Source organism: Aotus nancymaae, unplaced genomic scaffold (assembly GCF_030222135.1).
Source record: "Aotus nancymaae isolate 86718 unplaced genomic scaffold, 86718_ANA_hifiasm-v0.15.2.pri h1tg000014l, whole genome shotgun sequence".
NCBI lineage: Eukaryota > Metazoa > Chordata > Mammalia > Primates > Aotidae > Aotus > Aotus nancymaae.
In genome coordinates this window covers 42,343,738-42,487,916 of record NW_026988425.1, presented here as the reverse complement: position 1 = coordinate 42,487,916, position 144,179 = coordinate 42,343,738, and the positions used below count along the sequence as shown (strand labels likewise).

General features: G+C 38.3%; 3 protein-coding genes and 1 long non-coding RNA gene across 22 annotated transcripts; 3 read left to right on the top strand and 1 right to left on the bottom strand.

Annotated features, from left to right (window-relative positions):
• Nucleotides 1–24,486: 24,486 nt before the first annotated feature.
• Nucleotides 24,487–57,537, top strand: PAIP1 (poly(A) binding protein interacting protein 1). 3 transcript variants are annotated; one of them, XM_012449541.3, is made up of 11 exons: nucleotides 24,487–24,558; nucleotides 25,882–26,051; nucleotides 34,881–35,066; nucleotides 39,378–39,490; nucleotides 43,309–43,420; nucleotides 45,429–45,554; nucleotides 46,756–46,862; nucleotides 47,400–47,517; nucleotides 48,292–48,346; nucleotides 54,046–54,139; nucleotides 56,331–57,537. In XM_012449541.3, exons 2-11 carry the CDS (start codon nucleotides 25,953–25,955, stop codon nucleotides 56,422–56,424), a joined length of 1,104 nt encoding a protein of 367 aa, XP_012304964.1. In that variant the 5' UTR covers nucleotides 24,487–24,558; nucleotides 25,882–25,952; the 3' UTR covers nucleotides 56,425–57,537. The 3 variants fall into 3 exon arrangements, with proteins under 3 accessions (XP_012304964.1, XP_012304963.1, XP_012304961.1); XM_012449540.3 differs by lacking the exon at nucleotides 24,487–24,558 and adding an exon at nucleotides 24,816–25,057; XM_012449538.2 differs by lacking the exon at nucleotides 24,487–24,558 and adding an exon at nucleotides 24,816–25,300.
• Nucleotides 57,538–64,157: 6,620 nt separating this feature from the next.
• Nucleotides 64,158–93,970, bottom strand: LOC135274864 (uncharacterized). Of its 3 annotated transcripts, none has more exons than XR_010342582.1 (5): nucleotides 93,611–93,970; nucleotides 83,550–83,647; nucleotides 80,520–80,655; nucleotides 66,798–66,877; nucleotides 64,158–64,959 (listed from the first exon to the last, which is right to left on the bottom strand). It is a non-coding gene; the product is annotated as an uncharacterized LOC135274864 (long non-coding RNA). The 3 variants fall into 3 exon arrangements; XR_010342581.1 differs by lacking the exon at nucleotides 93,611–93,970 and adding an exon at nucleotides 89,425–90,685; XR_010342583.1 differs by lacking the exons at nucleotides 80,520–80,655; nucleotides 93,611–93,970 and adding an exon at nucleotides 89,425–90,685.
• CUNH5orf34 (chromosome unknown C5orf34 homolog) lies at nucleotides 65,925–91,191 on the top strand. Of its 4 annotated transcripts, none has more exons than XR_010342580.1 (13): nucleotides 65,925–66,291; nucleotides 69,447–69,678; nucleotides 70,149–70,238; nucleotides 72,109–72,755; nucleotides 74,481–74,576; nucleotides 76,304–76,427; nucleotides 82,323–82,414; nucleotides 83,305–83,374; nucleotides 84,598–84,768; nucleotides 85,185–85,279; nucleotides 86,357–86,455; nucleotides 88,268–89,663; nucleotides 90,779–90,837. XR_010342580.1 is itself a non-coding variant. In XM_012449533.3 (13 exons), the coding sequence occupies exons 2-13, from the start codon at nucleotides 69,484–69,486 to the stop codon at nucleotides 90,970–90,972; spliced, it is 1,914 nt and encodes a 637-aa protein (XP_012304956.1). In that variant the 5' UTR covers nucleotides 65,925–66,291; nucleotides 69,447–69,483; the 3' UTR covers nucleotides 90,973–91,191. The 4 variants fall into 4 exon arrangements, 3 of the variants coding, with proteins under 3 accessions (XP_012304956.1, XP_012304958.1, XP_012304959.1); XM_012449533.3 differs by having other exon boundaries at nucleotides 89,623–89,663; nucleotides 90,779–91,191; XM_012449535.2 differs by lacking the exons at nucleotides 65,925–66,291; nucleotides 69,447–69,678 and adding an exon at nucleotides 70,333–70,687 and having other exon boundaries at nucleotides 70,161–70,238; nucleotides 89,623–89,663; nucleotides 90,779–91,191.
• A 92-nt stretch (nucleotides 93,971–94,062) lies between the features above and the next one.
• Nucleotides 94,063–142,995, top strand: TMEM267 (transmembrane protein 267). Of its 12 annotated transcripts, XM_064375948.1 has the most exons (7): nucleotides 94,063–94,113; nucleotides 95,793–95,912; nucleotides 100,983–101,102; nucleotides 115,052–115,114; nucleotides 117,060–117,249; nucleotides 123,604–123,989; nucleotides 141,095–142,995. In XM_064375948.1, exons 6-7 carry the CDS (start codon nucleotides 123,678–123,680, stop codon nucleotides 141,428–141,430), a joined length of 648 nt encoding a protein of 215 aa, XP_064232018.1. In that variant the 5' UTR covers nucleotides 94,063–94,113; nucleotides 95,793–95,912; nucleotides 100,983–101,102; nucleotides 115,052–115,114; nucleotides 117,060–117,249; nucleotides 123,604–123,677; the 3' UTR covers nucleotides 141,431–142,995. The 12 variants fall into 12 exon arrangements, with proteins under 12 accessions (XP_064232018.1, XP_064232020.1, XP_064232023.1 ...); XM_064375950.1 differs by lacking the exon at nucleotides 100,983–101,102; XM_064375953.1 differs by lacking the exons at nucleotides 100,983–101,102; nucleotides 115,052–115,114.
• The last annotated feature ends 1,184 nt before the right edge of the window (nucleotides 142,996–144,179 follow it).

The window sequence follows — 144,179 nt, the reverse complement described above, 5'->3', positions numbered from 1 at the left end:
TAACCAGAGAAGCGAGGAAAGATCTAAAATTGACACTCTAACATCAAAATTGAAAGAGCTAGAGGAGCAAGATCAAAAAACTCAAAACCTAGCAGAAGACAAGAAATAACTAAGATCAGAGCAGAAATGAAGGAGATGGTGACATAAAAAACCCTTCAAGAAATCAATAAATCCAGGAGCTGGTTTTTTGAAAAGATAAACAAAATAGACAGACCACTAGCCAGATTAATAAAAAAAAGAAAAGAGAGAATAATCAAATAGATGCAATAAAAAACGACAAAGGAGATATCACCACTGATTCCAGAGATAAACAAACTACCATCAGAGATTACTACAAACAACCCTATGCACACAAACCAGTAAACCTGGAACAAATGAATAAATTCCTGGACACTTTCACCCTCCCAAGCCTAACCAGGAAGAAGTCAAAACCCTGAATAGACCAATAATAAGGGCTGAAGTTGAGGCAGCAATTAATAGCCTACCAACCAAAAAAAGCCCAGGTCCAGATGGGTTTACAGCCAAATTCTACCAGACATACAAAGAGGAGCTGGTACCACTCCTTCTGAAATAATTCCAAACAATCCAAAAAGAGGGAATCCTTCCCAAATCATTTTATGAGACCAACATCATCCTGATACCAAAACTCGGCAGAGACACAACAACAACAACAAAAAACTTCAGGCCAATATCCATGATGAAGATAGATGCACAAATCTTCAATAATATACTGGCAAACTGATTGCAACAGCACATCAAAAAGCTTATCCATCACAATCAACTAGGCTTCATCGTGGGGATGAAAGGCTGGTTCAACATACACAAGTCTATAAACGTAACCCACCACATAAACAGAACCAAAGAAAAAAAACACATGATTATATCAATAGATGCAAAGAAAGCCTTCGATAAAATTCAACAGCCTTTATGTTAAAAACTCTCAATAAACTAGGTATTGACAAAACATTATCTCAAAATAATAAAAGCTATTTATGACAAACCCACACCCAATATCATATTGAATGGGCAAAAACTGGAAGCAATCCCTTTGAATCCTGGCACTAGACAAGGATGCCCTCTCTCATCACTCCTATTCAATATAGTATTGGAAGTTCTATCCAGAGCAATCAGGCAAGAAAAAGAAATAAATGGTGTTCAATTAGGAAAGGAGGAAGTCAAATTGTCTCTATTTGCAGATGACATGATTGAATATTTAGAAGACCCCATTTTCTCAGCCCAAAATTTCCTGAAACTGATAAGCAACTTTAGCAAAGTCTCAGGATACAAAATCAATGTGCAAAAATCACAAGCATTCCTATACACCAATAACAGACTTAAAGAGAGCCAAATCAAGAAAAAACTGCCATTCACAATTGCTACAAAGAGAATAAAATACCTAGGAATACAACTAACAAAGGACGTTAAGGACCCCTTCAAGGAGAACTACAAACCACTGCTCAGTGAAATAAGAGAGGACACAAACAGATAGGAAAACATTCCATGCTCATGGTTAGGAAGAATCAGTATCGTGAAAATGGCCATACTGCCCAAAGTAATTTATAGATTCAACGCTATCTCCATTAAACTACCTATGACCCTCTTCACAGAACTGGAAGAAACTATCTTAAACTTCATATGGAACCAAAAGAGAGCCCACATAGCCAAGTCAATTCTAAGCAAAGAGAACAAAGCTGGAGTCACCATGCTACCTGACCTCGAACTATACTACAAGGCTACAGTAATCAAAACAGCATGGTACTGGTACCAAAACAGAGATATAGACCAATGGAACAGAACAGAGGCAGCAGAAGCAACACCACACATCTACAACCATTTGATCTCTGACAAACCTGAGAAAAACAAGCAATGGGGAAAGGATTCACCGTTTAATAAATAGTGTTGGGAAAACTGGATAGCCATGTGCAGAAAGTAGAAACTGGGCCCCTTTCAGACACCTTACACTAAAATTAACTCCAGATGTATTAAAGATTTAAACCTAAGGCCTAACATAATAAAAACCCTAGAAGAAAACCTAGGGAAAACCATTAAGGACATAGGCATAGGCAAGGACTTCATGAGTAAAACACCAAAAGCATTGGCAACAGAAGCCAAAATAGACAAGTGGTATCTAATTAAACTTCAGAGCTTCTGTAGAGCAAAAGAAAATTTCTTGAAGGGTTTTTTGTGTCACCATCTCCTTCATTTCTGCTCTGATCTTAGTTATTTCTTGTCTTCTGCTAGGTTTTGAGTTTTTTGATCTTGCTCCTCTAGCTCTTTCAATTTTGATGTTAGAGTGTCAATTTTAGATCTTTCCTCGCTTCTCTGGTTAGCATTTATTGCTATCAATTTCCCTTTATACACTGCTTTAAATGTATCCGGGATTCTGGTATGTTGTGTCTTCATTCTCGTTGGTTTCAAAGAACATCTTTATTTCTACCTTCATTTCATTGTTTAGCCAGTCAACACTCAAGTGCCAGTTGTTCAGTTTCCATGAAGTTGTGTGGTTCTGAGTTAGTTTCTTAATCCTGAGTTCTAATTTGATTGCACTGCGGTCTGAGAGACTGTTTGTTATGATTTCCATTCTTTTGCATTTGCTGGGGAGTGATTTACTTCCAATTATGTGGTCAATTTTAGAGTAGGTGTGATGTAGTGCTGAGAAGAATGTATATTCTGTGGATTTGGGGTGGAGAGCTCTGTAGATGTCTATTAGGTTTGCTTGGTCCAGGTCTGAGTTCAAGTCCTGGATATCCTTGTTAATTTTCTGTGTTGCTGATCTGTCTAATATTGACAGTGGAGTGTTAAAGTCTCCCACTATTATTGTATGGGAGTATAAGTCTCTTTGTAGGTCATTAAGAACTTGCTTTATGTATCTGAGTGCTCCTGTATTGGGTGTGTATATATATTTAGGATAATTAGTTCTTCTTGTTATATTCGTCCTTTTACCATTATGTAATGTCCTTCTTTGTCTCTTTTGATCTTTGTTGGCTTAAAGTCCATTTTATGAGAGACTAGGATTGCAACTCCTGCATTTTTTTTGCTCTCCATTTGCTTGGTAAATCTTCCTCCATTCCTTTATTTTGAGCCTATGTGTGTTCTTGCATGTGAGATGGGTTTCCTGAATACAGCACACTGATGTGTTTTGACTTTTTATCCAATTTTCCAGTTTGTGTCTTTTGACTGGGGCATTTAGCCCATTTACACTTCAGGTTAATATTGTTATGTGTGAATTTGATCCTGCCATTTTGATGATAGCTGGTTGTTTTGCCCCTTAGTTGACACAGTTTCTTCATTGTGTCGATGGTCTTTACCATTTGGTATGTTTTTGGAGTGGGTGGTCCTGGTTGTTCCTTTATATGTTTAGTGCTTCTTTCAGGAGCTCTTGTAAGGCAGGCCTGGTGGTGATGAAATCGCTCAACAATTGCTTGTTCATAAAGGATTTTATTTCTCCTTTACTTATGAAGTTTAGTTTGGCTGGATATGAAATTCTAGGTTAGAAGTCATTTTCTTTAAGGATGTTGAATACTGGCCCCCACTCTCTTCTGGCTTTTAGGGTTTCTGCCAAGAGATCTGCTGTGAGTCTGATGGGCTTCCCTTTGTGGGTAACCTGACCTTTCTCTCTGGCTGCCCTTAGCATTTTTTCCTTCATTTCAACCCTGGTGAATCTGATGATTATGTGCCTTGGGGTTGCTCTTCTTGAGGAATATCTTTGTGGTGTTCTCTGTATTTCTTGGACTTGAATCTTGGCCTGCCCTGCTAGGTTGGGGAAGTTCTCCTGGATAATAACCTGAAGAGTGTTTTCCAGCTTGGATTCATTCTCTCCATCACATTCAGGTACACCTATCAAACGTAGATTAGGTCTTTTCACATAATGCCATATTTCTTGGAGGCTTTGTTCATTCCTTTTCACTCTTTTTTCTCTAATCTTGCCTTCTCATTTTATTTCATTGAGTTGGTCTTCAATCTCTGATATTCTTTCTTCTGCTTGGTCAGTTCAGCTATTGAAACTTGTGTATGCTTTGTGAAGTTCTTGTGTTGTGTTTTCAGCTCCATCAAGTCATTTATATTCTTCTCTAAGCCATTTGTTCTCATTAGCATTTCATCTAACCTTTCTTCAAGGTTCTTAGTTTCTTTGCATTGGGGTAAAACATGTTCTTTTAGCTCAGAGAAGTTTGTTATTACCCACCTCCTGAAGCCTGTTTCTGTCAATTCATCAGCCTTATTCTCCATCCAGCCTTGTTCCCTTGACGGTGAGGAGTTGTGATCCCTTGGAGGAGGAGAGACATTCCGGTTTCTGGTATTTTCATCCTTTTTGCGCTTGTTTCTTCCCATCTTTGTGGATATATTTACCTGTGGTCTTTGTAGTTGGTGACTTTCAGATGGGGTCTCTGAGTGGATGTCCTGTTTGTTGATGACGAAGTTATTTCTTTCTGTTTTTTTAAGTTTTCCTTCTAAGAGTCATGCCCCTCTACTGTAGGACTGCTGGAGGTCCACTCCAGACCCTGCTTGCCTGGTGATCACCTGCAGTGGCTGCAGAACAGTAATGGTTGCTGCCAGTTTCTTGTTCTGCTATCTTTGTCCCAGCAGGATAGCCGCCAGATGTCAGTCTGAGCTCTCCTTTACGAGCTGACTCTTTGATTATATGGAGGTCAGGGTGCTGCTTGAGGAGTCAGTCTGTCCTTTATAGGAGCTCAAGTGCAGATCTGTGAGCTCCATTGTTCCGTTCAGAGCTGCTGTGCTCTGAACAGCAGCTCTGTTAAGGTTAAGTCTGCTGCAGCAGAACTCATAACCACCTTTTTTTTTCCCAGGTGCTCTGTCCTGGGATGGTAGGCCTTTATTTATAAGTTTCTGTCATGCTGCCTTCTTTCAGGGATGCCCTGCCCAGCAAGGAGGTAGCCTAGTCACTGTCTGCCAGCAGAGGCGTTGCTGAGCTGCGTGGACTCTGCCCAGCTGCTGTGTGAACTTCCTTCCAGTTTTGTTTATAGGGGTATAATTAGAACTGCCTCAGTAATTGCAGTCTGCCTCTGTAATAGTGGACTCTCTCTGTAATGGCGGACTGCCTTGGTAATGGCGGGCTGCCTCAGTAATGGCAGACTGCCTCAATAATGGTAGATGCCCTTCCCCCACAGAGCTGGACTGTCCTGGGTTCAGCTGTGCTTGCTGTGAAACTCTCAATCCAGAGCGTTTCAGACTGCTGGTCTTTGGGGGGTGGGACCAGCCAAGCCAGATCACCTGGCTCCCCGTTTCAGTCCCCTTTTTTTTCAGTTGAATGGGTGACTCTGTCTCCCAGGTATTCCAGTCACCAGTTGAAATGGTGCCCGGATTTGTGTGAGTTTTTGTGTGGAGACCCACCACACCAGCTGAAACAGCTGAGCTGGAGACTAGTGGTGCTTTTCTACCCAGGAATCTCCTGGTCTGTGGGCAATAAAAATTCATTTGGAAATGCAGTGACCACTCACCCTCTGCATTTTCACTGGGAGCTGCAATTCAGAGCTATTCCTATTCAGCCATCTTCGCTTTTTGAAATTTTTGAATTATCACTTTAGCTAAATGAATAACTATTATCATACAGTGACCTGTGATTTTATTTTGATCAAGTGTTTTAAATCTTTGATATTTGACAAATTTTCCATAATCAAATTTAAAATTCTAAAGTAAATGTTTTCAACCTCAGGCTAACTTTTGGACATTAAAGTCCTTAGAAGTCCAAATAGGGACCCTGGAAGTCCAAGAGAAACATATTAGGCTAATTTGGCATATTGATATCATAGAGGAGGCCGGGCATAGTGGCTCACACCTGTAATCCTAGCACTTTGGGAGGCCAAGTTGGGTGGATCATGAGGTCAGGCGTTCAAGACCAGCCTGGCCAAGATGGTGAAACCCATCTCTGCTAAAAAATACAAAAATTAGTTGGGCATGGTGGCACATGCCTGTAATCCCAACTACTTGGGAGGCTGAAGTACAGAATTGCTTGAACCCAGGAGGTGGAGGTTGCTTGCAGTAAGCCGAGATCACGCCAGTGCATTCCAGCCTGGATGATAGAGCAAGACTGTCTCAAGAAAAAAAGAAAAAAAGAAAGAAAGAAAGAAAAAGAAATCATACAGGAAGAATTATCAAATAAAAAATGTTGTTTAATTTTCTTTGAGTTGTATTTGTATAAATCTGATATTAATATGTATCCCGAAATTGTATCATGTTGCTAAAATGTTGATGTACCTTGTTATATGTTATTAGTAATAACTGCTATCCTGTTAAATTATTGTATGCCACAGAAATAATGAAACTTCTTTGTCAATTGCATCAGTAACCATGGCTCTTCTAAGTCTTTTTTCATTCACAGATAATCAGTGTTTTACTTGGATTCTTTTCCAAAAAGTGGCTTATAATTAGCTACAGCCTAAAATTTGCTTCTTAAAAAAAAAAAAAAAAAAAAAAAAATCCAGGGAAGGGGCCCTGACAAGTACTTTTAAACACAGTTTCCTGATAACTTTGGAGCTCACACCATTGGACTAGTTAAAAACTTCTAATTTTTAAAAAGCTAATATATTCATGAAGATTGCTAATCCAATGTCAAGCAGAATAATAGTTAATTACATGGGGCTTAACTGATAGCATGCCAAAATAATTTTTTCATAAACTTTTTTTGGTTTGAAACATTGCTGATACTTTTTATGTTTTGTTTTCCAGAGTCGAGAAAATTGTTTTTTTCTTTTGAGCTGTTCACAGCTTACAGTAAATGGATAAATTACACCTTTGTGAGAACAACTGAAACACTAACCTTTCTCTGAACCTGATGTCTCCAGAATTTGGAAAGTATTTCTGAGTATTCCTCACTTATGTCAATATAGTTATTTGTACAAATTCGGTAAGAATCTGTTTTATTTTGTAACAGAACACAATTGGATACACTGACTATTTTGCCAAGGCTTTCATTGGAATGGCATATTTTTTTAAATGACCAGACTGCTTTGAGTATTTGAAACTGACTTTATAGAGCCTATAAAAAGCCTGTTGGAAAAATTAGCGTGGTACTTTGTCTACACAGTTTCCTTACAAGGTTCCTGACTTTGCGGTAGTAAAGAATGTCACTCTCTGGCAGGCCCAGGAGGCTGAGGACATTTTTGGGACTTTGACAACAGAGGAGAGTATCCAATTTATACAAGTATTACAAGTACAGTCTCATGGTGAATCCTTAGCTTGGCTTCTTAGTCTTGAGAGATTTAGAAAGTTGAATGTGAAATTCCTTATGAAAAAGTTCCAACAAAGCCAAACTTTAAAAGAGCCTATATATGGCCAATCACTATTTTTGCTGTACTTTATGCAAATAATCAGGTCAAATATAATAAAACTAAAGCTTATTTTGCAAATAAATTGGTCCTACTACGATTTGCCTTTGGTAGAAAAGGGGGACGGGAGAGAGAAGTTACGTTTCAGAAGAAAATGCTAGCATACCTGTTGTTAGATTCTATCTTTGTCCATTGTTTTTAAATTTTAATCATTTGCCTACATTTGGATTAAATCTTGAATTCTTTCCTGGCTACAAGTCTCCAAGCTAACATTTAAATTCTTTTCTCCTATTTTTCTGACTTAGAATAAGTAGAATTTAAAACTATGCTTTTCTTGAAGCCCTGCAGACTGGAGCTAGACAACTTAAATAAACTATGGGAGAAATCACCACAGCAACTTATGTATAAACAGTCTTTATGCTTGTTGATGTATGGAATACTCAGAGAGTTCACTGCAATGCCTGATTTAAAATATAATCAGCAGGCTCTGTCATATTAACACTGCAATCTGAAGAACTACAGAGACTCTCAAAAAACTAGTGTATAGACTACACTAGATATTAACCTTTGTTTTTCTTCTGTTTCCATAGAAACACCTTTTATTAAAAATCTGTTTGCCTGCCTCACATATAGAGGCCTAGCCCATCTATAACGCCACCTCCTGGAATGGGACATAGCTGTTTAACTGAACTGATCTATTCTCATGACTAAGAGACTGGTAAAAAAGATATAGAACAATATATTTAAATTTGCTCTTTCTGCTTATACTTTTTGTTTTGCCACTGTCTATTTGTTTCTGTTACCAAAAAGGGGTCCTGATCCAGACCCCAAGAAGGGTTCTTGGATCTTTTACAAGAAAGAATTTGAGGTGAATTCACAGTACAAAGTGAAAATAAGTTTATTAAGAAAGTGAAGGAGTGAAATAGTCCATAGGCAGAGTAGGGCATTACCAAAAGTAAGAGGAGGAAGGCACCCACTCTAGGTACAATGCTTGTTTATATGTAGAATAACAACAAACAAACAAAAATCACAGGGAGATGTGCTCTACTACAAGGGTTTGTGAAAAAGGACTAATTTTCTTAATTACTATGTTTTGCAAGAATTGATATTATTATGTTTAAAGCAAAATTAGCAATGTCTTTGTTTTCAAGATATCAGGATATCAGACATTCCTGGGTCTGGGTCTGTTTAGTAAACATTTTTAATCTGTTCCCTTAACCATAAACATCTAGAGGCTAGGAATACCTAACCTCCTGGGAATGCAGCCCAGCAAGTCCCAGCCTTATTCTTCCTACCCCTCATTCAAGATGGAGTCTCTCTGTTTCTAATGCTTCTGACATATTTCCCCCATCCCTTTTACAAGAGGACCAGTAATCCTAAGGGTTGCAGTGGAATGAAGATCCATCTTCTGTAACTTCATGCTGAACAGGGGCAATGATATTCCTACCCAACTATTAGGATCTCTTGTATTCAGGGTAGAGAGAAGCTCAGTCAGAAAGCGTCAGTATGGTGACGGTCATTTGTATCTCTGAATCCCAACAAAAGGTTATATCTGGACGATTAACAAGTGTTTAATTTAAGAAAGTGTTGAGTAAGCTTATCTTGCATTTCTACACACAAAGTACAACCACAGTATATTTTACAACAGCAAGAGAAAATAAATGAAATCATCCCAAGTAAACTAAACAGGAAGGCTTGCCAAGAACTGGGCAGTTTTTGGAACCAAGGTAATATAGGTCAACTGACAGCACATCGATGGCAGAGAGATGAGTGTCTAAATCTTTCATAGACTGGTAATATTATGTATATAGTCCAGAACATACACACAACATTCGGTTTGATCAAAGCACAAGTTTCCCCTTAGGCCGCTGTTAAAATGTCTAAAGCCATGTAATTTTGTAAGGTCACCTACCTAATCTGAGAAGTTTCATAAGTTAGGAAGGTAAGGGCATGGTAAGTAATATTGAAAGTTGTAGCTGTGCACTTGGCTAGGGCTTCAACTTGTAGCTCAATATCCATCGTGGCTGCCTGTGGGGAAAATATAGCCATCAGGTAGAACCACGAAAAAAATGCCCATTTTTGTTATGTGTGACGAGCCTTTACAATTTCCCAGTTAGACGAGACAGAGTCCAATTTAGTGAGAATATGACTCGGGAGATAAGGATGGCCATCCATGAGCTGTACAGCCCATAACCATCCCCAAGGGGAAGGGCAGGCACCAATTTTTCATGAATTATGCTGCCATCCCAACCAAATATGGTCTGTTTTTTTATTTTCTTGTTTTTGAGACAGGGATTTTCTCTTGTTGCCCAGGCTGGGGTGCAATGGCATGACCTCTACTCACCGTATCCTCCACCTCCCAGGTTGAAGTAATTCTCCTGCCTTAGCCTCCCGAGTAGCTGGGATTACAGGCATGCGCCACAACACCCAGCTAATTTTGTATTTTTAGTAGAGACAGGGTTTCTCCATGTTGGTCAGGCTGGTCTCAAACTCCTGGCCTCAGGTGATCCACCCGCCTTGGCCTTCCAAAGTGCTGGGATTACAGGAGTGAGCCACCACGCCTGCCCATCGTCTCTTAAAAGAAGGATCTGATTACATTGTTGAGGCGGCAACCATCCTATATCAAGTGTTCCAGTGTGGTGGTGACTATTATTGCACCTTTCAAAACATAGAGGTGCTTTGCGTGGTATCAGTACTTGAACAGCTATCATCTGGCTAAGCTCATCATGTATAGTATAACCAAAAGTTGCGGTGGAGTTTAGCTGTTTCCTAATTACATGAGAAAGTGGCTTTTTGTCTCTCCATAAGAGAGGAAAGGTCCAAGGCCTCTGTGGCTATGGTACATGGGAAAAGAGAGACTATGTCTATAATATTCCATTTCCCAATCATAATAACGTCCCCATAAACTCAGGTTTGAATATGCCAGGGGAACCCAGAAGTAGAGGAAAGTGGCAATTCTCCACATACCCAATAGTTTGTCTAATTACATAGAGAAGTTAAAGTCTGTGCCCACTTGGCAAATAAGTTACTCTTTGTGTGATTCCAACTTATACTCAAAAGTAGGATGCCAATCCATATCTTTGTGTTACCAATCCCTTTTGTTTATTCTGAACAGGAGCTGGAGGTTACTGGTTGATTCACAGGAATAAGTGGGATTAGTCTCTTGTGTTCCATTGGCCTGTGGGATGTCATAAGAGACAGGTTTAATTTGAGATAAGTGGATCCACTTGTTTATTCCTAGAAGTTTAACTGCAGTTGAAATACTATGAAGAACTTTCTAGGGTCCCTTCCATTTTGGGGAAAGTTGGTCTGCTGGGGATCTTTCCTCCCAAGCTTTTAATGGGACACAATCTCCCAGCTGCGTTATAATAGGATTCTCTTCCTTAATAGGGGAAGGAGTCTTTGGTTTCCATATTCAAGGAGTGTCTTTTGCACTTGTCCTGAGTTGATTACAAAATTTTGTGCTTGAAAGTATCTATGTCTATCAGGAAGTCTGTGGTTAAGAAAGGCCTGGGCCGGGAGTGGTGGCTCACGCCTGTAATCCAAGCACTTTGGAGGCCAAGGTAGGCGGATCACCTGAGGTCGGGAGTTCAAGACCAGCCTGACCAACACAGTGAAACCCTGTTTTTAAAAAAAAAAAAAAAAAAGAAAGGCCTTCCATACATTATTTCAAAAGGACAGAGCTGCAGATTTCCCTTGGTGGGCCACTGGAACTCATAACAAGGTTACAGGCAATAAAGACAGCCAGGTTGCTGATGTTTCCTGTTATAGTTTAGCAAGATTTTTTTTTAAGCATTTGATTGGCTCTTTCTACTTTCCCTGAAGACTGTGGCCTCCACACTTAATGAAGGCAGTTCTGAATTCCTAGGCCTGAAGATATGTTTTCGAGTATTGTCACTGTGAAAGATCGGCCATTATCACTCTGCAATCCCTTAGGCAACCCAAATCTAGAAATTGTTTCCTTAAACAGCAGTTTAGAAACCTCAGTTGCCTCTTCAGACTGGGAAGGGTCTGTTAATATATGGATAATATATTATGCATATATTGGATAATAATGCCCTTATTTAATCCTTGATCCAACTGTTAAAGGTGTCAATGAATAACTAAATATTACACCCTTTACATGGGGTAATCTGAGTATAGTCTACTTGCCAATCTTCACTGGGGTATGTTCCCCTAAGCTGAACAGGCCTTACTGAACAAGGAGGTAAAGATTGGTTATTCAGGTTATTCTGAGCACAGAGTTCACAGGCCTGAGTTACCTGCTTTACTGTTTTAAATAAGCCTTTTACTATAAAAAGATGAGACATTAACTGAAATTGGGAATCTCTTCTCAAATAAGTAGAATCATGCAAATGCTTAACTCTTTTCCACTGATTAGCACCCAGTATCAACAGTTTGTTGTCATCGATTAGCCAGCCAGAAGGATTTTGAATTAAACCCTGACCTTTAGCCCATTCTTATCTCTCTCAGTATATCTCAGTTCTGTCATTACCGGGGTGGTGGGCACTAATATGCCTGCAAGTCCAACTGGCTCCTTTAATGCAGCAACTTTAACTGCAGCATCTGCAAAGGAGTTTCCCTTTGTCACACTATAGTCTCATTTTTGATGCCTTCTGAAACAGATTACAGTTACTTCTTGTGCAGCAAAACAAATCTAATAGATTTAAATTTCCCAAGTGATGTTTCACAGGGGAGTCCTTAACAGTTAGGGGTCCGCCTTCCTCCCAGATAGCAGCATGAGCATGAAGTACCAGAAAGTGTAAATGTTGATTCTTAATTCCTTTTCCAATTGCCAGGCTCTAATAAGAGCTATTAATTCTGCTTTTTGAGCCAAAGTAGAAGCTGGTAAGGCCTCCATTCAGTTACCTCATGTTGACTGATAACTGCATACCCAGCTTTTCTGTTTCCCTGGTGCACAAAGCTACATCCATCCATAAACCATTCTATTTTAGGATTATCTAGAGGCTTGTCCTTTAAATTTGGCCAGCTGCAATAAAATTGCTCCATAACTTGTATACAAGAATGATCTAGGGTGCCTGGGGGATCAGGCAGATAGGCAGTTGGATTTAAAGTCTGGCATACTTAAGAGTTACATCAGGAGTGTGTAGCAACAAAAACTGATATTTCAATAAGCATACCCCTGTCATCTGCTCTGTCCTTTAGCTTCTAGGACTCTTCATACTTGGTATGGGGTTAAAACCCCCAGATGTTGTCCCAAAGACAGTTTATTGACTTCATCTACCAAGAGTAGTTGTTTCAACTGTCCTGAGGCATCCAGGCCATCCTGAAGCTACATGGTCTAATTGTTCAGAATAATATGCTACTGGTTGGGGGATATTGCCCAGTTTCTGGACAAGGACACCCAGGATGGTTCCTTGTTTTTCAGCCACCTAAAGGAAAAACAACTTACCAAGATTAGGAATCCCTAATGCTAGAGCTGATCCCAATTTCTCCTTCAGAGTCTTAAACGCATGTTTACAATTGCTATCCCATTCAAAGGGATCTATACCTGCTCCTTTTAGGGCCTCATATAAAGACTTGGTCATGTACCCAAATCCAGGCACCCATAAATGGCAGAATGTGGAGTTAGAACATAGCCTCAGTATTTAACCTCTTAGTTGAAATCTGGGCTTTATGTGGCAAGACCTCATACCCATTGGTTCCCAGAAAATTTAGCAGCTAAATGGCATTTTCATCTTTTGGTTGGGCTAGCAACCAACAAGTCATCCATATATTGAATAATAATGCCCTTATTTAACTGTAATATTTTTAATTCTCTAGCCAATACATTTCCGGATGGCTGTCCCTAAACCCCTAGGGAAGAACTGTCCAAGTTAATTGAGAAACCAAATGACTATTGGGGTTAGTCCATTCAAAAGCAAAGACAAATTGTGGATCAGGGTGTACTGGGAGGCAAAAAAAAAAAAAAAAGGCATCTTTAAGATCTAAGACTGTAAACCAATTAGCATCCTCAGGGGCCTGAGCTAACAACGTGTAGGGATTGGGCACAATAGGATGTATGGAAATGACAGCTTTTTTGACAACTTGAAGATCTTGAACAACTCTATAGTCTCCATTTGGCATTTTAACTGGCAAGATTGGCATATTACAAGGAGACTCACAGGGTCTTAACCACTCGAATTGCAAAAACTTGGCTATTAACAATTGGATCCCTTTTTGTGCCTATGGCTTTAAGGAGTATTGCCTCTTCCAGGGATACAGGATACCAGACTTAAGTTGGATGCAAACCAGAGGAACATTAACACTTTGCCTGGAACTTCAGTGTCCCACACCATAGCATTAACTTGGGAGGTTATTTCAATAGGTAAGCTATACAAGTCCCCCACTGACTTTCCTCCCCTATCACAGGAAAGGAGTAGGAACAATTCCTCATCTGCCTTGTGATTTCCAAAAGGTACCACTGTTTGCACTTGAGTCAACAGATCCCTTCCCAACCAGAAGGTGTGGCATTCAGGCATAAGAAAAGCATGTGAGAAACAAAAGTCCCTAAAGAACAGCTTAAAGGATAGGTAAAATGACATCTATGAGCTTGTTCATCTATCCCCGTGATCATACAGTTTTGAAGTGACAGAAGCCCATTGTAATGGATCAAAACAGAAAGCAGCTCCCATAGGCCGGGCACAGTAGCTCACGCCTGTAATCCCAGCACTTTAGGAGGCCGAGGCAGATGGATCACTTGAGGTCAGGAGTTCAAGACCAGCCTAGCCAACATGGCAAAATCCCATCTCTACTAAAAATACAAAACTTGGCCAAGCATATTGGGGGGTGCCTATAATCTCAGCTACTTAGGAGGTTGAGGCAGGAGAATTGCTGGAACCCAGGAGGCAGAGGTTGTAATGAGCTGAGATTGTGCCACTGTACTCCAACCTGGGTAACAGAGTAAGAAAGAAAAAAAGAGAGAGAAGGAGAAAGAGAGAAGTGGGGGGAAGGGAGGAAGGGAGGAAGAGAGGAAGAAAGAAAGGAAGGAAGGAAGGAAAGAAAGATGGAAGGAAGGAAGGAAGGATAGAAGGAAGGAAAGAAAGAACCTGTATCCAGGAGGAAGTTAATATTCTTACCTGCCACTTCAAGGGTTACCTGAGGCTCCTCTAAAGATATGGCTAGTTGTCCAATGGGAGCTATGGCGGAAGGTCTTGGGCCCCATCACTCTTGGGCTTGCTTGGCTATTTTGGCCATCATTAGCTTGGGTGCCAATGGCTCCCCTTGGAGTGCTGGGCATTTCCTCTTCTAATGGCCAGTTTTCTTATTGTATGCACACTGATATATGCCCAAGGCATGGTGTCTCGGGTGCCCAGTTCTGGGTTTTCCACCTTTTTGCTTTCCTTCAAGCCAAGAGCCAGAAGGATGACCCCATGTGGGAGGCGAGCTGAAGGTTGCAGCCAAGAGCTGTACTTTGTGGGAAGCAGAAAGAGCTGCACTTTTCTTTTTGCTCTTTCTGCTTCCTCTGTTCTGTCACTGTCATTAAAAACCATAAACACGATATCCAAAAGTTGATTCATAGGTGTCTAGGGACCCATAGCTGCTTTTCATAGTTTCCTACGGGTATCAGGGCCTGACTGGGTTATAAAATGTACTCCGAAAAGGGTCTGTCCTTCCCTTGAGGCAGGATCAGCATCAGTATATTTCCTAACTGCCTCAACTAAATGCCCTTGCAACAAAGCTGGATTCTTGTTTTTACCCTAAGAAACTTCTTTAACTTTTCATAGTTAATGCTTTTTCACATACTTCTTCATCCCTTCCAACAAACAAGAGACTGTATGATCTCTCCTCCCCAAGTCCTCACTGACTCTTTAATAGTTCCATTCTGGGTCTTGATCCAAAACAGCTACTCCCACTACCTGATACATATAATGATTAGGGTTGCAAGCCACTAACTCATCTGCACGGGTCCTTGCTGTCCTCAGAATGCCTTGTTTCTCTTCCACTGTACCACACAGAGATAACAAAACCTGTAGATTCTGCCAAGTTAAACTATAGATCAGAATTAATTTTTCAGACTCATCTATGAATTTTCCCGGATTTCCAGAAAAACGGCCAAACTTCTCTTTACATAGGGCCACATTAGACATAGAAAAGGGGACAGACATAGAAAAGAAGGTATTACAGTGCCTTCTTCTCTGTTTGTCACCTAAGTGGAGACAAAAATTTTCCTTTGGAGATTAATAAGAGGCTCCACTACAAGTAGTACCAGCAAGGCTGGGTTCTTCAGGAAGTGGTGGGTATAAAGTAGGACTAGACAAGTAAGGAGAAGGGGATGAAGGGGTTTCAACAGACCTTCCAGGTTGATGAAAGGAAGAAGGGGCCAATTCACTGAATGTTCAGAGTTGACAGAAGAGGTTCTGCTCCACCCAAAAATGCCCGCTGAACTGGGGGACTTGCACAAGGGATCATTTATTATGCCTAGTTCTTTTTCTTTCTTTCTTCTCATCAAATATACACATGCTCATTCCAGAATTTTCTCCTGACTAAACAACAAAAATGCTTGAACATGTGGTATTTCATCCCATTTTTTCCCTCCCTCTTACAAATCAAGTTGAAGTATACTATTAAAGACTGTATTTCCAGTAGGTGACCATTTTTCTTGTTTTTCCAAATAATGTCAAGACCAAACAGTATTACATACAAACACCAATTTCCTCTTCTTAAGCCCATTTAGTTTAAACTGGTCCCAACATTCAAGAATACATTCTAACATTGAGTCCTTTTGGATCAACACCATGGTTCCCATGAAGGAAGCAGGTGATGCTGGAAGAAAAGTTCCAAACAAGACTATTTTGCCACTGGGCAAGTTCCACTGAAAAGGTTAAGAGAGGTATTTAAGGCCAGTTGCATTAATGAGGAGATCCCTGCTGAAAACTGAATTCTCTTTTTCACACAAGCCAAATAATATAAATGAACTGAGCCATGCATCTTAAATAAAGCATAACATGGAATCTGACAGAATAAATGTCAAATAAGGCAAGAGAAATGAAAAAGATTTAGATGGGGATGACCAGAGCAAGCATGTTCTGGGAAACAAGGAAGAAAGGAAGGAAGGAAGGAAGGAAGGAAGGAACGAACGAACGAACGAACGAACGAACGAACGAACGAACCTGTATCCAGTAGGAAGTTAATATTCTCACCTGCCACTTCAAGGGTTACCTAAGGCTCCTCCAAAGATATGGCTAGTTGTCCAATGGGAGCTATGGTGGAAGGTCTTGGGCCCCATCACTCATGGGCTGGTAGCACGGATTGAACAAGCAAAACCAATTGGCTTGAATCCAAGAAAGGAAATAATTTTTTTGGTGTGCAAATGAAACAAAACAGCAAGGTAAAAAGTCCCACGATTTCTATCTGTATTAGTCTATACTCATGCTGCTAATAAGGACATCCCTGTAACTGGGTAATTTATAAAGGAAAGAGGTTTAATTGACTCACAGTTCAGCAGGACTGGGGAGGCCTCAGGAAACTTACAATCATGGCAGAAGAGGAAGCAAATACATTCTTCCTTACATGGCGGCAGCAAGGAGAAATGCTGAGCAAAAGAGGGAAAAGCCTCTTATAAAACCATCAGATCCAGTGAGAACTCACTATCATAAAAACAGCATGAGGGTAACTGCCCCTATGATTAAATTACCTCCCACCAGGTCCCTCCCATGACACATGGGAATTATGAGAACCACAATTCAAGATGATGAGATTTGGGTGGGGACACAGCCAAACCATATCACCATCCCAGTGCTTCTTTTTTACGCCTAGTGGGCATAGCTACAGCAAAACATAACCACACCTATCCAATCTTATTGCTCATAGCTGTTAAATACCAAATCTCAATCAATAATTTTAGAGATGGGGCCTTAGCAGCTAAAGTCTTAAAATAAGCCAAATATAATAAAACTAAATCCTGCAATGCTTTTTGTTCTCAATGTTTCAAAAGCAAATGGACGAAAATCTGGAGGTACACAGGGGAAGAGAAAGTTCAAATCCCTAAGACAAGTTAAATGAAGTTTCCTGAAAATGACAGTGAAACAGAGACAACCAAGAAACTGATTGATGCAGCAAAGAAGACAAGGCAAATTAATACAAAGAACATAGCGGTTAACATCCTGTGATGCCAAACCCACTTATTTTGCTATGACTGTTCAGAGCGCCTGCAAATAGAAGTATCCCTGCAAAGCTGCCTTTTGTGGGGGAAATTTGCATCTGTAGAGAAAATCTGTATCGATGCAGTCAGATTCTTTCTGAGGCCTTCCCTTGTCGATTGCAAGAAAAGATTAACTGAGAGTCTGAAGACTTTAAAGGTTTGAAAAAAGTATTCGCCATCTGGCCTCTCTGAGGGCTGCTACCTGTGAGGTTTCATCTGCATAACAAGACCACCTTTGCTAGCTAGGCTTCCTCTTATCTTTCTCTCCCATAACCTGTTTTGCCATTGTAAACTGCTTTGTCACAATCTAAGCCCCCATTCTTCCTGTAACCTCAATATGGTATATAAGCTTCTGAACCCACTTGGGGTTGAGGTGATCACTCTATGGTTCTCCCCCCATGTATATGTTAAGAAATTTGCATGACTTTTCTCCAATTAATCTGCCTTTTGTCAGCAAATTTTTCAGTGAAACTTCAGAGGCCAAAGCAGAAACTTTCCCTTGGCATCTACACCTGAATCTGATTCCTTCTGCTATTTCCCATCTTACAGGCTGAGGCACCAAAGCCAGAATCCTGGAAGTCATCCTGATCTCTGGCCTCACACACAATTTGTCAACTTCTTCCTAAACATCTCTTCAGTGTGGCCCTTCTCTCCAACCCCACTACCACTACCTTAGTAGCCACCATCATTCCTCACCAGAATTTCTGAAATAGTCACTGAATTTGTCTTCCTGCTTCATGTTTCATATGACCCAAACCTACTAATCTCACACCCCTACATACCCGCAGCACCTGGAACAGTGTCTGGCACAAAGTAGACACAAAATCAATATTTGTTGAATGAACAAGTGAATGAATGAATTCCTATTGTAGGGGCCCAAAAAAACTTCCCCTTTTACCTCCAAAGTTTCATTGAAAAATCAACTGACAAAAGGTAGATTAAAAGAAATGACTGCACGGAGGAGAATCACAAAGTAATTGCCCAAATGGGGTCGAGAAGCTGATATACTTACTATCTTGAAGTTACAAAAAGAGTGGAAGCTTGGAACATAGCCAAAACCAGATTATGGTGTTAAATCGGGTTATAGTAGCAAGACAGGTTAGGGGAGAGGGAGAGAGAAGAGGAAAACTGGCTAGCAAAGGTGGTCTTTGTAGGGGTTATTGCCGAGTTTAAAAAGAGGAAACAGGCCAGTATAAAAAATTAAATTCCAGTTTATTCAGCTCCTGGGCGAGGTTCTATGGTCCGGGGAGAGGGGCCAGAGAAGTCGCACCAACTTCTTGGGGCGGGGTTTTTTAGGGTTATGAGTGACGAGCAACAGCTGGGTGCTCTGATTGGCTTCAGGGGAGCAGGATTGGTACGGGGCGGGCCGCTATTGGTTGGCAGGTTGTTGGGCGGGTTTTTCTAATGTGAGAGCCGGCCAGGGCTGCATCAGCCAGAGCCTACGCAGGGCTAGGTGCCAAGTGCAGAGCCAGGTGCCAAGTGCAGAGCCAGGTGCCGGGAGCAAAGGTGGGTGTGTCCCGCCTTCTGGCGAGGTAACCAGCCTTACAGTCTTATTTCATAGATGAAATCTCACAGGTAGCAGCCCTCAGAGAGAATTTTTTTTATAGAACTTTAAAGTTATCAGAGTCTCAGTTAATCTTTCCTAGACAGGACAAGTGAGAGTCTCAGAGAAAGCCTCACTGCATCAGTGCAGATTTTCTGTACAGATTCAATCTTCTCCACAAAAGACAGGTTTTAAGCTATTCTTTTATTTTCAGCCCATCCAAATAACCATCTTGAACTATGTCAAGGAATTTTTCCTTCCTTAACCTCAATGGTTCCCTTCATTAACCTCATGGAATTTACAGTCTAGCTAAGTGATCAACACTAAACAAGTATCATCTGATATTAAGGAGATTCCAAGCAGCATTTCTGGCTGTCTCAGACTCTAAGATTAATTGGAGCCCTAATCCAGATGGGAGACTCAAGAGCTGACTGCCTGGGGTTATGTTTAATAGTGGCCAGAGGAAGATAATTTACACAGATAAGACACGCAAGGACAAATGCATCAGCTAATTTTTTTCTCTCTTAATGATGCCTCCCACACATTTATAATGATATGTAAATTGCCACGATGATTTGTGCAGGGAGGAATGAACTGAACTAGCTAGGAGAGAATTAGGAGTGATGGAATAAGGTGGGACAAAGTTTATTTATATGTTGGGTTTCTAAAAATTTTAGATTCACATACAATTGTAAGAAATAATACAAAGAGATCTTGTTTACTCTTCACCTTGTTTCCCCCAATAGTAACATCTTATGTAACTTAACATGATATAAGTGATACAGTTCACCAACCTTAGTTTTATATCCACATGTGTACGTGTGTATGTGTGCACACCTATTTCTATGCAATGTTATCACATGTATAGACTCAAGTGACCATCATTACAGTCAAGAACAAAGTAGTTCCATCACATGGTTTTTCTCATAGTACCTACTTTTTAATAACCACATCTACTTGACTCTATATTCCACTCCCTCCTTAATCCCTGGCAACCACTAAACTGCTCTCCATCTTTATAATTTTGTCATAAATTGAATCATACAATTACTCTTGAGACTGAATTTTCTTTGTTCAGGACAATTATCTTGAGATCTATCAATATTCTTATACGAGTAGTTGTTCCTTTTTTTGCTGAGTAGTATTCTGTGGTATGAATGTACCACTGTTTATTTATTCATCAAAGGATATTTGGGTTGTTGCTGATTTGGGGCTATTATTAATAATGCCACTATAAATATTTGGGTACAGGTTTTTGTGTGAATATAAATCTTAATTTCTCTGTGAGAAATGTCCAGTAATGCAATTGCTGGGTCGTACAGTACTTAACATGTATAATTTTTTAAAGAAACTATCAAACTGCTTTCTAGAGTGACTACAGAATTTTACATTCTCACCAGCAATGTATGAGCAACACAGTTCCTAGTTTCTCTACATCCTTGAATTTGTGTTGTCACTATTGTTTATTTGAGCTATTCGAATAAGTAGGTAGTAAAATTACACTGGTTTTTAAAAAATTTTCCTAATGGCTAATTATATTAACATTTTTTTCATAGGCTTATGCCATTTGTATATTATCTTCAGTGAAATGTTCTTTCATGTATGTTTGCACCTTTTCTAACTGAATTGTCCTTTTACAGTTGAGGGTTTTGCTTTTGTTTTTGTTTTTCAGATGGAGTCACGATCTGTGGCCCAGGCCGTAGTGCAGTGATGCAATCTCAGCTCACTACAACCTCCCCCTCCCAAGTTGAAGCAATTCTCCTGCCTCAGCCTCCCAAGTAGCTGAGATTACAAGGACACATCACCATGCCTGGCTAATTTTGTATTTTTAGTAGAGACAGGATTTCACCATGTTGGTCAGGCTGGTCTCGAACTCCTGAATAAAGTAATCCCAAAGTGCTGGGATTGTGCCTGGCTACAGTACTCTCAATACAGTTTAGTTTTGAGAGTACTTTACATATTCTAGATATAAGTCTTTTGTCAAACGTGGTCTTCATCGTTTTTTTTTTTTTCTATAAAGGAATAGCTGAGGCTGGGAAATTTATAAAGAAAAGAGTTGTATTTGGCTCACTATTCTGCAGGCTGTACTACTAGAAGTATAGCACCAACATCTGCTTCTGGTGAGGGCTTCAGGCTGCTTCTACTCATGGCAGAAAGTGAAGGGGAGCCAATGTGCAGAGATCACACAGCAAGAGAGGAAGCATGAGAAAAGTGGAGGGTGCCAGGCTCTTTTTCAACAACCAGCTCTTGGGGAAATTCTTTGAGAACTAGTGAAACCATAACTCATTCGTTACTGTGAGAATGGCACTATGCCATTCATGAGGAATCTACCACCATGACCCAATCACCTCCCATTAGGCCCCACATTCAGGATCAAGTTTCAACATGAGGCTTGGAGGGTCAAACATACAAACTATACCATGTGGTCTGGAAATATTTCCTCTTGCATATTTATGAAAATTTTCTCCTGTTAGCTGGCCTTGAAAGGCTGCACTGTCAACTCCTACAAGGTCAAATGATGATCCTGAAGTCAGTAAGTTCTAAAAACCAATCTTTTTACCACTACTAGACTGGTGACCTAAGGAAAAGCAGGACTATTGCAGGTGAGATCTGTTTCTGTTAAAAGATTATTATGGACTAAGTACTGGGCTAGGACCTAAAGGATTAAAAGGCATCCTCTATCTTCGAAGGACTACTTTAGTGAAGGAGGCATATAAGTAAACCAAATACTAACAATAACAAGCTGGCATGCTAACCACCAAGACAGTTTTCCCAGGGTGCACTTATCACAAGGGAGGGAATCTAAGATTAGGCAGCTTGGGAAGTCTTATTGGAGAATGCCTTTCAACTACAGTTTAAGGAAACATCTTTTTCGTAGTTCACAGCAGGTCCTTTTCCCATATGACAACATATTTTCCAGCCTGTCCAAATTTAGTTCTATTCTCCTTTCACCATAAATTAATAAAAAAGACATACATGTGGATGAAGAGCACCTCGATGATTCTTTTTAGGGAGTTCCACATGGCGCTCACATGTTCATGTGTGTCTGTGTGTGCATGGCTATTTTGCAATACCTGCCAGTTAGCTCTAAAACAGTCCCAAGATGGATCTGAGTCCTTGTGGTATCTTGGCACCTTTTCTGTAAAATGAAGATATAGAAATGTCTATTTCACAGGGTATGAGGATAAAATAAAATGATACAAGAAAAGCTCTTGAAAGGTGACTGACACATAATAATAAATATTAGCTATTGTTATCATGATACAAAATCCATTCATGTTATCTCCCAAGTCTACCCTCGACACATTATAAGAATAGGGCAGCTGGGCACCATGGCTCACGCCTGTAATCCCAGCACTTTGGGAGGCCGAGGCAGGTAGATCAAGAGGTCAAGAGATCGAGACCATCCTGGCCAACATGGTGAAACTCCATCTCTACTGAAAATACAAAAATTAGCAGGACATGGTGGCGTCCCAGCTACACAAGAGGCTGAGACAGGAGAATCGCTTGAACCTGGGAAGCAGAGGTTGCAGTGAGCCGAGATCGCACCACTGCACTCCAGCCTGGCAACAGAACGAGACTCCATCTCAAAAAAAAAAAAGAATTGGGCAAAAGTTATATAATAACAAAGAGGGAGAAGGCAAAGGACATCTTACCTAATTTATCTAACAAGAGGCTGTGAAGATGTCCTGACATTACCATAAATGCAGAATAGCCTTATCTCACAAAGGAAAGTCCCAGGTGTTAGAAAAGGTGCTATTCATTATAAAAGTTGTAAGGAGAAACAAAAGGGTGGTGAGTGCAAACAAAAGCTTGGGACAGAATTGGGGCATCTACTTCAGTGGAACATAACTCATTGTTAGTTTTTTAGCATAGTTTATGGATCTTTTCTATATGATAGAAAAGCCCAGGCAAGAAATGACTGGTGACCACATACAATAATAAAGTTTAAAATGTTGCACTGTAATTTTTAAATTGTAATCTTGTCTCTGTAATATATGCTGTGTTACAACACAGTTATTATTTTACAGATGAGGAAAGTGAGGCTGAGAGAGGTCTAAACCCTTACTTATTCAAAATCACACAGCCAGTAATAGTCAAGGCTGGAATCCCGACTAAGCTCTGGCTGACTTTGAATCCTATACTTTCCCTACACGGAAATATATATATTTTCCTATGAATCCTATACTTTCCCTACACAGAATCTTATACTTACCCTACACGTACTACTGGCTTCCTTCCCTGACTTCATTATTTTTGCCTAACATCAATAGCATGAATCATATTCACAATTGCCCCCAGTAAAGCCATTTTCTCATTCATTTAGGTGAAGACATTTTTTTTTTTTTTGAGACAGAGTCTCACCCAGGCTGGAGTGCAGTGGGTGCGATCTTGGTTCACTGCAACCTCCGCCTGTTTCAAGCGGTTCTCATGCCTCAGCCTCCCAAGTAGCTGGGATTACAGGAGCCAGCCATCACGCCCGGCTAATTTTTGTATTTTTAGTAGAGACGAGGTTTCACAATGTGGGCCAGGCTCGTCTCGAACTCCTGACCTCGTGATCCGCCCGCCTCGGCCTCCCAAAGTGCTGGGATTACAAGCGTGAGCCACCGCGCCGGGCCACGACATTGTTTTCCTTATTAGTGAGAGGAGAAAAACGGTTAACAAGAGTTTCTGTCCCTAATTGAAATGATTCTTAAGATGAAAAGATTGAAAAACACAAAATCCTGCTTGAAACACAAGGCTAAAATCAGCATCTGTGGAAATGGATCAATCCAACAGTAATCAATTTTCCCTTCCTAATCATTACTTATATTCATCCTTCATTTGGCATTAACACTGTCAGGTCTGACAAAACAATAATTTACATATTAATAAAGTCTAGAATTATGCTGTGCAACGCAGTAGCCACTAGCCACATGCGACTCTTGAGCACTTGAAATGTGCCTAATTCCAACTAAGATGTGACATAAGTGTAAAACACACACTTGATTTCAATTAGTATCTAAAAAACAGAAAAAAAATACTATTTTAAATCACGTTAAAATACCATTTTGAACATATCGGATTAAGTACATTTAAATTAATTTCACCTGTTTCTTTTTAATCATTTAATGTGGCTTCTAGAAAATGTATAATTACATAAGTGGTTTGTATTTGTGGCTCGCATTATATTTTCATTGGACAGCCCTGGTACAAGACGGAAAAGAGGGGAGAGTTACATTGAAAGGTAGCACATTTTCTTGAAATTTCTGGAGGGGAAGGGAAAAGGGAAGAGAACGTAGCTTGGTAAACCCAGGTGTGACCTACTGTGATAAACACCTAGCGTAAATTAAAAGGGGGGGCGCATATTTTGATTCCGTCTCTACTCCCCTCCCCCGATGCTAGCGGAGCAGGTGGCAGTCTCCCAGGGACCAGTCCCCATCAGTCCGCGGGGCTCGGCCGGAGCCGGGTCATTGAACACACCTGGGCACCCGCGAACCCTAGCGCAGGGTCCACGCCCCCTCCCCCCGTGTTTTTATTTTCCGACGTCAACCGCCAGTCTCACACATCTCTCCTGAGAACTATCCAGTAGGTCCGGCCTGCCTAGGGTAAGCGTCCCCCTCATCCCTCATCCCCCCACAGCCTGGCCCAGGGAACCGAGATGCCTCCACCTGAGCCGGGCTGCCGGCGGACCAGTGGCAGAGACGCCACTCGGCTGGCGGCCTGCTGGGCCCGGCGGCCGGCCAGCGGCGAACGGGAGGAGCCGCGCGGGCGCGTCCCGGGCCTCCGGGCCGCAGGGGGCCGCTGTGACCCGCCTGCGCCCCTGCCGCGCCGAAGGCGGGGAGCCGGGTTTTGGGGGAGAATTGGAAAGTCGAGGGTAGCCGAGGGGGGCGGGTGCTCTGGCTGCAGTCCGCTCCGCCTGAAGCACGGAGAAGCCGAGCCGGGCCCCGCCGCTCTCCTCCTCCATGAGGCCCTAGTGAGGCGCGGCGGCTATAGCCGACCCGCGGCGCCTACCTCCGGCGTCCTATCGCGAGCGCAGCGGCGGCGGCCCCTGGAGGAGGGGGCGGAGGAGGAGGAGCATGTCGGAAGGTTTCGATCGGGCCCCAGGTGCTGGTCGGGGCCGGAGCCGGGGCCTGGGCCGCGGAGGGGGCGGGCCTGAGGGCGGCGGTTTCCCGAACGGAGCGGGGCCTGCTGAGCCGGCGCGGCACCAGCCGCCGCCGCCGCAACCCAAAGCCCCGGGCTTCCTGCAGCCACCGCCGCTGCGCCAGCCCAGGACGGCCCCGCCGCCAGGGGCCCAGTGCGAGGTCCCCGCCAGCCCCCAGCGGCCTTCCCGGCCTGGGGCGCTCCCAGGTACGGAGCAGCTCTAAGGGCCCCCGTCCTCCTTGGCCAGCGCTTCGCCACGGCCCTCCACGCGTGCCGAGGCCTGGTGCGCTGTCTGCGGCCCCCGCCCCCAGTTCCCCGAAAGCATTCCCCGAGAGGGCCGCGTGACCGGGTAGAGACGGCCTGGAACCGGGTTTGGAAGGTGTCTGCTGGAATCCTTTGTGCGCCCGGCTGGGGGAGGGGCCGGGTGCGCGGTCTCGGAGTTCACCGTCCCGGGAGGAAGTAAAAATCATCCTCCCCTCCGCAGCCCTCTAAAGCGAGACCCTAGCGAACAAAACCACCTCTTTTCCACCGACCCCTTTAAAAATATAGAGAGGGGGAAAAAAGCTCGCAAGCACTCATTTGAGAGGCAGGTATGTCCATAAATGAGCCACCACAAGTCTATTGTTCTTTTTTGTAGGCTGTACACATCCGGGTGATAACCATAAATTTCATGATGGTTCCTATTTAACTCTTAAAAACAGGCTCTTTTCAGATGGTTTTTCAGTATACAGCAAGTTGTTGTACAAAGGAATGAATGCATGTAACACCCCGTTTTTTTTCTTTCGCAGAGCAAACGAAGCCCCTGAGAGCTCCACCTAGTTCACAGGATAAAATCCCACAGCAGAACTCGGAGTCAGCAATGGCTAAACCCCAGGTGGTTGTAGCACCTGTATTAATGTCTAAGCTGTCTGTGAATGCCCCTGAATTTTATCCGTCAGGTTATTCTTCCAATTACACAGTAAGTACAACCTTTTCCCACAACTCTGGGTTTATTTACTAGAATAATGTGATTATTACTTTGTTAATCAGAGTATGTTTGTACTTTCTGTACTACACCTAAAAAAAAACAAAAACCATTTTATTGTGAATGTTTTGTGTTATTGAACTCAGAATGAAACAACGCTGATTCAGGAATATATTTTGTAGTTATATTCAAGGTATTAGAATGTAAGCTTAAGAGTACACATGTGTGTTCTCGTTTCTAGTGGTTATTCCAGTTAAAATAGGCATAGTTTTTGTCCTAATTATTGTATGCAGAAATGTCCTATGGGGTTGTGATAAAGTGTTTACATGGGTATAAAGAACGTTTATACTTTCAGTTTTTCTTTGTCAGTTATATAACAACTTTAAAAAACAGTCACTTTTCTCCTAAAGCCCAGTTAGAATATGTAGAAAGGAATTTGTTATACTGGATAAACCCAGATGAGTAAATGCAGAGGGATTAATTGTAGAAAAGTGGGAGGGAATCATTGAAGAAATGATTGATGATACTTTAGCTTAAGTCCTGTCTTTCCTATCTTCTTAGTTTTATTGAAGTATAGCAGAGAATAGTGTACCTAAGTATTAGCTCAGTTTTATAAAGTGAACACTCAACTAACTAGCATCCCGGTCAGGAAATAGAACATTATCAACACCCCAAAAGCCCCTTCTGTCTCCTAATTGTTGATGATGTCCAAGGGTAGGTAATCACTGTTTTGACTTCACAGAATAGTTTTGTCTGTGTTCAAAGTTTATATAAATGAAGTCATCATACAGAATATATTCATCCTTTTTCACTTTCACTCAATATCAAGATTACTCCCTATTGTACCATGTAATTGGAGGTGATTTATTTTTATAACATTCCATTGCATGAATATATCCCATTTGTCTGTTGATGAACACTGGTAACTTTCACTTTTGTATTATTATGAATAGGGCATATTCTGTGTGTTGGTGGCTATGTGCCTTTATTTCTGTTTTGTATATACCAGAGTGGAGTTGCTGGAACTTAGGGTAGCCAGCTTTAGTAGAGACTGCCAAGTAGTTTTCCAGAGATTGTTCCACTGTACTCTCTGAGTAGTATGTGATTTCCAGCTGCTCTACCTCCTGGCCAGCACTTGGTATTTTCTCTTTAGGTTTAAGCATTCTGGTGAGCATATAGTATCTAGTTGTGGTTTTAATTTGTATTTCCCTTATCACTGATAATGGCACACCTTTTTTATTACCTCTTTTTGGCGCTCCTTCCATATTTGATAGTAAAAGTGTGGAAAAGCTGTGTTCCATATTTTAGATACTCCACGCTTCTTACACTGTATAGGAAAAAGCTTTGGGATTGGAAAGAAAAGGTACAGGCATAACAGGAAAAGCAATTTATATGAGGTGAAAAAGGCCATCTATCTTGTAAAGTAGTAATGAGAACATCTTGAGTTCTTGCCAGAAAATTGTATTTAGCTCACAGAAGAAAACGGTAGACAGCTGTAAGTAGTTGAATAAACTCTTAAGGATGCTTGTTCTAGCAGCCACAAGCAGGTTTCCATTTATTTTCTTACCTATTGATTTGGGCTCTTTTATGATACAAGTGTGTATCAACTATTTTTCCATGTAAAAATAGTTGATACACAGTTGTTACACAAAAACATACAGAGATGTGTTTGTGTGTGTAACAATTGTGTATCAACTATTTTTACATGGTTCAAGTGACTTTGGGGCTGTAGAGCAGAATATAAAGTCATGTTAATCCACTTATTTTGAGCCATTGTCATCTTTTAGGCATTCCATGCCATCCTCTAATAGATCAGCCTCTCCTGTGCTCAGTTTACTAAAACAGATTGCAACCAGGCACCTCAAAACCTGTGTGGCCTGCAGGTGTCTTCTCTGGCCCTGAATGGGTTTGTTTGTTTTTTCTTTTAGTTGTTTTAATTAATTACCAAACCTAAATTAGATAGTAGAAACTTGAATGTTCTGGTTTGTCTTGAAATCATAAGATCTGGCCATAGTGGACTGGCATTTTGATAGAGGAAGGATTGGTTGGAGCAGAGTCAAGGCATTCTCTTTAGATGGAGTCTGTAAGCTATAATTTGCTTTCTGGCTTATTTCATTCATTTGTAATATACCTGAATTCTACAGGCTTTCAGGCTTACTACCCCTGTTCTAGTATGTTCTCTAGCCTTACTAGTTTACCCTAATCTTTACCCATGGTTAAGGCTAAGAGAATTTTTCTCAATCCAATTAGTCACAGAACAGCAGAATCCTTTTTTTTCCCTGACTCTTAGGATAAGCTCTTGTTGCAAAGGAAGCTTTTTCTTAAAGTTAGCTACATTCACTCACTTATTCAACAAATAGTCAAGTACTTATCATGTCAAGCACTGGTGATACAGCAACAAACAAAATGGACAGAAATTCTTGTCTTCAGGGAGTCTCTATTCTAGTAGTCTTCCTGGCTGAGTTTCCAGACATTTATTGAGACTGCACATGAAAATCTATTGCCTGGTATCCTTTTTCTAACAGCCTTTATGTTAGTCTTCTGCTGTGCTTTCTTAACTCTTCCAAGGCACCAAGCCGTTTTATGTTCAGTCCTTCCTCTAATCCTACTGCTAGAATCTCCTACTTTTCATGTTTTCTTACCAGTGAATTACTATATCCATTTATTTCTGGCCATTGTTTCTTCTCAGACAAACCATTATGCCTTGAATATTTCATCACAGTTCACTTACCATAACCAAAAATTTAACATAGGAATTCATAGAGCATTGATTAAGAGATAGACGTTCCCCCCAACCCTGCAAAACAACCAGCTTTTTTTCTAAGAGAATCCCCCTTCAAGTTACTTCCCAGTTTTTCTTCTGCCTTTCAGTAGCAACATTCTCCAGTATGTAAAATTATTCACTCTCACTGACTATTCAAACCTCTGCAGTCTGATCTTCCTAAGTATATTGATACTATTTTTCTGACTGATGCTCTTCTGATTGTTAAATCCATCCTCCTAAATCTCATTTTAAAACTTTGAGCACAGTAGGATCTACTCAGTTTATAAGTCCTAATGCGCCAGATCCTGTGCTAGGTGCAAAGGTACCTTTTTAGTTTATCAGAAGCTCCTCTCATTTTTATAAGAACTAAATATTTAAGGTACTAATTGGTTTTTTTCTCTCTGAGCGTGATCTCCTTCACTCCCACGACTCTGCAATGATTATTCTCTTCTAGATTTCAATGTGTGAATTTGTTCTGTAGCATTTCTTGTTATGAGCACCTTTTCTCCCCTACCTTTTCTTTGGCTTCTGCAGCAGTACTTGATCCTCTCAACTTTCAGATCATTCCTTTTCCCCTCAGATTACGGTGGGTGAGGTTCTGTCTTCCATTTTATTACCTCCTTTGCTAATCCCACCTATTTCCTAGAATCTGTCGCTTTCTTGTGTGCTAATAAACCTATCTAATTCTTCCTTTGAACTCTAGGCCTATGTTCATTTGTTTGACCAATTCCTGAAGACCTCACATTCAAATGCAAGTATAAGATCTGTATGGAAGTACAAGAATTATTTATCTCGTGCAAATCTCTTCTTTCTAACTAGCTGCTTATGCGAAGAACTTGGTGGCATATTGACTCACCTATCCTGTACACCCTTGCCCCAGTTCAATCCAGCTAACTAGTCTTGACTGTATCACTCTCTGTAGTGTCTGGTCAGTTTCTTTTATTCCCACTGTTTTGTGATAGGTTCTCACTTATCTCTTAACAATGTATATAGAGTACCTACCAAGAAAAGTGTATTTTCTAATTGATACCTCTCCCAATCTCCCATAGAATTCTAAGAAAAATAAAACTTGAAAATATCCCTGTTTGGAAGCCATTTGACTCCACATTGAAGACTGAAGAAATTTGTGGCTTTAAAAAATCTGGTGCTAGAGAAGTAATGCAGGTTTTAATTCAAGCATGTTGGAGTGCCTGTCTGTTCTGAATACTCTATGCCTCCTTTTTTACTTAAAATGACAGGCTCTGGGTCCTCTGTTCTGCTATATTCAGAGCAGTTCTACTTTCTTTTACTGATCAGATTTTAAATTTTCTTAAAAGAGAGTTCTGTTGACTTAAAAAACAAAAAGACTGCAAGTCAGTGTTCGAAGCAGCCACAAAGAATGACATTTGATAGAAACAGGAAATTAGTACCTTCAGCTGGAACCCATACCTTTGCCTTTCTGCTGTTTCTTGTCATTAATACTGGTAGGATACTACAAGTCTATAAAACTAGCAACTGTATATCAAAAACTAAAAACATAGTTTTTAGTTATAAAAGTCACACATGTATGTAGTTAACATTAAGTATATGAATATGTACAATTATGCCTAACTGCTTTCACAATTTTATAATAGAGTCAATAGGAACATTTCCTCACTGTAGAGGTAAGTACTGTTGTCTTTTGTTTTTCTTTCCAAAAATTTTCTCTGCCTAAACAAGTAAATCTGATTTTTCACTTAAAACTTTTTTTTTTTTTAGAGATTGGGGACCTCCTGGCCTGAATTGATTCTCCCACCGCAGCCTTCCAAAGTGCTGGGATTATAGGCATGCGCCACCACATCTGACTTTTTTATTACTATTATACTAAAATGCAATTCTGTACCCTTTTCATTTAGCACACTATCTTGGAGATATTTCTGTATTGATACATGTAAATATATCTTGTTTTCTTTTTTTTTTTTTTTTTTTTTTTCAGGCAGAGTCTTACCATGTCGCCAGGCGCCAGGCCGGAGTGCAGTGGCACAATCTCGGCTCACTGCAACCTCCGCTTCCCGGATTCAAGCAATTCTCCTGCCTCAGCCTCCCGAGTAGCGGGGAATACAGGCGCACGCCACCACGCCCAGCTAATTTTTTTGTATTTTTAGTAGAGACGGGGTTTCACCATGTTGGCCAGGATGGTCTCGGTCTCTTGACCTCATGATCTGCCCGCCTCGGCCTCCCAAAGTGCTGAGATTACAAGCTTGAGCCACCGTGCCTGGCCCTATATCTTGTTTTCTTAAATGGCTATATGGTATTCCATTATACAGATACATGGTCATGTATTTAACCAATTCCTTGTTAATGGATTGTTACATGGGTTTATTGGCAATGAGCTTCTTTGTACATAAAGTCAAAGTTGGGTTTTAAGCTTTTGACTTTTATTTTGAGTTTAATATAGAGGTTAAAAGTATGGGCTTTGTTCTGCGCTCAATTCTTCTAACTAGTTGTGTGACCGTGCACAGTTACATAAGTTGGCATGGCCCTTCCTTGCTCACCCTCTCCCCCATCCTGTTCTTCCTACTACCTTAAGAGCCCATTTCCTTAGTTTGGCCCCCAGAGCCCTCTAAGATTTTCTTAACTGCCTCAGTGACCTCATTAGTTATCACCCATCCTCAGTTTCTGTATTCTAGCTATTGTCTGTTTCTCAAACCAATTAGGCCTACTTGGGGCCTGTGTGCTGTTTGTGCCCATAGAAAGCATAGAGTATCTTCCCTTAGATATTTGTATGGCTGGATCTTTTTTCTTTCTTAGTTCAGATATTAACTCTTAAGAACTTTTCCTTGGCCTTTTTTTATTGTTGTATGTTTCAACTTCTGAATGTGTCTTGCATCATGGGGGATGAGCTGCATGAGAAGAGAGCCTTGTCGACTTTATTCATGGTAGACATTCATGTCATGGCAGTACCCTATCCCCTAAGACAGTCTTCAGCACTTAGCACTTGTAGAGATGGGGGACCTCCTGGCCTGAATTGATTCTCCCACAGTCACACCATTTTAAATGAATAACCAAAGTGACTTAATTGTTCTGTGTCTGTTTCTTCTGTGCAGGGAGGATAATAATGCTTACCTCAAAATTTTCTAGGTTAAACAAGATGCAGGCAAAGAACTTACAGTGTCTACCACATTTGTATATGCAGCTGGTGGCTATTAGCTTATTAATTGGAATACCATTCTAGGTGCCAAGAAATACAGCTTTTTATCATTCTTTTTGGATGCTTTTCATACTTTAGCCCCTTTATGTTATGAGTACATGGCTGTTGCATTTGGAATATGACTCAATATTCGCCTAGAAATTTAAAATGTAATTCATTTCTTGAACATTTTGTGCTTTACTATCTGTTCTTCACCAGTATAGGCAAATTTATTAATTCACTTTATCCTGAGAGTCATAGCTGTACTGTTTATGATTAGTAAATAATTTCATCAACATTAATACCTCCTCTTATAAGTAGAGTGTTTAACTTGGATTCAGATGTGTGACAAAAATTTAATGCATTAGAGTTTATATGCCTTTCTATTCAATGAACACTATGTGTGAATGAAAGGGAATATGAATCTGCTATTTCTGCAGCTGGTCTTACTTCCTGAGTGCCTCTCATAGTACATGCAACTTTTGCTAAGTATCACTTTGGTCTGTAAAGGTAGATAAGTTGGGCACAGTGGCTCATCCCTGTAATCCCAGCACTTTGCGAGGCCAAAGCAGTTGGATCATTTGAGGCCAGGAGTTCGAGACCAGCCTGACCAACATGGTGAAACCTCGTCTCTACTAAAAATACAAAAAATTAGCTGGGTGGTGCAATAGTCCCAGCTACCCAGGAGGCTGAGGCTGGAGAATTGCTTGAACCTGTGAGGCAGAGGTTGCAGTGAGTCAGGATCATACCACTGCACTACAGCCTGGGTGACAGAGCAAGACTCCATCTCAAAATAAATAAATAAATAAAGATACATAAAAAGTATACAACATGACCTCTAAATAGTGGTCAGTTGAAGTGGTAGCACTGTATTGGTCCGTTTTCATGCTGCTGACAAAGACATACCTGAGACTGGGAAGAAAAAGATTTAATTGAACTTACAGTTTCACATGGCTGAGGAGGCCTCAGAGTCATGGCAGGAGGTGAAAGGCACATCTTACATGGCAGCAGCAAGATAAAATGAGGAAGAAGCAAAAGCAGAAACCCCCGATACACCCATAAGATCTCGTAAGACTTATTCACTATCACAAGAATAGCATGGGAAAGAGTGGCCCCCATGATTCGGTTACCTCTCCCTTGGGTCCCTGCAACAACACGTGGGAATTCCGGGAGATAGAATTCAAGTTGAGATTTGGTTGGGGACGCAGCCAAACCATGTCAAGCACCAACAGTAGAGGAACAACTGGACGATTGGCAGTGTTGGTCTTTCTCCTAAGACTGTGTGTCTTGGGCTTGACATGGTGGCTCACACCTGAAATCCTAGCACTTTGGGAGGCCAAGGTGGCTAGATCACCTTAGGTCAGGAGTTTGAGACCAGCTTGGCAAACATGGTGAAACCCTGTCTCTACTAAAAATACAAAAATTAGCCGGGTGGGGTGGTGCATGCCTGTAATCCCAGCTACTCAGGAAGCTGAGGTACAAGAATCACTTGAACCCAGGAGATGGAGGTTGCAGTGAGCTGAGATTGTACCACTGCACTCCAGCATGGGCAACAGAGCAAGACTGTCTCAAAAAAAAGACTGTCTTTCTCCATCATGGAGGATTTCTAAGGGTGTTTTGACCATGTGTAACTTGGTTTTTCTCTATGTACTTGCTGACTTTAGAACTTAACCCCTTTACAAAATGTTTCTGTATTGTAGTCATAACTTTTTTATGTGGTTTTTCATTTGACTCTGTTTGGAGAAGGTTAAATTTCGTTAAGTAATATAGTTATTATTAGATCACAACTGTTTGGTAAACTTTAAAGTGCTTTGGGTGATATTCCAGGCATTGAGATGTGAAAGTTGCTGCCCAAGTCTATTATCTTTTGTAAAACTCGCCCATTCAGTCTCCTCCCATTAATGAAAAGGCTGGGAACTGCCAAAGGTGACAGTGGTGGAAGCAACATTAGCTGGAAACTACTGCTGCTATCACAGTTTTGTTAGAAACCTGGATATAGCTGCCAAAAGGTCTCCTACCATTTACACTATGATGAAATTTTAGTTACTTGAGGAGCTTTGTTTATTTCTTTTTTTTTTTTTTTTTTTGAGACGGAATTTCGCTCTTGTTACCCAGGCTGGAGTGCAATGGCGTGATCTCGGCTCACCGCAACCTCCGCCTCCTGGGTTCAGGCAATTCTCCTGCCTCAGCCTCCCGAGTAGCTGGGATTACAGACATGCGCCACCATGCCCAGCTAATTTTTGTATTTTTAGTAGAGACGGGGTTTCACCATGTTGACCAGGATGGTCTCGATCTCTTGACCTCGTGATCCACCCGCCTCAGCCTCCCAAAGTGCTGGGATTACAGGCATGAGCCACCGCGCCCTGCTGTTTATTTCTTTGCTCTTGGGGATTGACATATGATAAACCTTATTAGGTTTTTTTGTTTGTTTTTTTTGTTTTTCAATAAAAAAGTTGTCAAACATTTGCAGAAATAGAGAGTGGTATGATTAATCCTCATGGCCTCAACAGTAAGCTACATTGGCCATTCTTGTTTTTATATCCCTCGTCCATACTTCCCCTCCCATTTTGAAGCAAATCCTAGATCTTATTTTATTTGTAAGTAGATCAGATTCTTAATTTTGATATTGATATTATAGTGAAATATTGGTTTAAACTTCTTTCCTCAGCCGTCATAAGTCCACCCAGAATGAGAAGACAGTTCCCTATTCAATTAAACAGCCTTTCTGCTGTTAATATTGTAATACTTCAGCTTTTAGGCAAGGAAGAAAGATAGTTCAATTGACAATTTTATTGATGAACATAAATTTTATCATGCGAAAGATCTTTAAAAAAGCATTCGTGCTAGTGATATACCACCTCATGTGTTTTAGCCAGTTGCACAGATTAATTTTTTCTTTTTTGATCCATAGGAGTCCTATGAGGATGGTTGTGAGGATTATCCCACTCTATCTGAATATGTTCAGGATTTTTTGAATCATCTTACAGAGCAGCCTGGCAGTTTTGAAACTGAAATTGAACAGTTTGCGGAGACCCTGAATGGTTGGGTTACAACAGATGATGCTTTGCAAGAACTTGTGGAGCTCATATATCAACAGGTATGTTGGCTTATAGCATGGAATGATCGTTGGATAGCTTCCTTGAAGCCCAAGGATGGTGGCTACTCCTTGAGGGAGACCAGATTCATGATCACCTGCCTCCACACTTAACTCTTTATAGTTCATGGGAGTTCTAAGTCTATCTTATATAAAATTCTTATAGTTATGGATCCAAGGATAGAGCCAGGCTGGATTCCAAGTTCACCTGTGCAGTCAAGGTTCTATATAAGCAATATTCACCTGTTTTGCCAAAGCTCTATACAGGCAGTTTAGTATAGAAGGTGATATGGGCACTTAAAAGGAAGGCTACATAAGTGCCACCCATCCACCCCAACCCTACCCCTTGTTTTATAGGCTCTGAAATTAGCAGTACCAGAAAAGACTACTATTCTTTTCCCCTGTATGTTGAATTGAATAGTATTATTAGAGTAGGGGAGGAAAAAAATTGATAGAATTTGCTTACCTCATAAATAGGTCTTGAAAAAAAGAAAGCCAAACCATAAAACATCCTGTCTTGAGTCTTAACATTTCTACGTATCTTTGTTTCCTTTAAAACTTTAAGGATTTGCATCTCAATTCCTTAAAAGTCTAATTTAGTCAGTTGAAATTGTTTGATCCCAGTATACTAGTCCTGTCCCCGCCGCCCCGCTGATCTCACTCTGTCTCCCAGGCTCAAGTACAGTAGCATGATCTTAGCTCCCTGCAACCTCTGCATCCCAGGTTCAAGCAATTCTCCTGCCTCAGCCTCCTAAGTAGCTGAGATATTACAGGGATGCACCACTATGCCCAGCTAATTTTTGTATTTTTAATAGAAACAGGATTCCACCATGTTGACCAGGCTGGTGTCCAACTCCTGACTTCAAGAGATCCACTTGCCTTGGTCTCCCAAAATGCTGGGATTACAGACATGAGCCACCAGATCGGGCCTTGTTAATGATCTTTTAAGAGTAAAAAATATAGCGGACAACACTGGCTTAACACAGAATTTCTTAGTGTGAGACTGGTCAAAAAGGGCCAGGAACAGAAATATAAACTCTAGGTTCTTTCTAGAGTCCTTGCTACAAAAGCAACTCAAATTTGGAATATATGGAAGGGAGATTATAATGCAAGTTAATTATTATATCCTATTCTAATATTTCATTTGGCTGCTTTTCCAAGTTATCCTGGATGGTTACTGGACCCCAAGATTACCTAGCTGACTCTCAGGTTTTAGGCAGTGCCTGAAATGTTAGGAAGACAGAACTGCACTGTTTGTCCTCATTTCTGCTTTTTGCCAACAAATGGATTGAAAAGGAATATGAGATAAGAAAATGAAAGAAATCTATTTCTTGTTGCTTTTCTGGCTTCTTCCTCTTATTTAGTTTCAGTTATTCATTCAACTGCATTATTATAGTTATTTAGGGCTGGACAAAGGACCGGTAACCTGGTATGCTTTAACTGTTTCTCTGTCAAGTATGTAGTCAATATATTTAACATTTTAATATTCTGTGATCAGTGATGCATAGGTTTATCAACAGCTGCCTAGTTTCATTGAGGTAATTTATGGAAACTTATTCATAGCAACTAACAAAAGAGGACATATTGTAAAAGATGACAGATTAAACACAGATATTCAACTTTGATATCTCCCAAACACCACTAAAATGACATTATGGGGATTTTTAAAAGGCGGACACCCGTAAGGTCAGATAATAGGAAAAGAAATAAAAGCACTAGTTTCGAAGACTAGAAAGCAGGTGGGTGAGTGGTAACTGACCTGGCAGATCCAAAGTTGAATTCCAAGCCATTGGTATTAAAGCTGAGAATCACCCTGATTTACAATGCAGAACCTAAAAGTTTCTAGAATAAGGATGGAATGAGGCTAAAAGAGAATCTAAAAGATTTTTGAGAATCTAAGAAGTTAGACCATCTAGATCTTTTTACACTGACCAGCCAGTTTGAAATTTTGTTGTCACCGTAAAGAAATTAACAAAAGAGGTACTCTATCAAAAAGAGAAATTATGCCACGGATGAAGACATTGGAACCAGGAAAAGGAACTCTGCTGGATAGACTAAGTGAACTGTCCAGATGATGGTTCAAAGGAGAGATCTCTAAACAATAGTGCCATACATAGTAGGTATGGAGCAGCCAGGCTTCACTGACTTGCTCAGAAAGCTCCGGGAAAGACTTCCCTGATAAGATGAGCATACCTGCTGTAAGATCTGAGAAAAAATTTACCAACTAGTGAGTTTAGGGATAAATTAAGAAGATGGATATAAAAATGTTGGAAAAACTGAGTCTAGGGAAAACAAAGTTGTGCAAAAAAAGGTAAAATCAGTGTAATACATGGTTCAGCTATGAATTAAAACACTACAAATGAATAAAATCATGCTAAAACCATACTGTGATAGTAGGAAATAGTAGAGTGGGGTGAAATTAAGCAGGGTGAAAGCTAAAAGCTCATCTTCCACGATGGGAAACGATAGGTCAGGTATCCCTTATCTGAAATGCTTGGGATATCAAGCATTTCAGATGTTGGATTTTTTTTTGAGAGTTAGCATATACAGTATATAATGAGACATCTCAGGGAGGGTACCTAAGTATATTATTACAGCTGAAGGGGGTTGACAGGGTCTTTTTTCCTTTGGGGATGCTGAATAAATTATGTGTTGTTCACCTGTGTTTTGACTGTGACATATCACATGAGGTCAGATGTGGAATTTTCCACTTGTGGCATTGTGTGAGCACTCAGAAATTTTCCAACCTTAGAGCATTTTGGATTTTTGAACTAGGGATGCTCAAGTTGCAGTAAGAAATAACATCTAAATTGAAAAATCACGTAGTGTGGAGGTACAGAGGTTAAAATGTTTTTAGCTGAATAAATCAAAAGTGGTTGTCTTTGGGAGTAAAAACGGTGTGTAGGTAGGGAAGAAGGAAACTGTTGAATAACAAGCCTTGTAGAACTTATCTTTAAATCGTGTGTTGTAACATTAAAAAGAAGCTAAAGGAAAATGTGCATTGCCAATAATGGGAAAAGTATAAGTTTGAATTTTAAGTCTTGGGTATCAGGTAAACGTGTATGATGTCAGGAGAAATCACTTTCTCCCTTAATGTGACATGTACTTGGCCCCATGTGAGCAAGGAAATAATTGGAAATAAATGTTAGTAAGTAGACCCAACATAGGGTCAGAGGGGCATCAGGACATTTGTTAAATCTAGATTCTATGTTCGATTACCTTTGTGGCCAAGTCCCTTAGCCGTTTTTTTTTTGTTTGTTTGTTTTAAAAAAAGATGGGGCTTTGTTCTGTCACCCAGACTGAAGTGCAGTGGTTGTGACCACAGCTCACTGCAGCCTTGAACTCTTGCACTCAAGTGATCCTTCCACCTCAGCCTCCAGAGTAGCTGCTGGGGCTACAGTGCGTGCTATGTGCCCAGCTAATTTTTGACATTTTTTATAAACATGGTTTCACGCTATATTGACCAGGCTGGTCTTGAACTCCTGGCCTCAAGCGATCCTCTTGCCTTGGCCTTCCAAAGTGCTAGGATTACAAGCATGAGCCACTGCCCAGCTTCTTAACTTCTTAATGTATGTTTTCTTACCTAGTATTAGATGGTAAACTATGTTCTCTATTATTCTTTAGAAATTGCAATTAAAGTTAAACTTGCTGAACACTGCTTTGGCTATATCACATAATCTTTGATGTGCAGTGTTTTCTTACTTTTTTCTTTTCTTTTCTTTTTTTTAAGTAGCTTAGCTCTTTTCATTTCCTCTTTACCCAGTCATTCTTGGAGTGTTCTTTGTTAGTTGCTTGTGCCAGGTGCCATTAATCACCTCTTTATAGAGTCAAACTGACTCAAGGAGATTTACTGAGATCCAGAGTCATGAAAAGAATGTAAGGGAATCTTGTCCTGGACTGCTAAACACTAAAGTCTGTGCTTTCCTGCCCCCAAGAAGCCCCACTGGTCAACAGTTGATATTCTCATTCATAATTTCACTGTGCAGTTGAGCGCATGTACAGATTTTCTGCAAAAAATGGGTTAGCATCAGGAGACATTGTCTCTGCTTTCTGGTAGCCTCGGGTAACTGATGAGTTTTTTTCTTTTTTCTTTTCTTTTTTTTTTTTTTTAACTTTTTTTTGTATTTATTGTGGTTCTTGCTGTAAGGTTGGGAGGGAAAATGGACTTAATTTCCTTATGCCTAACAATGACAAAATACTTGCATATGGTCAATTTGGGGAGTCAATTTTTTTCCACTTTAGAATGTTGCTGTTAAGTATTTGCACTAATAATGATGTATCTATGTCATATGAAACTTTTCTTTTTTTTAAAAGGCCACGTCTATCCCGAATTTCTCTTATATGGGAGCTCGCCTGTGTAATTACCTGTCCCATCATCTGACAATTAGCCCACAGAGTGGCAACTTCCGCCAATTGCTACTTCAAAGGTCAGTGTAAATGTGAAAATTAAAAAAAAAAAAAACTACTTCTAAATATACTAGAATTTGACCATTCCTCAGACCATATGTTATAGAAAGCTACAGGAAAGAATAGGGTGTCCCATTCTTACATGCGTAATATTTAAAGTTTATAGTTCAGTATACCAGTCTTTTTTTTTGTAATGGTCTATGAATTTGGTTTTGTGTTTACAAGGGCCTTTTCTTTTCCAGGATCTTAAAAATGAACACTATGTAGTACTTTGGTAGCTTTGGTTTTAATAAAGATCTAATTTCATTAGATTAGAATAAAAGCGAATAATCTATTTTTCCTTATTGATTTGAACTGTCACTTTTTCACACTGCATTATTTGAGTTTTGATTCTGGATTTTCATTCCATTTACTACTTATTCTATTCCTTTTTATTACCATACAATAGCTATCAAAAAGCTTTTTTTTTTTTTCTTTTTTTTTCCTTTTTTTTTTGAGACAGAGTCTCACTTTGTCTTCCAGGCTGGAGTGCAGTGGCGTGACCTCGGCTCACTGCAAGCTCTGCCTCTCAGGTTCAAGTGATTCTCCTGCCTCAGCCTACCCAGTAGCTGGGACTACAGGCGCTCACCACCACACCCGGCTAATATTTATATTTTTACTAGAGACAGGGTTTCACCTTGTTGGTCAGGCTGGTCTTGAAATCCTGACCTCAGACCTCCACCCGCCTCAGCCTCCAGAGTGCTGGGATTATAATCATGAGCCACCGTGCCCGGCCTGTGGAATATTCTTTGCTATGCTTGTTTTGCCCAATGAACTTCAGAATCGTTGTTTTAAATTTCACAAGTCTTATTAGAATATGTTTGATATTTTAGAGATAATACTGAATTTATAAGCTAATTTAGGGAAAACTAGGTTTCTTATAATTTGATGTCTTCAGTAACAAGATCATCTTCAAGTTTATTATAGTTTGTCTATTAGTTTTTAGGTTACTTGTAATGGTTGCAAAGCATTCCATTGTGTGGTTAAACTGCAGTGGAACAGAATAAAGATTCTAGAAGTAGAACCCAGAGACCCTTGAAAATTCAAGCTGTTGATAAAAAGATAAATTGTGCTGGTAGCATAAGTGGATAGCCATTTGGGAAAAAAAGATGAGTTCTTGTCTCACTCTATGCTAAAATAAATCCCAAATATGTCGGAGACTTGAAATGATAAATGCTAAGGAGGAAATTGACAAGTAAACAGAAATCTTGGCTTGGTAAATCCCTTTTAAACAAGACATGATACCCACAGGCCTTAAAACAAGCGATTAATACATATTTAGTTACATATCAATTATAGCATTTTGCGGGGAAGGCATACATTTATGAAGTAAAAATCAGATAATGTAATGAGCTTATTTTATTTATTTTTTTTGAGACGGAGTCTCGCTCTGTCACCCAGGCTGGAGTGCAAGGGCACGGTTTCAGCTCACTGCAACCTCTGCCTCCCGGGTTCAAGTGATTCTCCTGCCTCAGCCACCCTAGTAGCTGGGATTCCAGGTGTGCACCACCACGCCCGGCTAATTTTTGTATTTTTAGTAGAGATGGGGTTTCACCATGTTGGCCAGGCTGATCTCGAGCTCCTGACCTCGTGACCTGGCCGCCTTGGCCTCCCAAAGTGCTGGTATTACAGGCATGAGCCACCACATCCAGCCAAGCTTATTTATTTAATAGGAAAAGAGGGGCCTCTTAGGAATGAGTAAGAAAAAGACCGATATCTTTATAGAAATACTTGGAATGGCCTCAAATAAATAGATATAGATACAGTTTGGAAAAATACAAATGACAAAGTTATAAAAAGATATCTAACCATACTTATAATTAAAGCAACACAAATTATAGCTTCTGGAAAGATTCAGAGTGAGTACTTATAGGAGGCAGGATGCCAGAAAGGCTCACTGTCATATTTTTCAGTGCTTCTCACCCCTGGCTGTGCCTTAGAGTTACCTAGAGACTTAACATAAGGCTGAGACCCTATCTGAACCCTTGGAAATTCTGGACGAGGTAGAGCTAGGGCATGGTTTTTTAAAGCTTCCCAAATGATTCTACTGTGTAGCTATGATTAAGACCCACTCTTTGATTCTCATTGACTGTTACCTGCCTTATGTGCTTCTATAGTACCGTAATCCTGTCAGAGATATTAATATGGAGAAATGCTAGTGATCTAATAAGTAAAAAGCAGAGCATAATTTTGCTACCTCTTTTAAAAACATATACATCTTTTGAAAAGATGGAATGGAAGTTACCTTCACAGCAGTTTCCTGCTGGTTTTAGTGATATTACTGGTGACTTTGTTCTTTATACTTTTTTTGTTTTAACCTTTCTAAAAATAAACATACATTGCTTTTATAATAGAAAATCTTTAGCTTAAAAAGTTTTAGTCTTTTCACCTAGTCAACCATGTAAGTATTTATGTTTGCATGTACATAATCATATCCTAACATGCAATCTGTCATAGCATTTTATGAAATAAAGGAACTTATTTCATCAACTCTTAACAACAAAGTTGTAACAGAAAGAAAAGCACCCAACACGTGTTTTTAAATAACCGATTTGGCATTAATTAACTGCTCTCTTTCATTAACCAGAATGTACTATGTATAAATATCCCAACTTTTTGCTGATGAGGAATTTAATACATACAAGATGGTAACAAATATCTTACTACGTTTGATTCAAACAGAAGATGTTGCTTAGCTAATATTACCTCATAAGCATTGGAATTGGCCACATAAGCACAGTAAGCTATGCTGGAGTTTCGTGGTTGACAAACTGACCTAGAGTCAATTATTAAACGAGGTAATTTATTTTTTCTTTATTAAAAATTTTTTTCAAAGTCAACCTAAACTGGCTGTATGGAAACCATTCAGTATCCATAGCTCTTCCCTTTGTCTTTAAAAGGAAAACTGTTAAAACCAGTTTTACAAAACAAGTTACTTTCCCAGAGTTTTCTCACCTTATCAATAAAGATTAAAAATACTTAATAACAAAATGATAAACTTTTATAGTCCATTATCTTGACACCATATTCACTTATGAAGGCATTGACAGGCTTACCGTGATTAGTTTTTAGTTACCTTGTAGGAACTGTGACTGACCATAAGCTCCAAGAAGAGGATTTCTTCTTTTTGTCATCTGTGTGAAGCAAATTGGTCAAGTCAAATCACGGGCAAATAGAGCAGGAAAAATCAGTTTTTTGAAGCTGTCAGTCTCATTGGAAATAGAGAACAAGTCAGTTGCTTTCTATATTGTGGTTTTAATGGGGTAATTTTTTCCTCACATTAATACTTTCCTGATACATATAATAGAAATCACAAGAATAATGGACTTTAAAATAATTCATTTAATTTTCAGTTAGTTGGAAACTGTGTGTGTATTTAAAGATCCTTTTCGAAGTTGTATTCAAAAAAAATTTACACAGGCAATTTGGGTAAAATCAGTGCTTTCTTAACAAAAAATCTATAAGACAAATAAGGTAAGGCTCCTCCTCCCCTTTTTTGGTGCTGCCAGTATGCTGTGAATCTAATTACACCTATATTGCTTAAACATGTTGCAAATTTAATAAAAATAGTTGAAAATAAAACTATCAGTTTTTTAAATCTTGGAGTCTTAGTCTGAAAAGATGGGGTGTATATTCTAGCCTCTTCAATAGGCAGGAACACTATTCCTTTATTGCAGAAAGAGTGTTGGGACATTGTACTTGCCTCTTGCTGTAGACAGCCAAACTGACAAATGGTCATCCTGTTTGACTATTTAAAAGCAAAGCAATGTGAGATTATAAAAGATATTTCTTTAATTAGATGTCGGACTGAATATGAAGTTAAAGATCAAGCTGCAAAAGGGGATGAAGTTACTCGAAAACGATTTCATGCATTTGTACTCTTTCTGGGAGAGCTTTATCTTAACCTGGAGGTGAGAAGTTTTTCTTTTGTTAAGTACTAACAAGGCCTGAGAACATAAATTGATCTCAATGAGGAATTTGCGTTCACATTGTCCTTTCACAACATTAAGAGCAAAATGAAAGAGAAGGAAAAAATACATGTTTCAGCACCTACTCATGGTAGTGTCTGTGGTTTACTGGACCATCTGTCCATAACATTTGCTCATGGGCAGGATGTTGGGAAATAATTACTGAGGTTTTTAAAGTCTGCGTACTTTTAGGAAGCTGTGGTTTACATGCGAATTTAAGCTCTTGAGATATCAACAGTCATACGTTTTTGAGTTCTTGCATATTATATATTAATATATTTAATAGGTTGACTTTCAGATGGTGGCTCAAAGCAGTTTGCAGAACTCTGAAAAGAAGAGAGACTCGAGTCTCTCTAGGCTTTTCACTCTAATTCACCCAAATTGTTTTTTTTAAATATGTATTTTTTTAATTGACAAAAATTATATATTTATGGTGTACAACATTTTGATATATGTATACATTGTAGAATGGCTAAATCAAGCTATTTAACATTTGCATTACTTTATGTACTTTTTTGTGTGAAGAACACTTAAAATTTTTAGCAGTTTTTGTGTATACAATACATTGTTAACTATAGTCATCATGACGTACAGTAGATCTCTTGAACTTATTCCCCCGACTGAAATTTTGTGTCCTTTGATCAACATCTCCCCAATCCCCCAACCCTTAAGAATAATTGTTTTTTGTCCTATTTTATATATTAATCTTCCACATAAAAATGCATTTGTACGAAGTCTACAGCTAAACATATTTATAAATTTGGGTGGTATACTTAAGTATATGCTTGTTAGTAGGTAGAAGAAGTGCAGCATTCAGCACAGCATTATTACTGTGTAATGGATTTGCTTAATTTTTTTTTTTTTTTTTTTTTTTTTTTTGGTGGGGATGGAGTCTCGCTGTGTTGCCCAGGCTGGAGTGCAGTGACTCGATCTTGGCTCACTGCAACCTCCACCTCCCAGGTTCAAGCAATTCTCCTGCCTCAGCCTCCTGAGAAGCTGGTATTACAGGCATGTACCACCATGACCAGCTAATGTTTTTATTTTTAGTAGAGACAGGGTTTTACTGTTTTCACCAGGCTGCTCTCGAACTCCTGACCTCAAGTTATCCGCCTGCCTCAGCCTCCCAAAGTGCTGGGATTACAAGCATAAGCCACCACGCCTGACCTCTGCTTGATTTTTTAAATTAGTGAATCTCAGATAGATACAAGTTTATACCTTCTTGTACCCTGATTTGAGAACTTAAGATCATAAACGCCATAATATCAGAAACATCATAAGACAATGTGGATCCATCCAATGTGTATCTGAGTCATTGTATCTAAAAGGTCTATGTCCAGTTCAGAGCCTAACTTACTATCCCTTTTTACCACAGGTGGACTTAATTTTTTGAAAATTGTATGACATGTTCTTTTTCAGTCTAATTTTTGTTTAAGCCAAAATACAGACAGCAATCTAAAATAATACTGTTGAGCATTTTCTATATGGAGGTAGTGATGCTAGGTCTGTAATGGGAGTGAAGACAAGGCTTAGTTCCTGTACCTAAAATTCTTCTACCCAGTGAGATAAGATACGTATACCACTCTGACGCAAAATAGAATATTTTAAAAGAATACAGTGCTGTGTGTTCAAAAAAAAGTGGTAGGTGAACAAACTAAAGAAAGCTTTATGAAGCAGTGACATCAAAGTAGACTTAAATTATGCTGACTATGTGTGATAAATGGAAATCAAATTTTACCCATAGCTTATCAGTTTTAGTTAGAATTACTTACTTACGTATAAAGTAATTCTAACTAATTCTGTGAAGATACCAGAGTGTGTTCCTGTGACTTTTGTGATTTAGCTAAAACACCTCTTTTTGCCAACACCTTGTTAGTTCATTTATGTATCTGTATTATATTTTAGCATCATTCCTGTTTTTTTTTTTTTTTTTTTTTTTTTTTTGGCCTGAAAGATCAAGGGAACAAATGGACAGGTTACAAGAGCAGATATTCTTCAGGTTGGTCTTCGAGAGCTGCTGAATGCCCTCTTTTCTAATCCTATGGATGACAATTTAATTTGTGCAGTAAAATTATTGAAGGTAGGTTGTTTTGTTTCTTTTTTTTAATTTGACTATTTTACCTGTTTACTTATAGAGAAGGGAAGTCTGTATAATATACAGATAAATTCAAGATTATTACTTAAAGGTAAATATTAGCATTTTACTTTTTTCTCAAATATTTTGGAAAAGCAAGATATACTTATTGTTTAATATATGAAGCAAGATTCAGAAGTGAAAAATGGAAGTCCTTTACCCCATTTCCATTTGCAAATTCTGTCATCTTCCCTTCTTATCCCTGTGTGTGCTCTTATTAAATAAGATCTGTTCTGGCCTTTTTTTTTTTTTTTTTTTTTTGCCATCTAATGAAACATCTTAGATTTTTCCATAGCACACAGATTTACCTGTTTATTGAATAACTTCCTAGTATTCCGTTGTATGCATTGTTTATCCATTCCATAAGATCTATCAAGATTTATTAATGAATATTTCGATTATCTTCAGTTTAGCTACTGCAGCATTGCTAGTTATCTTTCCTCTTGTCTTTATATGTGCAGATACTTTTGTAGGTTAAATTCGTAAACGCAGATTTGGTGGGTCAATGAGCATATGTACTTTACGACAAATAATGGCTAGTTTGTCTTCCAAATGCTGAACCAGAGTATATCTCCATCAACAGAATGAGTACATCTCTTCCTACATCCTTATAGTGATGGATATAATCAATCTTGGTTTTTGTTTTGTCATAGATGATGAGTTAAAAACAAAAACCTCATTTTACTTTGCGTTGTCCTGATCTCTAATAATTTTAAGCATTTCTTCATGTTTATTAGCCGTTTGTTTATTATTTTCTATAAATTACCTGTTTAAATCCTTAACTCACTTGTTTCCTGATGAAATGTGTTTGTGTTTTTTTAAAATTCAAAGCTTCTAACTTTGTTGCATGTTGTATATTTCAAAAAAAAAATGATATGTTCATTAAAATCTAATGGCCTATCTTAGTCATATAGGGATTATAACATAGTCATTGACATAAAACCCATGATTAAAGTTCTGCTATAGTTTAATTCTTTAGTTTTTCTCAGTCAAGGGAAACATAGAGGGTGTGGAGATAACTGAATATTAGAGAATAATTAGGAATATTAAACTTGCTAAATTCATCTTAAGGAATAAACTGATATCCTTTTAGAATTTCTGTAATACACTATCGGATTTCTTATTTTACTGACACCTGCTTTTTTAGTTGACAGGATCAGTTTTGGAAGATGCTTGGAAGGAAAAAGGAAAGATGGATATGGAAGAAATTATTCAGAGAATTGAAAACGTTGTCCTAGATGCAAACTGCAGTAGGTAGGAAAAGAAGTAATGTAAATAGCCAGTACATGTCAATTTCTTGCTTTTTCTTTGGAGATTGTTTTTTAATCTGCTATACTTCAGAAGGGTAGTTGATATCTAACGGATGTGCAAAAATATTTTCTTTAAAGGAATAATATTTTACTTATAGTTTCTGCTCACTGGACATTTTTGCTCAATTACATTTAGAAATTGACAAACTTAATTTTCTTATGTTAAGATATGAGTTAAATGAAAAAATAATCTAGATATTAACTGTCCAAGAAGTAAAAGTACTGGTGTAAGTATAGTAGGACCCATAAAAATGTTCGAAGGATAGCCACTGCCTTTAAGGCCCATCTAGTCATAGTTATGTGGAACATAATGCAAGGCTGTTTTTTAAATGAATTTATGTCATATAGGAGATATCTAGAAAGTCAAGGCATCAAATGTACATGTTAAATTCAGGAAATAAAGTTTTAGGAATCTGAGATATTTTAGGATCTGACAGTCCTTATGGTGGATACACTAACTTATTTTCAACTTTTGTCTCAGAGATGTAAAACAGATGCTCTTGAAGCTTGTGGAACTCCGGTCAAGTAACTGGGGTAGAGTCCATGCAACTTCAACATACAGAGAAGCAACACCAGAAAATGATCCTAACTACTTTATGGTATGCCAGTGTTTATATTTTAAGTTTTGCTTATTGCTTGAATTCGATTTTGGAAATTAGAAGAGCTACATAAAGCTGTTCTCAGAATTTGGTGCCTAATAACTCTCTTCACTGGCTTTAAGTGGCATTGCAGCCATCAGACTGAAAAAATGAAGAGACCTGGAATCTCCAGTGAAAGAGTGGACTAGAGAAAGATCTATCCAGTGGCAAGAGAGATTGACAAGGCTTGGACTTAAGTGAGCACAGGGATGCCAGGAAGCAGCTTTTCCAGAGAATTCATAACCAAGAACCTGCACCTCAGACTCTTACTTTGCATGTTGTAGTAAAGAAAAATAAGAAAATAAAAATGGTTACTAGGCCAATGATGCCCTGAAGCTCCTGACATGATCAAACATAAAGCAGCTGTGGAGGAATGTTCCTCCAGCCCGGGTGTTGGAACTTCTTAAAAAAGGAAATGGTGGGGTTGGGGGAAAACACAGCTAAAAATGTGCTGACACTAAATGACAATGCACAACAGAACAGTTCACTAAAAGACAATAGACAGCACCATTAGAACCACAAGAACTTGAAATAATAGAATGGAAATCTGAAACCCATAGTTTCAAACCATAGAGTTTCTCAGTGAAATGAAAATGGCTACTAGGAAGTTAGGTTCTTTTGCTTGTTCTTGCATTATCAGGTGCAGACGAGTGACATCAGCCATGCATCATTATTGTACTTACAAAAATCAATTCTGAAATGATTACATATTTGTATCACTTTGATTCATCCTAGAATGAACCAACATTTTATACATCTGATGGTGTTCCTTTCACTGCAGCTGATCCAGGTATGTTGTCTCACAATCATTCCCTCCTCCCAGTTGTTTAGTAAAGCAGTAATTTTACAGAAAACCACATCCTCACCAGCACAAAATTGTAACTTTTTGATGTCTTCACATCATTTTAAAATACCAGTGTAATGGTTTGTCTAATATAGTAATGCTCTTCATAGTGACCACTTGAACCATTTCAAATGAAAATGATTCCACATATAGTCTTGTCACTTAACAGAGGATGGGAAGAATTCTTAATTAAATGCAACTATTGTAATTTTATATTTCCTCTGATATTTGTTTTTATACTCTTAAGCTTTCAGATGATTAGATTGGAGGGGAAATATGGTTCTAGTTCACTGCATAGTCAGCAACATATATTAATAGGGATTAATACTTGTCAACACGAAGAATTACACATTTTATTAATACTTGGTGGGTGAGAGTTAATTAAAATCCAAATCTCTGCATATTTCCTCTTCCAGAAGAGGACCATTTATAGAAAGATTGTCTTAATTGTAATAGATGGGACTGTAGGGTGAGAAAGAGAAATTTTTCCCATTTGGTACAAACTGCAACCAGCTTATGGTTGGAATTTTTCCATATGTTTCCTCTGGATTATAAGCATTAACTGTCCTGTGCTTCTAGCACAAAGAAGTTTCTTTAGGGAAAGGAAGTAGAATTAAGTTACATGCTATGGGAATCTTAAACTTCACTAAATGTTACTAAATTGTTTTCCAGCATGATTATGCCATTTAATCTTACCATCAGCAGCATATGAGGGCTCCTGCTCCTCATCTTTGGCAATACTTATTAAACTTAATTTTTGTATGTCGGATTGTATGAAATTCTGTCTTGCTAATATTTTATTTCCCTTACAAGTGATGTTGAATTTTTCTTGTTCCTGTTGACCTTTTTGATTTCTTCCTTTGAGAATTGCCTGCTTATACTCTTTGCCCATATTTCCGTTCGATTATTTGTCTGTCTTTCTGATATGTAATTCCTTGTGTAGTCTAGAAAAATGTGATTCTTAGTCAGCTGAGGGTTTTGGTTATCCTCTGTGTATGTGGCTGTCTTGGCATTTTGTTTATAATAACTTGTCATGTAGAACCTTTGAGTTTTAATGTAAACAAAATTTGTGAGTCTTGTTTGTACTTTTTGTGGTTTACGAAAGTTTCCTTACCACTTCATTTTCTTCTAAAAATCATTGTTGCTTTTCATATTAAGGTCTTTAATCTATCAGAGCAATTTTTTTTTTTATTTTTTTTTATTTTTTTTAAAGAGAAAGAGAGAGAGAATAGGAAGGAGGAAAAAGGAAGAGAAAGAGAAAGAGAGAATGGGGAGGAGGGAGAAAGAAAAGAAAGAGGGAGAGAGAATGGGAGTATTGCTTTCTTGCCCAGGCTAGAATGCAATTTAGTAATGGGTATTGAAAACCTCTTTTATACTGATAATTATACTTAATGATGTAGTCAGGAAGGAATAAGGGAAGAAGATAACAAACAAACAGCCAACCAATATTTAATTTAAACCTATGAAATGCTATGCGATTACTGAGGAGTGATTTACTTCCAATTATATAGTCACCTTTGGAATAGGTGTGAGGTGGTAATGTATGTTTTGTGTATTTGAAGTGGAGAGTTCTATAAATGTTTATTAAGTTTACTTGTTCCGGGTCTGAGTTCAAGTTCTGAATATCCTTGTTAATTTTCTATCTCGTTGATCTATAGAATCGTTAGCTCTTCTTGTTGCATTGATCCTTTTGCCATTATGTAATGTCATTCCTCGCCTCTTTTGATCTTTGTTGCTTTAAAGTCTACTTTATCAGAGGCGAGAATTGCATCTCCTGCTTTTTGTTTATTAGTTTATTTTTACTCTCTGTTTGATTGGTAAATCTTCCTCCTTCTCTCTGAGTCTTTGTGTATTGTTGCATGTAAGATGGGCCCGGATGCAGCATACCGATGGGTTTTGACTTTTTATCCAATTAAAATATATATAGGTTTAATACCGGCGTTTGATGCTAGCTGGCTGTTTTGCCCATTAGTTGATGTAAATTTTTTATTGTGTTAAAGTTCTTTGCTTTTTGATATATTTTTGGAAAGGCTGATATTGGTTGTTCCTTTATATGTATAGTGCTTCTTTCAGAAGCTCTTGTAAAGCAGGCCTGGTGGTGGTGAACTCTCTAAGTACTTGTTTGTTCGCAAAAGATTTAATTTTTCCTTCGCTCATAAAGCTTAGTTTGGCTGGATAGGAAATTCTGGGTTGAAAGTTCTTTTCTTTAAGGATGTTAAATATTGGTCCCCACTCTTCTCTGGCTTGTAGGGTTTCTGCTGAGAGATCTGCTGTGAGTCTGATAGGTTTCCCTTTATGGGTAACCTGACCTTTCTCTCTGGCTGCCCTTAGTATTTTCTCCTTCATTTCAATCCTAATAAATCTGGCGATTATGTGCCTTGGGGTTGGTCTTCTTGAAGAATATCTTTGTGGTGTTCTCTGTATTACCTGGAGTTGAATATTACCCTGCCTTGCCAGGTTGGGAAAATTTTCCTGAATGATATCCTGAAGAGTATTTTCCAACTTGGATTCATTCTCTTCATCACATTCAGGTACACCTATCAAACGTAAATTAGGTCTTTTCACATAGTCCCATATTTCCTGGAGACTTTGCTCATTCCTTTTCATCCTTTTTTCTGCATTCTTGTCTTCTCGTTTCATTTCACTGAGCTGGTCCTCGACTTCTGATATCCTTCCTTCTGCTTGATCAATTCGACTGTTTAAACTTGTGCATGCTTCACGAAGGTCTCGTGTTGTGTTTTTCAGCTCCATCAATTCACTTATATTCCTCTCTAAATTGTCCATTCTCGTTAACATTTCGTCAAACCTTTTTTCAAGGTTCTTAGTTTCTTTGCATTGGGTTAGAACAAGTTCTTTTAATTCACAGAAGTTTCTTATCACCCACGTTTTGAAACCGGCTTCTGTTATTGGAACACACGTGTAATCTATTAAGCCTTGTTCCGTTACTGATGAGGAATTGCGATCCCCTGTAGAGGGAGAGGCAATCTGATTTTGAATATTCTCTACCTTTTTACGCTGGTTTCTTCCCTTCATTATATATTTGTCCATCTGTCGTCTTTATAATTACCGACTTTCTAACTGGGTCTCTGACGTCCAACTTGTTGATTCCCTGCGCCGAAATCTGAGCAATCCACTGAGCCGGCCAAAACAGCGGTGTTAAGATTGATGGTGCTTTTCTGCCCGGGAATATCCGGACTCTGCACCAAGAACTGGCGTGCTAAGGCACCAGCAAAACCGCCACGCCGGCCACAAGAGTCGCCCTGGCGACCCGTGGAGCTCCTTCACTGGGAATCTCCTGGTCCGTGAGCAACTAATATTCATCTGAAAGTGTGGCGTCCTCTCGTTCTTTGCGCTTTCACTGGGAGGTACGCGCCCGAGCTGCTAATCATCAGCCATCTTGGATCTCTCTCCCCAGAGCAATTTTTATATAGGATGATATCATAGGAATTAAATCTTTCCCATTGACTATTGTCTCAACAATAGCTATTAAATCATCCTTCCTTCCCTAGATATATTAAGCCCCCTCTGTTGTATACCGTGTAACTCTTCTATAACATTGTGTGTCTTATTCCTGTGTTTGTGTGAATCTTTTTTTCTGTTAATGTCTTTCTGTGCCAATACTACACTTAATTATTTTTACCTTACTATGAGTCTTGCTATGTCTGGTAAGACAAATCTTTCCTCTTATTCTTAAAAATTACCTTGATTTATTTTGATTGTTTTTTATCTTTGTCAAACCAGTTTAATTATTTCTAGTGACTGTCTGGTTTTATAGAAATTCATTTTGTTTTTTCAGTTTCTTTTTCATGGAAAAGAAGTAATGAAGACAGCCAATAGATCTGTTTCTTTTCCTTAGGGGTTGTTTTTAAATCTGCTATACTTCAAGGAAGTAAATGAAATCTTACGGTTTTACAGAAAAATCAAGCTGAATTTTGTTTCTGCATTTTATTAAAATAATGTTGACCTTTTCTGAGAGTTTCAAATTATTTTTGCTCATCATTCTCAGCATGCTTACTTCTGTTTTTTATTTTTGTTTTATCTATTAATTATAACCCTTCTGTTATTTCTTATCACACATAAAATTGTTTCCTTAACTGTCATTCGTAAACTTCCATTTGGAAATGAACTCAAACTTACAGAAAAATTACAAAAGTAAAATTGTACAAGGAATACCTTTTACCCAGGTATACTTTTTGTTAACAGTTACTTGTCATTTGTGCTCTTTTCACACACTTTTTTTTTTAAACCATTTAAGTTTCATATTAATATGACCCTGATTGAATTATAGAAATCTATCCAAAATAGTTTTACATTTGCTTCTGCCAGGAGCCAGAGTGGGTATCACTGACTTGGACAGATTTTTTATTTTCTTGTCATAGGGATTCTTTATGTAGGTAGTAGGAATTTGAGGTGGAGGCCCATTGTTAAAAATTCTCTGGGAAACCAATTTCTACGAAGTGCTCTGTCCCTACTCCAAACCCAGGTAGACACAACTAAGCTTCCCTGCTATCTCTCTCAGATAAAACACCACTGAGGTATTTTTTGTTTTTGTTTTGTTTTTTTTTCCTGATGCAACTTTTGCTTAAGATACCAGCCCACTGAGGGTCCCAGGTTTGTGCAGGTGAGATGGGTGTGGAGTATGGATTCCATCTTCCTGTTTCACATTGGCCCAATACCTTGCTTTGTGACTTTCTGTGGGTTTTTAAATCTAAGTCCCTTAGTTACTAAGACCAACACCATCTGTCAACCTCCCAGCTGCAGTAGCTGCAGTTCATATATGGCTTTCAGTTCCTTCTTCATTTGTGACCTGATGACTTGGTTTTTCTCTTCTGTGAACTCTCATCCATACATTTAAAAGAATGTCTGTCTTACCTAGTACCTCAAGCATTTGTAGCAGGAAGTTTTTATTGTTAAAACTGTCTCTAGATTGTCAAAATTGGGTATCAGAATATCCCCAGCCCTTGAAGCTGGAGTTAAGAGTTTTATACAGACTGACAGAGTCTTGGAAAAACATGGCTTTTACCCAGTCTAATATAATTGCAATCGCCTTTCAAAATTTCTGTTGGCTTCTGTTCATAAGAAGCTAATTTTAAGTCTTAATAGATGCTAATTCATTTTTTAATTCAGAGATTAGGACTTCATTGAGAAGTACTAATCTTAAAAGGTATCCAATAACTCTTCCTAAGACAAGGCAGATAGAGAGCTCTAATGTCACCTTTATTACTTTGAAGGACTCAATGAAGGGAAAGTTGGCAGAGCGGAAACATCTACCAGGTAGCTGCCTTCCCCATCTCTCTGGGAAGAAAAGGAAAGAAAATCCCCCATTCTCAGAACTGATGGAAAGCAGCAGTAGAGAATGTAAACAGTATACATTAGCCATAAATGTACATCACCTACAGTGGTTTTGATTTCCAACTTATATTTATAGTACTATATGTCACTAAGATTTCTGAGCATGCAGGCAACAAAGGCAAGCCAATTAGAAAATAAGTCTTATAAAAGCTGTTTTTTTACATAATTGGTAGTTTACTGTTACTTAGACACTGCATCTACTTAAAAGTCATATTAAAAAACATTTAGAGGTAATTGGTCATTTCATGTGATATTTTTTCAGCATTTAGTTTTTCTCCTATGTTGTCTTACAGATTATCAAGAGAAATATCAAGAGTTACTTGAAAGAGAGGACTTTTTTCCAGATTATGAAGAAAATGGAACAGATTTATCAGGGGCTGGTGATCCGTAAGTTTTCTTTAGTTACTAACATTCTTCATGAAATTTCTGTGTCTAATTTGTAGGTGGAGATTAGACTGGAAAAAGTAGGTCATAAAATAATGGTGTTTGAGGCCAGGCATGGTGGCTCACACCTGTAATCCCAATACTTTGGGAGGCTGAGGAGGGCAGTTCACTTGAGGCCAGTTGTTTAAGACCAGGTTGGCCAACATAGTGAAACCCTGTCTCTATCAAAAATATAAAAAATTAGCCAGAATCACAGGATCACAGCTACTCAGGAGGCTGAGGCACGAGAATCACTTGAAATTAGGAGGCAGAGGTTGCAGTGAACTGAGATTGTGCCACTGCACTCCAGCTTGGGAGACAGAGCTAGACTCTGTCTCAGAAAAAAGAAAAAGGCATTTCAGTATTTTGATTTGATGGTGTTATGTGGTAGTGCTTATGTATTAAAATTTTTCAGAAAATTGTATTAACTCACAGATTAGTTTGGAAAATCTATAGTTGAGGAAGATAACCATTAAAATATACTGAAGCATAATTTTTTAAAAAAATAGATTATTGTATCTAGACTTTAAAATAAGTTCTAAACCTTACTGTAAGATCTTGGGCAACTTCTGTGTCTGCTTTTCCATCTATAAAATAAGAATAGTAGTATCTCTCCTTGAGTCTTTTTTTTTTTTTTTTTTGAGATTAAATAGATTCTGTTGTACCTAGACTTCAAAATAAGAATCTCTAAAACTTACTGTAAGATGTTTTATCTGTTTCTTCACCTGCCACTCTTCTTAATTAAAGATACCTTTAACATATTACTCACCATCAGATTGCACTACATTTTCTTATAAAAGGACCAGGAACTTGTGAGATTTAATCCCAAATCTGTTAACAACTTGTGTATATTTGGAGAAGCTACTTAGTTTCTTTTCTTCCTAAGTAGATGGGAGGGAATAAATATCTTGAACTTATTTTTTTTTAATATCTCCTGTGTTGTAGATTTTTAAAAAGGTGAACCACTTTTATTGATATTTTAATTATGGGTCAGTTTGAGATCTAGAAATACAATGTTGCCATATATTTATATCCTAGTTTAATAGGAAACAAAAAAATATAGGGACTTAAGGACCCAGACAGAACTAGGAAAGTTCAGTCTATTTGGGTATACCACTGGAAGATAAAGTTGTTCATGGCATTGAACTTCAGGTTATCCTCTTAAGTTTGTTTGAGTAAGCATCATATTCTCTTGCCCTAATGAGCTCATGGGTTATTTCAACACATGGCCCTGTATTGGAAATGGGGAAGAAACAGAAAAGGACCCATCAGCAGTTGGTAGGATTGGCAAGATTGCTTTTTCACACTTGTAGGTGGAAAGGATTGGATTATTGGAGGGGCAGGGAAGGGTGTAGCTAGAATCATGTTGTGGAGGAAGAGTGTAGAAAAAGGGGTAAGACCTGGAGTCAGACAAATCTGGCCCCGCCACACATTTAAAATTTTACATTGTTTATTTGACTTTCCAGAGTCTTTATTTTCCGTCTCCAAAATGAAGATGATCATAATGCATATCTTTTTAAGATGGCTATGGGCATTCAGTAAGAATGTGTAGATTAAATCCTTAATTGACACTTTAAATCTTTCCTCCATACTTAACTATGGGAAGCCTTGCTTTCCACCATTTTAAACTACCTAATAGTTGGAAAAAAATCTGGAATAGATGACCTCAAAAGTAGCTTTCTATGAAAGTCTGATTCCAAATAAATGGGAATGTGACTAAACTGTCATCATGGGAATAACCCAGCAGAAATCATAGCAGGAATAACACTTTCTGTTAAGTAGACATAAAATGTTAGTGCATCACTAGAGGTGAATGGCATATTTGAAATTATGTTATATTAATAGTTATAGTGTAATTGTTTAGTGGCAAGGTAAATTTATTAATCTCAATCTTGAGCCCCAAGCTTATATGTCAAGCCTTTGATTTAACTTTCAGATTATAGAAATTAACTTATTTCTAAAAGTGTAGTAGATGATCAAATTAAGCATTTGGTTGTCCAAAGATTGCCATTAGTGTAATTCTCAGGTTAGGCTTGTGTTCTATTATAATTCAGTCTAGGAAAGTTGTATTACATTCTTTTTTTTACGACTTAGCATCTTTGACATTTTCTGAATTGAGAAACCTTACACTTACAAATCATCTTTGCTCTTACAGATACTTGGATGATATTGATGATGAGATGGACCCAGAGATAGAAGAAGCTTATGAAAAGTTTTGTTTGGAATCAGAGCGTAAGCGAAAACAGTAAAGTTAAATTTCAGCATATCAGTTTTATAAAGCAGTTTAGGTATGGTGATTTAGCAGAACACAGGAAAGCAAGAAAATGTGTCATACTTATACCAAATTAAGGATGTTGAGTTATATTACTAATGTATGCAACTTTAATTTTGTTTAACACTATCTGCCAAAATAAACTTTATTCCCTATAACTTAAAATGTGTATATATATATAATAGTTTATTATGTACAGTTAATTCTACTGTTTTGGCTGCAATAAAATCGATTTTGAAATAAATGAAATGTTGAAAATTTTGCTAGTTGGTTAGATGCTTATCCTTTAAATTCTACTTTTCTTGAGGGGAAAAAGTCTTAGTCTGGAAGTACATATTACTGCAGAAATGTAGCATCCTTTTTTAGGTAGGAGTATTATAGCTTTCATTTTAGTTTGACGTTTAGTGTCACAATGAATTGAATTTCAAATATGAATCATAATCTTGAAAATCTTTAGCACTAAAGTCTTGGAATATATCATTAACAACTGACTTATATATGCAGATGCTATTTGATACCAAGGGCTTTTTAAATGTCATGGGGGAAGAAAAACGACTTGGTGAACTCCAGCTAAACAACCAAGACTTCTCTGAAGATTTATTTCAATTCTAGAATTGTTCTTTTTTTTTTTTTAACTGACTAACTTCATTACCTTAAGCCCTAGAACATTATTCTGCTTTATTTATATGGCTTTCTCACTTTTATTTTGTAGCATGGGTTGCATCAACTTTTTTACTAGAGAATTTTACTAGATATTTGTCATTCAAGTTTTCATCTGCTTTATAATTGATACACCTTGAGGGTCACTTTTCTAATACTTTTACTATAATGTGGTACCACCTCAACCCTAATAAATAATATTTTTACCTAATGTCAAATCTTTTTCCAGCTAACTAAAAATAAAACTGATGTACAAAAGGATTGCTTGTAAATATGCATGTAAATAGTTCTGTTAATAACCCACTGTTTTACATTTGGTACATCTGTGTCTGCTAATACAGTTAGCTTTCTCACTTTTCTGCTTGTTTGTTCAGTCTGAATTAAAATTAGACTTTGAAAATAAACCTTAAATAGTTCTGTTTCCTGTAAATTTTTGCAGTGGCATCTGGTATTTTAAATAATTTGCTATCGAACTTGTATATATGACATAATGAATTTACTTAATGGTTTGAAATCAAAGAAATCATATTAGATATTTTATTCATTCTCTAAAGAATTCAGTAACAAGTCTACCTTGAAAATCAAACATAAAACATTAAAACTTTAAAATTCCTTCTATAAAGGGGAAGTTCGTACATAATTGGAGTTTTGGGACATTGTAGTAGTAAGAATTTTTCAAAATGGCTCTTGTAACATGGAAGCTGTTAAAATAATCTGCAGTTCTAAAGATAGCACTGACTGCAAATATTGGAGGGAGAGGGGGAGGTATTGAGAAGGGGCAATATGGTAGACCAGAGACAAGGAATGCTAACGGCATATACTTGAAACTTTTAGCAGCTGCTTTGTGAATAACTATCCAATATTTACCTACTAGCTCATTGTCACCAACTATTGCTCTACTCACAATAGCTACCAACATGATCAGTATCTATTCCCAGTATTAGTGATTCTTGATAAAAAAGCACAGAAACCTAGCGTATTAAAACAATCAATTTAATTATGTTCATGGACTCTATGGTTCACGAACTTGGAGAGGGCACAATGGAGATGGCTTTTCTCTAGTCTGTGATGTCTGAGGCCTAGTCAAGGAAAATTGGGCTGGGGGCAATTTGAACATCTGGTAGCTATAATCATCTGAAGTCATGGTACTGAGATGACTTAAAGCCAAGACTAGATTGAAATGGTTCACCAGAACCATCTACACTTCACTTGTCCATGTAGCTTGGACTTGTCTCAGCATGTTGGCTGAATTCTGAGGGGCCATTTCAAATGACTCAGAAAGAAGCTGCATTTGGAAGTCATACGGCATTAATTTCCACTATATTCTCTTGGTTCTAAGGGAGTCACTAAAACTATATTCAGATAGGAGGCCATCAAGGAGCATGTGGCCATATTTTAAAACTGATGACTTGAGCCTGGTGATCTTTGGTTGACCAGACTTTGCATAATTGACCACACCAGTACATAATGAAAGGAAGAGTTGCCCCTTTTCACAATTTTTGGCCTTTAGGATTGCCATGCCTTCAACAGAAACATGTCAGCAAGTCTTGAGGAAAGATCATTCTCCAATGAGCAAAGACACAGGTGCTAGTAAATATAGTCTTGTGTTCTGGCAACAAAACACAAATACTGGTCTTAACCTAGAAGTTGTGTCATCAACTCTGACCCTCTGTCTTTATAGACATAGACTACCAGGCATAGACTACCAGGAACACACCTGTACACACATGTTGAGCTTACTATTGCAGTGAAGGAGAACACACACCTTGGAGTTATGGGGTACATCAGTAAGAGTGTGTTAGAACCTATGATAGGATTTGGGCTTTAGTTGGGTAATTTGGGGAATGGTCTAAGAAACTGGAGGTTCACTCTAGGATGGGTCTTGTCAGAAAGCAAGCTTAATTCTATAATTAGGTACTTCATTAAATCTTTAGGGAGGACAGATGAATATGGATTAAGTTGTACTTACATGTAATGAGAGGAGGGTGTTTGGCATGAAAGTAAACTCTAGGACTCAAAGTGGCTCAAAAAAAAGCAGCTCAACCACTGTCAGGTTAGGGGGACAGATAAAGACAGCTGCAAAGTTAACAGGAAACTGTTCGGTCCTGCAGCAGCTATAAAATACCATCATGACTCCCTCCTCGTGTGACCACTGCTTTGTTACCTGTGACACACTTAGACCTGCTTTGCTATAGTCATCTATTAATGGGGTTATCCACTTGCTAAACTGCCCTCATCTAATGCAGCACCAATCCCTAGTTAATTCTCACTTCTCAGCTTGCTGCAGAAATAGCGTCCAACCCAGAACTGGTCTCCCTTCCCTTAGAGCTTGCTCAGAACCCTACAGTAGGAATTCAAACCTTACCAAAGATGGCACACCTTGCTCTCTTGTGGAATGCACCATCTTCGCTGTTTTGTTTCCCTTGCTTGAAAATCAATAAACAGTTTTGTCAGAAGACAGGCTTGAGCCTAGTGGTCTTTGGCTGATTAGACTTCAGCAGATGTAAATGATTTAAGCTCATGTATGCTGCTGCTCTATTGTGTTAGCCTGGCAAAACACCAACCCTGAATGAACCCAACACTGCTTCTGCATTCTTGCAGCTGGAGGTCATGTTTCTGGTTTTTATCACTGTAAATTCATGCTTAGCACATTCAGTTAGGCTGTCAGTGCTGACAAAAATCAATGTGTTTCTCTTCTATCCTGGAACTATTTCAAACCTTCACTCTAAAGGCCCTTTCACCCCCTAATTGATTAATTCACAGGGAAAAAACAAAACAAGAAACATGATACCCATGTACACAAATGCATCTGCATTCACTTCATCCCTCCTCTTCCTATACAGGAAAATCCCTTCTCTTGTTAAAGGCCAGTTACTTAACCTGTGCTGGAATCCTATCTCCTCTCATTCTCTCATGGAGTCTTTTGTTACTTGATCTGTATTTTTCCTCTCCACTTTTGCTCTTTGCATGGACTGTTGAACATGCCATTCTCATCAGAAGAAATCTGCTTCTCATATTTCTCTCCAATCACAGTCCTATCTTTGCTTTATAGTCAGACTTCTCAAGTGTCTTCCCATGTTTTCCATGTCCTTACCTCCTATTTGCACTTAAAACCCACTATGGCAACTGCCCCCACTGTATACAGTGGCCTTCACTAGAGTCACCAATTACCTCTATGTCCCTAAGTCCTGGAGAGACTTCGTTCTTTGCTTTTCCTGTGGCAATATGTAGCATTGTTAAGTGACACTAAAATTGAAAACCTCTAGGCATCCAGGACACACTGAACTTACTTTCAATCTTTATGCTGTTCTTCCTCACTGCTTTTGTGGGCTTCTTTTCCTTTACCTAATCTGTACATAATAGCGTTCTTCAAAGTTCAGTCCTAAGCATTCTTTTCTCGTGTCACAATATTCTCGGACTATTTCATCCTCTCCTGTAGCTTAGTTAGCAGCTATCAGCCAGTGACCTCCAGATTTGTTTCTATCTCCTGATTGCAGACCTTTACTGATTTATCATTTCCACCAGGTGGACTAACAAAATTCATGCTGTCACTAAATTTGCTCTTCCTCTTATCCCCCTCTCATTAGTAGCATTGCCACCAATCCACTTGTCGCAACCAGAAATCCTGGCATTGCTTATGATTCAACCCTCCCTTACCCCCAGGTTCAATCATCACCAAGTATAAAGTCAATCTTCTAAATATTTTTTGGAGCTGTGCTTGTCATCTTCACTGCCCAGGTGCTTCATCTGAGCTGCCATGATCTCTACTGTTGCTTTTTGTAAAGCCTTCTACTGAGTTATCCATATCAACTCTTGCATCCTACAATCCTTTCTCCACTTAGCAGTTCCAAGAATCTAATGTAAAACTCTGTAGTAGACAGGATTTCTATATAGGAGGTTTTTAGACATTGGAAGGTAAAAGGTGGGGGTGAGATAGGACCTAAGTTAGCATTATATAATACAAACTGATGTTACAGGTCAATGCAAATGTGATCATCTGAGGATGCCTTTATTTATGCTTAATGTAAGATTGATATTAATTTACATATCAGCCTTTTTTAAATGAAGATAAATTAGGGGGTTAGATTGCTCTCCATCCCATGGTGCTGCCATGTTTGCTTAAACACCATGTTTGTGTGTGTTTGTGTGTGTGTGTGTGTGTGTGTGTTTGGATTTTTGGTTGGTTGCTTGTTTGTTTTGAGATGGAGACTTGTTCTGTCACCCAGGCTGGAGTTCAGTGACACGATCTTGGCTCACTGCAGCCCCCACCTCCCAGGTTCAAGCAATTCTCCTGCCTCAGTCTCCTGAGTCACTGGGATTAGAGGTGCCTGCTACCATGCCCAGCTAATTTTTGTATTTTTTGGTAGAGATGGGGTTTCACCATGTTGGCCAGGCTGGTCTCAAACTACTGACTTCAGGTGATCTGCCCACTGCGGCCTCCCAAAGTGCTGGGATTACAGATGTGAGCCACCATGCCTGGCATACTTAAACACCTTGTAATAAATAATTAAACCTTAATAACGCTGTTAAAAAAAAAACAAACACTTGGCCAAAAATAGAGACCTCTTTTTTTCCTAATTTGGTGTCAGAGAATATAAATCTTGAGTCCATAAATCCCTAATGTTCTGTACTCTGCCTGCCCACCTCTGTACTTCACTCCATGATTCCTTTCCCTTCAGGCTTCTTTCCTCCCTAACCATGCTTAAACCAGGCCTGCTTTATTTCAGTCCTTTTAAAGAGAAAGCTCTTTCCCTTGGGCCTCACAGCCTTAACACAGGGACCTTAACCTCTGCTTGAAATACTTTTCCCCCTACATTACCTGGCTAACATGTACTTAAACTTCATATTTCAGTGGAAATATTTTCTCAGCCTAGGTTAAATCTGCTCGTTACAGATACACCATAGGAATATTGCGAGTTCCATTCCAGACCACCGCAATTGAGCAAATATTGCAATAAAGTAAGTTGGGAATTCTTTGGTTTCCCAGTACATATTAAAGTTACATTTATACTATACAGTAGCTTATTAAGTGTGTAGTAGCGTATTTTTTAAATGTATGTACCTTAATTTTAAAAATCTTTATTGCTAGAAAATAAAAATGATATGAGTCTTCAGTGAATCATAATCTTTTTGCTGGTGAAGGGTCTTGCCCCAGTGTTGATGGCTGTTGACTGATTCGGGTGGTGGTTGCTGATGGCTGGGATAGCTGTGGCAATTTTTTAAAATACACCAACAATGAAGTTTGTCTCTTCCTTTCAATAAAGATTTATTTAGCGTGCAATGCTGTGTGATAGCATTTTATGCACAGTAGAACTTCTTTAAAAATTTGAGTCAATCATCTTAAGCCCTGCTGTTGTTTTATCAACAAAGTTTAGGTAATATTCAAAATCCTTTGTTGTCTTTTCAACAATATTCAGCATCTTCACTAGGAGTGGTTTCCATTCAAAGTTCATCAGGAGATGGCAGCAATTCAGTCACATCTTCAGGCTCCACTTCTCATTCTAGTTCTCTTGCTGTTTCCACCACATCTGCAGTCACTTCCTTCACTAAAGACCTGAACCCCTCAAACTCAACCATGAGGATTAGAATCAACTTCTTCCAAACTCCTCTTAATGTTTATATTTTGACCTCCTCCCAAGAAGCACAAATGTTTTTAATGACATCTAGAATGGTGAATCTTTTCCTGAAGGTTTTCAATTGACTTTGCCCAGATGCATTAGAAAAACCACTTTCTATGGCAGCTATAGCCTCACGAAATGCATTTCTTAAATAATAAGACTTGAAAATCAAAATTACTTATTGACCCATGGGCTGCAGAATGGATGCTGTGTTAGCAGGCATGAAAACTGATCTCCTTGTACATCTTCATCAGAGCTCTTAGGTGACCAGGTGCATTGTCGAAAAGTAATAATATTTTAAAAGAAATCTATTTTTCTGAGTGTAGTTCTCAACAATGGGCTTAAAATATTCAGTAAATCATACAGTAAACATATGTGCTGTCATCCAGGCTCTGCTGTTTCTAGAGCACAGGCAGAGTAGATTTAACATAATTCTTAAGGACCCTAGGATTTTGAAATGGGAAATGAGCATTGGTTTCAACTTCAAGTCACCAGCTACCTTAGACCTTCACAAGACAATCAGCCTGTCATTTGAAGCTTTGAAACCAGGCATTGATTTCTCTCTGGCTATGAAAGTCCTGGATGACATCTTCCACTAGAAGGCTGTTGCATCTGTATTAAAAATCTGCTGTTTTGTTTGGCTACCTTCATCAGTGATCTTTGTTAGATCTTCTGGATAACTTGCAGCTTCTACATCAGCACCTGCTGCTTCACCTTGCCCTTTTTTGTTACAGAGATGGCTTCTTTCCTTAAACTTCATGAACCAACCACTGATACCTTCAAACTTCTCTTCAACTTCCTCACCTTTCTCAGCCTTCGCAGAATCAAAGAGAGTTAGGGTCTTGTTCTGGATTAGGCTTTGGTTTAAGGGAAAGTTGTGGCTGGTTTGATCTTCTATCCAGACTATTCAAACTTTCTCCACATCAGCAATAAAGCTGTTTGGGTTTTTCTTATTATTCATGTGTTCACTGGAGGAGTACTTTTAATTTTCTTCAAGAATTTTTTCTTTTTATTCACAACTTGGCTGTTTGACACAGGCTTAGCTTTCAGCCTATCTTGGCTTTCAACATGCCTTCCTTATAGGCTTATTGGTTTCTAGCTTTTAATTTAAAGTGAAGACATACAACTCTTTTACTTGGACACTTAGAGGCCACTGTACGGGTATTAATTGGCCTAATTTCAATATTGTGTCTCAAGGAATGGGGAGGCTCCAGGAGAGGGAGAGAGATGAGAGTGGCCAGTGAGTAGAGCAGCCAGACACATGCACTATGTATTGATCAACTTGTTACGGTGGAAGAGATCTGAGTTACTGCAAGTTACCAGCAGCCTATCCTTATGGGTCCATAGCAACTTCAGTCCTGGCCTCAGAAGAAAGAATTTGACTGAGGGGCATAAAGCAGAAAAAGAGACCAAAGCAAGTTCCAAAGCAGGAATTGAAAGTTTATTTTTTAAAAAACCTTAGAACAGGAAAGGAAGGTGTGCATAGAAGAGACCCAAGTAGGCATGTGAAGGTTAAAGAGAGACGGTCAAGTGCCCCATTTAACCATGATCCTAGGACTTTTATAAGCTTGCCTCTTTCCCGTGATTATTCTGTTATGGTGGGCTCTCACATGCTCAGAGCCTTCCTTACCCTTGAGAAGTGAGCACACGCAGTGTGTTTATGGGGTTATACACATGCCCATCTGATGCTTTCTTCCTTTTTCCAGTGGAGTGTACCAGAAAGGTCATACTTTATCATTGTTTTCTCTTAACACACATGCCCAGGTAGTTGCTTCTCTCTAGGGCCTGTATTCAGTTAACATTTTGATGTTAACAGGTGTGGACCATCAGGAAATGGCCTCTCCCTGGTGCTGCCAAATTATCATTTTTAGAGAGGCAATATGATAATTGCCGAACCATCGCCCAACATTTTTAGTGGGTGGGTTGAGAGGGGAGAGCCCTCTCCTGCCCTGCTCATGCCTAACTACCTGTAACAGATTCAGTTTGCCATTTTATATCATATGGGCATGATCTGTGGTGCCCCAAAACAATTACAATAGTAACATCAAAGATCAGTGATCATACAGATCACCCTAACAGATACAAAAATAATGAAAAAGTTTGAAATACTGTGGGAATTACCGAAATGTGTCACAGAGACACAAAGTGGGCATATGATGTTGGGAAAAAATGGCACCCATACACTTGCTCCATCAAGGTTGCTTCAGACCTTCCGTTTGTAGCAAACTCAGTATCTGCAAAGCACAATAAAATGCACAATAAAACAAGGTATGTGTGTCTGTGCCCTCACAAACCTCTGTATTTTATCTTAGAAACAAACTGTAATAAATGATCGTTTATTCTTTCTTTCCAGTTAATCTCTAGCTTTCATCCTCACCCCCAAAGAACTGGGCCACCTTCCCTGCTTTATCCCCACTATGCCTAAGCACATGACATTACATAAACACTTGTTTAGTGTCAATAAATGCAGCAGACGTGTATTTCCCATCTTACGGGGAAAAAAGGTGCAGATACACAGATGGCCTATTTTCTGATACCAAATTAGGAAAAGAAGAGTTCTCCATCTCTGGCCAAGTTTTTTTTTTGTTTTTTTTTTTTGTTTTTTTTTTTTGTTTTTTTTTAAAACAGCTTTACTGAAGTATAATATTAGAGATCGAGACCATCCTGGTCAACATGGTGAAACCTCGTCTCTACTAAAAATACAAAAAATTAGCCGGGCATGGTGGCGCGTGCCTGTAATCCCAGCTACTCAGGAGGCTGAGGCAGGAGAATTGCCGGAACCCAGGAGGCGGAGGTTGCGGTGAGCCGAGATCGCGCCATTGCACTCCAGCCTGGATAACAAGAGCGAAACTCCGTCTCAAAAAATAAATAAATAAATAAATAATAAATAAATAAATAAATAAATACAAATTAAAAAAATAAAAATAAGTACCACTCCACTAAAATGCGCTCTGTGGTTAGTTCCCGGCTGGAATGTGTAAAAGGCTGATCCTCCGCAGCCATTATTATTAATACAACCAGGTCGGGCCGCTTTTGCGTGGAGTACCGGAAGTAAAAATCAAAGAGGAGCTGGCCGGATTCCAGACAAGGAACCAGCCCTCTCCTCCCTACACCTCTTCCTGCTTGGCCCTTCGCAGGGAGAGCAGCTAGGGCAGCCCCCGGAGTGGAGGGCGGGACTTCCGGTCTTCCTTGTTGCGGAGCTGTTACGCGGTTCCCGGAGGGAGCGGGGAGTTTTGAACCGTTCCTGTTTTGTTTTCGCTTTGTCTTTAGTGGTTACAGTTGACTCTGTTTCCGTTTTCCTGCTGCCTGGAGGGCGTCTTGGTCAAAACGCTCTCCCTGCGACCTTATTCCTCTAGGGTTGTGATTGTTTTCTTTCATCAAGATATATTACTTATTGGTAACTTGTCAAACTCAAGAAATCCCTGGAGAAGCAGTCGTGGGCAGGCCCCGACGCTGCTGCTTCCAGAGCATTTTGGCAAATAAAAGCCAGGGACCGTTGCTGGCATCATTTCCACAACTTTTCGGCTCTGAACTGCTGTGAGTGCAAGACGTTGGTGGTTGTTTTGGTAAGGCTCTTTCTGTAACTAGAGACTATAATTTTGAAAAAAATGAGGTTCTCATTCATGTCAAGAACAGACTTGTGGCTTTTAGTGTTAAACATACCCTGACGTAATGTGCTGAGTGGTGAGAACGCAAGAGGGAATGAGACAGTAGAGATGAGAATGGCAGTGTGGGTCGGAGCCGGGTTGTGTTTTCCTATGGTGTGCCAAGAACCTTAGACATTACACTGTTTCTTGTGTATGCTTGATTATTTAAACTTAGAAAACTTCCTCAATAAAGCTATTAAAGAAAAAAAAAACTTGGCCAGAGATAGACTTCTTCTCCTCAAATTGGAATCAGGAAATGTTTTCCACCTATGTATCAGCACCCGTTTTTTCCCCTGAAATACCAAGTAGACGTATCCTATATATACCTGTGTGTGTATATATATCTGTAATATATATTGCCATTTGATAAGTACATAAACAAGTGATGTAAAGCAGTTGGTATGGTCTGACTTGTGGAAAGTTACCTATGACATCAATACTAGAGATGGATTGGAGAGAGAAGAATTTCCAGACAGTTGCAGGTGTTGAGGGGAGAGTCCATGGCCTGAAATAGAAAAGGAGGTAAAGAGAGCCAGGTTCCAAAGAGAGACTTAGAAAATCAGCAGGACTTGTTACAGGGGCATGGAGGAAAACAGTGGAAAGTCAAATTTTAGAATATTGGCTACTAACAATGAGACGCCATTAATTAAAATTGCAAATTCAAGAGGAGCAATATACTTTTTAAAAAATTTACTTATTTTTCATCATTCAAATATTAATTGTGCCCTTACTATTTGCCTAATAATATTTTGGATGCCAGAGATACTGTTGCATATAAGACAAAGTCCCTGCTTTGGTCGAGTTTATATCCTAGTGGGAGAAAACAAAAAGCAAGTAAATAAATAATCAATTTTGATGATAGATTCTATGAAGAAAAAAATTGAAGAGAGATGACAAATGATCGGGAGATGTTTGGGAGCAACTTTAACTTAGTTGGTTGTTAGGCCCTTGCAGGGGTTACATTTGTGCTGAGACCTTGATGACGGTAAAGAACCAGACTTGTGATGAGCCAAGAAAAAGACAAGACAGGCTGAAAGAACAGTGCAAAGATTCTAAAATGGACAAGAGCTTATTTAAAGAACATTAAAAATGCCAGTGTATCTAAAGTGCCCTGAAGAAGTAGGAGAGAGTTGAGAGATGACATTTGGAGAGGTAGATAGGACCAGACTGTGTGGCCTTTATAGGTGGTAGTTCAGGAGTTTGGATTTTATTCTAAGTGGAAATGGAAGGTATTGGTGGGGTTTAAGCTATGAAGTGATAGATGTGATTTTTATTTTAAAAGATCCCTCTGGCTACTACTTATGCAGACTGGATTTGAGAGAAGAGATGAAAGTGAAATTGGGGGATATTACAGAAGTCTGCTATTGGTAGGAGTGATTAAGTCCCATTTTAGTTAAGTTTGGTTTATCTATGGGACGGGGACATAGAGCGGTCTAGCAGGCAGCCACCTGAAAGCTCTATGAGAGGTCAGGTAGATATAGAAATTCTCTAGAGAAAATAATTAAAAGTTGTGTGAATCTCCTCAGGAGAGACCATGTGGTTAAGTATTTACTTATATCCTGACATATCCACAGAAGATTCCAGATGCTATCACCTACAGCTGATTACATAAATTGAAAGGGGATAAGGTTAAAAAAAGACAAGATGGGGCATAAAAGTGATGTGAGTGTTTATGTTATGAAGAGATGAAACGGGGACTAAAATCGGGTCTTGAAGAATCCTTGATTTAAGGGAATGGTGAAGAAGAATGATTAAAGAAAGGTAGAAGTGAAGAAGAAAACTGTGGCAGCTCAATGTGGGAGGGGGTGGGGGAAGTAGGAGAAAAGAGAGTTTGGTACAAGGGAATGTCGACAATGCTGTTACACATTGATAAGGTTCAGTAGGATGGAAACTAAAGTCATTGGGTGAAAGAAGACATTGGTGACCATTGTAAAACAGTGTCGGTAGAGGTTAAAGCTTGATTGCAGTGGACTGAAGACTAATAGGAGAGAAGGTTGGTAGTGAGTGAATACTACCCTTGAGCTGTTTATTGGTAGGAAGTAGGGATAAAGTAGTGGAAGTGTTATCTATAGAAAGTTATTTTTTTTCTAGCAGATAAAATTCAATTATCTGAGTAATAGAAGGGGATAATATAGAAAGGGATGGGGTTAGTGTTAGAAAGGATTAAAAACATTTCATAAGATGGACTGAGTGCCTGCAAGGCAGCATCCACAGTGCTGGTCCCTGTCATATTTGTTTTCTCATTTAATCCACACAACAATCCTACATTTTACAAATGAGGGACAACCTGAGACTTATAGCTAGCTAGTGAATGGTAAGATGTGAATGAAACCCAACTCTTTAATTCCCCTTCTGTCACTGCTATATGGAGAGCATAGGTGAAGAAAGAGTATTTTAGAGGTAGAGAAGTGGAAATTGAATGCAGTGAAATGAGGATGAATCCAAGACAATAGGAGATTAAGTTGCACAGTAGTAATAAAGAGCTACTTCCTTAATGCCAGTGTGGGGACAGGATTTGCAGGTATTTGGATTTCTTTTTCAGGGTTTTTTTTCCGTAGGCCTAATAGTTACCTTTTGCCTGCCTTTTGAATTTGTATTGCAAACAATTTGCTGCATTCTTACTGCAAAGGTGTAATTTGCTTATTATTTGAAATTTGAAAGAGATAATGAGCATATAATTTATAGAAATTAAATTTCTTCTTGGTTATGTTCCTGCATTGGAGTAAACTTCTAGAAATTATAAGCTTCTAAATAATGAGCATATAATTTACAGAAATTAAATGTCAGTAGAAATGAAGCTATTAAAATTCTAAAGACAGTTATAACTTTAGGGGCTGTTTTCTCTTCTTGGTTATGTTCCTCTATTGGAGTAAACTTCTAGGGCTTAATTAAGGCATTTTGTTAAGAATGTTCATTTCAGATCTTTTAAGTATAACTAGTAAGATCACTTTTCTTCCAACAAAAGTAAATGCAATGGCAATGTCCTCTTCTTAGAAAATGTACCTGTTTATTTTGATAAAACTTTTGTACATTAAGAAAACTATTTGTGCTATTGTGTTTCCTATTTCATTCAGTCTTTGACTTAGAAAAACATCTTAACCTGTCATAGTAATGGCAGCCGAACTACGAATGGTACTTTATGAAGATGATTCAGTACAAGTACAATATGTCGATGGTTCCAAATTGCAACTTTCTCCCTGTGGCTCTGAATTTTTATTTGAAAAGTCACCTCCTGTTTCAGCACATCCTTTAGAACAACCAGAAAGAATTCGTCAAAGGACACATTTTGTCATTAGCACTTACAGAGTAAGTAAAGATATCACAAAAATGACTTTTTTCTCTTTTAGATACAGGTTCTTGCTCTATCACTCAGGCTGGAGTGCAGTGGCACTATAATAGCTCACTGCAGCCTCAAACACCTAGGCTCAAGTGATTCTCCTGCCTCAACCTCCTTTTACAAGGGAGTTACTCTAGGACTACAGGTGTGCACTACCACACTTGGCTAACTTTTTAATTTTTTATAGAGCAATGTCTAGCTATGTTGCACAGACCGGTCTCACAGTCCTGGCCTCAAGTAATTCTCCCTCCCAATGTGCCAGGGTTATAGGTGTGAACCATGAACCACTGTATCTGGCCAAAACTACTCTTGAATACCACAATATTGTTGATGTGGCTAAAATATGAAAATAAGTATTATGGATTATACTTTACTGTCATTTTTAATTGATTTTCAAATCATTTTACATTAAGGTTATATTTTATTTTTTTTTCCATAGGACCAACTACAGCGAGCCCTAGATTTTCGAAACTCTTCAGCTACTTGGCCTTTTTTATCTGAAACCATCATACCTTCTGAAAGAAAAAAGGTGATTTTTTTACCTTCATTTTTATGGGTATTATTTGAGGACAAGTAACTAGAAAGAGGAAATTTAATGTTTGGCCTTTTTTTTTGTTTTTCAGGACAGTTTTCAGGACACATAGAAGTTACATAGTTTATCCCCTTGCCATTTTCTCTGTAGCCAAGGATTATAATCAGAATTTTTTAGATTGGTGACTTTTTCATTCTCAGAGGTCTCAAAATTAAGAAATTATGTGACCATTTTCAATAACGTGTGGTATTTATTAATATATAGTAAAGATGTGTACTATGGGTACGATCTTTTATTATTTTGCTTATATTTTATTTGGACTTTTAGGAATAATAATAACAACTGTCATTTACTGAGGGTCTACTATGTCCAACAACTATGAACAATATTGGAAATATTTAATAACACCATACTGATCAAAATGGATGTCCATCCAATCAAAACAGGTATATTGGATAGATGGCAGCCTCTTTTTATAGGCAAGGAAATTATGCCTCAGAGAGTTTACCAAATTTGTCTATGGTGATTTTCTAAGTGGCAAAGTCAGGATTTGAACCTAGTCTGTCTGACTCTTATACTGTGTTTCTCAACTACTTTCTGCTGCTACCTTTCTATGCCATCAAGATGCCTGCTGGCTGAGTAATTTTATATTGTGGCAAAGGAGCCATAAAAAATTTAAGTCGTAACTTAGTCTAGAAGGGTAATTTTCCATTGTGTCTTTTGAGTCACTTTATTCACTGAAACTGCTTAGCTTGTTGCTGATGCTGCACCAGGATTATTACATAGTCTAATTCTAAAAGAGGACTTTAACTGATGACCATCCTTACAAAGGATTCAGCTTCGCTGTCAATAAATATAGCCCTCAATTTAGTGTCCTAACGTTGTACACATAGGTAGCATGGTAAATTTAGGAAGCTTTCTTGACAATAGTTTGTGTAAAAAAGGTTTTATATAAATGGAATTGAAATGCCAAATGCTTGGCAAAATTAATTTAGTAAAAAACTCTCATGCAGTATATATTGTTTATGACTTACATGAAAAGACACAACCAATACTGTTACTTGTTACGAGTCTGTTATTAGGATCAATTTTTCTTTGAGCAATTAAACTTTTTAAAATGTTCCTCTTTAAGCCTCCTGGAATTTATTTTAGTGTATGGCATGCCAGGTACTACCCAGGATGGGTTCTTTATACATGTTATCTTATTTAGTCCATGTGGTAACCCTCCAAGACAGAATTTCCCAAATGTTTTTCAGTAATTCTAGTAGCAATTGTTAAATAATTTTCTCTTTTCTCCCTTGCTCTGAAAAATTTGTTATCACATATAACATTTTAAGATATGATTGAGTTTGTTTTTGAATTTTCTGAGTTGTTCTGTCAATAATTTTTATGCTAGTCCCATACTATTTAAGCTATGATTGCTTTTATTTATTTTTCATTTAATACTTAAAAACAATTTTTTAGCTATGATTGCTTTTAATATAGTAATATCATATTGCTGGTCTTCCCTTATTTCTAGTCCTTTTCAGAGTAACCTTTTGCAGGGTTGGGGGAGGGGTGCAAATTTGTTTATCTCTGATTCATTGTTCATTTAAAACCAAAATATATTTAACACTAAATATAATCATTTCTCTCATTTTGTCTATGTGTGTTTTACATCTTTTTTTTTTTAAGGGAGATTATCTTAACAAATATTCTCTGGAAAATGATATATAGGCTGAGATCTGTCCCTCCATTTTTTCATTCTCTCTAGATAGTAAAACACAAATATTTAAGAGCTTCCTGACACAATACTTGAATATCAAATGTATGGAAAAATTGGACTGTTAACAGAAAATACTCACCATCTTTTTCCCCCTCATTTCAGCATATCTTTATTGACATCACAGAAGTGACATGGCCCAGTCTTGATACAGATGGTAGCATGATATGTATGGAGAGTGGCATCGTGAAGATAACATCTTTAGATGGTCATGCTTACCTCTGCCTGCCCAGATCTCAGCATGAATTTACAGTATATTTTTTGTGTAAAGTTAGCCAGAAGCCAGACTCATCTGCAGTGTTGTCAGAAACAAATAATAAAGTCCCAAAAGATAAACTAGTTGAAAAAGCTGGCAACATCTGTACATACGGAAATTTATCAGGACAGAGACTGAAGAATAAAGAAAATGAGCTTCATTGCCAGATCATGAAATCCAAAAAAACTTTAAAGAAGATGAGTTGTGTACATGGAACTGAAGGGAGGGAAGAGCTGCCTTCACCTGGTACAAAGCACACATGTGTATACACATGGGTAAAGCAGTGCTGGTCTGTGGCTGCCTGTCCACAGGAATGGAAATATCCTTTGTCTTTAGCACTTCATTTTCATAATAAAATCAGCAGTATGTCTAAAATTGATGCACACATCACTCAGAGTAGATTTTTAGCTTCTGATATTTCAGAGGAAAGAGGAAAAGTCATTTCTGTTCTTCCTAGGGCCCTGTCACTCAGCTGTCCCGTCCCACACCTGCACAGGTAATGCAAGAATGGCTGTTGGTCATGAAGCTTTTATCAGAGCCAGTCTTTACCTGGATAATTTCCTTTTTATCTGATACCATTCATAAGGAAAGTTTAATTACCTCATCCAAAATTTTTGCTTTTAACTGATGTTAAATAATTTCCCTAGCAAATGTGTTCCTCATGTTTCTTACTCTGTGTCCTTGCATTGAATATTTATAGAAGGCTGACTCTACACTAGATAAGTCCAGTGACTGCAGAAATGACTAAGACACAGTCCCTGTTTAATAGCAACTTAGAATCTAGTGAAGGTCGCTGTACCTAAAAAGATTATTAAAGTATGCTAAATGATGGGACAGGTGTCTGCACAGGGCTCTGTGGGCACAGGGGAGCACCTGCTGCCGCTCACTGGAGCCTGTGACCTTGCTTGCTGGAGTGTGGATCTGACAAGTTCTTTTGTCCATACCTAGCTTCAGAGGCTACCCCTGTCTTTGGTTCACTGACTATAAATATGTCTGTTCTCAAAAGGGGTACACATGGAAAGGCTTCTGGATGGCTAGGTATAAAGCTTTTTCCTCCACTAAGGATTATAGATTTGTAACATGAACTTCGAATAAATAGTGCAGTAATAATGATAATAACTAACGCAAAACAGGTGCCAGGAACTGTTGGACTTTATCTGTTTGATTCTCAAAGTAACCCCATGAAGTTAAAAAGATATCATCCCTATATTGTAGAGGAACTTGAGACACAGCAATGTTAAATAACTTGAGCAAAGGAACACAGCTAGTACTTGTAAAATTGAGATTTGATCCCAGGCAATCTCTGAGTATATATTTGTCATTTAAAACAAAAATATGGGAATGACTATTAGCTTGTCATGATTATCTGGTTAAAATGAGAAAATTGAGTATTATGAGTACACATCAAAAGGGATTTATGCTTCAAAGTTAATGATTTTTCAATAACCACTATGTTTAGGTTGAAATCCATTACCCTTAACATAGCTGACAAGGTCTTTTGTGATCTAGTCCCTTCCTATATCTGTAATCCTCAACTCTATCACTACACTTGCCCTTGCTTTCTCTATTCTTAATAAGCTGGACTTTAGCAATCCCTGAAATGCTTGTTCAAGCTCTCTTTGACCACTTCACCTACTCTTTACTCTGCAGGAGCACTCTCTCTTTCTCTCTCTCAACTAGCTAACTCATGCTCATTTCCAGGTTTCAGCTTAAACCTAACTTCTTTAGGGTGGTTTTCCTGACTACCCTAAACAAGTTAAGTCCTATACAATTCCATAGCATACAGTACTTCCCTTTTCTTTACACTCAATGTTTACTGTTTAACGTCCCTGCTGTAGGAATCTCCATTGAGGGCAGGGACCATATCTACTTTCTTTGGTTGTTATATCCACAGTGTGTATAGCACAGTGCTTGGCCCACCATAGATATGTTAGTATTTTTTTGTTTTAATCCAGACTAAAGTTTAAATGTTAGTAAAACTGTTAATTTATATTATTGTGCTGAGATTCAATAATGAGATTATTGAAAATACTGAAAAAATTACATGGAAAAAAGATTTGCTTTTATGTTTCATTAATATACCTTCATTATTAATTTTTATTATTTGATCTAGTGAGTTAAACAAGAAATTAATCTTGTTACAGGAGCACTATTTTGTTAACTTCTAAATGCAATTATATTGAGCAACCAGCAAAAATAGCTTGTATTTTATCCTTCACAGGTGGAATTTTTGTGATTCACTTTTACAGAAACAATCTGATGAATATTCCTATCCTGAACTAGTGAAAATGGTTTGGTACAAAGGTGTTACATATAGGTAAGTCACCTGTGTTGGCTCCTGTGTTGGACTTAGAGCTGTTTATTGATGTCACAGAGAAGATGGAATTAGCTGTAGACAGACTCTCAGAAGAGGACACAGTTCTGCTGAACCAACTGTGCTCCTGTGTTTGGTCCTGAATTTTACAAGTCTCAAAACTAATGTTATTAGTGCACACAGGGGTCTTGTGACTCACTCACATTAACCATTTTTATATGTGGTACCTCCAAAGCCAGTAAGGGATCAGTTTTACTAGTGAATGTAATATTTATATCAGTTATTTAGGTCACCCCTTCCAAGCATTGGAGGATCGAGTTGTTTGAATTAGTCAAAACAGGATTGCTTGAGCATGGTATTGAGGAACTTCTCTTCCCATCCACAAGGGGTGTGGTTTCAAAGGCAGGAGTTTCCCAGGCTCCACGCCTCCATCTGGGAACCAGAGGGGTTTCAAATGTGAAGTTCTTTGTCTGGGTTTCCACCGGATCTAGGTGGGGAAAGCCAGGTGGGCTCCTTTGTTTTTTTGGGGGCAAAAAAACGCTGAAAGTTCTGGGAGGAGGAGGCTCTGTAACTCAGACTTGTGGACCAAGTAGCCAGTCTGGTATCAGAGTCAAAGATCAATCACTCCAGAGGAAGTGTGAAATAACTCCTCTCATTGGATGAGAACATGAATGGAGGGGAATAACAAGGGTTAAAATTCAGCTGCTTCTTACCAAATGGATTCCTTCTCTGGGTGCCCTCCCACAACAGCGTGGGAGCTGTTTTTCTCTCTGTCTCTCTCGTCTAATAAATGGCTTTTCTGCAAAAACTCTGGGTCCACGAAAGGCAAACTCGTCTCACCTCCAGGGCCCCTTTCCCCATTCTTCTAGGTTAGCAAGGATAAGAACCTCTTCAGAACTGGGAGGGAGCTGAGTATGCTCCCTGGATTACAGTATTAGAGAAGTTGGATCATCTAAGGGAGATTTTGGCCTTCATTCACAAAGCAAATATTCATTGAGTGGCTGCTCTGCCAGCAGTATTCCACTGAATTATCCCTCCCCCACAACAAAGGATACCCTTCTACTGACTAGAATACTAGTGTTAGCCAGATTGAGAGTTTCACTTCCATGAATAATGCCAGAAGAGCACTGCTAAATTTTTGGAGAGTGAGCGGGCTCTACTTTTCCTATGTGAAGACCTATTCCTTCTGATAACATATGCTAACATGTATGTTAATAAAATTAACTTGGCTTAAGTTTCTATGTGGTATATACCCAATGCCTTGATTGTACCTGGCTGCTCCAGGTACAGCTACCTTTTCTTAGGGATAGCCCCTTGTACTGATGACTAATCTTATCCATAAAGTATTGATTCCACTAGTTTCATTAATCTATTTTCAAACTCTGGAAATACTATATTTAACTCCTTTGCAATAGACATTGCTTTGGTGACTCTTTTATGCCATCCTTATGATTGGCAGTGGGGATATCAGATAAGACAAAATGCCTGAATTCCAGAAGCTCTGAGTTTAGTTGTTGAAATAAATGCATAAACCAATTCAATTTATCTTTTTGTGAAAGAGTTAATTTAGCTGGTTGGGTTCAGAATATGAAATTATCTGCTTCACTGGACAGGCAAAAAGACTGTGCTGCTTTGCTTGGGTTTTGTTTTTATTGTTTTTTGATGACTATCTTCATGTATGTTTTAATCTCAGGTGGAAATAAATTTTAATGGTTATTTCTCTTTCTTAGACTTACCCATCAACATATGAACTCAATAGAGATTTATCCTGGAGATGGATCTGTTTTCAGATCAGAAGGGGCTTATTTTGGGAATTATTTTACATATTATTCCATTCAAGAAGGATCAGACGAGGTAAGCCAACAGTGAACTCAAAAAGATTTTTGGTGTATAGCTCTTTCTAAATAATTCCAAATATGTATAGGAAATTTGGTTATTATATAACATTTCTTCCTACTCTTATCTGGAGAATTAATATAATCTTACTGCTGGCATTGGCACAGTAATTATTAACCACCTTGTTTTTACTGTATTTTCACCTGCTATATCCGTTTACCTAACCAGTTCATGTTTAAATCAGAAACTTTGTTTTGTCATAGACTTTATCAAATGGACAATGCTGAAACCAGGAGCATTACTTTGAGTTAATATAGTACTTTGAATTAATATTTGTGCATTAAAAAGCAAAAGCACATTCTTTTTTCCCCTCCATATAATTGTTTGTGTATTTTAAGTACCTCTTTACTTCTAAATCTTTATATATAACCAGATAGTTGAACAAAATTGTTCTCTGTTGTTGAAAACAGTGAAACATAACATGGTATAATTACTAGACCATAGTCTTAATAATGTCAGTATTTTGTTAATGAGTTTTAATTTGCTTATTACCACTCTGATATTTTATATCCACCCTTCCATAGCAATCACTGTAGTATCACACTGCTTTGCATGCTAAAACAAAATAAGTATGTTTTCTCTCTTCATTACAGAATGGAGTATTTAAATACTAATCAGATTATCAGAATCCTTAGGGAGTAGAGTTAAAAATTGAGATTTTTTTTTAACTATGAAAATTTCAAACATATACAAAAGTAGACAAATATAATGGACCCCTAAGTCCCCATCACCCATCTTGTTCATTTATACTTCCTACTGCTTCCTCCATGCCCTGTTTATTTTTAAGTAAATCCCAACCAAATATTGTTTTATTCATAAATACTTCAGTATATATTGGAACAGATTCCCAACTGGGGTCTATTTCTAGGAAAGTATTTAGTAAATAAATATTAATTGAACAGTAATGCTTTGGCAGGCACTCTGGTAAGCACTGGGAGGGATGAAGATGAAGAAGAAGAGTGCTTGCCCTCAAGGGTTCACAGTCTTGTGTTCAGTCAGAGAGACAAACAAGTAAATGAGATACAAGTGTGCCCAGTAACATGTATATGTATATAGGGGTATATGTGTGTGTATATAGTGCATCAGACAGTCAAGTGAGCAAGCAAATAGAGTAGGTATGCATAGTCACATTGCTGGCTGCTATATATCAGAGGGTTTGCAGAATTGAAAGATAAAAGGAGTATATCTTCCTGGAGTTATTAAAAACAAAATGAGCTAGGTGAGGTGGCAGGCGCCTGTAATCCCAGCTACTCAGGAGGCTGAGGCAGGAGAATCGCTTGAACCTGAGGTGTGGAGGTTGCAGTCAGCCGAGATCGCGCCATTGAGCTCCAGCCAGAGCACTACAGCCTGGGTGATAAAGTGAGACTCCATCTCAAAGAAAGAAAGGAAAGAAAGAGAGAGAGAGAGAAAGAAAGAAAGCAGGGAGGGAAGGAAAGAAGGAAGGAAGGGAGGGAGGGAGGGAAAAGAAAAGAAAGAGGAAGCTGTAGATGAATAGAGAAATAGATTCTGGAAGATCTCAAAGATATTGTTGAGTGAAAAAAGAAAGTTGTGCCAGAACATGTACAGTGATATCTTTTGTGTAAAGAACAAAAAATAAACCCCATACATATACAGTACTTTCTGTAACACACATGCACAAGCACAAGAAAGGATCTGGGCAAATACACACTGAAGTAGTTACGTTTGGGAAGGAGTATGGGATTTTGTGAGGGAGGAGCAGTCAGGACTAATTTTCATACTTTTTAAACTTTTTTTTTTTTAACAAGAAAAGCATAGTAATATTCATTGTGTAAATAAAAATTGAAATAGGAAGATTGGCAAATACTCACGGTGTAAGTGCTTCGATAGAGATAAGAACTTGCAGGCCAGGCGCAGTGGCTCATGCCTGTAATCTCAGCACTTTGGGAGGCTGAGGCAGGCAGATCACAAGTTCGAAACCAGCCTGACCAACATGGAGAAACCCCATCTCTACTAAAAATTCAAAAATTAGCTGGGCTTGGTGGCCCATGCCTATAATCCCAGCTACTTGGGAGGCTGAGGCAGGAGAATCACTTGAACCCAGGAGGTGGAGGTTGCAGTGAGCCAAGATTGTGCCATTGCACTCCAGCCTGGGCAACAAGAGTGAAACTCTATCTCAAAAAAAAAAAAGAACTTGGTGCTTTGAGATCTCATAATAAAGGGCACCTGACCCAGTGTTTGAGGTTCCAGAAACAAACAACTCCTGAAGGAAAACTTGGCTAAGCTAGGATCTGTAATTCCAAAGGAGGCGTTCTACAAAAGACAGATGGAGGTAGGAGGAGCATATAGCTAAGGGAACAATTTACTTTCTCTTTGCATGGCTGGGTTCTTGTCACCTAGATTTCTATCTAAATGTCACCTCCTCACAGAGGCTTTTCTTGACTATTCAAATTAAAGGAGCTACCATGACACTCCGTATCATGACATCCTCACCTTTTTTCTTCATAGCACTGAATACTGGGTGACATTTCTTATTGATGTATGTTTGTTCACTGTCAGCCACACTAGAGTTAAGCCCTATCTTATTCAACACATTATTGTTGCTGGTTCTTAGAACAGTTTATGAGTAGCACCTAACTGGACACAAGAGCCTGGGGTGAGTGTGGAGTGTTGAAGGAAGTGAAAATGTTGTAGTTTGGTAGATCAAAACATAGATGGGATGCTGGGGGGCATGTCCAAAGAAGAGGCCAGATCACTAAGTTGGCCAGCTCATAACTGGAGCTGAGAAACCTCAGTGCATTTGAGGAACCAGTGAAGGATTTCAAGTAGGCAAGTGACATCATCAAACTTATGTTAGATTATTTCAGAGGAAGATGACCTGGGTGGGAAAGAGGTGAAACTTGAAGTTGTAGAACCAGTTAGAACATATGTATAGTAGTTCAAGTGAAGGCCAGGCAGTAGTAGGGAAAATGGAAATAAATATTAAGGAGACACAAGAAATATTAAGGAGTTAAAACTGATTCCTGACTAGACATTGAGGATGAGGAATGAGTTGAAAGGGATGCCAGATTATTAATAAATGAGTGAATGGTGGTGCGAGGTACTGTGTGAAACCAAAATTTTTATCAAATCTAAATTTTTTTGATGATGGCTTTTTTTTCTTTTGAGCTTACCATGAGATGCCAATTAAAGAAGAATTTGAGATGATTAAAATTCAACTATATCTCAACCCCACCTGCCTAATAGATAAGACACTCACTTTTAATTGTAAGATGGATCCAGATTTCAGAGAGGTTAAAATGTAAAAAATAAGCATTTTAGAGTTGATGAAATAGGCTTATGGAAATAAGAACCCAGAAGGAACTCAATATCCAGTAAAGAAAGACATAAATAATTAAAATATGGTATTTTGAGTGCCTCCCATATGCTAAGCACTCTGCTAATAAATGATGAAGATACAGACATGAGCAAAACAGACACAGCCCCTTCCTTCATGGAGCTTCATTCTAACAGGGAAAACAGACATTAAGTAAAAAATTATTAAACTGAAATTGTTATTAGGACCAAGAGGCAAGATTAGAGGGAACTGTGCTTGTGGGCATAACTAGGCAATTTCTCCTAGTCTGTGGAACCTCTGCAATGACTTCCCTGAGACTGAAGGAAAAATAGGTGTTAGCCAGGCAAAGGGAGGTACTGGAAGAGGGAACTGAGTTTTAGGTAGAGGGAACAACATATGATAAATGACATACCAAAGGTAAATACAGCATAGAGAAAGTGAAAGTGAAAATTTTGAAATGAGGCTAATTCGAGTTTTAACATGGTTATGTTGAGATGTCTATTGTGATATCCAAAAGAGAAGCCCAATAGAGATTTAGATAGCCAGGTCTACAGACCCGGATAAAAGGACAGAGACTTTTGTTTGGTACCTATTATATGCTAAATTCTGCCTCAGGTATTTTATATGTATATTACATCATTAATCCTCAGATCAATCTGGATGGTAGGCAGTATCTCCATTTCACAGGCTGCAGGCACTGAGGCTTACAAAAGGTTGTATAGCCTGCCCATAATTATAGTTGGTAAGAGGCAGACCTGCAATTTGAATCCACATCTGTCTGACTTTGAAGACCATCTTCTTCCCCTAATGGTAAAGAGTACGAGCTGCATTCTTTCGGTGGTTTAAATCAGATCTCTCCTGTTTCTTAGCCCTCGGTCTCAGTTTTCTCATCTAAAACACAAGCATCAATAGTTATTTCAGAATTACTTTGAGGAATAAATGAGATAATCCATGTAAAGTAGGTAGGATAGTGCCTAGCACATAGTATCTGCTCCATAAATGTTAGCTGTTGTTATTATGTAATTTAATGTGAACACAGCTTTGGACTCTTTTGGGATTACCTAGAAAGAAATCAAGAAGTCAGAAGAGAAGGTTGGAGACAGAGACCTGGGAAACACTAGCAAGTCTAAAGAAGAGGAAATTCAGAAAGAATTTTAAAATATTTTTTTTTCAAATTTCAATAATCTCAGCCCATAAATAATTTTTACTTCCACGAACTATAGCAATAGTTCTTCCATTAATGTAGCAAAATGGTATATTCATTCAATTAAAATGTTTTTTTTTTTTTTAAATCTGTGTAGCTATTTCTTGTCTTAAGGGAAAGGCGTGGCTTGTGATAAATTTCCTGCTAATGTGTAGGAAAATTAGTTTGGTTAGCATGTAAATATGACTAATATTTAAATTGGGCAATAAGTTATAAGTTATTAGAATGTAACTTTTGGGCCAGGCACAGTGGCTTATGCCTGTAATCTCAGCACTTTGGGATCTTTGAGCCCAGGAGTTCGAGACCAGCCTGAGTAATATAGTAAGACCTCAGCTATACAAAAAAACTTAAAAAATTAGCTGGTCATGGTGGCGTGTGCCTATGGTCTCAGCTACTCAGGATGCTGAGGTGGGAGGACTGCTTGAGCCAGAGGCTGCAGTGAGCTGTAATTGCGCCACTGTACTCCAGCCTGGGAGACAGAGTAAGACCCTGTCTCAAAAAAAAAAAAAATACATATATATATATATAGAATTACTCCTATTCATTCAAAAGTTTTATATATATATAAAAACTCAATTTCAAGATTTATATATATTTATATATAAATATATATAGTATATAATATTTATATATAATAAATATATATAATATATTATATATATATTTATATATTATATTAAAATATATATTATATATAAATTTATATATATTTAAAAATACAAATCTTGAAATCAAGATATATTTAATTTCAAGATTTATATATATAGATGTATATATAACTTTTGAATAAATAGGAGTAATTCTATATTTTTTTAAACTGGGAAAATGAAAAAGCTTCATAAAATAACTTTAAAAATATGCAGATTTTGCCGGACATGGTGGCTCACGCCTATAATCCCAGCACTTTGGGAGGCTGAGATGGTCAGATCACAAGGTCAGGAGATCAAGACCATCCTGGCCAACATGATGAAACCCTGTCTCTTCTAAAAATACAAAAATTAGCCAGGCATGGCAGCGTATGCCTGTAGTCCCAGCTACTCGGAAGGCTGAGGCAGGAGAATTGCTTGACCTAGGAGGCGGAGGATGCAGTGAGCTGAGATCATGCCACTGCACTCCAGCCTGGGCAACAGAGTGAGACTCTGTCTCAAAAAAATAAAATACACACACACACACACACACACACACACACACACAGACACCCCTACATACATACATTACAGGTTTTATGGGCTTTAGTTTGTTAAAATAACTACTCATCTTGTCACTATTGTAAAAACATTTCAAGGAAAAACAGCTAAGTAATAAAGGCCAAAATTTATTATTAATGAGATTTTTCATTTTAACTAATTTTCAGAGAGAAGAGAAAACTTACTCAGTAAATAACCTTCCTCCAGACAGACCAGGAAGTCCGTTCTCTGTCCGTTCTCTAATTAAACAGGCAACAAGGTAAGTTCTTCCTATTCAATTGAATCAAATGTTATGTATCTAAACATTTTGGCACATTTTCTTGTGATTAAGGGTAAGATTAAGAATTGGCAGGTACAATGGAAATATATGCCTTTGGTAAAATTTGTCAACGTTTTTGGTCTCATACTTATAAAATAAGGTAATTTTTATGTTATTTATTAAGAGTACTTCTAGCTTTGTAATCTAAATACGGAGAAATATCCATATATGGTGAGCAAGTGCTGAGAGGAAGTAAGTGCCCTTTCTCTGGATAAGTGTGGCATTGTTATTGTTCCTTGAAATCAAGTTGGAGATTTGATGATACATTTAAAATTTTTATACTTCTTTATTATCTTCAGAGTAATAGATTTCTGAGAGTGTAGTAATGATTAAGCATAGGTTGGTTCTTTGGTTCATGTATTTTTAAAATTCTCTTAGTCTGTGGCACCCAGGAGAATGCAAGTGGATTGTTGTATTACTTTATTCCTTTTTATAAATTTATGTACAAGCAATTTCCAAAATAGATTTGAAGAAGCATATTTTGTAATTTGATTTCCTAGGGATAGTTGATTTACATCCCTACCATTTTTAGGCTATGTGAAACCTTGCAGGCACTGTGAATGTATCACCTTTTAAAAAGGAGTTCCTGAAAATTCTGTCCATGGAATCATTTCATTGCTAAAAATTAGAGAATAGCCTTACCATAGGTAAGATTAGCACAGTAGTTCCCTTCTAGGGTCTTAAGGATTTCTGGAAAAAAAGAGTTCCCAACACATTTCAGTGGAAATGATTTACTGATCATCTAAAATGTTTTATGGCAGTGAAAATGGGTTGCTAGAATTGGAAAATGTCATTTGCAAATGTTTAAGTAGTATTTTTCATGTTCACAGAATTCTTCAACATTGTGTGACGATGAGACTTTCTTTAAGCCATAACTATCGTATATGCTGCTGGAAAATGGTATGTTAAAATTATTTTAAAAGCAAGAGATTGGCCAGGCATGGTGGCTCACACCTGTAATCTCAGCACTTTGGGAGACCAAGGCAGGCGGATCACCTGAGGTCAGGAGTTCAAGACCAGCGTGACCAAGATGGAGAAACCCCGTCTCCACTAAAAATACAAAATTAGCACATACCTGTAATCCCAGCTACTTGGAAGGCTGAGGCAGGAGAATTGCTTGAACCTGGGAGGCGAAGGTTGTGGTGAGCTGAGATCGCTCCATTGCACTCCAGCCTGGGCAACAAGAATGAAACTCAAGATATTTCAAAATTGTTCTATTGTTTGTATCCATACTTCTGAATTCAAACAGCTTTCCTCTAAGTCATATGAGAAATTCTTTGTAACATTAATATTGGTTTATTCAGAAAAATACTTAACCTAGTAGACAAACACTGAAAGTTCAGAATTTTGTTACAGTTTTATTGTATATGGGTTTTTTTTTTTTGGAGACAGAGTTTTGCTCTTGCTACCCAGGCTGGAGTGCAATGGCGCAATCCCGGCTCACCGCAACCTCCGCCTCCTGGGTTCAGGCAATTCTCCCGCCTCAGCCTCCTGAGTAGCTGGGATTACAGGCACGCGCCGCCACGCCCAGCTAATTTTTTGTATTTTTAGTAGAGACGGGGTTTCACCATGTTGACCAGGATGGTCTCGATCTCTTGACCTCGTGATCCACCCACCTCGGCCTCCCAAAGTGCTGGGATTACAGGCATGAGCCACCGCGCCCGGCCCCTATGGTTTTTGTTTTTGATGAAGAGAAAAGGATAGGGGAACTGATTGGATTTGAAATATGTAAAAACATTAAGTCATTATAAACCATATTTTAGTGTTCTATGTGTTCATAACTGTAAAAATAAATTCCTTAATGTTGATTTGGAGGAAATGATTCTCAGACTTTGATTTCTGTATCTACATTAATTTAATGACAAATCTATAGGTTCCTAATTTTTGTCTCTATCGGATGTAAAGTTCAGAGCAGAACAGTGACTTTACAAAGATATTAGAACTGAATCAGCTTGAAAAAAGACTGTTTTGGATATCCATTAATGGAAAAGTTAAAATATAAGGATTTTACAATATTTGACTTCTGAATAAGAATCTAAAATTGCCTGAGAGTCATTAATATTCACTTAAACTTTGTTCATAGATAACTCTATTTCCTGCTATTTTTATTTACTTGGTTTTAGGTACCTGGGATAAATGATAGCAATATACTGCCTTTGCTTTTGATAGAGACACTCATACCCAGTGTGGGAAGATTTCTTGCCTACTCTGATGACAGAGTACATGCTATCTTTTTAGATGGCATTACTCTAACCCTAAATTGGAATTTCAACTCTCCTATTGAGAAGGGACAGGTGGGTATACTTCAGACTGAAATCTATTTTTTATTGGTTATCTGTAGAAAATAGAACAAAGAAAATAAAGTACTACACTATTTCAGTTCATTTTTTGAAATATAAAATCTGTCAAGAAGCTTCACTGATCTCTTTGGATTTCCTAGCGAAAATTAGAATGATTTGACAAATAGTCATTTTTATAAAGATAACTAATTATAGAAAGAGTAATTAGTATTTCATTTGCTTTGATAATTACCTATATGAGTGATGGTTAAATAACACCCATATCTCATGTAAACAACATTTAAATTGTTGCATCTTTAATGATTCTTCTACTTATTTTTTAAAGTTAATAATGAAGTTAGAATAGGTTGTTTATGTTTTTGTTTTCAGTTCCAAATTGATAAACTTATGTTTCCACTTTGCTTCTTAAGGCAAATCAAGGTCTTAACTTAAGTTGGTGTAAGTTAACTTTTCCTGATGGACAAGATAAGTTAATTCAAGTTGAACACCCTGGACCATATGAAAGGTACTGAAAAGCAATTTTTAAAATTATTTTTATGTTTTACTTTTAACTGACAGAGAAGAAGCTATAAACACTATTTAAATGTTATATATATTTTTAGTTTTTCCATGTGGATAATAATGAAGGCATTTCAATAGTTTCATAGTTGATAGTTGTACTGGTGTTTAGCATAACTAAATAGATGAAGTCAGCTTTAATCATTTCATTTGTATTCAAGTAAGTTTTCAAAATGAAATGTGTTACAGACATACTGACTTGCTGTGGAGGTCAGTTGTCTTAACAATTAACTAATCTAATCAGTTTGAAACAAAGTTTGTAACCACGAATAACTAAAATTGTGTATATTTCTTTTTTTTTTTTTTTTTTGATGGAGTCTCACTCTGTCACCAGGCTGGAGTGCAGTGGCACAATCTTGGCTCACTACAACTTCTGCCTCCCAGGTTCAAGCGATTCTCCTGCCTCAGCTTCCTAAGTAGCTGGGACTACAGGCACGCCACCACGCCCAGCTAACTTTTTGTATTTTTAATAGAGACGAGGTTTCATTATGTTCATTTCTATTGATTTAGCCAATCATTTTAGATCATTCATTTTATTAAACTTGATACTTGTTTTAGATAGTTACATATAATTACACATACATATGCGTATAAGCATATGTGTGTATGCATTAGCAGGTGTTTTTGGTTTAAATTTTAGTAAGCAAATACTCAGTTTTATTATCTGTTGACATTTTTGATAAAATTTAATGGAACGCATTTTACTTTGAAAAACTAAAAGAATTAGAACATTTGAATTGAACTTTAAATGAAATCCAAATATCACCTTTGTTTCTTAAATGTCATTCTTATTAATCACAAATATAAGTAAATTATTTTACTTTTGATGAATAATGGAAAAAACTTGGCTTTTCTATGACCAGTGAAAAATATTTTGAAAATTGCCCAGTAAATGCTTCACTTTAATATTTTCTTCTTTATGCTCTTTTTCCCAAATTGTCTTAATGATTTTTACATTTTCGTATAATTTTATAATGTATTCAAGTTCATTTTTTAAGTCTTTCTTTTAATGTATTCACTTTAGGTATGTGACAACAGTAACATCATGGTGCAGGAGACTGACCCAGACTAGTCCCAGAGAGATGCCCACTCATTCGTCAACTTCTGTTCTCCAAGAAAATTGGTATTTTTCTTTTAAACTTAATCTGTTTAGAAGAGCTAATACTTAAAAAAAAATTAAAGTGTCAAATGGTAAACTGAGACTTTTTTCAGAATAGTCCAGAGAGGTCCCCATTCATTTGTCATCTTGTGTTCTCCAAGAAAATTGGTGTTTTTCTTTTAAACTTAGTATGTTTAGAAGAGCTAATACTTTTAAAAAATTAAAGTGTCAAACTGTAAACTGAGACTTTTTTCCAAAAAAAACTTTCTTAGTTTTGAATATGATTAACTCCTAAAGTATTTTTGGTAGCCTAAGCTTGAAGAAAATGTATTTCTAACTAGACATCTAATTTATTACACTTTATCATATTCTATTTCATCTGAAGGTAAGAAAACTTTGCACTGAAAACTTAACATAAAAATGAGTGACTCTTTTTATGTGACAAATTCATCCTGAAAACTTTATGGAAAAATTTAAAGGGGATTCTTAAATTTTTAGTAATGTTAAAGGAAATAAAATGTTTAATAACATAAGCCTTCAGAAAAAATTTGATTTTTAAATAATTTGTCATATTAGTTACTTCCCCAAAATTAATTGGCAGATCAAATAAAGCAAGTATTTTAGTCCCTCCTGTGTGCTTTTCAATGTTCAGAGTACTAGAACTGGGCTTCAAAGCAACTTTTAGGGAAAATATAAGACATTTTAGGAAGGAAATAAGGGCAGAAGTAAAAAGGATATTTTAGCCTGTGGAAATAGAAGATAGTTTTTATGGAACATATGCTCTCTATTAGTGTATAGTGTGAGTTTTGAGGGCTAGGAATGGATCTTATAATAAATAGAAGTTATAATAAATAAATAAATAGATCTTATAATAAATAGAATGGAATTAGAAGGTCCTAAATGGAAAAATGATAGGAAGAAAGGTCATTAGAGGATTAGTGTCACTGAGAGTCTAACCTGAATATATTGGAAGACAAGGATTCCAGGAACAATTTAGGAAGCTTTTAAAGTAAGTTTTGTGAGGTGACCTAGCATAGTGTAGTGAAACAAAATGGAAACATTAGCCAATTTTTTTTTTTACCTTTTCCTGAGTCATTTCTTAGAACAAATCAAATCAGATCAGTAAGTGTTATTTGAATATCTCAGATATCTAAGGATCCAACTTTGCAGATCCCTTATCCTTTAGCTGTAGCCTGTTTGGAAGCAGAAAAGTTGCTAAAGTAACTAGCAAAACACAATTGTGATGGAAGGCAAATTGTGCATGTCTACAAAACTGGTCACTTCTCCATTGATTAGCTGGCAATTTGTAAAATATCATCAGCCTTTTTATATGAAAGCTGAGAACAGTCTATCAATACACACTAAAAACTACAAGTAGAGATTGGTGATAGCAGCGAAAGGTGAAAGCAACTAGGAACACCAGAGGCAAAGTAAGGAAATTGAGGAGTAGCTCTATTCCCCTGGTAAAGCCTCAGGTATCTCCACTTTGGTTTTTCTTATCAAAGAGGGTAGCTTGAAGGAAAATACAAGATTGTACAATAAAAAGCTACCTAAGTTGTATTCTAATATTTTTTTCCACCACACCCTTCATTATTAGCTTATTAATTCAACTTTTTAGTCAACAAATAGTACATGTTTCATAAGAAGTTGGTTCATTACGTGAGCAACAACATTAAAGGTTGTATCGTGTCTTACAACCAGAAAAACGTGTCTTCGGTTAAAAAAGATATTTTGCAATGATGAAGAATCAGCAGGCTGTTGGAGTAAGTTGTACCCAAGTTCTTTGCCACAGATGTTTAAAACGATGAAATATTTCTTTTCATTCTCCCTCCATAGGCTGGAGTACAAGGGAAAAGAGTAGAAGCTGACAAGGAGGTGCATGTGATCTGTTGTAGTAAAGCCAATAAAGCAGACAAGTCACATACCCTACTATGAAGTGTGAAGATTTTTATAGTGACTTGAATGTTTTAGACCAATGTCTACATTAATTTTGCAGAGAGCTAGTCAAGTTACAGTTAGTTGTTTGCTATTGCTCATATTTCATCATAACTTGATAAGAAAAATGATAAAGTACACACACTTAGGGGTTCTGCTGGAATTGTATATATTCAGCTCTCTACTGCATACCAGTTGCCCCAGTATCTTTCTATAGACTATGGTAAGAGCTAATGTTCATCATGTTAATCTTTTGAGCTTAAGAAAACAATGAAATAAGTAGGTAGTCTATTCCAAAAGGAATTTAATAAAAAACAGTTGTTTTGACACATAATTCAACGATTTAAAAACTTGGATCTCCCATACCATCCATTCCCAAAGAATTCCATGTAAATGAGGTCTTAATACATGCACAAGTGCAGAAAGATAAAAAATACTTTCTTCTGAGAGAAACAATGTAGGTAGGAAGAGCAGGAAGTTAAATCGTTAAAGAGAAGATATTAAAAATAAATATGTGATTAATATATAATGTTATAGGAATTCAAGGAAGGAGAGAACACTTCTTTCACAGAAGGAATGGGATTTTTTTTTTTTTTTTGGAGATGGAGTTTTGCTCTTGTCGCCCAGGCTGGAGTGCAGTGGTGCAATCTTGGCTCACTGCAACCTCCGCCTCCCAGGTTCAAGCGATTCTCCTGCCTCAGCCTCCTGATTAATTGGAATTACAGGTGCCTGCCACCATGCCTGGCTAATTTTTGTATTTTTAGTAGAGATGGGTTTTCACCATGTTGACCAGGCTGGTCTCAAACTCCTGACCTCAGGTGATCTGCCCACCTTGGCCTCCCAAAGTGCTGGGATTACAGGCGTGAGCCACCATGCCCGGCCTCAGGAATGGGATTTTAATAGGTTTTTAAAAGTTTAAGTAAACTTTAGGGAGGAAAGTAGAGTGTATGCAAGGTTAGTACTAAGAAGTAGCGGGAAGGCCCGTTATCCTTAAACGTCAAAATTTGGTATACAAATTCCTCAAAGTGGATTTACAAGGGATAGACTTATTCACTTACCTTTAAAGGCACTCAGTAAGGATCAGTTGAGTCAAGTTTATCTGTTGCTACATAAAGGTAATATAAAGAGAATTCTTCTGCATTCTTGTGTTTAAAATTCTAACCTTTATGAAAAAAAAGTCAGGTATGCTTATGTGAAATATTATGAATATAAAAGAATCAGACAATCGTATGAACTTTTTTTTTTTCCTTGCACAGGTCTGTTGCTTCTGAACTTGAAAAGATACAGAAGTTTAACTGTATCCTTTAAACAGAATGCACTGTCCTACATGATTACTCTCTTTCATTCCAGGCTTAATTCATGACTTCAGTACTTTGTGACTATTAATCTATACCTTAATATATTCCTGAGCTTTATTGAGTCAGCAATTACAGATACATCTGTAATTTCAGATGTATCTTGTCTATAGAAGGTATAGCATGTTAACATTTATACTTTTCTTTGAGTTTAAATTGAGCAAAGAATAGCAAATTAGAGTTAAGGTCTCCTTTGGGGACTTTTTCACTTACATAATTATATTCTAAATTATAGCTGTTTAAGAACTCTTTTTTTAAAAATGAAACCTTCCATTCTGTAAATTCTCACCCAATTCATCTAAATTTGTTTTCTCCTGTGATTTTTCTCTAATCTTATTCAGATAATAAGTTCTGTAGTGAAGAACAGGCTTTTCACTCTAAATCTTTTAAAATTAAAAATAGACACTACACAGATTCCTTATAATCCTATCATCCCTACTCTTTTTTTAATTCCCATATCATTTCTTCACATAAAGAAATGTTACTGGACAGGTGCAGTGGCTCATATCTGTAATCCCAGCACTTTAGGAGGCCGAGGCAGGTGGATAACCTGAGGTCAGGAGTTCCAGACCAGCCAGGCCAACATGACAAAACTCCGTCTCTATTAAAAATACAAAAATTAGGTGGGCATGGTGGTACGTGCCTGTAATCCCAGCTACTAGGGGGGCTAAGGCAGGAGGATCACTTGAACCTGGGAGGCGGAGGTTGCAATAAGCCAAGATTGTGCCACTGCACTCCAGCCTGGGCAATAGAGCAAGACTCCATCTCAGAAAAAAAAAAAGAAATGTTACTGAGATTTTAATTATTTCCTCCTTGCAACCAAACCTCCACCCAAACACACATATACACACTCTATTATCTATCCCCCTCCCTTATACTGTAACTAGTTTCCTCATCTACAAGGAGCAGACTTGATAAGCTTTATAGTTCCAACTCTATTATGAATCCAAGAGGTCTTCCAGTTATGATATTTTAATACGAAGCCTATGCTTTCTGAATATAAAGATGTTTATATAATGAAAAATGTGGGGCAAGTCTCCTTAACTAAGCAACGTAGTACTACTAGAGAATAGTGGTATCCTAAACCAGATTTCTAACAAGAAAAATGAACAGTCTTCTGATGATTATAAACCAGAATCTTCAGAAACCTTGCCAGATGAAGTTAATGAAAACAGAGTATTAATAGCATTGAAAAAAACCTCTGAAATCCTTCAGGATATTGACTGTCTTCTATCAAACTCTAAAAAGTGAAAAATTGAATTATTACAAATTTTTATTAAAGTTTAAGGATGTTGTTTCAAGTGAGATTGGTATAAAATTACTAGTAAGCCAAGATATTGTACGTATTACCCCTGCACAATGATTGTATAAGAATTGACATTTAACTTTGGAGGTATTTTTATTTAACTTGTACATTTTAAAAATATGTATTTATATTTTATTAATAAAGAACTATTTTGAAGTTTTGAACTGTTTCACATTTAATTCTTATTTCAGATTTACAAGAAAAAAATTTGTAAAGTTATAAAGTTGTTGCTGTTTTTATTTTGTGGAACATTCACTATTAATCTTCAGGTTTTTTTCATTTTGTTTTTACTGTTTGAGACACGGTCTTGCTCTGTCACCTAGGCTGCCGTGCAGTGGTGCAATCATAGCTCAATGCAACCTTGAACTTGTCGGCTCAAGGGATCCTCCCACCTCAGCCTCCCAAGTAGCTGGAACCACAGATATGCACCACCACACCTAGTTTGTTGTTGTTGTTGTTGTTTTTAATAATATTTTTTGTAGAGACAGGAATCTCCCTATCTTGCCCAGGCTGATCTTGAACTCCTGGCTTCAAGCTATCCTCCTGCCTCCATTTCCCAAAGTGCTAGGATTACAGGTGTGAGCCACTGTGCCCAGCATTTTTTTTTTTTAATGTGCAGAATTGTGCATTTGTTCACTTGCTATTTAGTCCCTTTACACCAAGTATTTTTCAATAGAGCTATGAGACAAGAACTAGATCTCAAAAACAAAAACGGAGACAAAGCCATTTTGTAAACTAAAAATCAAGCACTTCAGCAAAGACTATATCTAAACTGTCTCATGAACCAGATACTTTCTTTTGAACACAGGAAAAGATTTATGCTGCAAAGTGTTTAAAAGAAATGAGCTCACCAAAAGTACTGTTTATTATAAAGTTGGCTATTAGGAAAGAACAAAACCACACATCTATAAAGAGTAAAGATTACACCAAACACAACCAGAAAATGTTCTAATTTTCTGATTTCTATAAAAGACCTGGTTCTTCAAATAAAAGGGAAGCAGTAACAGAGAAAACAAGGAGAAAAATGGAGAGAAAAGAGCGTAGATCAGGAGTGATAATGTCACTAAGTTAAAGGGGCACAATGCCTTTTTATATAGTTCCTCTGACACTGGATTCCTTCACATTTCAATTCTCAAACAAGTACCACTTCCTCATAAGGGCCTCCCTTAATAACTAACTAAAGTTAGTCTCTCCCAAGCCTATTACATCACCCTATTTACTTCCTTTATAGTACTTACTACAATCTGTCTAGCTTGTTTGTTTCCTTGTAGTTTACACCCTACGCTAGAACTTGAGCTCCACAGTCATTCTGTAGCCCACTGAGAGCACTCAGTTTATGTTGTATAAATGAATCAGTAAGCTGGGCACAGTGGCTCACACCTGTAACCCCAACACGTTGAGAAGCCAAGGAGCGGGGGATCACTTGAGCCCAGGACTTCAACACCAGTCTGGGCAACATAGGGAAATACCTGTCTACAAAAAACTTAAAAGTTACCTGCGAGATGGCATGTGACTGTGGTCCCAGCTACTCCAGAGGCTGAAGCCAGAGAATCCCTTAAGCCCAGGAGGTCAAGGCTGCAGTGAGCTATGATTGCACCACTGAACTCCAGCCTGGGTGACAGAGGGAGACCCTGTTTCAAAAAAAAAAAAAAAAAAGAAAGAAAGAAAAGAAAAAAGAAATGAATAAGCATCTCCAGGCAGTAGACTGACTACAGAGAAAAGAACTATTATTACATTGTTTGGGTTTGCAGTGAAGCCATCTACGTTGTTCCTCAATAGCTCCATAAGGCCTGTAAGACTTGTTCCACGCTGCCAAAAGGGTAATGCCAAATTATTGCTGCATTCAAATGGAGAAAAATTGTACTTAACATGGCTAAAAGCACTCAAAATTATAACTACATTTGCTGAGAGATATTTTTAATTCTCTTTAAGGTATGTGGGGGTTAAAATGTGTTTAATTTTCCCTGTCAGTTGAGTCTTTTACATTGGCTAAGAACCAAGAGTGTGACAATAAATGAGTTCTATGATTGAGAAACTCTGAAATTCAGGGGGTGGCCTAGGAGTTTGCTTTGAGATTGAAGCATTTTCTGTGGTCTTCAACTGTGGAATTACGATGATCCCACCCCTTGCTGCACTTGCTTTCCATCTGACACTTGATTTAAGAAACTGTAGGTAGGAAAGGGAAAGAAGAATGTCCCTCCTTGGACCTCTTCTTTTGGGCCCATGATTCCTAGAATCAAATGTCCAGCTGGTATTTCCTTGGTGCTGAGAGCAGCCACCACTCTGAGGCAGGTACGGGATGGGACCTAGCCACAGTCCAGTAAACAAACTCTTGTGATCGCGATTTAGTTAGGGTCAAACTACCTTGTATGGATTGCTTTTTCGACTGCTGAGGATTTAGTCGTCATGATTAAGTGTTCTAGTTATGCCACTGGGGTCCACAAACTAGCTCCACAACATCCGTCCTCATCGTGGCAAAGAATTATCAAGAAATCCCCAAGGGGGCGGTGAAGTGCTACCGAAGAGCGGCCGGTGTGCGAGGTCTTGCGGTCCCTCAGTTTGGTGAAAAGCTCTGTTACCCACCTTAAGGGATTCACGGAAGGAAGTTAGCAGTATCGCTGCACCTTCGAGACCCGACGGCCGATACTCCTAGCTCAAGCGTCTCGCAGTAAGGCCTGTGCGCCTGGCATTCGGGAGGACACTTCTCTGTCCCCACGTGGGGAAGTCGGCAACGTTTGTGGCACGGCCCTGGCCAAACTAAGAAACGAATCCTAAGGTTTGACAAAAGGAAACTAACAAGGCACTTCTCTCCTCTCACGACGACCCAAAAGTTTCTTTTTTGGGGGTCGGGGTCTAGGGTGGGCGAGGAGAAACTCTGGCTATCTACCCACTGCACCAAACAGCACTCAAGAATCGCTTCCTTTCGATTTGGAGCTGCCCACTATCCCGGCATCCTCTCGGCCGACGCTCGGGTCTGAAGCCACTCTGGCCGGCAGCCGACATCTCTATGGTGCCGACCAAGGGGAGGAGGAGAGGGGCGGGACTGCTGCTGGAGCTGCTGCTTGTTTGAACTCTGAGAGCCCGGGGTGGGTATGGCTGAGCCTCCGCGAGGGACTGGGTGGGCGCCGCAGAACTGCGTGCTGAGGTGGGAGACCGGAGACGGGGACCACCTGAGTCTGATGTCTGGACGGTCCGGTTGCGGGTGGGAGGGCATGCTGCAACGTCAGGCACGCGGGAGCAAGGAGCCTGCCGGGTGCGTGTGACCCACGAGCTGACACTGTCCCGCGGCCCTAGGGTCTGCGAGGAGCCCTGGCGCCGCCCTCCGGCTTCGCGCTGTTTCTAGATCCCCCTAGACCCCAGCTCTCCGCGTAGGCTCCGCGCCCCTAGCCTTTTTCTGGCCAAGCGTAGGGTTCCGGGGGTCTTGACAGAGGAGCCCATTGCTGTCCTTAACCGGTGTAAGAGCCCTTCGCTTCCCGGAGCTCTTGAAGCTTGCATGCTGAAAGTGTGACATGGTCTCTTCCCTGCAGCTTGGTCCATTTTTTTTAAATGACATTTAAAAAATTATTGCATCACACTAGCCTCAGACAAGGATGTGTGGGAACTTCTGAGGCTTCAAACATGTTGAAAGTCAGAATTTTATTTTATTCGTAATGGGCATAGGAATTAAACATTTTAAGTGCAGACATCTGATGGCTATAAAAAGTTTCAGTGAAAGTAAGCAAGATTTGTGTTTCTTTGTCAGTTGCATCAGATTTGGCATCTGCTTTGATAGTTTTCCATTAAAGAAATTAAATTATTAAGTTTCACAGCAACTACAGTGAAGAGGACTTACTGGTAAAGCATAATAAAGGCCGTTTCTGGAATTTGGACCGAGTTTTGACCTTAGGTTTTTGCATATAATTTGTAAGGTTGGTGGGGAGAAAGTTCAAACAAATGACATTTACTTAGAGAATTTATCAGCTATTTGTTTTGACAGAAATAATGTCTAAGAGATTATTAGCAAACAATACATGATAACGTATAATTAAAGTGACCAGCTAATTATATGTTTGTGGAATTCAGGAAGGAGAAGAGTGCTGCTTTGTATACTCCGAAGGTCCCAAAGTTAGTGGCATTTGCTATGAGGAGGATGGGGTGTGACAAAATTTGGCCATTGCAGAAAGTGGCTTCTGCAAGTCATAGGGAGAAGTTTATATGTCGATTATGTCAGAGAAGTCATCCCCAACAGTATCTTTAGTTCATAGGCTGAGGATTATGTGCTTACCCTTTGTATTAGTAAAATGGAATATTTATTAAATACCTTGAGCACATTGGATTTTATGCATGACAAGTTTAAAAGAAAATTATAATCACTACTCTTAAGAAATCTTCTCAAAGTGAATATGTAAAATAAACTTAAGGCTTATGAATTTAGGAGATTCAGGAATCCGTTTTATTTGTAGGAGGAGGAATAAGAAGTGGAAAAGGAAAGAAAAAGTTTAAGAAAAAAACGGGTACACTTAGGTGTATTATTCAGAGACAATGAGTAATACAGGAAGAACACTTAGTAAATTTTTCTTTCTCTAATACTCAGAATCTAAGCCAGATATTAAATATCTGCACTAGTAGTTGGCGTAGAATAGATGCCAGAAGTGTGGGTTCTGGAACTGCAATTATACCTTTCTTAAAAATAGGAATAGTACTGTTCTCGGAATCTATTGTGTAACAAATAACGCCAAAACTTAGAGGCATAAAACAGTCAACAATAATTTCATTCTTTCTGTAGGGTTAAGACTTAGCTGGGCAGTTCTGGCCCAGGGTCTCATGAAGTTGCAGTCGGCATGTCGGCAGTGGCTGTGGGCATCTGAACGCTTGACTGGGGCTGAAAGATGTTTCCAAGTTCACTGTGAGCTTTTCCTTCCCCTTTGATCAAGCAAGCTGTTTTGTACTTTCCATTGATAAAATGCATTCATATTATACCCATTATGTATAATTTATGTGTTCCTATTCATAAACCATGATACAGTTATTTGTAAACAGTAAATTTTGCTTTTTGAGGTCGCTTTAAATTTGAATCATCATGTAAATTGTTCAAGTAATCTTTTGATTTTTCACTTTGCTCATGACACTTTTTTAGCCAACTAATCCTTTTAAAATCTAATTCATCATGTAAAATGTAGGGTTAGTAGTTTGGGCATGGTGGTTTATGCCTGTAGTCCCAGCACTTTGGGAGGCCAAGGTGGGAGGATCACTTGAGGCCAGGAGTTGAAGACCAGCCTGGTCAACATAGTGAGATCCCCATCTCTACAAAACATTTAAAAAACAAAAAATTAGCCAAGTATAGTTGTGCATTTCTGTAGTCCTAGCTACTTAGGAGGCTGAAGCAGGAGCCCATGAGTTCAAGGTTACAGTGAGCTATGATCATGCCACTACACTTCAGCTTAGGTGACAGAGCAACCTTGTCAAAAAAAAAAGGTAAGGTTATTAACATTTAAATATATGTTGTAATTATTTAAAATTGCTCCCTGAGTGAAAGAAGATACAGTGCACTGGCTTTATAAGGACATCATGAAATTTGCAGTTAAGTGGATATTGGCTTTTTATTTTTGTCTTCCTTCTGGAATGAGAGTTGAAAATAAATTTGTAATTAGATCAGGCTCAGTGACTCACTCCTGTAATCTCAGTGCTTTGGGAAGCTGAGACAGGAGGATCACTTGAGGCCAGGAATTTGAGACCAGCCTGAACAACATAGAGGGACCCTATCTCTTTAAAAAAAAGAAAAGGAAAAAATTACCCAAGCTTGGTGGCACATGCCTGTAGTCCCAGCTACTCAAGAGGCTGAGCCAGGAGAATTGCTTGAGCCTAGGTGTTAGAGGCTGCAGTGAGCTAGAACCGTGCCACTGCACTCTAGCCTGGGCAACAGAGTAAGACTTTGTCTCTAAGACAGGAAAAGAAAATTTGTGATTAAATGTATACATAAACATGGGTTTAGTTGGGCATCTGGGTAGTCCTGTGTCCAGCCTAGGTTCTTCTCATACCTGGATGACCTTCTTTCTCCTTAGGGCTAACTTACAGGCCATACCTTACTGAAGGAGGGGAATATTGCTGCTTACACTGCTGCTGCTGCTGCTCAGGGTTGGCCATTAATTCAAGTTTTCAGTGTTCCAGTTTCAGTCCAGCTAAGTGGATAAGGGCATTTATTTTTTGTTCAAAGGGACATTTAATCAACTTTAAAGTTACATGCATTAAATATTTAAATATGTTGACTTCTTTATCCATTCAGGTGTTGAATGTTTATTTTCTAAAGGAGACGATTCATAATTTGTGATGCTATAAATCCTGAGGTTTATAGAAAGGATTCATGACTGTGTAATGGAGGCATCTTTTGCATTTTTTTGCATTTTGGTCACATCTCTTGGTTGAGAGTACCTGGAAATCATTATTTCCAGATCCTGGAAGAATCTATAGAAAATAATCCATCTTACTGCTTTAGAGAACAATTTTCATTATTGCAAATGACCAAGAATGAGGATTGTTGTTGACTCCATTATCATGTAAACAATAGTTGTTATCTGTGTAGTAAGTATTCTTCACATAAGGAATCTGCATAAGTTATTTCATGTGAAGATATAGAAATATTTAATATGGACTTTTCTTTTGTCCGTTATTGCGTAACTATGAACAAATTGTTTTTATATTATACCATAAATTTGATTTATGAGATTGGGTGTAATTTTATTAATACCAATTAGTGTTATATATTTAATATGTTTGTTAATATATGTATATAATGTTATAAATTTTTTATTAAATTTTTAAAATTACACTTTTAAGAGACTGACTTTAATAATCAAGTATGAGTTGTTTAATTACTTCTGGCTTCAAATTTTCAAAGTAGCTTTATTGGTTTTATGGTCATAATAGTAAGACTTTGAAATTTTTCAAAAATTCAAAAAAAAGAAAAAAAAGTAATGATTATATTTGCAGCCCACCACTGAAAAATAAACCAAATGATCAGCCTTCCAGATTTTCTAATATACCTGTATATATGTTTTAACAAAAATGTAATTTTTTACATATTATTTTATAGGCTACCTCTTAAAATTTAATATTTACTGAACATCTTTCTAGGTCAGTAAATATGAGAATAAGTATTTTTTAATGGCTGTGTATTTGTGGAATTTATTTCACTAGTGCCATATTTTAGACATATATATTGTTTTAAATTTTTTCTTCTTGTAAGCAGTGCTATGCTGAACATTCATATATAGCTCTTCATGTTTATCTAATTATTTCCTTATTTTCCTAGAATTGGGAATGTAGCCTCAAAAGTGTTTGCTTATTTTTTATGGGTTTTGATTCATAGTCAAACTGACGAATAGAAAAGTTATGCTACTTTATACTCTTGCTAATAATCTTTGAGAGTGGTCATTATTTCCCTACTCCTACTGACACAGAATATTAGTAATCTTTTGTCAGTCTTACATTGAAATCTCATTGTTCTAATTTGAATTCAACTGATTACTAATAAAGTTGAAATCTTTTCATATTTTTGACCATTTGTATTTCTTTTCCAAATTGTCTTTTTATGTACATTGCCCACATTATTATTGGAATGCTTATTTTTTTTATTAATTTTAAGAGCCCTTAATACATTAGGGCTACTAATCTTTCTCTGTCATAAATGTTCTAAATTTCCTCCATTTATCTGTCTTTAATTTTGCCATACAGAAGCTTTACATTATTGTATAGTCATGCCTATCAGATTTTTAAAAGTAATTTTGAGCTCCTCTAGCTAGCTGGACTATATAGAATTCTGTTTACAAATTCATATAAATATCCTAAATTTGATAACCCAGTTGATTTCAAAAGCTATCTAACCATGAAAGTTTTCCAGGCAAGTAATCAACCAAACTGATTCCCTTTCTTAATTTAATCAGAGAAACATATGGGTGTGACATTTTAAAATCTAAAGTTATATATATAATTACATAATACAGACTGAAAGTTGATTATCCAATCTAGGTTTTGTCTGATGATCGATTTTCTTCAGTGGTATTTAGTAATTATAGCCTTTTCTACCTACTGATCACCAGTATAGACAGGTCGTTTCCTGTTCAATTTAATATATTTGGGAGGTTCCTCTTCCAATCCATTGTGAAGGGAGATAGACCCATGTTCTTCTATACAGGTGTTCCTTTACTTATGATGGTGTCATGTCCTGATAAACCCATTGTAAGTCAAAAATTTCATGAGTTGAAAATACATTAATGTCCACAAACCCACTGTAGAGTCAAAAAATAATAAATTGAACCATCGTAGTTCGAGACTGTCTGTATATACTGAAAAGGCCATATGCTGTACTTTCTTCTCCAGCCTCGCAACTTGGGTGTGGGCATGTGACCTAGACTTAGCCAATTAGACACATACCTTGCCCCACTCCGAATTTTGTATTGAGAGCAAGGAAATAAATACTGCCAAGAATCTTTTATAGCAGCAGCAGACAGGGCAGCACTGGCAGCGGTGCCTTTGGTAATATCTGGTGACAGGAGTTTGGGCAGTGCAAGTTAGACTTGGTGGCAGGGAGATCAACAGACCAGTTGTCTGGTGTTGTTTTGACTGAAGTTTTTGAGGGATAGTTTTGAAGCCTGGTTTTCAAAACCTGACAAGTCTGTAATTTCCCAATATCCTTATTTATTTTTGTTGTTTTTCAGACAGGGTCTCACCCTGTCACTTAGACTGAAGTGAAATAGGGTGATCATAGTTCATTCCTGCAGCTTCACATTCCTGGACACGTGATCCTTCCACTTCAGCCTCCCAAGTAACTAGGACTACAGGTGTACACCACCATGCCTGGCTATTTTTTTTTTTATTATTTCTAGTACAGACCGACTGTGTTGCCCAGGCTGGTCTAAAACTCCTGGCCTCAAGCAGTCCTTCTGCCTCGGCCTCACGAAGTGCTGGCTTTACAGGTGGAAGCTACCACACCTGGCCCCAAAATTTTTAATTTTTTTTTTTTTTTACTTATATAAAAATGTTTTTGCCAAATATTTTGCCCTACCTTGCAGTTAGAATCCTAACTGATAACGAGATCTGGGTTAAATAATGCATCATTCCTCTACCAGTTTGGAATTATGTACCCATTTCTCCCCACCGTATACATACTGGTCTGGTTCTTGATTTTGTATTCACCTTTCAGTACTCACATTACACTACTTTTTTTCAAAAATTTGTTAGCATGTACTCTTTCAAATAAAATGTTAAATTATTTTGTGAAGTTCCTAGAAGAAAATTCCTTTAGGATTTTGATTAAAATTACATTATATTTATAGATTAATTTGGAGAGAATAACACCACCATGTTGTCTTTTTTTTTTTTTTTTTTTTTAATGAGGCAGAATTTCACTGTTGTTGCCCAGGCTGGAATGCAATGGCGTGATCTCAGCCCACTGCAACCTCTGCCTCCCGGGATCAAGCGATTCTCCTGCCTCAGCCTCCCGAGTAGCTGGGATTACAGGCATGTGCCACCACACCTGGCTAATTTTTGTATTTTTGGTAGAGACAGGGTTTCCCCATGTTGGTCAGGCTGGTCTCGAACTCCTGACCTCAGGTGATCTGCCTGCCTCAGCCTCCCAAAGTGCTGGGATTACAGGCATGAGACACTGTGCCCGGCCCAACGTTGTCTTCTTATGCAAGAAAATGGTCTGGCTTGTGTTATCAGTTAGGATCTATCAAAGAAGCAGAACTACTTTGTGAGCTAAAGACCTGTGGAATTGTGGGAGGTAGTAGAGCAATCTGCAGACTGTTGCCTCTGAGTCTCTTGTTCACCCTGAAGTTGCTGCAGACCAGCTAGACTGGCAGTCAGGCAGGGATACCGGATGTGGATGAGACCAAGGACAAATTGAAACCCTTGGGGACAAATGAAACCTGCATCAGCCTCTCACCAACCCTAGTTTTGTTGCTTGGGTAACCTGCAGGAGAGGATGACACTTTTGATGTCAGAGCTGCACTTTGGGCCCAGGATTTAGAGAGATGAAGAGAAGGTCTGAGGGGAGTTGAAGGAGCTGCAGGTCCAGCTTCTTCCCCATGCCAGCAAGGTGAGCTAACGATCAGCAGCACATGCAACCTTCACAATGTGCTCTGCATTGACCTTCACAGTGTAAAAGATAACGTTGCTTCATTTGTGACTTCCACATAATGTCTACTGTAGCCAACAGTACCCAGAACTATGTAAGGAAGGAAATTCTGGGAAATGTTTTTAAGTCCAACTTAGCTGAGTTAATACAGTAGAAAGTGACTAGAACTCTTAGTTAACTGATCTTTTTCATCTTTTAATAAAGTTTTATCATTTTCTTCATATGCATTCCTTGTTTAGTTTAATTCTTGCTATTTTAATTCTTGGTATTTTGAGTTGCTGTTGTGAATGTTCATTTTCCCATCTTTATTCTTATGATTATTGCTATTATATTGAAAAATTATTTTAGTTCATATCTTGAAAAACCACGTTTTTCAACTTAAATTCCAAGTTTTCTGTTGGTTCTCTTGGGTAGGCAGTCATTTCACCTGCAAACTAATGTAATTATCTTTTTCTTCCTGATAATATAATGATACATTTTCTTCCCTCTATCTCCTATCAGTGTAATGATAGATTTTCTTCCCTCCATCTCCTGCCTTTATTCTTTTTCCTCATTACATTGATTAAAACTGCCAGAACAATGTTTTAATAGCTGTATTGTTTCTGATTTTAAGGCAATGTTTCTGGGTTTTCATCATTTTCATTCCTAAACCAAATGGTTTCATCATTCTTTGTAAATTATTGGTTTTCAATGTTTAGTAAACATAAGACTTACTGATATGCATACTTACTAAAAATGCAAATTCACAGGAATGGATGTTACATTTTACTGAATGCTTTCTAAGTATTTAATATGCAATACCTGGTACAAAACAGATACAATATATGATAATTTTCCATTGATTCACTTAACAAATATTGATTTAGCCCTTACTAGGTACTGAAGATGTAATGATAAACAAAGTAGACAAAGTCTTTACTCTCTGAGCTTTTATTTTCTTTCCTGAAATGTTTACAGAGGATAAATACTTGAAAGATAGGCAAGTCTTTTGGATCTAAAGGTATTACTTGCACCACCATGTAATTTTTTTAACCTGTTAAAATGTGATGAATTATATTGCATGTGGTCAGATAATTTAGCCTGAATGTTTTCATTTTTTAAATTTTATTGACGTTTTCTTGTGATTGAGTAAATGGTGAACTTTTTTTAATTTTTAATTTTTGTGGGTACATAGTGTGTGTGTGTGTGTGTATATATATACACACATATATATACATATATATACACACATATATATACATATAATATATATTATATATACGTATATACATATATACACATATATATGTGTATATATATGTGTGTGTATATATGTATATATGGGGGGTGTGTGTGTGTGTGTGTGTATATATATATATAATATATATACAGGCAGATCATTTGAGGTCAGGAGTTCGAGACCAGCCTGGCCAACATGGTGAAATCCCATCTCTACTAAAAACACAAAAATTAGCTGGGCATGGTGGCACACTCCTGTAATACCAGTTACTCTGGAGGCTGAGGCACGAGAATCACTTGAACCTGGGAGGTGGAGGTTGTAGTGAGCCGAGATTGCACCACTGCATTCCAGCCTGGGCAGCAGAATGAGACTCCATCTGGAAAAAAAAAATTAAAAAAAAAAAAAAGATGTATGTTGGTTCCTTCTGGAAAGGTGGGACAACTCAAAGGGAAGGCTTCCAGGTCTTAGGTAGATAAGAGATAAAAGGTTGTCGCGTTATTTTGAGTCCTGTCCCAGCCTTTCACTGAATACACAATTTTGTCTGGTTCAGTGAATCTGCATTTTTATATAAATAGGGCAGAGGAAGCAATCAGATATGCATTTATCTCAGATGAGCAGGGGGATGATTTACTGTCCTGCACCTGTGAAGATAAGCCATCAGTTTACATTACCAGAGTGAAATTCATTGGAACTGTTTCAGGGTAAAGATCTTGAGGTCCACAAGGAATTTCCTTGTGGGCAAATTGTGAGGGAGGTATGTAGCTTTTTATCTTTGTAGCTATCTTATTTGAGAATAAAGTGGGAGGCAGGTTTGCCTGACTTAGTTCCCAACTTGACTTTTCTCTCGACTTAGTGATTTAGGGGTCCCAAGATTTCTTTTCCTGTCATAGTGTGCTACTAACTGTGGATCTGTCATATACAGTTTCTATTATGTTGAGGCATGTTCCTTCTATACACAGTTATTTTTGGGGTTTTTAAAACAAATAAATGTTGAATTTTATCTAGCCCTTTTTTAGCATCAATTGAAATGATCATATGGTTTTTGCCCTTCATTCTGTTGATATGGTTTATCACACTGATTGATTCACATATGTTGAACCGTCCTTGCATCCCAGGGATAAATCCCACTTGGTCGTGATGAATTATCTTTCTAATGTATTGGTGAATTCAGTTTGCTATCTATAGTATTTTATTGAGAATTTTTACATCAATATTCATCAGAGATACTGGCCTGTAGTTTTCTTTTTTGATGTGTCATTGTTTAACTTGTCAAAAAAACAACCTTGTGTTTCATTAACCTTTTGTATTTTTTTATTTCAATTTCATTTATATCTTCTCTGATCTTTATTATTTCTTTTCTTCTACTAATTTTTGGACTTGGTTTGCCCTTGCTTTTCTAGTTAAGATTCACTGTTAGATTGTTCATATAAAGTTCCTCTTTTTTTGATGTAGGCATTTATAGCTGTAAACTTACCTCAGTACTGCTTTTGCCATATCTCATAGATTTTTGTATGGGTATGTTATGTTTTCATTATTATTTGTTTCATGAAATTTTTAAATTTTCTTCTTAATTTCTTCATTGACCCACTTGTCATTCAGGAAAATATTGTTTTATTTCCATGTATTTGTATACTTTCCAAAATTTCTCTTGTTATTAATTTCTAAGTTTATTCCACTGTGGTCCAGGAAGATGCTTGATATTATTTCAGTTTTTTTTGAATGTTTTAAGACTTGTTTTATATAGCATATCCCCAAGAATATCCATGCGCTGAGGAAAAGAATGTATATTCTGCAGCTCTTAGATGAAATGTTCTGTAAATATTTATTAGATCACTTTGATCTGTAGTGCAGATTAAGTCTTGTGAACCCCAAAAATTTGAGACAGGTCTCAGTTAATTTAGAAAGTTTATTTTGCCAAGGTTAAGGATACACCCATGACACTGCCTCAGGAAGTCCTGATGACATGTGCCCAAGGTGGTCAGGACACAGCTTGGTTTTATACATTTTAGGTTGACATGAGACATCAATCAATATGTAAGAAGTACATTAGTTCCATCCAGAAAGACAGAAACAGCTCAAAGTAACCCCCACCCCCAACTGGGGGATTCCAGGTCACAGGTGAGAGACAGATGGTTGCATTCATTTGAGTTTCTGATAAATCTATCCAAAGAAGGCAATCAGAATATGCATCTGTCTCTGTGAGCAAAGGGATGACTCGAATAGAATGGGAGGCAGATTTGCCCTGAACAGTTCCAAGTCTGAAAGGACCCAAGATATTTTCCTTTCACAGTATGTTTCTTTGTTGAATTTCTGTCTGGAAGATCTGTCCAATGCCAAAAGTGGGGTGTTGAAGGCTCTAGCTAGTATTATATTGGGGCCTATCTCTCTCTTTAGCTCTAATAATATTTCTTTTATATATCTGAGTGTTGCAGTGTTGAGTGCACATATATTTAAAATTGTTTTATTCTCTTACTGAAATTGCTTCTTTGTCATTATACAGTGACCTTGTCTCTTACACTTTTTGTCTTGAAATCCATTTTTTCTAATATAAGTATAGCTACTTCTGCTCCTTTTTGGCTTCCATTAGCATGGAATATCTTTTCCCATCCTTTATTTTCAGTTGATGTGTGTCTTTATAGATGAACTCTGTTTCTTGTAGGTAACAGATCAATAGGTCTTGGTTTTTCATCCATTTGGCCACTCTATGGCTTTTGATTAGAGAGTTTAGTCCATTTATATTCAATGTTATCATTGATAAGCAAGGACTTAACTCTTGCCATTTTGCTGTTTATTTTCTGTGGTCTTTTCTTCTTCTTCTTCTTTTTTTTTTTTTTTTGAGACAGTCTCTCTCTGTTGCACAGGCTGGAGTGCAATGGTACAATCTCAGCTCACTGTAATCTCTACCTCCCAGGTTCAAGCAATTCTCCTGCCTCAGCCTCCCAAGTAGCTGGGACTACAGACATGTGCCACTACATCCAGTTGATTTTTGTATTTTTAGTAGAACTGAGATTTCACCATGTTGGCTAGGCTAGTCTCAGACTCCTAACCTCAAGTGATCCACTTACCTTGGCTTCCCAAAGTGTTGGGATATTAGGTGTGATCCACTGTGTCCAGCCTCTTCCTTCTTTCTTTCCTTCCTGTCTTCCTTTAGTGAAGATTATTTTCTCTGGGGATGTGATCTACTTTCTTGCTTTTTATTTTTTGTGTATTCATTGTATGTTTTTTGATTTGAGGTTACCATGAGGTTTGCAGATACTCTTAAAACCCATTATTTCACCTGATAACAACTTAACACTGTTCACATAAACAAACAAAAACGAAACTAAAAACTCTGCTTTAACTTCATCCCTCACATTTTTGATGTTTCTATTTATGTCTTATTGTACTATGTCTTGAAAAGTTGTAGACATTAGTTTTGATTGGCTCATCATTTATTCCTTTCACTTAGGATAAGAGTAGTTTACATTCCACATTTACAATGTTATCATACTCTGTGTTTTTGTGTGTGTGTACTAGTAGCAGTGAGTTTTATACCTTCAAACGATTTATTATTGCTTGTTAACATCCTTTTTTCTCTTATTGAAGTACTCCCTGTAACTTTCCTTGTAGGACAGGTCTGGTGTTGATGAAATCCCTCTGTGTATGTTTGTCTGGGAAAGTTTTCATTTCTCCTTCATATTTGAAGGATTTTTTGCCAGACATATTATTAAGATAAAAGTTTTTTTCCTTCACCACTTTTAATATGTCATACCACTCTCTTAGCCTGTAAGGTTTCCACTGAAAAGTCTGCTGCCCGATGTATTGGAGCTCTGTTGTATGTTGTTTCTTTTCTCTTGCTGCTTTTAGGATTGTTTCTTTATCCTTAACCTTTGGGAGTTTTATTACTAAATGCCTTAAGGTCGTCTTCTTTGGATTAAATCTGCTTGGTGTTCTACAAGCTTCTTGTACTTGGATAGTGATATCTAAGTTTGAGAAGTTCTCTGTTATCCCTTTCAATAAACTTTCTACCCTTTGTCTTTCTCTGTCTCATCTTTATGGCCAATAACTATTAAATTTGCTTTTTTGAGGCTGTTTTCTAGATCCTGTAAGTGTACTTCATTTTTAAAATTCTTTTTTCATTTGTCTCCTCTGACTATATTTTCAAATCCTGTCTTCAAGCTCACTAATTCTTCTACTTGATCACTTTTTCTATTAAAGAACTGTTACATGTAAATTTTTGGTGCCACAAAAGAAGTAGCACTTGAATGTAAATTTCCTCAGCAAGGCAATTTACTTCTACAGAAGGATGTGGCTCAAAGATGTAACAATGGCGAGTGCACACCTGGACAAGGGAGGGTAAGGGGTTCTTATTCATGACAGAGGTAGCTCCTGCTGCTGTGTCATTCCCCTATTGGCTAGGGTTAGACCACACAGTCTAAGCTAATTTCAATTGGCTACTTTGAAGAGAGCAGGGATACGAGCTTGAGTGGCGGGCTGGATAGTTTGGCTGGAAGGATGGTTATGGGACAGGTCAGAGCCAGTGACCAGAGGTGACTCAGGTCAAAGCAAGTGACCAAGGCAGGTGACCAGAGAAGGTGACCAGGATGAGTCAGGATTGAGCAGGGGACCAGGGGAACAGATGTGAACTACTGATTAGAACTGGTAGAAAAATGTTGATTACTGAAACTACAAGGAAGTTAAACTTCAAAGTGGAGAATTAAGGAATAAGAGTGCTAAACATACTAACATACTGATTCTTTGAAGAGAAACTTGGAGTACACTATATCTGACAATTCCCCATCTTGAATTTTTTACAGTTTTTTTTTTCTCTTCAAACTTCCTTAACATGTCTTGGCTTAGTTGTTCTGCTATCCCTTTGACAGCATCCCTGATGTAATTAATAAACCACTGCTGATCATAATAGATGTAATTTATTTAAGTTACATTTTTATTAATTGTCACCTTCAAAAATATTGACTTAAATCCAGCAGCTATTTGATCTCAGGCTTTAAATGTATTTGATAACTCCAGTAGTGTTTATATAAACATGGGGGTTAAAGGACCCATGTGAGGCATTTCTTTTTTTGTGATTTTTTTAATTTTTCTTTATTTATCGTGTTGATGGAATGCTAGGGTGAAAAGGAATAGCCAGTTGGACTAGAACACAGTGCTGCTCTAATTACTTGGCAGAGTACCCAGCAATAGTCCCCTGTAATGCCATCACACATTTGCTTGGGGATGAACAAGGGCAGATTGATTGGTAAGCTCTTGAAAAGGCTTGGTTTCATAGCCCTCTGTTAAGTCTTCAAGGAATGCCAACTTTTCCCCCTGCCGTGAAAGGCACAAGGTGAAGTTAACATTGGGGGCTGGAGGCCAGATGGTCCTCGGGGGCTGACCCGCAGGGCTCTTAACCTTAGGGAACAGCAGTGAAAAAGTCTTGCATGACTTACCGCCCCAGGCTGTGGAGTTCAGGAAGAGAGCTACCATACAGCTTGTGCCTGATCTGTGAGAGGAACACCCAAGTGGAAAGAGGAAATCTGGGTCTCTGGCCTGCCTGTTGCACAAGCGTGACAGTCACTCATTTAGCATGCAAACAAAATATCTAATCCATTCCAGCCAAGCATTTGCATTCTGATACCCTGCCTGTTTCAGTTGCTATAGTTTGTTTTAAATCTTTAACCTCTACAACAACTACTTTGGTTTTATCATTCGGTAGATAATGAGAGAAGGTTTGGTTAGCAGAGAGGTTAAAAGATGGAGAAGAGGGTGCAGGAGGTGAGGAGGCAATGAAGCACATTTTAAAGGATTCTTTGGGGTCCCTCCCTGAGACTTTTGCTCTTATACCATAGAAATGGCTTAATGAAGGGGAAGAACTTTGGGAAGCAGAGATGGTAATCTGTCTGACAATGGGGAGGGGTAACTCCTTTAGTAAAATGAATATATGGTTTTAAGAAACTGCAAGTACCAGTTGGGGTGGTCCATCCTTTGTCTTCAGTATTTTATAGAGCATTGGACCAGCTTTGGCAGAGAAGCTCTGTTCTAAGAGGACAAGATTTCCAGTTTATACTGGAGTCTTTGTCAAACTCTTCTGAAACTAACTTATTCCAGTTAACAGATTTTTATTTTTGTCTGAGGAAAGTTAGGAAGGATAAAGATACTTTTCTTAAGTGGAGAGTTGCCTCTGACTTGGGAAGTCTCCGCAGAGTATAACAAGGCAATCATCAAATATAATAGTTTGAGGTGAAATTGACTTGGTTACATTAATAACTAGGTGGTCAGCAATAGAGTGAGGAAAGAAGAAGGAGTAATAGAATAGATGAAAGAGAGTTAAATTTTTCTTAGCTTTAGTTTGGTAGGGTTTTCCCCTGGGACTATGGCCCATAACTCTGGAAGGTGGGGGCGCCTTCTTGACTTGGGTGTGATGGGTCCGTCCATTTTCTGCTGTCTGGACTGTAGTTTCAGTAGTTAGGAACGCTAGGTAAGGTCCTTCCCAGGCCAGTTTAAGCTTTTCCTTCTCTCCAACTTTTGACAAGGACGTCACCCCCAGGCTGTGTGCTGGAAACTCCAGGGGTGGTATCTGTGCTAAAACACCTTCAGTTCTGAGGGAAGGGAAAGTGGAAGATAAACCAAGTATATAATTTTTGAGAAACTGATTTTTTTGTTTCAAATGCAGAGAGATTAGTAGTAGAATGTCTTTTTGGGGAGCAGTTCGGACTCTTAAAAGCGTAATAGGCCTTCCTACTTGTCCTGATGAAGGAGGGTGCCAAGGAGTACGGTATTTCCGTGTTATTTCCAGTACCTGGTCTAATTTCCTAATAATATATGCAGTAAAATTAGTCCTATTATCTGAATCAATAAGTACTTCACACGATCAATTGGAGGCATCTTTGTGTAATTAATCTGGATACTTTGGAATGACCTTAAGCCTGGATTCCTTCCCCCACAGGGTAATTTTTTTATAGTTTGTTTATTTGCTTACATACTAAGCAACTGTCTTTAACTCGTTTGGCCAGGGTATAAATTCCTATGTACCCATAAACTCTGAGGACTGCATCACAATTGGCTTGGGGCCCCCAATAGGTCCTTTGATGCTGCTGGAACCAAATTCCTTTTAATGCCTGATCATAAGTTAAGATTTTTATAAACTCTTTTTAACTGTATATAATTTTTGTTAAAGAGCAGGTTAGTGCTTTAAAAAAAAAAAAAAACAACTATTGTGCTTTTATTTTAATGTCCAGTTCACAGAAAAACTGGATGATCTCCCTTTAACTTTAGCCAATATGTTTACACATAGAGTTTTCTTTATAATTAACATTTTAAAACTTGCTTAAACCTTCAAAATATTTTTTTTTACTTCTTTTTAATGTAGGTAGAAATCCACATTCTTATGAATCCTTATAATCCTTTTACCAAAAGTATATTTTACTTTTCTTGCACATAAACTGTTTCTTCAATAGATTTATATTCTGGAGGCCTAATTACTTTTAAATTATACAACATTTCTTGCATAAATTCCCTTTTGTAACATTTTTCACAACTTTAACAGACAATCTTTGACGTGCCTCAACTTTCTGATTTCTTGTAAACGTCCCTTTCTTTAAACAGCCGGTTAATTTATTTTAGGACAAGAATTTATCATTTAAGATTTTTTTAATATAAATTCTCCCTTTTTTGTCTAAGATGATAACAATTATTTTTAAAAGCAAACTTTCTTCATGTCTGTGGACTAGACTACCTAAGGCCACGAGATTAGAAGTTAGGATAATTATTAGACAATTCTACGTCTACAAGAATTTCCCTATTAATTACTGAATATCCATTGTGGTTTTTTTCCCTTAATCACCCAGAAGGAACCATTTAAACCTGCTGGGTTAAGGGAATTATTAGTGGATAATGTCAAATTGTTTTTCTTTTTTTCTAACAGAATAGCCTTATACTTTAAGATTTTTGAGTCCAGCTACTTTTTTGCCTTTTCTTTTTTCTTCTTCTTCTTTTTTTTTTTTTTTTTTGTTGTTGTTTTTGGGATTTGTTTGTTTATTTATTTATTTGACTTAACTTTAGTTCTGACCTGGTGAGGTATGCTCACAAAGAGATTTCCTTTAAAAGTTTTGTTTTGTTTTGTTTTTACTTTTTTCCATTAGCAAAGCAGTTGCTGCCACAGATTGAATGTATTTGGGCCATCTGTGGGCCACTGGGTTAAGGATTTTCAACAGGAAGGCTACAGGCTGTCAGTGGCCTCCGTGCCTTTGGAGAAGTATTTTCAAGACTATGCCCTGTTTACGCTGACAAAAAGATGTAATGGCTGCTTAAGGAGGGCAAAGCTAGGACAGAGGCAGTTACTAATAGATGTTTTAACCTTTCCACCTGTTGAGTTTCTGGTAATGCCAAATGAGGGGGTTTGGCCTGTCTTGCATTAGCTTTTTGTATAAGGGCTTTGTTTTTAGGGCATAAGAGTCTATCCATAGATGACAGTATCTGACTAATCCTAAAATTCTCTAAGTTCTTGTTTAGTCTCCAGCAGAGACAAGAGTATGATGCCTTTAATCCATTTAAGTTCAATTTTCCACTTACCTTTGCTAGTTAAATGGCTTGTTCTAATATTTGACTAAATAAATTTGGAGACTCTGCAAACCCTTAGGGCAAGACTGTCTATTGGTATTGCTATTTTCGACTGGAGTGAGGGTTTTCTCACTCAAAGGCAAATAGGTCCTGCCTGTCCTCTGCCAATGGACAAGCCCAGAAGGCATTTTAAATCTATTACTGTAAACCACTGGTGACTGTAGTAGTATAAGGATTGGAAATAGCAGGGTTTAAGAAGCCCATCACAGAGAAGACCTTCAATTATCAAGTATAGGTTTTCAATTAACTCTGGCTTTTAAAGGAATAGGGCACATTGCTTTCTCTTTACTACTTCTGTCTCTCCCCTTTTTTCCTCTCTCACATTGACTCTTTGTCTCTCTCTCTCTCTCTCTCTGATTTCCTGTTTTCTCTGTCAGTCTTTCTCCTGTAGGATTTTTTTCTCTCTTAAAAGCTTTTTTACAGGTTTATCTTTCTAGTTCTCTATTTTTTATAATTTCTTGTTAATATTTGGCCAATTGTTAGTGACAAAATGAAGTTTTAACATTCCCTGCCCAAAAGGATCCTCGAGACCTAGACCAACTTATTTTCCTGCATATTTTCTCAGTGGGCTGCATTGTTATTGTCCCACCAGAGGGTCTTGGGTGGGAAATTTTTGATCTGCTCTAGGAATGTTTTGGCTGGGGAGGGGTGTTCACGTTCCTAGGCTCCCATAGCAGCTCTAAGGATCATACCTCTTTTTTCCCCCAAGAAGATAGGAAAGAGAAGTTGTGAATATCTTTTTTACATTGCTCTAGCTCGTGTTGAAGTCCTTTTAGGGAAGAGTACTCAGGCTGGTAGTGACTGGGCTCTGGGGACAGTTTCCAAGAGGCAGGGGTATAAGGAGGGAGACGATAAGGATAGGAGAAGAGTCTGGGACAGCAGCTGCTTTTTCTTGTTCTTGGTCCCTTCATTATTCTTCTAATATTTTAACATTAGGCCTAGGGGATTATTAGGGGGAATGTTATTGTTGCTAGCTTTATTCTTTTTATCCCTTACCCTACTTGTATTTCCCATTTTGGGGGTAAGGCTCAATTTCCCTTACCATTTATGTCTTGCCTTTTGGGTGAGGCTCAATCTCCCTTACCAGAAATGTCTCACCTTTTTTTTTAACCCCCCAGACACCTCGACCAAAGAATAATTCACTGCCCCCCCACAGCTTCTTTTACTTTGGTATATCCCAACCAAGGAATCACCACTCCCCCACAGCTACTCTTACCTTGGTCTGTCCCTCTGACCACCAAGGAAGTACTTTGCCGGCTCCCGGGCATTTCCTTCCTTGGTCTGTGCTCAGATTTGCATGGTCACCACGGTATGTGAGGATCCTTTACCCCAGGTTGCCAGCCAGTTTCTTTTCTGCATTGCTGAGAGTATGGGCTTATCCTTGCCTTGGGTGGGTCCTGACTTCTCACTCATGAGGCCACTGTAATGAGGCAGCAGAGGCATGCCTCCTCACAAGAGAGAACCAGAGACTGTCCCTGGAGGGGAATGGGTCCCAGTATGAGCCACCAATGGTTTTTTTTCTTTGTTTTTTTCTGCTTCAAGGTAATCTTGATTTTTATTGTGTGTAATTAAGGAGTTTAACATGATATTTTTTGGATTGATGCATCATAGATACACATATTTTCAAGGCACATCTGATAATTTAATAATTCACATAATTTGTACAGAGCAAGTCAGTGTACTTGGGATATCAATCAACTTAAATATTTGTATTTTCCTTCTGCTAGAAACATTCAAATTATTCTCTTATAGCTATTTTGAAATGTACAACAGATTATTATCAACTATAGTCACCTCACTGATCTATAGAACATTAGATGTTATTTCTTCTATCAAATCAAATAGTATACCCATTAATCAACTTCTCTTTATCCCAATTCTTTCTTCTGCCACATTTCCCAGCCTCTAATACCCATGAATCTACTCTCTATCTTTATGAGATCCACTGTTTTAGCTCCCACATGTGAGTACAAATGAAAAATGCTCTTTCAATATTCTTACACATAGTGAAACAGCGACTGCAGTCCAGCAAATTCGCATATCTGTCATCTCACATAGTTCATCTTTTGTGTGTATATGTAGCAAGAGCCCTTAAAATCTACTCTTTCAGCAAAAATCATGAATACAAAATAATTTCATTAATTATATTCTTTGTTCTGTACACTAGATCTTCTAGACATCCTGCATATCTGCTCCTTTGTTTAAAGGATAAACAAAAACCTTAAAGTACTTCTCTCTTCTGTCCTTCCAAGCTCACTGAGAACATGGCACCCTCCCAGATAGAGAACCAACTCATTCACACACGTAGTTGGCTGTCATTTCGCTCAAAAGAAGTTGATTTGAAATTAGTTCACTGCATTAACAGATAACCAGCTGATCATTGCTACAGAGAATCGGATTTCCTCAAGGCACAGAGAAAGTAACAATCAGATCTAGAATTCTGATTTTTTTACTACTCATATTGTAGGCCCCAGCCATCTCCAGTTGTGTATTCATTCACAACCCACAAGCTGGCACCAGGGGTTTGGCAGACCTTTGTTCCTGGAACCTCTCACTGGTTATCACACCTAGCATTGGAACACTGTGGTACAGTGAACTTTGACTCCTGGAATTGTTACCAGGTGACGACTGTGACATCAAAGGGCCCAGCAATTCTGTCTACTGATGTCTCAAACATGTTTCAGACATGTTTCAGACTAAGTTCAGACTTAGTTCAGACTAAGCTAAAAGATGAAAATGGGGAAGACACGACAAAAATTTCCTGTACAACTGAGATCCAAACAGCATTCATTCTCTCCTCCTTTTTAAGCTTCTTCAGTGGACTCATCATCCTACTGATCTTCAGGTGGATCTGGAGAGCTGTTAAAAAATGGAGAATCATCAAGGGAACAGGAATTATCTTGGTCAGTTTCTGGGCCACCAATTGTTATGTGTAAATTTTTTCAGTGCTGCAAAAGAAGTAGCACTTGAATATAAATTTCCTCAGTAAGGCAATTTACTTCTATAGAAGGATGCGGCTCAAAGATGGAACAATGGCACATGCACACCTGGACAAGAGTGAGGAAGGGGTTCTTATTCCTGATGCAGGTAGCCCCTTCTGCTGTATCATTCCTCTTGACTAGAGACAGACCACACAGTCTAAGCTAATTCTAATTGGCTATTTTAAAGAGAGCAGGGGTATGAGCTGGAGTGACAGGGTGGGTAGTTTGGCTGGAAAGACGGTTATGGGACAGGTCAGAGCTGGTGACCAGAGGTGACTCAAGCCAAAGCAGGTGACCAGAGCAGGTGACTAGAGCAAGTGACTGGGATGAGTCAGGACAGAGCAGGGGACTAGGGGAACAGATGTGAACTACTAATTAGAACTGGTGGAAAATGATGTTGACTGAAACTGCAAGGAAGTTAAACTTTAAAATGGAGAATTAAAGAGTAAGAGAGCTTAGGAGGCTGAGGCAGGAGAATTGCCTGAATCCGGGAGGCGGAGGTTGCGGTGAGCCGAGATCGCGCCATTGCACTCCAGCCTGGGTAACGAGCGAAACTCCGTCTTAAAAAAAAAAAAAAAAAAAAAAGAGTAAGAGAGCTGAACACTGACATACTGATTCTTTGAAGAGAAACTTTGAGTTCACTATATCCAACAGGACTATGGTGTTATTCTTCAGTATGCCAGTTGGATTTTTCAACTCTAGAATTTCTGCTTGATTCTTTTTAATTATTTCAACCTCTTTGTTAAATTTTTGTGATAGAATTCTGGTTTCTTTTCTGTAGTATCTTGAATTTCTTTGAATTTCCCCAACTATTTTAAATTCTCTGTATGAAAAGTCACATAAATCACTGTTTTCCAAGATTGGTCTCTGGTGCCTTATTTCGTTCATTTGGTGAGGTCATGTTTTCTTGGATGGTGTTGATGCTAGTAGATGTTCTTCAGTGTCTGGGCATTGAAGACTTAGGTATTTACTGTAGTCTTCATTGTCTGGGCTTATTTGTATCCATCCTTCTTGGGAAGATTTTCCAGATATTTGAAAGGACTTTGGTGTTATAATCTAAGCAATATCTGCTTTGGGAGGCACTCTAAGTCCAGTAATGCTGTGTCTTGCAGACTCATAGAGGTACTGCCTTGATGGTCATGGACAAGATCTGGGAGAATTCTCTGGATTACCAGGCAAGGACCCTTGTTCTCTTCCTTTACTTTCTCTGAAACAGAGTCTCTCTCTGTGTTCTGAGCCACCTAAAGCTAGAGTGGAGTATCCCAAGCACCCCTGTGGCCACCACTACTATGACTGTGCTGGGTGAGACCTGAACCCAGCATGGCACTGGGTCTCACCCAATGCCTGCTATAATCACTTCCTGGCTACTGCCTGTGTTTGCTCTAGGCCCTGGGACTCTACAGCCAGTAGCAAAGCCAGGCAGGTCTGTGTCCTTCCTTTCAGGGCAGTGAAGTTCCCCAGGCCCTGGGTGGGTCTAGAGGTGCCATCTAGAAGTCAGGGACTAGAGTCAAAACCTTAGACATCTACCTGGCATTCTGTTGCACTGCAGCTGAGCTGGCACTCAAACCACAAGATGCAATCCTTCCCACTTTTCTCTCACCTTTCCAAAGGCAAAGGATCCTGACTCCATAGACACCACCACTCCAGGTCACAAAGAGTACTGCCAGAATACTGCTGATGTCCCTTAAGTGACAAGGTCTCTTAAGTCAGCTTGTGATGGATGCTGCCTATTCTGGGACTCACCCTTTAAGGCAGTGGGCCCCTGTCTGGCCCAGGGAAGGTCCAGAAAATGCCATCCAAGAGTCAAATCCTGGAATCAGGGACCCCAAGAGCCTGCTTGGTGCGCTGTCCTCTTACGGCTGTGCTGGTACTTAACGTGAAAGAGAAAGTGTCCTTTACTTTTGCCTCTGCTTTTCTAAAGCAGAAGGAGTTTTTCCCTATAGCCACCACAGCTGATAATATGCTGAGTCTCACCTGAAGCCAGCAAGTCTCAGAGGCTCACCCAAGGCCCTTGATGTAGTACCTGGGTATCACTGCTGGTTATTCAGGGTCTAGGTGATGAATGCTGCCAGTTCTGGGTCCTTTCCTTCAAGGCAGCAGGTTTCCTTCTGGTTCTGAGTATGTCTAGAAATGACAGCTGGGGACTAGGGCTGGGAATGGGGACCTTATGACTCTGACTGGTGTCCTGTCTTGATGTGGTTGAGCTGATATTCCCCTCAAGCAAAAAGAAGTCTTTTTTCGAGCCTCAAGATGTGCAGCATGTAGTTATGTGAGGGTGGTGCCAGCACGCCTTTGGCTACCCCAAATGGTGTCTCAATATGTCATATGCCCACCCAGTCCACTGTCTCTGGGTCTAGTTCAGCTCTGGGACTCACCTAAGGGTTGCAGTCCTTATGTCCTACACTGCCTTTCAAATTTACTTTGAGACAGAGGGCACTGTAACCCTCAGTAGCAAGGCTTGCAGAGACTCAAATTTGAACCAATGGAATGGGCATTTCCCCTCTGGCTTGGGCTAATTTAAATGCTCCCTCTGTAGGTGGGTGTCAGCTGAGTTTAGTCTGGTTTTCCTTTCTGCTCTAACAGGACAGCACTGAATTCAATGCCTCACAACTGCTGTGTTCTCCCTCCCTCAGTGCCCAGAGATATTCTCTGCCACACTCTGCCACTTCTGGGGTGTAGGGGAGGGGTGGTGACAGTGATTCAGGACTCTTATTTTTTTAAAAAAATCTCTCTGTCTCTCAGTGATGTAAAGTTAAAACCAGATACTATTATTCTCACCTGATTTTTGTTCTTATGAAGGTTTTAATTTTTTTCTGTGTAGATAGTTGTTAACTTGTTTTGGGGGATGATCAGTGGAGCCTTCTATTCTGCTATTTGGTTTTGCCTCCCTAATTCAAGTATGTGGTTAACTTTATGAGGCTTCCATGAACATTTGAAAAGAATGTGTACTGTTTATAGCAGAAGTCCTCATTCCTGGGCTATGGACCAGTGCAGATCCGTGGCCCCTTAGGATCTAGGCCACACAGCAGGAAGTGAGCGGCAGGCTAGCAAGTGAAGCTTCATGTGTGTTTACGGCCATTCCCCATAACTCATAACTACCTGAGCTTCCCCTCTTTTCAGATCGGTGGCAGCATTAGTTTCTCATTGGAGAGTGAACCCTATTGTGAACTGTGCATGCAAGGGATCTAGGTTGTGTGCTTCTTATGAGAATCTTATGCCTGATGATCTGTCACTGTCTCCCACCATCCAAAGACGGGACTGTCTTGATGCAGGAAAACAAGGTAAAGGCTCCCACTGATTCTACATTATGGTGAGTTGTGTAATTATTTAATTATGTATTACAATGTAATAATAATAAAGTGCACAATAAATGTAATGCACTTGAATCATCCCAAAACCATCCGCCTCCCCAGTCCATGGAAAAATTGTCTTCCACAACCAGTCCCTGGTGCCAAAAAGGATTGGGACCACCGCTTGATAGCATATGAAGTTGTACACCTGAGTATGAAATAAAATTTATAAATCATATTATTCAGATTATGCCTTTTTCAACCGCTTGATTTAATTTTTTACTGCTATGTTGTTTGACATGTAAGCATCCTCTTACCCCATAGAACTTTATGGTGATATGAATATTTTATCCTTTTCAATTCTAATTGATCATTTTTACCTTAAATTATCTGTTTGCTCTTAATATTACCATTGTTACTTCATTTTGTTTGTATATCTTAGACATGCATTTTCTTATCTCTTTATTTTCTATATTGTTAAGACTTTTTGTTTGAGGCGTTTTGTTTTAAACAATAACTTAGTGATGTTTTCTTTCATCCCAATCTGATGATGTTTGTCTCATTATAGAGAAATTTAACACATTCACATTTGTTGTGGTATATGTATTTTATTTTGTCCCTATTGCTTTTTGCAGAGTTGGGGTAAGCTGGGGGGAAGTAAGGTTTTCTTTTTTTTTCTTTTCTGTCTTGCTGTATTGATCAAATTTTTTTGTTTGTCTCCCTTCCTGCTAGAGATTGAGAAGTTCTACTCCTCAGTTTCCCCTACCCCCTAAAATCATACATGGGTGTATAATTTCTGAGGCAAAACTTTTAAAATTCACAGTTGTCACATAGGTGCCAGAATTTAGCTATGCGTAGAAAGCTATAGTCTATGATCTTTTTCTCTTAGAGTTCTGTAAATATTACCTCACAATATTCTGACATTTAAGGTTGATGGTAATCACATTCTCTTTTGAAGATAAATTTTTTTTTTTTTACTCAGAAACTCTAAAGGTTTTCTCTCTATTTTTGGAAAAATTTTTTCAATGTCCAACTCTTTGTCTTATATTTTCCTCTTCAGCTTTGGAAAAATTATTTGTGAATGTTCTCATTTACTAATTTTGATGTTTGAAATATTCATGCTACTATGCATTGCTTCAATGCATAGTAGACTTTGCATTGAGATTTTATTTGAGTAATCATTTCCATAGTTTCTTGTTTTTATATTTCTCCTTTTTTACAAAAGCCTGATGTTTTATAATCAATAAAGTGTACCTTCCTCACTTTTTTTTTTTTTAATTAATTTTTTTGAGACGGAGTTTCGCTCTTGTTACCCAGGCTGGAGTGCAATGGCACGATCTCGGCTCACCGCAACCTCTGCCTCCTGGGTTCAGGCAATTCTCCTGCCTCAGCCTCCCGAGTAGCTGGGACTACAGGCACGTGCCACCATGCCCAGCTAATTTTTGTATTTTTAGTGGAGACAGGGTTTCACCATGTTGACCAGGATGGTCACCTTCCTAACTTTTTAACATCTTTGTTGGAGTATAATTGACATGTAATTAACTGTATATGTTTAAAAGATACAGTTTGATATGTTTTGACATATGTATGAAGCTGTGAACCATTAAACTATCACCACAGTCAAGATAATGAACATATGTGTCCCTTACCAAAGTTTTATTATGCTCCTTTTTAATTATTCCTTCCTCTATTGTCTCCAGGAAATTATGGATCTGCTTTCTGTCACTATAAATTAGTTTGTATTTTGTAGAATTTTAAGTAAGTAGAATTATACTGTATACTCTTTTTAAAAACATATTTCTAGGCCAAGTATAATGGCTCACACCTGTAATCCCAGTACTTTGGGAGGCTGAGGTGGGAAGATTGCTTGAGGCCAGGAGTTCCAGACCAGCCTGGGTCACATGGCAAAATCCCATCTCTACAAAAAGATTAGCCAGGCATGGTCAACTCTGACTGTGGTTCCAGCTACTCAGGAGGCTGAGGCAGGGGGATCTCATGAGCCCAGGAGGTAGATGCTGCAGTGAGCCATATTCACACCAGTGCACTCCAGCCTGGACAACAGAGCAAGACCCTGTCTCAAAAAATAAAGAAAGAATTTTTTCATTAAATAAATAAAAATGGAAACATATAGCCAGGGATGATGGCTCATGCCTGTAGTCCCAGATACTCAGGAGGTGAGGTAGGAGGATCACCTGAGCCTAGGATGTTGAGGTTGCAGTGAGCCAACATCAAGCCACTGCACTCCAGTCTGGGCAACACAGTGAGACCCTGTTCCAAAAATAAATAAGTTTAATAAAAACATTTCTAAATGAAAATTTCAAGCATACAGAAAAGTAGAGAACAATATAATGAGCTACAATATGCCTGTCACCTAAATTTATGATATTTTTGGTAGTTACTTCATTTATTTAATTTTTTAAAATAAATGGACTTTAAGTTTTTGTAAGTTTTTGAAATTAATGAACTTTATAAATTGATATGGTTTGGATTTGTATCCTCATCCAAATCCCATGTCAAATTCTTATCCCCAGTATTGGAGGAGGGGGCCTGGTGGGAGGTGACTGGGTCATGGGAGCAGATTTCCCCCTAGCTGTCCTCATGATAGTAAAATGAGTGTGTTCTCACAAGATATGGCTGTTTAAAGTGTGTAGCACCTTCCACTTTGCTCTTCTACTCCAGCCGTGTAAGACATGACTCCTCCCTCTTCACCTTCCACCATGATTGTAAGTTTCTAAGGCCTCTTCAGCCATGCTTCCTATACAGCCTGTGGAACCATGAGCCAATTAAACCTTTTTTTTTTTTTTAAATAAATTACCCAGTCTCAGGTAGTTCTATTCAAGAACAGGCTAATACATAAACCTAAACAGCAGTTGTAGGTTTACAGAAAAATTGAGCTGATATTATAGAGAATTCCCATAGATGCTCTTTACCCTGCATAATCCCCATTATTAACATTTGCAATAGTGTGGTATATTTGTTACGAGTAATGAACGAATATTGATATGTTATTATTGACTGAAGTCCATACTTTACATTAGGGTTCATCCTTTGTGTTGTACAGTTCTATGGGTTCTAACTGTGTACTTTTTGTTTGTTTGGCTTCTTTCACTTACTATAATCAAGATGCATTCATGTTTTTATGTGTGTCATATGTTCCTTTTTAGTCCACCTTTTGTTTATTCACATGTTATAGACATTTCCATCTTGGAACGAATTCAGATAAAGTTGCTATGAACATTCATGTGTAAGCCTTTCTGTACGCAATGCCTGTGGGAAAATACCTACAAGTGGAATGACTGGGTAATATGGTAAGAGTACATTTAACTTTCTGAGAAATTGGAAAACTGTTTTTCCAAAATAGTGATACTATTTTTTTTAAGGTAAAGTTTTTTTTTTTTTTTTTTTCTTTTTGAGACTGAGTCTTGCTCTGTCACCGGGCTGGAGTGCAGTGGCACAATCTCAGCTCACTGCAGCCTCCGCCTCCCAGGTTCAAGCGATCCCCTGCCTCAACCTTCTGAGTAGCTGGGACTACAGGCGCGCACCACCACACCTGGCTAATTTTTCATATTTTAGTGGAGATGGGCTTTCACTGTGTTGGCCAGGATGGTTTGATCTCCTGACCTCGCGATCAATCCGCCTCAGCCTCCCGAAGTGCTGATATTACAGGGCTTGAGCCACCACACCCAGCCTGGTAAAGTATTTATTATTCACATGAGATGAATACAAACTATCAGAAACCTTTGCTATACAAGTTGAGTAGCCACAGTTAAGAATATATTTCCACTCACACACACAATCTTAATTTCTTGGTTACAACATTCGTTCAATGATATGTTGGCAATTAATCTTATTCCAAAAAGTATCTATGGTACAAAGGGAATTTTTATTTAAGGCTCCCCTCCATTTTCATGTGTGGGATATTTTTGGAAGTATTTTTTTTTTCCATCCACTGAAAGAGAATTAAGAAAATTCCAACATGCTTTGGTGTCAGCAAGTGCACTTTTTAGTCCAGGCACAAGCAAATGATTGATCAGGCTGTCAAGCCTGCATAGCAGACAGAGAAAACTGGCAGAAGTTCAGTGTTATTGAAAAAAATCTCAAATACTTATTTTACCTTCTCTATTAATTTTAATCATATTTTCAACATGCAGTCAAGAATGAAGCTTTGACAGTAAGACATAAATTTACACAGGCAAGCATTGTCGATTTTCTGCAGTCACCACACTGAGATAACACAAGAGAGCTGGATATTTTATTTTTTGTGCCTATCTTTACTAAAGAGCAATAAAAAATATGTGAAAGATTTATCCATACCTCAAATTTATTTATAAATCTTTTGAAATTATTACATTTACTTTTGCTTGGTTTATGGCAAATAATAAATCAACTTAGTTCTTCAATTAGATTTTTTGTTTGTTTGTTTGTTTTGGTTTTAGGTTTTTGTTTTTTTCTTGAGACAGAATCTTGCTCTGTCACACAAGCTAGAGTGCAATGGTGCCATCTCAGCTCACTGCAAACTCCACCTCCCAGGTTCAAGCAATTCTTGTGCCTCAGCTTCCCGAGTAGCTGGGATTGCAGTTTTGTGCCACCACACCTGGCTAATTTTTGTATTTTTAGTAGAGATGGGATTTCACCATGTTGGCCAGGCTGGTCTTGAACTCCTGACCTCAAATGATCTGCCCACCTTGGCCTCCCAAAGTGCTGGAATTACAGGCATGAGCCACCACAATTGGCCTCAATTAGATTGTTAAACACAGGTTTTTAAAGATCACAGTGATGACAGAATTGGTACATGTTTCATCATAATATACCTGCTTATGAGAACAGACATTAACACTAAAAAGGATTTACATTTAACATGGATCATTTGCCATGTGGGCAAACACTTCTGGCTCATTCAAAGTCAGGAACTTTATATGGTTCCAGAGGGACTCCCTGGGAGATTTTGTTGATTACTCATTAAACAGTAGAAACATATATAGACATTATTTATCTTATAAAGCTTACCCACAGCAAAACACACAAAAATGAGGTAAATACTATGGGCAAGATTATAGTTATTGGAAAACTAAATGTCAAAATATACTTTTGGTAAGCTTTTCCTTCTAAGCATGCTTTAAAGCTGAAAATAGTAAGTGCTGGAAGGCCACAAAACTTAACATGTGTGTCTTTTCATCCATGGAAGCACATGGCATTATGCTGCACTATAAAATCTGCAACCCTTCCCAAAAGGCAATTCAAACACCAACGTAGCCATCTTTGCTGCAGTAGAGAATATTTTTCCTCCATTGATGTATCTTTGCACCTTTATCAAAAATTAATTGACCAGGCTGGCCATGGTGGCACATACCTGTAATCCCAGCACTTTCAGAAGCCAAGGATCACTTGAGGCCAGGAGTTCAAGACCAGCCAGGAGTTTGAGGCCTCCCTAAAGATAGGGAGACCCTGTCTCTTTAAAAAAAAAAAAAAAAAAAAGTTAGGTATGGTGACACACACCTATGGCTCCAGCTACTCAAGAGACTGAGGTAGACAAATACTTTCTAGCTAGGTAAATAATGTCAATATTCTGTGCCAGGTGAGAACTCAGCATAGAATTATGATTGCATTTTTATATGAGTTTTATATCAGCTAAAGTTATTTGGTTCAAGGCAACAGAAATGAAAAGGGGATTTATTGGGAAAATGCTAGGGTAGCTCATAGAAGTGGAGAGTGAGCTGCAAGATCTAGGGTAGCTCTGAGAACCTTTAGACATTGGACGTAAGTACTCACTGTCTTCATGATTCTATTAGCCTTTCTCCTTTCTGTCTCTCTGGGATTTTATTTTCCTATGCTTTTTCATGTAGTAAAGCCCATGGCCTTCAAGATGAAGAGGAACTTTCTCCACCAGCTCCACTAAGAAAAATTTTGGAAAGGAGTCTGATTGGCTACTTTCATTACTAAATTTATCACCATTATTAGGGAAATGGAAAACTCTAATTGGTGAACTCTGGAGTTTAATGTGAGAAAGTTTTCCCAAAGGAAGGGGTTACTGTTGTCAGATGTATGGAAAGTAGTTGTTGGATACACAAACCCAATGGATATTCACCACCCTGTAGTACACACAGCTGAGAGATAGAACTATTTGATGACCTTAAAGCAAGAGATTGCAGTTGGTGGGCTTTCTGAAATTCTCCTTGATGCATACCATGTACCCTGTTGTTCCTAAAAATACTATTCTCCTTGAGCTATGTGGCATATTATATATAACATGTAAGAAATGACAGTATTTACATCTTGGTTTTATATTTGTACAATTATTGCTGATACTGTTTTGTTTAAACATTATATGGCAGTCCATAATCTTCATTCACATTTTTCTCTACTTTCTCCTTTAGGGTGCTGGAAATGTAAAGAAGAATAGACTGTTCATTCCTAATGGCTTTTAGTCTTTACTAACATATTGTTTGTGATGGCATCTGAGACTGAAAAGACCCATGCTTTACTGCAGACTTGTAGCACTGAATCTCTTATTTCCAGCCTTGGTCTGGGGGTATTTTGCCTTGTAGCTGACAGACTTCTTCAGTTTTCCACAATTCAGCAAAATGACTGGCTTCGTGCTCTCTCAGATAATGCAGTACATTGTGTGATTGGCATGTGGTCATGGGCAGTAGTCATTGGAATCAAGAAGAAGACTGACTTCGGAGAAATCATTTTAGCTGGATTTTTAGCATCTGTTATTGATGTAGACCACTTTTTTCTAGCTGGATCCCTATCTTTAAAGGTAAAAAGCATAGGTTTAATTTTTCTGGTCTTTAATTTCCTTAGCACTATTTTGCTGATCTTTATAGCATAATTTAGGGCTAGAGAGGATTTGTCTTAAAATAGGAAAGCACATTCATTTAACCTTTTTTATCACTTAGTACTTCCCTAAAGCTACACACAGACATGTTGCTAATCAAATTATTTGCCATCACAAACTGCTGTGGGTTCACACAGAGCAAAGACCCTCTAAACATACCTAAGGAGTTCAGTGCTGGCTTACAGATGATGTGTTTAGCCAAGTCTTGAAGAAAGTATTAGCAAACCAGCTTAAATTAACAAGGGTCATTCTCAAGGCCGTCCTAGTTCTTTTTGTATCAGTCTACTTTCTTCAGGAGCACACCTAACATTTCTCCCTTATTCTTTATGTTTTACAGTTAGTATGTAGCTCCTAAGTACTCCATAAAAGTTGAATAGCTTTAAGATGATTCCCAGTCCTGAGGAATGACTTGAACAGATTAATTCCTCCAGTCCCTTTTTGGGTCAAAGGCATGTATTTCAGTGGACTAGCTAGAACACAGTCCCTTGTGGAGAAATTGAGGAATTTCACTGAGGCATTCAGGAGTTTAGTTATATAGTTCACAAATGAACTAAACTTAAAATGTTGGTTCAGATAATATTTTCTAAATGTTGTAAGATTTGCCTACTTTTTATGTGTTTATAATCTATAAATATTTCAGGAAAGAAATCTAAACTCATAGAGCAAGGACTTTGTTTCATTCACCCCTGGCCTAGAACAATGCCTGGCTTATCTAGTAGATATTCAGGAAATATTTGTGGAATGAATGGGAAATACTCATTTTCTTATTATATGTCAGGTACCAGGCATTTCTCAGAAATGGTTTCACTTATTTAGAAACTTAATAAAGAATCAGTAATTGCAATTAAAGATAAACTTTTTTACTATAAGTGGAGTTAGCATAACATTTTGTTTAAGATTGAAATGAGAAGACGAGTTTGAATCCTGGTTGTTGGGTGTTAGCGGAGTACTTTTCTTTTCTTTTCTTTTTTTTTATTGCATTTTAGGTTTCGGGGTACATGTGAAAAACATGCAAGGTTGTTGCATAGGTGCATACGTGGCAATGTGATTTGCTGCCTTCCTCCCCTTCACCTATATGTGGCATTTCTCCCCATGCTATCTCTCCCCGATTCCCCACCCCCTGCTGTCCCCCCACTCCCCCGCAACATATCCCAGTGTATAGTGCTCCCCTCCCTGTGTCCATGTGTTCCCATTGTTCAATACCCGTCTATGAGTAAGAACATGCGATGTTTGATTTTGTGTTCTTGTGTCAGTTTGCTGAGAATGATGGTTTCCAGATTCATCCATGTCCCTACAAAGGATGCGAACTCATCGTTTTTGATGGCTGCATAATATTCCATGGTATATATGTGCCACATTTTTCCTGTCCAGTCTATCATCGATGGGTATTTGGGTTGGTTCCAGGTCTTTGCTATTGTAAACTGTGCTGCAGTGAATATTCGTGTGCATGTGTCCTTATAGTAGAACGATTTATACTCCTTTGGATATATACCCAGTAATGGGATTGCTGGGTCAAATGGAATTTCTATTTCTAGGTCCTGGAGGAATCGCCACACTGTCTTCCACAATGGTTGAATTAATTTACACTCCCACCAACAGTGTAAAAGTGTTCCTGTTTCTCCACATCCTCTCCAGCATCTGTCTCCAGATTTTTTAATGATCGGCATTCTAACTGGCATGAGATGGTATCTCAATGTAGTTTTGATTTGCATTTCTCTAATGACCGGTGATGATGAACATTTTTTCATATGCTTGTTGGCCTCATGTATGTCTTCTTTTGTAAAGTGTCTGTTCATATCCTTTGCCCACTTTTGAATGGGCTTGTTTGTTTTTTTCTTGTAAATCTGTTTTAGTTTGTTGTAAATTCTGGATATCAGCCCTTTGTCAGATAGGTAGGCTGCAAAAATTTTTTTCCCATTCTGTTGGTTGCCGATTCACTCTATTAACTGTTTCTTTCGCCGTGCAGAAGCTGTGGAGTTTGATTAGGTCCCATTTGTCTATTTTGTCTTTTGTTGCCAAAGCTTTTGGTGTTTTGGTCATAAAGTCCTTGCCTACGCCTATGTCCTGAATGGTTTTGCCTAGGTTTTCTTCTAGGGTTTTTATGGTGTTAGGTCTTATGTTTAAGTCTTTAATCCATCTGGAGTCAATTTTAGTGTAAGGTGTCAGGAAGGGGTCCAGTTTCTGCTTTCTGCATATGGCTAGCCAGTTTTCCCAACACCACTTACTGAACAGGGAATCCTTTCCCCATTGCTTGTTTTTATCAGGTTTGTCAAAGATCAGATGGTTGTAGATATGTTGTATTGCCTCTGACGCCTCTGTTCTGTTCCATTGGTCTATATCTCTGTTTTGGTACCAGTACCATGCTGTTTTGATTACTGTAGCCTTGTAGTATAGTTTGATGTCCGGTAGTGTGATGCCTCCTGCTTTGTTCTTTTTGCTTAGAATTGACTTGGCTATGTGGGCCCTCTTTTGGTTCCATATGAAGTTTAAGGTGTTTTTTTCCAGTTCTGTGAAGAAGGTCATTGGTAGCTTGATGGGGATAGCGTTGAATCTGTAAATTACTTTGGGCAGTATGGCCATTTTCACAATATTGATTCTTCCTAACCATGAACATGGAATGTTTCTCCATCTGTTTGTGTCCTCTCTTATTTCGTTGAGCAGTGCTTTGTAGTTCTCTTTGAAGAGGTCCTTTACGTTCCTTGTTAGTTGTATTCCTAGGTATTTTATTCTCTTTGTAGCAATTGTGAATGGCAGTTCGTTCTTGATTTGGCTCTCTTTAAGTCTGTTATTGGGGTATAGGAATGCTTGTGATTTTTGCACGTTGATTTTGTATCCTGAGACTTTGCTGAAGCTGCTTATCAGTTTCAGGAGATTTTGGGCTGAGATGATGGGATCTTCTAGATATACCATCATGTCGTCTGCAAATAGAGACAATTTGACTTCCTCCTTTCCTAATTGAATACCCTTTATTTCTTTTTCTTGCCTGATTGCTCTGGCTAGAACTTCCAGTACTATATTGAATAAGAGTGGTGAGAGAGGGCATCCTTGTCTAGTGCCAGATTTCAAAGGGAATGCTTCCAGTTTTTGCCCATTCAGTATGATATTGGCTGTTGGTTTGTCATAAATAGCTTTTATTATTTTGAGATACGTTCTGTCGATACCTAGTTTATTGAGAGTTTTTAGCATAAAGGGCTGTTGAATTTTGTCAAAGGCCTTCTCTGCATCAATTGAGATAATCATGTGGTTTTTGTCTTTGGTTCTGTTTATGTGGTGAATTACATTTATAGACTTGCATATATTGAACCAGCCTTGCATCCCTGGGATGAATCCTACTTGATCATGGTGGATAAGCTTTTTGATGTGCTGTTGTAATCGGTTTGCCAGTATTTTATTGAAGATATTTGCATCTATGTTCATCATGGATATTGGCCTGTAGTTTTCTTTTCTTGTTGAGTCTCTGCCGGGTTTTGGTCTCAGGATGATGTTGGTCTCATAAAATGATTTGGGAAGGATTCCCTCTTTTTGGATTATTTGGAATAGTTTCAGAAGGAATGGTACTAGTTCCTCTTTGTATGTCTGGTAGAATTCGGCTGTGAACCCATCTGGACCTGGGCTTTTTTTAGGTGGTAGGCTCTTAATTGCTGCCTCAACTTCAGACCTTGTTATTGGTCTATTCAGGGTTTCGACTTCTTCCTGGTTTAGGCTTGGGAGGAGGCAACTGTCCAGGAATTTATCCATTTCTTCCAGGTTTTCTAGTTTATGTGCATAGAGTTGTTTGTAATAATCTCTGATGATGGTTTGAATTTCTGTGGAATCTGTGGTGATATCCCCTTTATCATTTTTTATTGATCTATTTGGTTATTCTCTCTTTTCTTTTTTATTAATCTGGCTAGTGGTCTGTCTATTTTGTTAATCTTTACAAAAATCCGGCTCCTGGATTTATTGATTTTTTGTAGGGTTTTTCGTGTCTCTATCTCCTTCAATTCTGCTTTGATCTTAGTTATTTCTTGTCTTCTGCTAGGTTTTGAGATTTTTTGATCTTGCTCCTCTAGCTCTTTCAATTTTGATAATAGGTTATCAATTTTAGATCTCGCCTCTCTTCTCATGTGGGCACTTATTGCTATATATTTTCCTCTAGAGACTGCTTTAAATGTGTCCCAGAGATTCTGGTATGTGGTGTCTTTGTTCTCGTTGGTTTCGAAGAACATCTTTATTTCTGCCTTCATTTCATTGTTTATCTAGTCAACATTCAGGAGAAAGTTGTTCATTTTCCATGAAGCTGTGTGGTTCTGGGTTGGTTTTTGAATTCTGAGTTCTAACTTGATTGCACTGTGGTCTGAGAGACTGTTTGTTATGGTTTCCATTCTTTTGCATTTGCTGAGGAGTGATTTACTTCCAATTATGTGGTCAATTTTAGAGTAGGTGTGATGTGGTGCTGAGAAGAATGTATATTCTGTGGATTTGGGGTGGAGAGTTCTGTAAATGTCTATTAGGTTTGCTTGTTCCAGGTCTGAGTTCAAGTCCTGGATATCCTTGTTAATTTTCTGTCTCGTTGATCTGTCTAATATTGACAATGGAGTGTTGAAGTCTCCCACTATTAATGTGTGGGAGTCTAAGTCTCTTTGTAAGTCTTTAAGAACTTGCCTTATGTATCTGGGTGCTCCTGTATTAGGTGCATATATATTTAGGATCATTAGCTCTTCTTGTTGCATTGATCCTTTTACCATTATGTAGTGTCCTTCTTTGTCTCTTTTGATCTTTGTTGCTTTAAAGTCTATTTTATCAGAGATGAGAATTGCAACTTCTGCTTTTTTTTGCTCTCCATTTGCTTGGTAAATCTTCCTCCATCCCTTTATTTTGAGCCTTTGTGTATCCTTGCATGTGAGATGGGTTTCCTGGATACAGCACACTGATGGGTTTTGGCTTTTTACCCAATTTGCCAGTCTGTGTCTTTTGATTGGGGCATTTTGTCCATTTACATTTAGGGTTAATATTGTTATGTGTGAATTTGATCCTGTCATTTTGATGCTAGCTGGCTGTTTTGCCCATTGGTTGATGCAGATTCTTCATAGTGTTGATGCTCTTTACCATTTCATGTGTTTTTGGAGTGGCTGGTACCAATTGTTCTTTTCTATGTGTAGTGCCTCTTTCAGGAGCTCTTGTAAAGCAAGCCTGGTGGTGATGAAATCTCTGAGTACTTGCTTGTTCACAAAGGATTTTATTTTTCCTTCACTTATGAAGCTTAGTTTGGCTGGATATGAAATTCTGGGTTGAAAGTTCTTTTCTTTAAGGATGTTGAATATCAGCCCCCACTCTTCTGGCTTGTAGGGTTTCTGCTGAGAGATCTGCTGTGAGTCTGATGGGCTTCCTTTTGTGGGTAACCTGACCTTTCTCTCTGGCTGCCCTTAGTATTTTCTCCTTCATTTCAACCCTGATGAATCTGATGATTATGTGCCTTGGGGTTGCTCTTCTAAAGGAATATCTTTGTGGTGTTCTCTGTATTTCCTGGACTTGAATATTGGCCTGCCTTGCTAGGTTGGGGAAGTTTTCCTGGATAATATCCTGAAGAGTATTTTCCAGCTTGGATGCATTCTCTTCGTCACATTCGGGTACCCCTATCAAACGTAGATTAGGTCTTTTCACATAGTCCCATATTTCTTGTTGACTTTGTTCATTCCTTTTTACCCTGTTTTCTCTAATCTTGCCTTCTCGTTTTATTTCATTGAGTTGATCTTCGACCTCTGATATCCTTTCTTCTGCTTGGTCAATTCGGCGGTTGAAACTTGTGCATGCTTCGCAAAGTTCTTGTGTTGTGTTTTTCAGCTCCATCAATTCACTCATATTGCTCTCTAAGTTGTCCATTCGCATTAGCATTTCATCAAGTCTTTTTTCAAGGTTCTTAGTTTCTTTGCATTGGGTTAGAACATGTTCTTTTAGCTCATGGAAGTTTCTTATTATCCACTTTCTGAAAGCTGATTCTGTCATTTCATCACACTCATTCTCCATCCAGTCTTGTTCCCTTGCTGGTGAGGAGTTGTGATCCCTTGTAGGAGGAGAGGTGTTCTGGTTTCGGGTGTTTTCATCCTTTTTGCGCTGGTTTCTTCCCATCTTTGTGGATTTATCCACCTGTCGACTTTGTATTTGCTGACTTTCTGATTTTGGTAAGTTTAAGCCTGCAGCAGCAGAACTCATAAACCTCCTTTTCTTCCCCCCAGGTGTTCTGTCCCAGGGAGTTAGGGCTTTATGCGTTTCCGCTGTGCCACTGCCATTTTCCCTGCCCACAAGGTGGCAGCCTAGTCACACTCAGCCTGCAGAGGCTTCGCTGAGCTGCTGTGGGCTCTGCCCAGCTGCCGTGTGAACTTCCCTGCAGTCCTGTTTATATGGGTGTAGTTAGAACTGCTTCCGCTATGTTGGCCTGCCTCTGTAGTGACGAGCTCTCTGTAGTGGCGCGTTGCCTTGGTGATGGCAGATTGCCTTAGGTGCTGCAGGGTGCCTCTGTAATGGTGGACGCCCCTCCTCCACAGAGCTGGACCATCCCGGCTTCAGTTGTGTTTGCCATGAAAATCTCAACCCAGAGCGTTTCCAATTGCTGTTTTTTTGTTTTTGTGGGGATGGGAACAGCCAGGCCTGGTCACCTGGCTCCCTGCCTCAGAGCCTTTTGTTTTTTTGTTGGATGGTCGGCTCTCTACCAGATGACCTGGTTGCCTGTTGAATAGGCGCGGGGACCTGTGTGATTTCCCATGCGGCGACCCACTGCACTGACTGAAACCGCGGCTCTGAGATTTGTGGCGCTTTTTTGCCCGGGAATCTCCTGGCTTGGCTCCCTGCTTCAGCTCCCCTTGCTGGCTAAGAGGGGACACCATCTTGTTTACTCTGCTCCGGGAGCCGCTGCATCGACTGATACTGCAGCTCTAAGATTCATGGCACTTTTTTGCCCAGGAATCTCCTGGCCTGGCTCCCTGTTTCAGCTCCCGTTGCTGGCTAAGAGGGGACACCTCCGTCTTGTTTGCTCTGCACCGGGAGCCGCTGCATTGGCTGAAACAGTGGCTCTGGGATTCGTGGCACTTTTTTGCCTGGGAATCTCCTGGCCTGGCTCCCCGTTTCAGCTCCCCTTGCTGGCTAAGAGGGGACTCAGTCTCGCTCACTCTGCATTGGGAACCGCTGAGCGAGGGCGCAGGCCAAATAGCTGTGCTGGCCAAAACAGCGGCGCTGGCGACCCGTGGGGCTCCTCCGCCTGTGAATCTCCTGGTCTGTGGGCAGTAAAAATCCATCTGGAAATGCGGCATCCACTCACCCTCTGCACTTTCACTCGGACCTGCAATCCCAAGCTCCTCCTAACCGACCGTCTTGGATCTCTCCCCTTCTTTTTTTTTAAGTTTTTTTTTTATGGATTTAGGGCTACAAGCACAGTTGTATTACATGTATATATTGCATAGTGGTGAAGTCTGAGCTTTTAATGTACCCATCACTCAAATGCTGTACATCGTACCAAATAGTATTTTATCTCTCACCCCCTCTCACCCTCCTACCTCTTGGAGTCTCCAATGTCTACTATTCTACTCTGTACGTCCATGCGTATCCATTGTTTAGCTCTCACTTACAAGTGAGAACATGTGTTTTTTTACTTTCTGTTACTGCATGATTTCACTAAGGATGGCCTCCAGTTCCAGTCATGTTGCTGTAAAATACATGATTTTATTATTTTTTATGGCCAAGTAGTATTCCATGGTGTAATTATATCCCACATATTAATCCAATCATCCATTGATGGACACTTAGATTGATTCCATGACTTTGCTATTGTGTATAGTGCTGTGATAATCATACAAGTGCAGGTGTCTTTTTTATATAATGATTTTTTTTTTGAGATAAGGTCTTGCTCTGTTGCCCAGACTGGAATGCAGTGGTGTGGTCATGGCTCACTGCAGCATCAACGTCTTGGGCTCATGCTATCCTCCCACCTCAGCCTCCTGAGTATCTGGGACCATAATCACACACCTCCATGCTAGGCTAATTTTTAAAAAGTTATTTGTAGAGGCAGAGTCTCCCTATGTTGCCCAGACTGGTCTCAAACTCTTGGGCTCAAGTGATCCTCCCACCTCAACCTCCCAAAGTGCTGGGAATACAGATGTAAGCTACTGTGCCCAGCAATTATTTCTTTTATATAATAACTTCTTTTTCTTATGGAAGATATTCAGTAGTGGGATTACTGGATAAAAAGGTAGTTCTATTTTTAGTTCTTTGAGAAATCTCCATACTGTTTTCCACAGAGGTTATACTAATTTGTATTCCCACCAACAATGTATAAGTGTTCCCTTTTCTTTGCATCTTTACCAACATCTGTTGGTTTTTGACTTTTTAATAAGAGCCATTCTGATGGTGTGTGATGGCATCTCATTGTGGTTTTAATTTGCATTTCTATGATTATTAGTGATGTGGAGTATTTTTTCATGTTTGCTGGCTGCTTGTATGTCTTCTTTTGAAAAATATATGTTCATGTACTTTGCCCACTTTTTAATGGGGTTGTTTTTTTCTTGTTGAGTTGTTTGAGTTCTTTGTAGGTTCTGGATATGAGCCCTTTGTCAAATGAGCCCTTTTTTGTCTGTTTAATCTTTTGATTATTTCTTTGGCTGTGCAGAAGCTCTGTAGTTTAATTATGTTCCCTTTTCTTTAAGTTTGAATTTCTTCATCTATAATATGTGGATTATAACATTACTTACCTTGTTGGGTTGTTGTGAGGATTAAGTAAGCATGATAAGTGACATGGCCTGGTAAATATTAACAATAAATGTTAAAGACTGGGATAAGCTATGAAGCATTATAAAATATGTAATTCATAAATGTATTCATCTAGAATTTATTCTATTATAATTTTAAAAGGTATTCAGGCTGCATAGTGTATTTATCCTTTAATTCATTTAGAAGCACTATTGTTTTTTTTTCTTGTTTTTTTTTTTTTTAATTGTACTTTAGGTTCTGGGGTACATGTGCAGATCATGCAGGATTGTTGCATAGGTACACACATGACAATGTGGTTTGCTGCCTCCATCCCCCTGTCACCTACATCTGGCATTTCTCCCCATGTTATCCCTCCTCAACCTCTGCATCCCACTGCTGTCCCTCCCTTGGCCCGCTCAACAGACCCCAGTGTGTGATTCTCCCCTCCCTGTGTCCATGTATTCTCATTGTTCAACACCCACCTATGAGTGAGAACATGCAGTGTTTGATTTTCTGTTCTTGTGTCAGTTTGCTGAGAATGATGGTTTCCAGGTTCATCCATGTCCCTACAAAGGACGCAAACTCATCATTTTTGATCGCTGCATAATATTCCATGGTATATATGTGCCACATTTTCCTTGTCCAGTCTATCGTCAGTAGGCATTTGGGTTGCTTCCAGGTCTTTGCTATTGTAAACAGTGCCGCTATGAACATACATGTGCATGTGTCTTTATAATAGAATGATTTATAATCTTTTGGGTATATACCCAGTAATGGGATTGCTGGGTCAAATGGAATTTCTATTTCCAGGTCCTTGAGGAAGCGCCATACTGTCTTCCACAATGGTTGAACTAGTTTACACTCCCACCAACAGTGTAAAAGTGTTCCTATTTCTCCACATCCTCTCCAGCATCTGTTGTCTCCAGATTTTTTAATGATCACCATTCTAACTGGCGTGAGATAGTATCTCAATAGTTTTGATTTGCATTTCTCTAATAATCAGTGATGATGAGCATTTTTTCATATGTTTGTTAGCCTCATATATGTCTTCTTTTGAAAAGTGTCTGTTCATATCCTTTGCCCACTTTTGGATGGGTTTCTTTGCTTTTCTCTTGTAAATCTGTTTTAGTTCTTTGTAGATTATGGATATTAGCCCTTTGTCAGATGGGTAGACTGCAAAAATTTTTTCCCATTCTGTTGGTTGCCAATTCACTCTAATGACTGTTTCTTTTGCTGTACAGAAGCTCTGGAGTTTAATTAGGTCTCATTTGGCTATTTTGGCTTTTGTTGCCAATGGTTTTGGTGTTTTAGTCATGAAGTCCTTCCCTATGCCTATGTCCTGAATGGTTTTGCCTCGGTTTTCTTCTAGGGTTTTTATGGTGTTAGGCCTTAGGTTTAAGTCTTTAATCCATCTGGAGTTAATATTAGTGTAAGGTGTCAGGAAGGGGTCCAGTTTCTGCTTTCTGCACACTGCTAGCCAGTTTTCCCAACACCATTTATTAAACAGGGACTCCTTTCCCCATTGCTTGTTTTTGTCAGGTTTGTCAAAGATTAGATGGTTGTAGATGTGTGGCATTGGCTCCAATGCCTCTATTCTGTTCCATTTGTCTGGATCTCTGTTTTGATACTAGTACTATGCTGCTTTGATTACTGTAGCTTTGTAGTATAGTTGGAAATCAAGTAGTGTGATGCCTCCAGCTTTGTTCTTTTTGCTTAGGATTGTCCTGGCTATGCAGGCTCTCTTTTGGTTCCATATGAAGTTTAAGGTGGTTTTTTTCCCACTCTGTGAGGAAGGTCATTGGTAGCTTGATGGGGATAGTGTTGAATCTATAAATTACTTTGGGCAGTATGGCCATTTTCACAATATTGATTCTTCCTAACCATGAGCATGAAATTTTTCTCCATCTGTTTGTGTCCTCTCTTATTTCCTGGAGCAGTAGTTTGTAGTTCTCCTTGAGGAGGTCCTTTACATCCTTTGTTAGTTGTATTCCTAGGTATTTTATTCTCTTTGTAGCAATTGTGAATGGGAGTTTGCTCTTAATTTGGCTCTCTGTTAGTCTGTTATTGGTGTATAGAAAGGAGTGGTGATAGAGGGCATCTTTGTCTAGTGCGGATTTCAAAGGGAATGCTTCCAGTTTTTGCCCATTCAGTATGATATTGGCTGTAGGTTTGTCATAAATAACTTTTATTATTTTGAGATATGTTCTTTTGATACCTAGTTTATTGAGAATTTTTAGCATAAAGGGCCATTGAATTTTTCAAAGGCTTTCTCTACATCTATTGAGATAATTATGTGGTTTTTTTTGTCTTTGGTTCTGTTTATGTGGTGGATTATGTTAATAGACTTGTGTATGTTGAACCAGCTTTGCATCCCTGGGATGAAGCCTACTTGGTCTTGATGGATAAGCTTTTTGAGGTGCTGTTGCAATTGGTTTGCCAGTATTTTATTGAAGATTTTTGCATCAATGTTCATCATGGATATTGGCCTGTAGTTTTCTTTTTTAGTTGTGTCTCTGCCAGGATTTGGTGTCAGGATGATGTTGGTCTCATAGAAAGTGTTAGGGAGGATTCCCTCTTTTTGTATTGTTTGGAATATTTTCAGAAGGAATGGTACCGGCTCCTCTTTGCATATCTGGTAGAATTTGGCCGTGAACCTATCTGGACCTAGGCTTTTTTTGGTTGGTAGGCTATTAATTGCTGCCTCGACTTCAGACCTTGTTATTGGTCTATTCAGGGTTTCAGCTTCTTCTTGGCTTAGTCTTGGGAGTGTGCAAGTGTCCAGGAATTTATCCATTTCTTCGAGATTTACTGGTTTATGTGCATAGAGTTGTTTGTAGTAATCTCTGATGGTGGTTTGTATTTACAAGGAATCAGTGGTGATCTCCCCTTTATCATTTTTTATTGTGTCTATTTGATTCTTCTCTCTTTCTTTTTTATTAGTATAGCTAGCTGTCTATTTTGTTGATCTTTTCAAAAAACCAGCTCCTGGATTTATGGATTTTTTGAAGGTTTTTTGTGTCTCTATCTCCTTCAGTTCTGCTCTGATCTTAGTTATTTCTTGTCTTCTGCTAGCTTTTGAGTTTTTATCTTGCTTCTCTAGCTCTTTCAATTTTGACAATAGGGTGTCAATTTTAGATCTTTCCTTCTTTCTCATGTGGGCATTTATTGCTATAAATTTCCCTCTAGACACTGCTTTAAATGTGTCCTATAGAATCTGGTATATTGTGTCTTCATTCTTATTGGTTTCAAAGAACATTTTTATTTCTGCCTTCATTTCATTGTTTATCCATTCATCATTCAGGAGAAAGTTGTTCAGCTTCCATGTGATTGTGTGGTTTTGAGTGCTTTTCTTAATCCTGTGTTCTAATTTGATTGCACTGTGGTCTGAGAGACTGTTTGTTATGATTTCCATTCTTTTTCATTTGCTGATGAGTGATTTACTTTCAATTATGTGGTCAGTTTTAGAGTAAGTGCGATGTGGTGCTAAGAAAAATGTGTATTCTGTGGATTTGGGGTGGAGTGTCCTGTAAAGGTCTATTAGGTTCGCTTGGTTGAAAGCTGCGTTCAAGTCCTGGATATCCTTCTTGACTTTCTTTCTCATTGATCTGTCCAATATTGTAAGTGGAGTGTTAAAGTCTCCCACTATTATTGTGCGGGAGTCTAAGTCTCTTTGTAGGTCATTAAAAACTTGCTTTATGTATCTGGCTGCTCCTGCATTGGGTGCATATATATTTAGGATAGTTAGCTCTTCTTGTTGCATTGATCCTTTTACGATTATGTAATGCCCTTCTTTGTCTCTTTTGATCTTTGTTGGTTTAAAGTCTGTTTTATCAGAGACTAGGATTGCTACCCTTGCTTTTCTTTACTCTCCATTTGCTTGGTAGATCTACTTCCATACCTTATTTTGAGTCTATGTGAGTCTTTGCATGTAAGATAGGTTTCCTGAATACAGCACACTGATGGGTTTTGACTTTTTATTCAGTTTGCCAGTCTCTGTCTTTTGATTGTGGCATTTGGGCCATTTACATTCAATGTTAATATTGTTGTGTTTGAATTTGATCCTGCCATTTTGTTACTGGCTGATTGTTTTGCCCATTAGTTGACATGGCTTCTTCATTGCATCGTTGTTCTTTACCATTTGGTACGTTTTTGCAGTGGCTGGTACTGGTTGTTCTGTTCCCTGTTTAATACTTCCTTCAGTAGCTCTTATAAGGCAGGTCTTGTAGCAGTGAAATCTCTCAGCAATTGCTAGTCTGTAAAGGATTTTATTTCTCCTTCACTTATGAAGCTTAGTTTGGCCAGATATGAAATTCTGGGTTGAAAGTTCTTTTCTTTAAGGACGTTGAATATTGGCCCCCACTCCCTTCTAGCTTGTAGGGTTTCTGCTGAGAGATCTGCTGTGAGTCTGATGGTCTTTTCTTTGTGGGTGACTCGACCTTTCTCTCTGGCTGCCCTTAGGATTTTTTGCTTCATTTCAACCCTGGTGAATCTGACAATTATGTGCTTTGGGGTGCTCTTTTTGAGGAATATCTTTGTGATGTTCTCTGTATTTCTTGGATTTGAATGTTGGCCTGCCTTATTATGTTGGGAAAGTTCTCTTGGATGATATCTTGGAGAGTGTTTTCCAACTTGAGTTCATTCTCCCCGTCACATTCAGGTACGCTGATCAAGTGTAGATTAGGTCTTTTCACAGAATCCCATAGTTCTTCGAGGCCTTGTTCATTTTTTTTCACTCTTTTTTCTCTAATCTTGCCATCTCATTTTATTTCATTGATTTGATCTTCTATCTCTGATATCCTTTCTTCTGCTTGATCGATTCAGCTGTTGAAACTTGTGTATGCCTCACAAAGTTCTCATGCTGTGTTTTTTAGCTCCATCAAGTCATTTATGTTCTTCTCTAAGCTGGTTATTCTAGTTAGCATTTCATCTATCCTTTTTTCAAGGTTCTTAGTTTCTTTGCATTGGGTTAGAACATGGTCTTTTAACTCAGAGAAGTTCGTTATTACCCACCTTCTGAAGTCTACTTCTGTCAATTCATCAAATTCATTCTCTGTCTTTTTTCATTCCCTTGATAAGAGGAGAAGAGATGTTCTGTTCTTTGATGGTTTCATCCTTTTTGCACTGTTTTTTTTCCCCCATCTTTGTGGATTTATCTCCCTTTGATCTTTGAAGTTGGTGATTTCAGGAGGAGTCGCTGAGTGGATGTTTTTTCTGTTGAGATTGGAGCTATATCTTTTTTGGCCTGTAGAGGGCATTGCTGGGCTCTCTCAGGCTCAGTCAGGTTGTTGGGTGGGTGGTCCTTCCCTGGAGTTTGTTTGCAGGTGAGATTGGCCCCACCTTCCCAATTGCGTCTCTCCCAGAGCTAGATCATCCTGGTTGGGGTCAAACTGGTGTATTTGTTGCCAAGCTCTCTAGCGAGGGCTTCAGTTTGAGTTCTGTGGAGGTGGGGCCTGCCAGGCCTTATGGTCTGTTTCCCTGCTTTCAACTCTGCCTCCCTCTGTGGACAGTCTGTCCCACTGGCATTAGTTCAAACTTCCACGCAGGTCCATGTGCCTACTTGCCACTCCCAGTGGGAGCTGCTTCTCAGATTTGCAGCAACAACCCACGGTACCCCACAGTCTGGCAGGGCTCTCATGGACTGTGGGTTGTAGGAGGGATAAGGCAAGCACAGATTCTGAATTGGAGCACGAGGGGGCGAAGTCCCCCGACCCTCTGAGCCAGCTGCACGTTTCAGGTGGGGACATGTCCCCCGTCTTAATTTGCCCCCCTGGGCAGCTCTCGCCCTGCGGCTTCTTCCCTGGGCTATTTTCAGTGCCCTATCAGTCCCACTGAAATGAACCAAGCACCTCATTTGGAATCATGAAGTCCTCTAGCCCTCTGCATCTCATTCGCTGGGAGCTGCATTCCGGTGTTGCCTTCTCACGGCCATCTTCTGCATATCCCTTTGAGTCAGTTTTTTAAGATGAGCCCTTTTCATAGATTTGGGTTTTTATTTTCAGTTTTCTTGGATTGCAGCTTTAAATATTAGTTCCATTCCATTCCTTTGTTTTTCTTCTTTAGGGCCTTCAATTATACATATGTTGTTTCTTTTTGCCTGTGTTCTATTTCAGCCATTTTCTACCTGACTCTTTACTTTTTTCCTCATATCATTTTTATTCTCTTGGTTGATTTCCTGCATTTTTTCTTTTCTTTGTTTTCTTTTCTTTTTTTCGAGACAGAGTCTTGCTCTGTTGCCCAGTCTGGAGTGCAGTGGTGCGCTCTCAGCTCACTGCAACCTCTGCCTCCTAGGTTCAAGGGATTCTCATGCCTCAGCCTCCTGAGTAGCTGGGATCATAGGCATGGGCCACCATACCCAGCTAATTTTCATATTCATTTTTTCAATATGCCTTATTAAACTTTCATTTTACCTATTCTCCCTTGGACACATTGCAATATAGTCATTTATTAGATTTTTTTTTCCATACTGAGTTTAATCAATTATTATCTTTGTTTTTTAAATTTATTTTTTTTCCATTTTTGAATTTTTGATTCACAATTTTTTTTATATCCCCTTATGGTTGTTTGAGATTTAATTTAGTTTGGAGTCTTGCGATATAATTTTCTTATGCTTTTTGTAGTTTTTAAAAATCATTTTGGGGTTTTTGTGTTTTTTTGTATTTGTTTCTAGGAACAGGGTTCAAGAATAAGGTATTTTTATTCTGTTTTCTATTTTTCTCCCATACTAGCTTTTTATAGATTTGTTCTATTTTATCACTTTATTTCATAACATTACGTGATTCTTTATTCTAGCATATTATTGGTTAAGGCAGTGTTAACAAAAGGACCAATGATGAAGTTAACATATTGTGGATATAGAATTTAAAAACAAAGGTGAAGAGAAAAGTAGAATAATAATATAGAAATGGTCCATGTTCTGATGAAGTAGAAGTAAAACAAAATGTGGAGGAGAAGGCAGGGAAAGAGGAGCGTCAAATAAAGTCTTTGATGTTCAGTTTGTAGGTGGGAGGTAAAGAATACTAGTTTGAAGAGAGAGTTTATAGGATTCCTTGTTTAAGCGTGGTCTGATTTGACAGTGGGACAAGGTACAGTCTCTTTAGTAAGTAACCTTTTTCATGTGATGGGAACATTGTCTGATTTTTATTTGTTTGGACAGGAAACTAAATTTCTTCCTTTTACTACTTCTTTTCCTTTTCACCGTCCAGTCTCCAAAGGGTCTCTCCCTTTCTTACCAGCTTCTCCCCTAGAATCAATACCTTTCAGAGCCTTGAAGGCCCACTTTTAAGTCCTTTTTCTTGTAGTCAATGCTCTGACCTACTAGGACGCTCTTCAGTATTTTCACACTTAAACTGAACTTCCTAGTGTTAATTTTAGATCAATCTTAGGTTTCCCCTCTTCTCTCTTCAATACAGTTTTTCCTGACTTGGATGGAAATGTGAGAGACAGAACCCTCTGTTTTGGTGTTCATTTTAATACTTATGAGTAATTTCAAATTTGGGCATTCTCTGACTTCTATTTATGCAAAGGATTTGAGACTTTATATCATTTTATTTGTCCTTCATGTTTTATAATATTTTTAGAGGATATGTATGGAGATTCAGATTTAGACATTCATCATTATCCTCAGCTTTATTTTTGTTTAAGGATTATCTAGCTATAAATTACTCTTTAAAGTAAGTGGGAACAAAACCCTACTCATTAATCATTCAAGGGTTAAGCCTGAAATTTTTATTGGTTCAGATATTGAGTATATTTTTTGGTAGTGGTTTAGAAATTTTACTGAAGTTTATTCAACTCAATTTTAGAATACATATTTAAAATAATATAATTTTTCTAAATGTTGTAAATAAATTTCAAAAGTGTTTACAACTAATATAAAATGGGTATAACAAAAATATTTCCCTTTTTTGCCTTCATTAACTAAAGAATATTTTATTTGGTTGTGAGATGTTGTTTCAGAACTCTTAGAGGCCCTGGGTAATTGTATAAAGACTCAAAATTACACAAACGATATGCTTAGGATATAAATTATGTTCATACTGTGAATTTGCTAAGCAAATAATGGGAAGCTTAAAAAATTAATCACCATATTCCTGAGACCTTGATTTTATTTTTAATGAGAAGGATATCCTGCTCACACTTTTATATTCTTTTTTAATATATAATTTTGGTATATGTATTCTGAAGTGGCATAGAACATGTTTCTTTTGCATGTCCAATAGACTCTGGAAAATATTTTAAAGTATTAAGCATGTATAAAATTTTGTTTTGCTGAAAAGGAAATGATACTCGCTACTACTTTGCTCCCTCAGGCTGCTTTGAGTCTTCCACGAAGACCTTTCCTTCACTGTTCTTCTGTGATACCTGTCGTGGTTCTGACCCTGAAATTTACTATGCACCTTTTCAAGCTCAAAGACTCATGGTGCTTTCTTCCCTGGATGTTATTTATATCCTGGACTTCACACCATATCCGAGATGGGATTCGTCATGGTTTGTGGATATGCCCATTTGGAAAAACTTCTCCTTTGCCATTCTGGCTTTATGTAATAATCACATCATCTTTACCTCACATCTGTTCGTTCATTATGTATTTAACAGGAACCAGACAAATGATGTCTTCAAAACATGGAATTCGTATTGATGTCTGAGGTAACCACACAGCAGTCTTAGAGAAGCAAATGGCTCAGATGATGATAATTAAGAGTAGCCACCATTAAAGTTAATTTTTAAAAACACAAGTGTTTATAAATTTAATTATTATAATTCTGCTCTTGCTCAGGAAGCATGTACAACTTTAAAAAAATTAAACTTGTTATTATTCTATTTCTCCTATGACAACTCTAGTGCAATATTAGAGTTTCATTTATTCCATGATATATTTTTATTGTTTTTTTTCTGTTTATCTGGTGTTACTAGTAGTTCTGTTAGATTAACATCCTGTTTATTTTCTGGAAATATACCTGAAATTTATCCATTTCTTAATGAAAAACAGCTCATATTTTAGGATAACTAATTTGTAAAGTGTTAACATTGTATTTGGATCCACATTTTCTTGAGATATTGAAATGGTGAAATTGCCAAATAAATGATATGAATCATTTAACTATACAAATGTATAGTTAATGCTAACATGTATTTATTTTCATAAATGTTGATCCTGACTGAAGTTTAATTTACAGAATGCTTTATGAGTTATGATTACTGGCAGAATCTTCTTCAGAGCACTTGTGACACATCATTATAATATCCAGTAACTAACGTTAGATCTAACTTATTTCAGAAATTAATTTAGGAAATAATTATTAAAACATGTTGGCTATAGTAACAGTTTACCGAAGTAGTATTTTTTTAGTATCTCTAGCCTAGAATCTCATGTGTTAGTGTTTTAACTGTTTTGAAAAACAAAACTAAATTTAATATTTGTTAATAAATAACAAATAAAATATTGATACTTGGATCATAACCATAACATTTTAATTCATGCAAAAAAATAATGACCAGTAATGTCATTTCAAATGTTAATTCCTGAATGTACCATCAAAATTGTTTTAGTTGCTATCAGTTTGTTTATATACTATTCTAAAACACTTACTAATTAAGTATATTTGTAATCATCCTGATACTGAAAGACAGGATATATTTTTTTCAAAATAAAGTTTTAGGAAATTTGCTTTTTCCTTTGTTCTTTCAGGTTGATCTTCTATTACAATGATTCCTCTTTAGTAGAGAAGGAAAATTTAGTTGCTATACATCTTATATTTGCACAGTTTCATGTTACTTTGATATTCAAGTCAGTGACCTAAAGGTACCTGCTTTTCTTTTGGCACATGTGCCATCTGTTGTCTTCAGATTTTCTTACAGTTTGTGATTTATAATGCTAGTGATTGTTGTGCCTTATTCTCTGAGGAAGAGTGGAGGGTTCATAAAGCAATGCCTTATCCACAGCAGATTTTCTTGTATATTAAGTTAAACAGAGTTCTGTAAATTATTATGAAGCTTCAGGCTCTTTAGAGGAGTTTTTTTTCTTGTTAACAAATTGGTTGCAATCTATTATATTCTGCAATTGATTAGCTATTACAGTCTAATTATTTTTCAAGAGTAATTATTGTATAAGTTTGGTTGGTATAATGGTAAATATTACATAGGGGGATAAATTTGATTAGAGATTTTTTTAAGCATCCAACTTCAGAAATACATGGTAATAAAGTCTGTATCTTGTGTAACAATTCCTGACTAAATTGCAAAACCTTTTCTACTTTTTCTTTCTTCATATTAAACAAACAAATATCATTAAAATATAGGGCCTTATTTAAGAATGCTACATAGCAACCAGACGCGGTGGCTCACACCTGTAATCCCAGCACTTTGGGAGGCCAAGGCAGATTGGTAACTTGAGGTCAGGAGTTTGAGACTAGCCTGGCCAACATGGTGAAACCTCGTCTCTACTAAAAATACAAAAATTAGCCAGGTGTGGTGGCACACACCTGTAGTCCCAGCTACTTGGGAGGCTGAGACAGAGAATGGCTTGAACCTGGGAGGCAGAGGTTGCAGTGAGCTGAGATGGGGCCACTGCACTCCAGCCTGGATGACAGAGGGAGACCGTCTTTAAAAATAAAAATAAAAAATAAAATAAATAAGAATGCTACATAGGCATTTTTGGGGTTGTCAAAACTTTCCTTTATTAGAATGGGAACTCACTTTTGACCATGACTCTTTGCTTAAACAATACTGCCTTTTTTATATATGGGTTCATCTTAGTTCCTACCTCTGCCATCAGAAATCTTCATTGTCCTCTAAATAAGCAGTCCCCAGCCTTTTGGCACTAGGGACTGGAAGGACCAGTTTTGTGGAAGACAGTTTTTCCACAGATGGCTGGGGAGCGGTGGGGGTGCTGATGGTTTCGGGAGAAACTGTTTCATTTCAGATCAGACATTAGATTTTCATAAGGAATCTGCAACCTAGATCCCTGCATGCGCAGTTGACAATAGGGTTCCTGCTTCTATGAGACTCTAATGCTGGAGCTGATCTGACAGGAGGTGGAGCTCAGGTGATAATGCTTGCTCACCCACCTGCTCTGTGACTCACCTCCTGCTCTGTAGCCCACCTCCTGATCTGTGGCTCAGTTCCTAACAGGCCATGGACTAGTACTGGTCCACAGCCCAGGAGTTGGGGACCCCTGCTCTAAATGGACCCCAAAAGTTGTGATCGTAATCTCTGGAAAACCAGCAACCACCTCCCCATGTCAGCACTTTATTCTTGCTGGTAGTGAAAGAATTTGTGTCAATACGACATTGTGTTTGAAAGTTAAATTGTACCTTATTTGCACGTGTGCATTTTTCTCAGTCCTCCAGACTAACTGCCTTCACTTACTGTTTGTCTCTTTGCTATTTCACTGAT

Excerpts from the sequence above, each read along its gene's own strand:
- TMEM267 (XM_064375956.1), top strand. The coding sequence starts at position 123,678 with ATGGCATCTGAGACTGAAAAGACCCATGCTTTACTGCAGACTTGTAGC. Across the intron at positions 123,990-141,094 it reads CTGGATCCCTATCTTTAAAG|GCTGCTTTGAGTCTTCCACG; the intron begins GTAAAAAGCATA and ends TTGCTCCCTCAG.
- CUNH5orf34 (XM_012449533.3), top strand. The coding sequence starts at position 69,484 with ATGGCAGCCGAACTACGAATGGTACTTTATGAAGATGATTCAGTACAA. Across the intron at positions 74,577-76,303 it reads TACAAAGGTGTTACATATAG|ACTTACCCATCAACATATGA; the intron begins GTAAGTCACCTG and ends TCTCTTTCTTAG. Across the intron at positions 85,280-86,356 it reads CACCCTGGACCATATGAAAG|GTATGTGACAACAGTAACAT; the intron begins GTACTGAAAAGC and ends TATTCACTTTAG.
- PAIP1 (XM_012449538.2), top strand. The coding sequence starts at position 25,030 with ATGTCGGAAGGTTTCGATCGGGCCCCAGGTGCTGGTCGGGGCCGGAGC. Across the intron at positions 35,067-39,377 it reads TGGAGCTCATATATCAACAG|GCCACGTCTATCCCGAATTT; the intron begins GTATGTTGGCTT and ends TTTTTTTAAAAG. Across the intron at positions 43,421-45,428 it reads AGCTTTATCTTAACCTGGAG|ATCAAGGGAACAAATGGACA; the intron begins GTGAGAAGTTTT and ends TTGGCCTGAAAG.